Source organism: Tiliqua scincoides, chromosome 2, assembly GCF_035046505.1.
Source record: "Tiliqua scincoides isolate rTilSci1 chromosome 2, rTilSci1.hap2, whole genome shotgun sequence".
Classification (NCBI taxonomy): Eukaryota; Metazoa; Chordata; class Lepidosauria; order Squamata; family Scincidae; genus Tiliqua; species Tiliqua scincoides.
Window position 1 is genome coordinate 64,842,012 of NC_089822.1, and position 142,393 is coordinate 64,984,404.

At 42.2% G+C, this 142,393-nt stretch overlaps 6 protein-coding genes across 15 annotated transcripts in view; 5 read left to right on the top strand and 1 right to left on the bottom strand.

The window, feature by feature from the left end:
- Positions 1-9,120: 9,120 nt before the first annotated feature.
- RMI1 (RecQ mediated genome instability 1) lies at positions 9,121-13,143 on the bottom strand. Its single transcript, XM_066612517.1, has 2 exons — positions 13,061-13,143; positions 9,121-11,273 (listed from the first exon to the last, which is right to left on the bottom strand). The coding sequence occupies exon 2, from the start codon at positions 11,236-11,238 to the stop codon at positions 9,517-9,519; it is 1,722 nt and encodes a 573-aa protein (XP_066468614.1). The 5' UTR covers positions 11,239-11,273; positions 13,061-13,143; the 3' UTR covers positions 9,121-9,516.
- A 106-nt stretch (positions 13,144-13,249) lies between these two features.
- HNRNPK (heterogeneous nuclear ribonucleoprotein K) lies at positions 13,250-34,276 on the top strand. 3 transcript variants are annotated; one of them, XM_066612519.1, is made up of 16 exons: positions 13,250-13,357; positions 16,297-16,360; positions 16,462-16,534; positions 17,405-17,502; positions 18,348-18,404; positions 19,750-19,793; positions 20,655-20,727; positions 21,403-21,516; positions 25,072-25,200; positions 25,510-25,811; positions 26,381-26,435; positions 28,579-28,629; positions 31,643-31,664; positions 31,744-31,826; positions 32,212-32,381; positions 33,105-34,276. In XM_066612519.1, exons 3-16 carry the CDS (start codon positions 16,486-16,488, stop codon positions 33,136-33,138), a joined length of 1,281 nt encoding a protein of 426 aa, XP_066468616.1. In that variant the 5' UTR covers positions 13,250-13,357; positions 16,297-16,360; positions 16,462-16,485; the 3' UTR covers positions 33,139-34,276. The 3 variants fall into 3 exon arrangements, with proteins under 3 accessions (XP_066468616.1, XP_066468615.1, XP_066468617.1); XM_066612518.1 differs by lacking the exon at positions 13,250-13,357 and adding an exon at positions 13,590-13,676; XM_066612520.1 differs by lacking the exon at positions 13,250-13,357 and adding an exon at positions 13,590-13,676 and having other exon boundaries at positions 33,165-34,276.
- A 1,314-nt stretch (positions 34,277-35,590) lies between these two features.
- On the top strand, positions 35,591-47,876 carry QNG1 (Q-nucleotide N-glycosylase 1). 2 transcript variants are annotated; one of them, XM_066616671.1, is made up of 5 exons: positions 35,591-35,705; positions 38,949-39,301; positions 41,038-41,297; positions 43,595-43,790; positions 47,541-47,876. In XM_066616671.1, the coding sequence occupies exons 2-5, from the start codon at positions 38,965-38,967 to the stop codon at positions 47,771-47,773; spliced, it is 1,026 nt and encodes a 341-aa protein (XP_066472768.1). In that variant the 5' UTR covers positions 35,591-35,705; positions 38,949-38,964; the 3' UTR covers positions 47,774-47,876. The 2 variants fall into 2 exon arrangements, with proteins under 2 accessions (XP_066472768.1, XP_066472769.1); XM_066616672.1 differs by lacking the exon at positions 35,591-35,705 and adding an exon at positions 40,666-40,813 and having other exon boundaries at positions 39,222-39,301.
- Positions 47,877-54,976: 7,100 nt separating this feature from the next.
- Positions 54,977-83,139, top strand: KIF27 (kinesin family member 27). 2 transcript variants are annotated; one of them, XM_066614673.1, is made up of 17 exons: positions 54,977-55,268; positions 58,522-58,722; positions 59,735-60,714; positions 61,561-61,704; positions 62,986-63,183; positions 65,106-65,281; positions 67,783-67,907; positions 69,825-69,980; positions 71,512-71,717; positions 73,277-73,510; positions 74,616-74,723; positions 75,430-75,606; positions 77,433-77,648; positions 77,848-78,054; positions 79,945-80,143; positions 81,112-81,270; positions 82,067-83,139. In XM_066614673.1, the coding sequence occupies exons 1-17, from the start codon at positions 54,977-54,979 to the stop codon at positions 82,513-82,515; spliced, it is 4,227 nt and encodes a 1,408-aa protein (XP_066470770.1). In that variant the 3' UTR covers positions 82,516-83,139. The 2 variants fall into 2 exon arrangements, with proteins under 2 accessions (XP_066470770.1, XP_066470771.1); XM_066614674.1 differs by having other exon boundaries at positions 73,277-73,474.
- A 6,926-nt stretch (positions 83,140-90,065) lies between these two features.
- GKAP1 (G kinase anchoring protein 1) lies at positions 90,066-119,927 on the top strand. Of its 6 annotated transcripts, none has more exons than XM_066617401.1 (13): positions 90,066-90,272; positions 91,488-91,580; positions 96,652-96,917; positions 97,794-97,937; positions 100,340-100,417; positions 101,528-101,621; positions 107,009-107,031; positions 108,362-108,514; positions 109,608-109,709; positions 110,680-110,743; positions 111,074-111,144; positions 114,298-114,375; positions 119,623-119,927. In XM_066617401.1, the coding sequence occupies exons 3-13, from the start codon at positions 96,699-96,701 to the stop codon at positions 119,668-119,670; spliced, it is 1,074 nt and encodes a 357-aa protein (XP_066473498.1). In that variant the 5' UTR covers positions 90,066-90,272; positions 91,488-91,580; positions 96,652-96,698; the 3' UTR covers positions 119,671-119,927. The 6 variants fall into 6 exon arrangements, with proteins under 6 accessions (XP_066473498.1, XP_066473499.1, XP_066473495.1 ...); XM_066617398.1 differs by having other exon boundaries at positions 90,068-90,277; positions 101,489-101,621; XM_066617396.1 differs by having other exon boundaries at positions 90,068-90,272; positions 101,489-101,621.
- Positions 119,928-123,521: 3,594 nt separating this feature from the next.
- Positions 123,522-142,393, top strand: part of UBQLN1 (ubiquilin 1) — a 31,175-nt gene continuing 12,303 nt past the window's right edge. Inside the window, exons 1-2 of the mRNA XM_066613758.1 lie at positions 123,522-123,960; positions 138,962-139,113. Of these exons, the coding sequence (XP_066469855.1) occupies positions 123,799-123,960; positions 138,962-139,113 (314 nt within the window). The 5' untranslated portion in view covers positions 123,522-123,798. The remainder of the gene's footprint in view (positions 123,961-138,961; positions 139,114-142,393) is intronic.

Below are 142,393 nucleotides of genomic sequence, written 5' to 3' on the forward strand. Positions count from 1 at the left end.
TAAAATATACAAATGTGAAACATGCATAGCTAACATACATGTGTTTTGACTGGGTCATTTGTACCCAAGTTTAAAATGTATCAAAATAACCTGATGTATTTTCTCTTACAAGGTAAAGAGACAGCAGTTTACTCAGAGCTAGTGTGTGTGATCTTCCTGACCTAAGAGAAACTAGGGCTCAATTTGTCCATAAGACTATTTCTTGGTTGGCCATGGAAAAGAGAAGCTAGAAGGAAACACATTATAGGCTGAAATCAGTTTGGACACTTTTCTAAAAATCAAAAGATTCAGCCAGGTTTGGTTGACCAATGGGCAAGATGGCTATTGTACTTCTACTTTTGTAAAACATAGACCTTTCCATTACCATCATGCTGTTAAAGCTACAGGAGCCCTGTGCTTCCTTGCCGCCAGTCACTATTGGTTGTGCATCTTGTCTGTGTGGTCTATTAACAGGAGATCAGGTGCTCTGAAAATGCTGTATAAGACAAAGTTCTCTAGAATGGCACACTCAATAGCTGAGAGAAACATGCATTCCCTCTCAGCTTTCAAATTCTCAAATGGTAACTATGATTCCTAGCTTTCCTTTTCTCCCTTGGCAGGTTCTCTGTCTTTGGCAGCTGCATGATTATTAGCAATTCAGCAGGTGATGCTTTCCCTGGCATGGAGATGCAGTGACGAGAAACTGAAATTCAGCTGTCACAAAGCTGTTAAAGTCACAGGAGCTTTAATTTTAAAAAAAGCAAAAATCTTGGAACCTCTAGTGGCAAAGGTGCTGCTACATTACAGAAGGCTGTATGTTTACATTAGAACAGTGGTTCCCAAACTTTTCAGCACTGGAACCCACTTTTTAAAATGACACGGTGTCAGGACCCACCTAGTTTTACAAGACTTTAAAAAGTTTCTCTTTACCAGTCACTCAAACTTCTGTTTTTATCCTTTTTGCTTGGGGGGGGGGGCACCTTGTAGAGCGTTTGAGCTCCAAGTTCATCAGATTTAGACCATTCTGGTGGCCTTGAGTTTCACTTGGCCTGCCCTTCAAAGTGGACCAAGGCACGTTTGCCTACTTGTAAGTAAATGCATATATGCTACTCCATTTCAGTTTCCATAGGGCTCAGTGCATTTTCCTTGCCAGCTATCAGCTTTTGGCTTCACAACCTACTAAAAATCAGGTTGCGACCCCACTGGTGGGTCCTGACCAACAGTTTGGGAACCACTGCATTACAGCAACCTCAGGCAAAGCAAAATAGAAGTCTTGTAACTCTAATAGTGGTGCATAAAACAAAACTGGAAAATAAGTTTATATAAGTTTGGAAAAAACCAAAAGTCTGCTGTCTTTGGAATTTCCTTTTGTGCAAAATGACTAATGTTACACGATCTCTTCTTCCTTTTCATTTGTTTGGTTATTTATGTAAGCCTGCCTCTTTGGCTGAGGTACAGGATGCTTTGTGAAGGTACTTGAAAGCATTCTATATATCCATTCTGCTCATTTCCTTCCATTTGGTCTGCAATCCTAGGCATCCTGGCTTGGAATCAAGGCACACCCACTGAAGATAGCTTCTTCCTGAGAGGAAACATAGACTGGATTGGGTTTCATTTTCCCCATGTTGTGGAGATAGCTGAGAGTTCTTTTTCCTTAGTAATAATTAGGGAGGCTTAAGGGGTTTTAATCTTTACTTAAGGAGGCTCATTATGAAAAGATTTTCAGAACTTCATTAAGTAAAAATGATGTTTATTTTTAAAATTGTTTAGAACTTATTTCTAGAATAAAATCCACAACCCAGAAAACTGAGATTGGCTCCATAAGAATTTCAACCTTTCAATACTTCAACAAATTTTGTTTTTCAATCATCCCATGCCCATTATATGGCAAACTGCGCCAGGTTGTGGTGGTGGCGGCGGCACCTGGCCTAGATGCCTTTAAACAGACTTCTAGACCCATTTTAAGGATTGGGCAGATTTATGGAGAAGAAATCCATCACATGTTACAAGCCGTGATGACTACAGGCAACTTCCAGGTTTTAGAGGTAGTTTGTCTCTGAATGCCAGATGCAAGGGAATAGCAACAAGATACAGGCATCATGTTGATGTGTGTGCTCCCTGAGGTATCTGATGGCCTCTGTGAGATATAGGAAATTGGACGAGATGGGCCCTTGGCCTGATGCAGCAGGGTTTATGTTCTTATGACCTTGAGACTTAGGAGTTTAAAAAATATTTCATAATGTGACATGGGAAGCAAGCATGTGCTTCCAAGAAAACAATCAAGAATCAAACCACACGCAAGCGTTTGGACACATTTAGATTGTGGCTGCTATCAACAGCATTAGCATACAGCAGCAGTTCTCAAGCTCGCAGGGAGTTTGCGGACCACAGTAAGTTCTTATGGGGGAGCGGGGATGGCAGCAGGGGTGGGGGAAGGGGGTTGCAATCACAAACCAGAGGTGGAGCGCGATCTCTCTGCTTTCACTTTCTAAGATCTGAGGGCTCCCCGCACCCCTGGGACACTGCCGCAGGGATTGGTAAGTGCATGCCAGTCCCTGTGCCCCCATTAGTGACACAATCCTGGGGATCATGTCGCTACCTACCCCTGCCCCTTAAGAGGAAAGAGTCCAGGGCCCACAGGCTGGGGTGTCACGATGCCCTAGTTTGAGAAGCCCTGGCATACAGTGTTAGCCAACAATGGATGATACAGAAAATGCCCTGAGATTGGTGAAAATATTAACTTACCTCAAGGCCAAATATAATGGGACTGAATGTTGGTGGTACATATGTACCGCTGGCTCTGGGTGCTGCAAATGTGCCATAAAGCACGTTTGTGGCACCCAGGAAGGTAGGCGCACCGGCACTGATCCAGCACCAGTGAGCCCTGGGCCTCAGCACCAAAAGGATGTGGGGAGTGGCGAGCTGTAAGTGTAACAGCCAGCTGCTGGTGTGGCTTTTTGGGGCAGGGGAAAGGCAGAGCTGAGGGAGGGAGGGGGAGGATCAGGACCAGAAGGGGAGCAGAGAAAGTGGCAGAGGGTGCTGCCTCCCTGTCTGGAAAACCCACCATGGGACTTCTTGACTCTATGCCCTCTCAATAGTGGACACAGACCCATTGATGCTAGCTGCATTCTACCCAGGGTAAGGAAGCAAACACTCCTTTCCCAAGGAGACTATGGCTACAATCCTATCCATACTTTCCTGAGATTAAGCCCCATGGACTATAATGGGACTTACTTCTGAGTAGACATGCATAGGATTGGGCTCTATGGCAGCTGCCTTGGCATTCACATGATATAGCTGCGGCCATTTCGGTACCACTGTTCCTCTGGATGCCAAGGCACTATAGGATTGGGCTGTAAGTTACTGGTATCATACAGACTTTGTTTTGATAAATTAGGAATAGGAAATCTGGTATACATTTTGGTTTTATTTTAAAATGGTTATTTTGATCCAGAGGTCCAATAGCAACTACTATGCAAATCATAAGTATGCTTTTCTGACATATATTGCAGAAATTCACATCCTTTCCCTTTGCAACACTATAATATAATTCTAGTTTGTGTATTATACTTATTTTGTTTACAAAACCTCTTCTCCAACACCCAGGAGGCAATGTTCTGTGTTGACCTTGGCATTTATACATGTTAGTAATGTATTCTGAGAACTCATTAGGAACCATGCTTGCCAAAGTCTCACTTTAAGTGGTAGAGTTGTTAAGCAACTTCACAATTTAATTAGAACCCTCAACTGCATTTCATTAGAAGGTTATTCAGTAATTACTCAGCAGGTCTTGGATGTTTACAAATGGAGAAGTGACAATACATAATACTCTTAAATTATAACTGCACAGCAGGAGATGCTTAAAAATGAGGAATAGATAAATATATTGTTTAAAAGGCAGCACGGGAAAATTCAGCATTTAATATAATCACTTTTCCTAGCTATAGTCCCTTATCTTAATAATGCTTATATATTCAGCAAATGAAGCTTTTGTATAATGATTCAAAGCCTGCTTCATTATGTACCTCTGCAACCAGATTGCTACTGCCTTGCAAGATCCTATGCCATAGCAGTGAAGCTTGAATCTGGGAATCTTGCAAGTTGGTTGGATGATATTTTCCATGTCTTCCAAGTTGCTTCTGCATCACTTCTTGGATTCTGTGATTAATGTATCGTCATAGGTCTAGTTACAGACCTCGTAGCCGAGCAATTGGCCATGCCACTGCAATAAGACTGAATCCAATTCTTAGTATCATGTTGACTTTTTAAAAGTACATTAACTGCCCAATCTTAAGCAGCATTACTGTTGCAACTTGTGTTCTGGGGGTGGAACACACTTTATGGCATTGTGAGTGCTGATCCAGAAGCACCATAGCCATGCAGTTCAGGACCACTGCCAGATACCAGAGGTCTCTGTGCACATCAGCAGGGAGAAGAATGTCTACCAACTTTAGGGGCAGCCCAACCTTATCGTCAGCAGAGCTGCAGAGTGCAGTGGCATCAAAATGGTGACCACTGTATTCTGTGGCCCTGTAGAGGCCAAAGGAGGTATCCTTGGGGGAAGGGGATGCTTGTCCCCTTCCCCCAAGTAATGGCGCAGGCCCCACTTGAGTATGCACCAGCTGTTTTACCAGTGCAGACTGGAGAACCTCCATGTTGGGCTTTGCAGCATGACATGGAGAACAGGATCTGGTACAGAAGGGGTCCACTGATCCCACCCCCGAGCCAGTCACTGTCCCTACCCCACTCTCCACACACCACAGAATGCCTCCCCCCAACCCCACCACCCAGAAGTGCAACTTACCTTCAAGTACTCCCACGGCATCTCCACTTGGTGCTGAGGTCCAGTGCTGGCAACCCTTCCTCCCTGGGTGCCACATACATGCCTCACGGCATGCACATCTGCAATACCCAGCACTGGCACTGGAACTCAGCACTGGCACTCAGGGAGGTTATAATTGGGCCTCAAGTTGGCAAGGGGGCATAAAGGAGAGGATGAGTAGGATTAAGACAGATCAGGGAAGGCCTAGGGGGTGTTGGAGGTGGCACCCATGTGGATGACTTGTACCAGATGCTTACTCCTCTGGAGTGACTCGATACACACCTTTTCCTTGGACTTGCATGGACTAAAGAGCTGGCACATGTCCAAGGAGACCCATTGGTGGTCAAGGGGTTTACAAAGGGGTAAGGGAAAATATTTTTCCTTTTCCCTTCCCAGCCTCCTGATCAGCCCCTTTCCCACCACAGCATACATCTTCGTTTGTTTTGGTGTGGCTGCATGCTATGGCAGGAAAAGGATTAGGTTGTAACAATCCAATCCAATGTCAACTTGGAAGTGAGGTCCATTAAGTTCAATACAATCTTCTCCCAGAGTAGTGTTGTAATCTAAAACATACTGTAGTTCCATAGATCTTTTTACTTAAGAATATTTCATAGATTTTCATCAACCTTGTTCATAACCAAATCCAATAGAAATTTATTTAGTCTGCCCAAATTTGGTTGACCTGACCTCCAAGGAAAATCTTAAAGGTTAATGCAGGTTTTCCAAGTATCCCACTCCAGTCTTCAGGGTTTTATAGTTTGAATCCAGTACTGTGAACTATGCTTAGAAACAGATCAAAAGCTAGTGTAGTTGTTTCAGAATTAGAATAATAATAATAACAGGTATTTATATACCGCTTTTCTTGGTCTTTATTCAAGACTTTATTCAAGGCGGTTTACATAGGCAGGCTTTATTAAATCCCTTATTAAATAGGGATTTTTACAATTTCAAAGAAGGTTCTTTCTTTCAAGAACGACTACATTCAAGGTGTTTCATTCCGATCTGGCTTCACATTCTGGCCTCCATCCTCCCACGCTCAGAGCAGATAGAATTGCTCGGCTTCAGCTTGTCAGCTGCTCCAAGGTCGCATGGTGCCAGTGGCCTCAAACTGGCGACCTTGTGGATGTTATCTTCAGGCAGACGGAGGCTCTACCCTCTAGACCAGACCTCCTGCCCAGAGAATCATATGCTCTGTATACCCACTCCAATGTACCATAATAAATGTTGGTGGTATTTTGCATTAACCACAATACATCTGAGTACTATATGGTGGAGACAAACAGGTTTAGGCCAACATTATCCTAGCTTCTTTGTGAGTTTCCAAGGCATCTGACAGTTGGAAAAAGAATGCTGGAGATGGACCTTGGCAGGGTCAGTTTTTGCATGGTGACCTGGAAGTATTGCATTCAGTGGCAGAGGGAACAACCTTGACAGTCCCCATCATCTGCCCTCTGCAACCTGCTGCTGCTGGAGCCATGTGCAGTAACAAGCAGGACTCCAGTTTTTCCTCCTTCATGTAGGGAAGACAGACCTAGGGAGGAAGAGGCCAAAGCTACTTGATCAGCTTCTTTACTGGGGTGCTTAAAAGGTACACACATTTTCTGTGTTGGAATATTTCTCATGTCTGCCCTATACCAAGGTCTTTGGCATGTCATCATCAACATATGAATGAATCACCATTGGAAAAAGCTTAAGTTGGTTGCTCAGGCACCTAGAAATTGGATACTAGCATCTAAAAATCTGATTGTTTTTACCTGGCCCTGTGGTAACTAAACATGTTGAAAATAAATTCTTTTTCTTGACTGAGGGCCAAATCCTATCCAATTTTCCAGCCCTGGTGTAGCTGTGCCTATGGGGTGTGTGCTGCATCCTGGGGGGGGGGGTATTATGGAGGCCTCCTCAAGGTAAGGGGCTCTTTGTTCCTTTGCCTTGGGGCTACATTGCAGCTGCACTGGCACTAGAAAATTGGATAGGATTCGGCCCTTGTTCAGCTTAATTCCACAGTATAATTCAGCATAGCCTTTTATACTTTAACAATATCCATGCCTTGTATATAAAACACGCATTCTCTTTGTCCCTTGTTTCCTGGTCTCTTACTAGCATGCAGTCTCTTTCCACCAACTATCTGTTGTGCACATTTCGTTTCTATTTTTGAAACAGAAGATGAAGGTTATAATTAGATATAGATATTTGTCCACACTTTGTCCATTTTTACATTCCGAGCACTCTGTAACTGTACATGTTAAAGCACTTCTTGAACTAATAAGTCAATCAAGCACATCATTAGCTTGCCATTACAATTATAGCTTACATGTTGTTAGCGATATTTTATTTTAATTGCTGCAAAATAAGCTTGTTTCCCCTGTGGAGGTCTTCTGCATACATTTCCATTTAGCCTCTTAAAATCTATTATATAAATATAAAAGTAACCTGTTCAGAAATCATAAATATTAACGTGTAATATTAAGAATGCCACATTAACACAGCAATTTCATTTACTGTTTATCCGTTTTCATCAAAAGAGAAGGACCAAGGATGCATCATTCTAACACATTCTAACCAAGCACATCATACTAACCCTGAATTTGACATTTTTGCCAAAGTCTTCACATATTGCACAAGGAAAAACCATGCATCCATCCAGGCTACCTGCCTGGTAATGTTTGTTGGACTAGATTGATGCACCATTCTTCAAATTGGTATGAAAGCTTTGGCAGCATGATTCATATGATTTGAGTGGAAACAGACTGAATCCAGATCCCAATCACATCAGGTGGTTGGTGCTGTCAGAATCCATCTACTGGGTGGATGCACCCACAGAGATCCTTGAGATTTCAGCTCATGCACAACCCATTTCAAAACATCAGAATCTGTAAATTGGAGCCTTTGGCTCTGACTGCTAAATTTTCATAGCAAGTTGTATATTTTACTAAATAGTATTTTAAAATCTCAAATCATCCTAATTTCATAAAGTGTTTTATCTAAATGCAAAACAGCAATTCACAAACACATCTAGGGATAGAGGGTTTTTGTTAAAAAAAGAAAAAAGAAATATCCACACTTGGGACTCCACGGACTTCTGAGTAAGTATGCTCAGGATTGTTCTGTACATTAAAGGTAATACGTACAGAACAATTCTGAGCATACTTACTCAGAAGTTCCAATGAATTCAATGGAATTGAATTCTTACATAAGTGCAGGTAAGATTGCATTACAGTACAAGACTACACAGCTTTATTTGAAAGTAAACCTTATTCAGTTCTATCAGACTTATTCCTAGGTGGGTTTGCATAGAATTTCAGCTTTAAGATAACAAATACATTCTCTTCCTCCACAGCAAAAACTTGTGTACCACTCTATTGCATACTTTAATTTCTGAATCTAGATACCCATTTCCCTGAACTGTTACCATAGACCAGGTGTCTCCAAACTCCGGCCCAGGATCCAGATGCGGCCCGCGGCAAGCCTCTATCCGGCCCACGGCCAGCTTCTTACCCCCTGAAAGCCTCTGGCCCACTTGGCCGAATGTGACAGGAACTATGCTCTGGTTGTGTCTGGAGGGTGTTATAAGGGCCAGAGAGATTGAATGAAAGAGCCCATTCATTCATTTAAGTTCTATCTATAATTTATATATATATAAATTTTATATTTAAATTTTTTTTCCAGCCCTCTGGTCAAAAAGTTTGGAGAACCCTGCCATAGACGATACAGTAACAGAAAATGTAAAAAAGTGTCACTAGTCTCTATAAGTAATCTAAAACAATTCTGATGTTTGTTCTCTGTAGAGTGATGAGTTACTTGCCCTGCCTTTATTGATGACACAATTGAGTGAGTTCCACCTCTCAGGGGTGGCCAACTTTTTCATCTGACAAGCCTCACCTGCTGAAATTCCCTTTTCTACACAATTCTATAGAAACACAATCTAGAAATGGGTACAGCTACTGTCTGTGATTGCTACTCTCTAGGGCTCAGCCATATACATTATTAGTAGGCAACCTTCAGTCTCGAAAGACTATGGTATCGCACTCTGAATGGTGGTTCTGGAACAGCGTCTAGTGTGGCTGAAAAGGCCAATTCGGGAGTGATATACATTATTGGGAGTGATATACATTATTGGGGTGGAGCTAACTGCTATGATCTTGGGTACCTCTCATGTGGTCCTTGTGCATAGAGCAAACTGCTGAAGAGCTACTGTCAGTTAAAAATAACATAATACACTTTCTTAAATAAGCTAGTTAGGACAATCAGTATTAATAGAAATTAATGAACAATCACCATCTCTTTGTGAAGAATTCAGTTTTGCTTGCCGTTTTTATTTCTTACCTTAAGAAACTAGTCTGCTAAATTTATGAACAGTTTGATTTATTTCAGGCTTTTCAAACAAGTAGATTACAAATGCCATGATGCATAAATACCTTTAATGTAACAGGAAAATATATCACAAAAAGAACGTTGACTTGCTCATTTGAACTGTTTATGCATTACCTTACTTGCAATAATTTCAAAGGATGAAAGGACTGGGTTCCTTAGTGTTGAATTTCTTCTTGTTTCTGCAACCTTAAGCTCCAAACATTTTGAAATATTAAAAACATTTTCCTAAGAGAAGTTAAAGAAAACATGTTCAACTATTAAAACATTTCTCCATATTCTCCCACTAATGTGGCAACAGTTAAAAACTATCTGATCTTTTAAGTGTACACAAATTTTAATACAACTTAAGTGCTACATATATTTAACCTTTTTTTTAAATTATTCACATCATTTACATGAATGTCTTGCAAAACCATTACTACTGCTCTTGTCTGAGAGGGGTTAAATTCAATGGTCATCAAACAACAGAGATCTATCAGTTCTCTTTGGCAATTCTGTAAACCTTCATTAAGCTTTGGATGTAGGGCACAATCTTTCTTCATTTGCTTCATTTCAGGTACTGAAAATCCAATCAAACTTGTTAAAATTTCATCAGCAAAATCAACTTCTAAATAACCAGTTCCATCAGATATTTTTGCTGTTATCTTCCAGAAGCCACCACTGCTTGTGAGATTTCCTGTAAGAGTTACTATAAATGCTTTAACTTTCACCGTGCTAGTAACTGTGGGTTTGTTATTTAATAAAACAGATATATATGTAAAAGGAGGGGTATCTAAACCAACTTTGTGGCAGTTATCCCTTACTTTGCAGGTCTGTAAATAATCAGAGCTCAGGTCAAATCCTGCATTAATTCTATTATTAAAGGTATTGGAAGACATTTCATTGCTATCTATTTTACTACCTCTCCCTTCGAAAAATTTATTTCCCAAACTGCCATCTAAGTTGTGGATATGTTGCACGTTATGTTTGATAGGGATACCTCCTGTGCTATCTTGAAATGTCCCACACATCTCTCTATCAACAAATTTATCTTCTCCATGAAGCTGGTTATTAATGGAAGAACTTCTGTTCTCAACTTGCATCTGTCCTTCGTGGATCCCCTCCTCGAGAAATAAATCGTCATCCCATGGTAATTCATCAAAATCATCCATGCATTCCAAAGCCGGAATACACGTTTCTTTATTTTCTTCATTTAAGACGGCAGGGTCTTGTTGCAAGCAACTTCCATTGTTGTAAGGAAGAGAATGTGTGGTAGAATTTAAACTTGTACTTCTGCTGCAATATCCACTTTCAGGACAAGCTTCATTTATCATTAGTTCATCATTTTCTCCCAAACTTGCCAGAAGCTCTTCATCAGAAGGTCCCGTTTCTTGAATTGGTCTTGTAATCTCACTTTCGCCAATATTTGACCTGACAGGGGTAGGATTCTCTCCAATTAACCTGGCAAGAACTCTTTCCTCAGCATATTCCTCTACAAGGCTGTCCACTTCACCCCCCAACAGTCTCACATTTTCTGGTTTCAGCAAAAGAACTCCTAAACGATACACAACTTTCCCCTGTATCATAATTTTTGTGCCCGGAAGGAGACTGCTGTGAAGGGCAGGAATAGGAAGGTATTCCATACCTTGAATGTGATGTATGCCATCGGTTAGTTGCATCACCAGCATTCGAGTAGGTCTGGCTTCCCAGGACTTCAGGGATCCCTGTGTATTAGCAGTTATTTCCTCATTTACAGTATTTTTCCCTCTTATCTTTTGTAACTGAGAATATGCAGGCTGACTTACATCAACAAGTGAATCAATCTGTATGGAATAAAAGTCATTCAGTTCTCCTTTTGGAGTATTTGAAATGTTGTCAGGAAGGATTGGATATTCAAGATCTCTGAGATCTGTAAGAAGCCACTGCTCATAAACTTGCTTGTTAATATGAGCTTGAGCCAAATTGCTACTGCCATTTTCTTGCTGAATCCAGTCAATACAAGCTTCTAACCACTGTGCTGGAACTTTCACATGCCATGCTGAGGAAAGCCAAGTTTTAACTCTTTCTGCAAGATTTGATGTAGTCATTTTCTTTTGAGGCAACAGAAAGATTCATGAATGCCCTGAAACAAAAATTATATTAAACTAAGCATTAAGTAAGTTGTTGCCTGAGCAAACTCATGCAGCAAAGTAGTTGCTCTATAGAGTGAAAAAAATTAGATTAAATTCAAGCTGTAAGCCAGTCATGTTATTTGTCTGAGGAAAAGTTGCAAACTACTGGCATATACAATGCACCCTAATTCTCAAATGAGGAAAGCACAATAAGTATAGCAACTTAAAACCTTCTCTTTTTCTTAAGCCTTAACATGAGGACAGCAGAGACTAGCAACTGCCTTACAGCATCAATCCTATGGCTTTTACTCAGAAAGAAGTATCCCTGAGTTCAGTGGGATCTACTCCCAATTTAAGTGTGTATACCTTACTGTCATATATTTCTCCAGCTAGGGAAATGTAGTATAGCAGTACATTGCTTGGGCACTCTCTTCTGGCCACTAAGCTGACCACTGCCATAATACAACAGATGAGGAATGAATGAAAAGCAAGTGGGCAAACAGAGCAGGATACATGATACTGCTCTCTAAACACCTACAATCCAAATGTAAGTATGTTTACACTGAAAATCCCACTGAGTTCAAGGACTTACAGTGCAACTGTATGCATGTCTACTCAAAAAAAAGCCCCACTGAGTTAAGTGGAACTTCCAAGTAAGTGTGTACAAGATTGCAGCCTAAACATTGTAGTTAGCATGTTTAGGATCACAGTCTAATCTGACAAAGCATGACAATTCTCAAGGTGTATAATCTGAAATAGATTCAAGAACTTCAGTGACACCAGCCCAAGGTAAATACTCTGTGAATACTGTGGTGGTGGAATGGTAGGTCAGGGCAGGAGGTGTTCCAGGGGGTGGAAGCCAATTGGGAGGGGAGCTCTGCCAGATCCACAGCCCCATGTCTGGTCTCCTGGCCCGACACAGGGCTGCTTTACTCTGCAGCGGAAGGGGCGAATGTCCCCTTTACCTAAGGAGATGTCAGGAGCCACACCAGCTACCCAGTGTCCACAGGATGTAGTGGCAGCCATTTTGGCGCTGCTATATTCCTGGGTGCCAAGCAGCTCAAGGTTGGGCTGTAACACTGCAAACCCTCACTGGCGCCAACTCACTTATAAAGGGCGGGAGAGGATTGTGCTAATATGCTTGTCTAAAGCTGGAGGGCGGGGGGAGAGAGACTTCAGAAGTGACATGCATAGGACTGCAGTCTTCCCGAACTCAGTGAGACTGATTTCTAAGTCTTGATGACTATAGCACTCAGGACACAATCCTACCCTACTTTCCAGCACCGCTGCAGCTACAATGCATCCCTGAGGTAAGGGAACAAATGTTTCCTGACACTGAGGAAGCCTCTGTGACTGCTTCCTCACCACAGGAGGCAGTGCACACCCCACTGGCATGGCTGAATTGGCACAGAAAAACTGGATAGGATTTGGCCCTGTTTTCTGAACGGGGTGTGTGTGCAACGCAGTAAGGATTTAGAGCCCAATCCTACTCATGTTTACTCATGTCTATGCCTGTGTACACAGAAGTAAATCCCATCAATAGTAAATGGGGCTTACTCCCAGAAAAGTGTGGCTACAGTCCTACCCCACACTTACCTGGGGAGTAAGCCCCATTGACTATTGATGGGACTTACCCCCTAGTAGACATGCCTACGATGGGGCTCTCAGTGTCATGCCAGTCGTGCGGCCCCAGTCTACGCGCGTATTTATTGTGGGAGCCAGAGAACGAAAGGAATGGCACCTCTTATCCCACTCCCTTGGCGGGGGGCGCCCCAGTACGTCCCCATTGCCCACGTACGTGACAGAGGCTCCTCCAGCGAGACGCTCCGAGCCTCTCCCTGCTGCCTCCCTGTTCGGTTTGCGCGCCAAAGCCAGCCAGCCAGCCAGCCAGCCAGGACCCCCGCCCCCCACAGCCCGGGCTCGCGAGAACTTAGCCGCACGAGCCAGAACGCGAGGACGAGGCGGAGTCTGTGGCGGCGCCATTTTGTTTTTCGTTTCCTCAGAGGGGCTGTGCGCGGCCTCCTCGGGTGGGTCAGCCCGCTCCCCTTGGAAGCGCCTCAAAGACTCAGTCTCTTCCTAGTGTCGAAGACCGCGTGTGAGTGTCACGTGATGCCCGAGCGGGGGGAGGGGTGAGAGGCACGGGGCCGAGAGGGCGCCACGCCTGCTCTTCTCTCCCCGGCCTTGCGCCGTTGGCGCGACGGCCGTTGCCACGGTGGGCGGGACTCGAGAGAGAGGGAGAGAGCGCGCGCCCCCGTGGAGGAGAGTGACGTTTCCGCGGGCCAATAGGAGCGCGGCGGCGCTGCCGGCGAGCCAATAGGGAGGCCGCCGCGGCGCGTGCGCCCCTGCTACCGCCCGCTCTTTCTCTCTCACACTCACAGAGTGAGGCGGCTTCGGTGGAGTTAGTGCGCTGCGTGGTAAGGGGCTGAGAGGGCCGCGCCTGCCTCGGTGCCCGCAGCGCGCGTTCTTCCCTCGCGTCTGTGGGAAGCGGCCGAGGTGTGGGGAGGGGGCTGCGCCCACCGCCAGGCCTGGTGCGCTCGAGGGGCTGGGGGGAGGGGCGCCTCAGTGCCGCGGGAAGGACGGCCGTTTCTCCCTGTCTTGCCCTCCGGCCTTGCCCACCTTTCCCCACCGCTTTCCCCCACCGCGCTCTTGGGGAGGCGCCGCACCGCGCGCGGAAGCTCCACTGCAGCGCTCGTGGCTGTGCTGCTGGAATCATGGCGGCGGAGGGGGAGCGGAGCGGGCGAGGCGTCTCCTGAGGGCCCCGCCGACCGCCCTGCGTCGTCCAGGCGAGCCCTTCGTCCGAGGGCGGCGGGACGGGTAGAGACGAGGCGCTTCTTGTCCCTCAGGGCGGCGGGACGGGCTCTCGCCGCCGCGTGGCGGGGCTGCTCCTTCCGCGCTCGGCTCCTCCCAGCAGGCCGCGGTCGCCATTACAGCCAAGGCTGCCGCAGCCGCCATTTTTGATACCGCGTCTCTCCGGCAGAAGCGAGCCCGCATTATGCAACCCTCCGTCGCGCCGCTCAACCGCCTTTTCGTGGGGGAGGGGCGGCGGGCCGGACTGCATTGGCGGTTGCCGCCGTTGGAATCGGGCCTGCCTCAGAGCCCAATCTTGCCTGTCTGCTCAGAAGGGAGTCCCATTATGGTCACTGGGGCTTGCTCCCTGCAGTGTGGCTAGGATGGCAGCCTTGCAGCCCAAGCCTGTGTGTGTCTGCTCAGAAGTAAGGCCCGTTAGTCACTGGGGCTTACTCCCAGGAATGTGTGGACAGGAATGCAGTTTCAGCTCAATCTTCTGCATGTCTACGCAGAAGTAAGTCGTATTCTAGTCACTGGGGCTAATTCCCAGGAAAGTATGTACAGGATTGTAGCGTCACAGCCCAATCTTATGCCTGTCTTCTCAGAAGTAAGGTCCATTCTAGTTAATGGGGCTTACTCCCTGGAAAGCGCCAATAGTATTGAAGCCTCATAGCCCAATCCTGTGGCTTGTCTACTCAGAAGTGGGTCCTATTATAGTCAATGGAACTTACTCCCAGGAAAGTGTGGATATGCTTTGTAGCCTCATATGGTCCAGGTCCTTGTGCTTGTGGCTGCAGTCCTGTCCCCACTTACCTGGGAGTAAGCCCCTTTGACTACAATGGGATTTGCTTCTGGGTGAATATGGATAGGATTGGGCTCATAGGCCATCCTGCCTATTGCAAGCAGAGAGCTGGAAATCTTTTTGTGTCTCTGCATGTTGAAGGGCACTAAAACTACAGGGGAGACATTAGCCTTTTGTGACACATGTCGCACTCAATTACAACGAGTACTATGCGATTGCATCCGTTTGTGATCAAACACTTCTCTGGTGCAGACTCCAAGGTAAAGCTGCTGCTGTTCTTCATTGCTAACAACACTTGTGAAGCAGTGTTCTGTATCCAAGATCACAAAACTTATTTGCACAATCTTGATTGTAAATCTCAAAATCCATTTGAGCATAGCAAGTTCTTTTTGGCCACCCCCAAATATGATAGAGGTTGCATCAAACACTAAAGGTAGTAGAAAAGGCCAATTTGTAGGGGTTGCTTTAGAAATAGCTTTACTGTTTTGCTGAAACAGCTTTGCTGTTTATTCAGCTTTGCTGAAATAAACACAGTTTTTCTACCTCCACCATTGTTGCTGCTTTTGTCACTGAATGCCAGATATTCTTGGGTCGTTTTTCTTTCTGCATTTGTATAACCATCACAATTTTATTCAGTTTGTCCTGATGCAACAACTAAATTTTGAGCTGAATTCACTCTAGCTTTGTTTGAAAAGGCAAAAGTGGTGCTGTTTTTTTCAGCCTACAAAACTGTTTATTTGATAAGGGAATTTAAAATAAGTTTCTTTTTAAAGTTGGAATCCAGAATGCTTTGGGTGAGAAAATTTGAGTGGATCTTGCTAATGGTAACATATAAATAACATTCTTAGGGCCCAATCCTATCCAACTTTCCAGCACTGGTGCAGCCCCAAGGTAAGGGTGCAAATGTTCCCATACCTTGAAGAGGTCCCTGTGACTGTCTCCACACCACAGGATGCAGTGCATGCCCCATTGGCACAGCTGCAGCGGCACTGGAAAATTGGATAGGATTGGGCCCTTAGTTGTTTTAGTTCATGAATTGGATGTGGGAATTCTTCACATTTAGAAGCCTGCTTAGAAGTCCTACACATGTTTACCTGGGAGTAACCCCACTGAGCATACTCAGTAAAAAGAATGAAGTAGCTGCAAGTCATGATTCTTTTTTTCCTATTAAAATAAACATTGAGCTCTGAAGCAACTCACGATTCAACTGTGAAGAAAGATATAACCTGCTCTGAAGTGGTATTTAAGGCATACTGTGGAGAGGAGATTGTACTGCTGGATAGTAATAAACACAGTGATGAACACTTGGTTGTGATTTTATTTTTATTGTATTTAATTCTGAAACTAATTTGTCAGTGAATAAGACCAGGTTTAGGAATTTATTGTATAACCATTTGTCATTACAATGATGAATAAGACCAAAACTGCTCTGTCACTTTTCATAGGCTATCTGATCTTTGATCCCGCCCAGAACACTTAAGTTTTGCTTGACAAGGCTATATAATATTGGTAAGTGCTAGAATCCAAACCTCCCACCCCTTCATTTCTTCAGCAAGATGCAGACATTGCTGTTTTCTGTTAAGTGCTTCAGTATATTTATTGTTTGACAGATCATATCTGCAAGTCTAAAAATAATGGAGACTGAACAGCAAGAAGAAACCTTTACTAACACAGAAACTAATGGTGAGTGTTTTTAAGTCATTTAAAATTATTGCTTTTCTGAGCAACAGTAGTAACTGCACAGAATTAATTCCAGCAGAATGTAGTTTATTAATACCACTAAGTTGTGGCCATTGGTTGAGAAAAAATGTCAGTTACAAGAGGTCTTGTTGTAGCTCTGCTCCTGCTAAGAATTACTGTATGTACCACCTAAAAAGTGTAGTGTGTTTAATGTAGTCTAAAATGAATGCTGTGCAATTGTGGTTTATTCACCTTCTTATCTTGGCATGTGATTTTTCCCTCCGAAATTTTAATTTCAAAATTCAGAAAACATTAGAATCATTCAGGGATGTTCATTTTCCAAAAGTTGTATATGGGCTGAATGTCTTCAGTGAGACTGTTCAAAATTATTAACAGTATGTAACAGATTTTCATAGACTTTCAATTGTGTCCTTCATAATTGCAGAGAGAGAGAGCTTCATAATTGCAAACAAAATTTGAGACTACACCAAAATATTTTTGTGTATTGCAGTATTTGTATAAATCAGTGTTGTTGCCATGACTATTAATGCAAAAACTGGCTTTGACTAGTAAAGTATCTCTGAAGTTGTTGATCTTTAATAATCTTATATTGAAAAAACAATTTTTTATAGTACAGTTTTCAAGAAGTTAAGTTGTAGCAACATTTTGAATTTGTTAAAAGTTGAAACATGCTGAAAATGAATAATTATTAAATCTTTTTAGTGCTTTTTGTTGGTGGTCTGTATTTGAACTGTAATAAAGTCTTGATTTTAAAGTTTGAATTTGAAATTCCTACATTCAAACTTAAGTTCTATGTACTTATTCTACTCAAGAGAGAAATTTGTTTGCATTGCTTGTTCTCTGAAATACTAGGCAAACGCCCAGCTGAAGATATTGAAGAGGAACAGGCCTTCAAAAGGTCTAGGAACACTGATGAGATGGTTGAACTACGCATTCTGCTTCAGAGCAAAGTATGTTTCTAGTTATTCCAGAAATTTTATATTTAAAGCAAAGTATCTGGTTGTCCACATACATAGAAGTTCTTAGAAAAGGGAACATGCGATAACTACAGTTCAAGTATATCAGGAAGTATATGACATTCTGACACAAATTTCCATCTTAGCGAAATAGTAAAATGTGTTTCGGCCACATAAGCCTCCAGAGTGGACTTTGAAGATGACCTAGAACAGGGTTTCTTAACCTTTTAACAATTACAGACCCCCCCCCCCCAGTGGATTGTTCAATATTTCCCCATACCCCCTTTGCCAGACTGTCCAAATCATCATCACTAGTCCTATCGGGCACCAGTATGACTTCAAAAGATGTCAATATTTTGGTTTACTTTATATATGGGTAGCTAGGTACAGAACTCAATCCATATTGATAATGGTGATAGGTAATCATCCAATCTAACATCAGTTTTTTAATTGTTCAGAGATCGAATCTCATACCTCCATCATTTGGTTCCCATTCCCCCAACAGGTGTGGATACCCTGATTAAGAATCTCTGACCTAGAAGATTATTTTTAAAGAAGTGTGAATTGTTTGCTCTGCAGCTCTTGCTTCTGTTGAATTAAGATATGGCATTACTTTATAATTTCAGAAATCAAAGTCACATATTCTTGACTTGCAAAATTTGATGTGAAGCTTGTCAATGTAAATTGACTCATTTGTTCTAGTTTATTTGCTTGAACTGCCCAAAATATAGAAAATAGTGTTTATTAAGCAAGGGTAATGTAGACTGTCAATTCTCATTCTCCTCCCCTGAATTTTATTCTCTTATCTAATGGGAAAATCTAACTTATGACTTTTTTAGAATGCTGGAGCAGTGATTGGCAAAGGTGGCAAAAATATTAAAGCGCTTCGTACAGACGTGAGTATTTACAAGTTAAACACTGATTGTTTTGCAGAACACAATTTTTAAGGCTAATTATGTGTATTTCTAGCTATTGTGAATTTTTATGTAGACTTAAGTATCTAGTACAGGCCATTTGTGATTATTTTTAAGTTAGATGTCAGAATTTTCTATTCATATCACAATTAAAACACAGAATCAGTCATGTGGAAAGATTCCTGTCCCGTTTTACTAAGGTTTACACTAAACTGTATTAATGCCTTAAGTAGCAATGTTGAAGATAGCTTAAATCTTTCATTTGAGAGTTAATTGTAGAAATAATAGTTGTTTTTTGGAAACATTGCAGGTGACTGTTCTTTACCAAGGTATAGAATTAACTTTGTCTAAACAGTCAATTTTTTTTGGAGAGAAGTGTTTAAGACTGGCATAGCTTTATGGGAGCAGAACAATATAAACGTATTCTAATTTGAAAGGCGTTTTCAGTGAACATGACTTGATACATTTACATTTTTATAGTGGGTTGACTCTTGTGAATAGACACGCTCAGTATTAACTAAGCCTCGTAGTTCAACATTTTGCTTTGTAAAAAGCAATTTCTTGTGCTTAGGTTTTTCAGTATTTTAAGTTAGTAATATTGGTGTTAAATGAAATATTTGGCACTATATCATTTCACATTGTGTTTGATACTTTCATATATGGTAAAATAAAAATCAATACAGAATGTTATAACTGTGTAATTACTAGATCTGAGGTACAAGTAAGAACTGGGTAGTAATAACTTGTGTGTTAACTGATCTCTTTGAAGCTAGTGTACTTAAATTCACCTACCTAAATCTAGATTTCATACATATAATTCCTGGATTAGTGGCTTTCCCAGTTTTCCCAGGATTTCAGTAATCTGAATCAACAGGTTTTGTGTCTACCCTCACGAGCCAGCCTGCTACTACAACTTTTAATGTTAAAAGTAGTTTAGGCCAAGTAACTCATTTTTTTAAGGTCCATAACTGTTAAGCCACAGTCAATGTAGCTATCCGTTATTGTGTTAGTCTTCAGAACAACTTAAGTTTGTTTCATTGAGAGTAATGAGTATAGTTTGTATTAAATTTAAATTTATTGCTTTTCCCCCTCTTCCCTCTCCTTGTTTTTTTGGCCATATATCTCTCCGTTGCCCATGTACTGGATCGACTTGCCCCTGCGTTGCCCACCATGACGTTGGCCCATCCGCCCCTGAACGCCCATGTGAAAACCCTGGTTGGCTATGCCCAAAAATGTGCTCGTTGCCAAACGGGTGCCTTACTTGACAACTTCTGATTGAATGCCCATGCCCAATGCCAACATCCACGAACGCCAATGACCAATGCAGTACAATGCCAGTGTTTCAGTCCCAGACAGCAGTGGCCCCGAGCGGTATGTCCCAACAGTTTATGCCTCACTGCCTGATTAGAAAGAGAGAAATGTATATTATTACCTGCCTTTTATATAATTAAATAGTATCCCCGTAGACGGTGTATTGTTTTTTAAGTTTCTGTCTTATTTTCCCCATTAAGTCTTTTTTGTCACTGAACTTTTACGTGAGTTGCCCACCCAACAATCCACTAATTTTATTTCAATGGAAGGAGCACAGCTTCAATTGTTGTATATTTGCTGCATTGTAAATCAGATTGTTTCAAAATAGTCTCTTGCTCTGCTCTGTCTTTGTGGCCCACCTTGCTCCCTCAGCATTGCCTATTCATAATTTTTTCTGATGAAATGCTAACTTCTGGTTCACTCTCCTTCCCTTCTCATTTGTGTTGTCTTTGTCTTGCATTTGTATTCGTTTTTCTTGCGGAGCCCATTAGTAATCTAATTTCTAACTGGTCTCATAACCCTTTTCCAAATACAATGTTCACCACTTGCATACCCCCATGTCTCCTATGAGAAGGTGTGCCAGTTTAATAATGTACTTGCAAGGGTGTCCTAAATTAATGGTGGCGGGGAACATGAGTATTCACTTCTACTTTCAGTTCTTCGTCAGTTTCTTGTCCACTTAATCTGACTCCTTCCAAGAAGCCCGATCTGTCTCCAAGTCCTTATTTTAAACTTGTACCATTTATATTATTGGGCATAAACAAAGGTGCATGTACTGTAACATCAGTAAACAGGGTTACTTAAGTGGGGAATATTATCTGTACATTCTGAAGTTGACTTAGAATCCATATAAAGACGTATACACAACTTACTTTTCTTTTTCCCCGTTTGTGACACCTGATGCTTAATGATACTTGACAGCATACTGAGTATAAGTGCAGATATTGAAACAATTGGAGAAATTTTGAAGAAAATTATTCCTACTTTGGAAGAGGTAAGTGTTCACCATGTTTAGGAACATCCATCTGAATGCCTAATTTCTGATGAGTTCATTTTCTGCAAGTACTCCACCCATTAAAATCATAGAAGCATGTCCCAGTTTGAGTTGTGGAGTATATGCAAGAGTTGAGGGTTCCATGTACCAAATGTAATTAAGTTTATGTGCAGTAAACTGGATAGAGTAGTACTGTTATAAAGGTTGTCATGTGGGCTCATGAGGCCTTGATGGAAGTAGATAGACCCTACTGATAAATGAGATCCTGTTTGGCTTAAAGGAAACAGATTTTAAAAGGACAATGAATACTTTGGGAGCAAAGAGCTAGTTAAGAGCTTACAATCATTCCTGCAATAGGATTTTTTACTTTTAGCAACATATCTCTGTACCATATTACAACTGTGTTTGAGATTCCTATCTGTTTCAAAAGTGATTTGGGCGCTAGCGTAGGGGCTGAAAAAGAATTGTCTAAAATCTCTTATTCTCATCTAGTTCTATGGATCTTGGTATATCTAAACTATTTATTCTGGAGAGCAGTTTAGTAGAAATATTGGAAATCTAAATGTAATGTTTAACTTCTGTTTACTTGTATTATTACTGCATTTGAAACATGTAATAGTTCAAGTAAACACTGTTTACTCTTGCTGTTTATTTTTCTCATAAATCTGTCTGCAGTACCAACATTACAAAGGAAGTGACTTTGACTGTGAATTAAGGCTGTTGATTCACCAGAGTTTGGCAGGAGGAATTATTGGTGTCAAGGGCGCTAAAATCAAAGAACTCCGAGAGGTATCATGTTTTTCAAGATAAGCATGACTGTTTTGAAAATATTTTTTGTATGATATATTGTTTACTACATTACATTGCTAGGCGTTAAGTTGTAAGGATATTAATGTCTCAGTATTTGTAAAATTTATTCTGCCAATGTTAACCATTTTTAAATTATTTTGAGAACCAAAGTATTAGATATTTAAGTTGGAAATGAGCTATTTCCTTTCAGTGGATTAGAAAGAGGAGAGACACAAGCTAATGAGAATTAAAGAGAGCATTTTATTAGGCCACCATGAGAAGATAGGAAACTTACACCAAGTCAGAAAACTGGTCTATTTAATTCAGTATTGTCCACACTGAGTGGCAGCAGCTTTTAAGGGTTTCTGTCAGTATTGCACAGTGCTATACCTGGCGATGCCAGGATTGCATATGGGACCTTCTGCACGCAAAGTATGGACTCTACCTTTGAGTCTTTCTGTGAAGCATAATGATTTGATAGTTTGTGGCTTACTAGCAGAGGCAGCTAATTGCTAAAAATAAACCATATTTAACAGAATTTGCAATCCAATAATTAAATTGAAGCAATGATTGTTGGTACCACTGTGATGTCAGTAGTTGCAGTATAACCAGAAGTCTATTTAGGTGAACATTTTCCAAAGCCTGAGCCTGTTAACTTGGCCAGTCAAGATAGAGTGCAAAATTCTCAAGATTTGCAACTGCATTGAATAAAGTGCTTTCTAAAACTTTCGCCCATACTCTTTTGTTAAAAACTTGGTTGAACTCTGCAGTAAGAAGCTGAAAGTTAGCATTCTCACACTAGTTTCTGGAAATTGGTTCTCAGTTGTCAGAGCCCAGTTTTCTGCATGGTTTAACAAGTGCAACTGGACCTTTTGGTTCAAGCACAGATCGAGAAAAATTCATAGCAAATCTTGCTGAATGTGATTTAGGGCACAATCCTATGCATGTCTACTCAGAAGTAAGTCCTATTGTGTTCAGTGGGGGCTTACTCTTAGGTAAGTGTGGATGGGATTGCGGCTTCAGTCTATATGAAGGTCTAAAACGTGGCAGTGATTGTAATGAAATCTGTCAAAAGTGTGTGCAGTTTCATCCAGTAAAGTTTTTACCAATGGTAATAAAGCAGTGGTTCTCACACTTTTAGCACCGGGACCCACTTTTTTAGAATGAGAATCTGTCAGTACCAACCAAAAGTGATGTCATGAAGTGACATCATAAAGCAGGGAAATTTTTCGCAGTCCTACCTACACTTACCCAGGAGTGAGTCCTGCTGACTATCATTGTTTAAAGCATATACATAGTAGCCTGTTAAAAGTACAGATCTGTAATAGTTCCCCAAATGCAGTCACATACCACGGCAGCATCTAATATATTAAAAATAAAATATTGAAATGAATGGGGACCCACCTGAAATTGGCTCGCGACCCACCTAGTGGGTCCCGACCCACAGTTTGAGGAACACTGTAATAGAGTATTTACAGCCTGATCACTGGAAGGTTTAGAGCCCTCTAAGGCCCACTGTGACAGTGAAATATTTTATTGGTTCCTCTTTGGAGGAGGGTCAAGGTCATTCTTAAAGGTGTTCTGCCTGGATTCCAGTTAGTTTGAGTGTTATTTGCCAGTATCCTTTTTTAGCCAAGGCAGCTGAGCAATTGGTTGCCAAAAACTCCAGGTATTTCTTGATGATGTGGATTATCTACACCCATTTTAATCCATTTTAAAACTAGGTTTTGAGCTGAGACTGCGTTGGTTATTTTTGGCATCTTGTATGAAGGGAAAGAGATAAGCCTTGGAAGCTGCCTGATAATGGACCATCTAGTTCTGTACTCTTGGCACTAACTAGTAGTGGCTTAGTTGAGTTGCAGACAGGAATTTATTTTTGTCTCAGGAACTTCGGCATCCTAAGTGGGCGCTCTTTTTGCTGAGCTGCAGTCTCTCCTTCAGTCCTGACTTTTCTAAAACCATCTAGTAGCTTTTGATACCACAGTACCTTTCTGGTTGCATAAAAGTAGCTGACACTATATTGTGTTGACTTGAGTGTGGTCCTAGAAAGAAATAGAGGTAAAACATGTTACAGTGTTCATGTTCCCACTGTTCATTGTTGGGTCACAGTCTGTACCCAACAATACAGAAGTGTGGTCTCTTGGCTTTTGCTAATATACCGGTTGCCCTACTTTCTGGAAAAGAGGGTTCTTGTCATAATTGTGTATTCCCTGGTAATGGCGTGTTTAGGCTAGTAGAATGCACTGTATGAGTTGCTCTCTTGTATAGAAACTTCAGTTAGTCCAGGTGGCAGTCTGACTGTTTAGAGGTGTTAACAGATACGCACAATTCCAATTTTGTATGACTTTCTTTTATTACCAGTTGTTTCTGCTTGCTGTTATCTTAAAGTTCTGTTTCACTTGGGCCCAGGATGTAACAGTTCCAATGCTATCTGAGGCAAAAAATTTTAAACTGCAAAGAGCTTTTTCAAATCTTCTTATGCTTATGGAATTCCCTTCCATCTAAGATTCCCAAAGTTAGAGATCTTGATCTGTTCATTAAGAACTTCTTAGATAGTGTTTTTAATCTTCAAAGTTGCTACAATGCCAGTGGTGTATTTTAATTATTATGGTGATGTGAAGAGAGTGTTTTAAGTTGCGTATCTTAGTTTCAGTGAAATTCTGAGCTAAAACATATTACAAATGTTTGTAATAAATCCTGAAAAGTCTTAGATAGTTAAATCTTTGGGAATAACCATCAGATCATATTACTTACTCAAGCTGGATGATGAGTTTGGATGTGCGTGTAGCAAAGCCTAATATTCAGATACAGATTGAAGAATTTGCATTTATGTATTTTGTGTGATAAATTTCATTGAGAGACCAAACTGTCCAACTTTCCAGTGCAAATGCAGCTGCAGTGCAGCCCTGAGGTAAGAAAATTAACCTTATCTTGAGGAGGCCTCAAAGACCGACCCCACCACCACAGGATGCAACACATGCCCAGTTTGCACAGCTGCATCAGCGCTGGAAAGTTGGATAGTATTGGACCCTGAATCTCAAAAATGGTCACACTTTTGAACACTGCTTTACATTTTGCTTTTGATAGTGAAAACCCTAGCCATTCATGTTATCTTTATCAGAAAAACAACTGGGAGAGCAGAAGTTGAAGCAAACTGATAATGTGAAACAGCTCATGAAATCTCCCTTTAAGTGTGATTCTGCTTCTAAACTTAATGTATAAATCTCTTGAATTTGGGGAAGTAGATAATTTGATTCACATAATCATGATAAGCTGGAACAATGAAACATTCCTACACTGCTTAATAGAAATATGATAAAAATAGGTGAACTGATGTAATTGCATCATGCTTGTATATACAAGCCACCAGACTACAATTTAGAACAAATTGCTCCTTAAGCCTCTCCCCTGTGAACTGCCAGTATCTTTTCCTGCCCAATTTTTCTCTACTTATGCAACTTATAAATTTAACATAATTGTAGTTAAGTAATCTTAAACCTTCTTCCTGTTTAAAAGTGGTTTTAAAAATGTTTCTGTTTGTCACTTTCTTGACAGAACACTCAGACCACCATTAAGCTTTTCCAAGAATGTTGTCCTCATTCTTCTGACAGAGTGGTGCTGATTGGTGGAAAACCTGATCGAGTTGTGGAATGTATCAAAATAATACTGGATCTTATATCTGAGGTAACTTAAGCCATTTCTACCCAATGTTGCATATATGCAACAGGGTCTAAATGTGTACACCTGTAGGCTTAATCTGGAAAACATTTGCCTTCTATAACACACTTGGAGATCATGTGAAGAACTGCATGCAAAAGAACCAGCAGCAGTTTCTACGGGACTAGTTAAAATGATAGAGAATTGTTGCCTGAATATACTTTAAGCATGAAGTGCATTCTGTGTGTGGAACTAACAAAATTTTAATTGCTTTATATTTTGAAGTAGAGTGACTGGACATATTTAAAATGCTAAACTTTCTTTTTTATATATTAGTCACCAATCAAAGGACGTGCCCAGCCTTACGATCCAAATTTTTACGATGAAACATACGACTATGGTGGATTCACCATGATGTTTGATGACAGAAGGGGACGTCCTGTAGGCTTTCCTATGCGTGGCAGAGGGGGCTTTGATCGGATGCCTCCAGGTCGTGGTCGTCCCATGCCTCCACGAAGAGATTATGATGATATGAGTCCTCGCAGAGGGCCACCTCCCCCTCCTCCAGGTCGTGGTGGTAGAGGTGGCAGCAGAGCACGTAATCTTCCTCTTCCTCCTCCACCTCCTCCCAGAGGCGGGTATGTAAACTTGGTTCTTTCATAATGCTTTCATAGACCAATATTAAGTTTCAGTATTTTGTGGAGTAAGGAGAGTGACACTGCAAGTCTTCAATAAATTGAATTTTGCATATTGTTATTAACAGTATTTATATACCACTTTTCCACTTAAAAGTGGCTCCCTGTCCCAAAAGGGCTCACAATCTAAAAAGATGCAAAAGGACACCAGCAGACAACCACTAGAAAAGACACTGCTGGGGTGAGGTGGGCTTGTTTCTCTCTTACCCAGTTAGCAGGGACTAAGCATAATGTTTGTTTAAGAATGAGAAGGGTTTGGAAATGTGTACTTTAAAAGATACTTACCCCATAATAAAAATATATTTCTTTTATAAAAGAAATATAAATATATTTTTATAAAATAAAAATATCATTCTTTTCCCCATTACCAAATTGATTTCCTTGGATATCTGCAAATTGTTAATTGCAGAGTTTGAACATCTGTGTTAAAATCTGGATGCAGCACCAAATTAATGGATAATCTAAGTGAACAATTCAAGCTAGAAATAAATTATATATCTTCTATTCTTAAGGGACTTGATGTCTTACGATCGGAGAGGCAGACCTGGTGATCGCTACGATGGAATGGTATGGATTTTAAAGTTAGTTTTTTGCTTTACTAAGAAGTAACTAGCGTATTTTCAATAAAGGATGCCCCTTCAGATGTCTTGAAAGCTTAGATTGCAAATGCTTATTGCTTTTAATTCACCTTAAAAGGAAGATTCAGTAATATCAAACTAAAAATGGGAAGTATTAATAAGTTTTGTTCTTCATTTGTGGCTTTCTCTGGGTATGTCTTTCATGGCACATAACCTCAACAGCATAGAAAGGGGGTTCAGTTGGGGAAGAATGGCTCCCTTCCCCATACCTTCCTCAGTCATTATATTCTGGATGCAACTCATTGATGATACAGCAGTAAGCCTCTTCAGTATGGAACTTTTTTTTTAGTGAATTTAATTTTTCAGTGAGTCTCAGTATAAAATGTGTTCATTGCAGAAGAAAAACTTGGTTTATTTGGAAGTCCTGCCATCTCTATGGTGTAATGAAGGAAAGTTCAAGTAACTAGTTGGAATCAGCTTTGTTGGAATACTCTGAAGGTGTTTGAACAACAAAACCAGAGTATTAGCTCTCCGTGGGCATACACTTCCATGGCCAGTTAACTCATCTTTGGGATTGGCATATGAGTTTGTTTTAGAAATGAGAGTATAAGCTAGTAGAACTCTGGGTTAGTGGGAGCTATAATTTGTACTGACCTTTCTGATGCATAGTGTAGAGTTACACAAATCTAATATGGTTGCTGATTTGGATGAGTGTTTCTTTAGTATACTGTAGTAATCAATGACCAACAAACAACTAGATCAAGTGAAAGTTCCATTGCCTTGCACATAATTGCTTGCAGCATGAAGGAGAATGCACAGTGAGTGAAAATAGTCATTTTTCTGTAAGGACTTATTTCACATTGCTCTTTAGGCCACTTGTAGAACTCTTAAAAATTGCATTTAAGCATGCTGAAGACACTAGTTCAGTGGGTCCCAAACTGTGAGCCTTGGCTCCTTGGGATGCCACAGAAACCAGCCAGGAGAGCTGCAGAATCCTTGTGAAAAACTCATTGCCAGGATTGTAGCCCTAATGGGAAGCTGTGGTCAATGGCTCACTAGGTCAAGGAAGCTGCCAGCAGTGGTATTTGGGGGGGGGGCCTCGGGTTCAAATGATTCTGGGTGGCATGACTGAAGGCACTGTCGCCACCTCAGCATTGCCTGATGGCTGCCCACACCCCTGTCTTCCCCACAGAGGTGTTCTGAGGACCAGAGAGGTCATGTGTGGCCTTCCTGGATCTCTGAATGCCTCTCAGGAGGCAGAAGGGCAGAGCCCCTGAAGGTGTGCCTTTATCTCCCATAGTGCTCAGGAACGCCACTGGCCACCAGTTGAAAAAGTTTGGGAACCACTGCTCTAATGTCCTCATTTTGTATGTGTTGCTTGAAGCAGGGCTTGCATTTTATCGAAATTTTCCGAGAAAAATACCAACACTTGCTGTCTTACTAGGAAACAATACAAGTTAGTAATGAATTACTGAATTTATTTATCAAACTGAAAAAATACAGTAACTTCTTGAAGTATTGTTTTTAGTAATACTGATTAACTCGGCAAACAGTTCCAAGTTCTAGAAATTTCAAGAACTTTGACTTGGATTGTGTTAGTTCAAACACCAAACAGTTCTGCCCACTATCCAAACAGTTTCCTCTTTCTTACTAATAGAAGTACATTTCCAGCATCTATGTGTTGAGTAAAGTGAATCTGCTCCAGTGTTTTTAACTTTTGATGTGAGCAAATATGGAAGATGACTTGTTTCAAATCGTGGGCGTTCTCAGAAAATTAATATACTTTAGTAAAGAGTTTGAGGTTACTGCTTTGACAGTTTGTATTTAAGAGCTATTTGGGATTAAAACTTAACATACATAGTACATTGAGTATGAAAAATGCACATGAATGTAAATTGCAAGGTTTCGAAATATTAGAAGCTTAATTTTCTGGTTGGTATGTATCTTAAAATGAAAACCGATTTGTGCCGTCTCCATATGAAAGGCAGTGAGTCAGATCTGTAATTGTCATCTTCCACATGGTTATAATCCTGGTGTGCAGGCATGCATATCCTAGAGTGTATAATGCGTGTACTTGGAGAATTGACGTAAAAACAATTTCTCTTGTTCTTTTTATGCTATGTCCTGGCAAGATGATGCAGTGTCATGTCAATGCTTGTGATGACATAGAAACACCAGAAATGGTGAGTTCATTTTCTCATTCTTTTGCTCTGCTTTAACTTACTGCTAAACTTGAAGAGAGTATACATGTATTTTTGCCATTGAAATATATTGTTGTTGGAGGGATAAGGTCAATAATCAGTTTAGTTAATACGTTGCACTTGACGAAAAGTTGACTTCTGGGCATTCTTGGTTTCAAGCAGGTATTGTTTGCCTTAGAACCACATTTTCTGCGTTTCTGTTGTATTAATAATAATAACAGTGTGTGTGTGTGTGTGTATATATATATATATATATATATATATATATATATATATATATATATATATATATATATATATACTGCTTTTCAACAAAAGTTCACAAAGCAGTTTAGAGAAAAATCAAATAACTAATAACTGTCCCAAAAGGGCTCACAATCTAAAAGATGCAGAACACCAGCAGACAGCCACTAGAAAAGACACTGCTGGGGTGAAGAGGGTCAGTTACTCTCCCCCTGCTAAAAGAGGAGCACCCACTTGAAAAAGTGCCTCTTACCCAGTTAGCAAGGGTTAATATTTATAGTTAATATTTAGATTTCACGTAAAATATTTTGTTGGGGGACTAGGAGTCCTTAAACTAATGATATTGCAGGATTATCCATCAACTTCTTGATTTTGTGATTGAAGCATTCTGTCCAGTGCACTCCAGAAAACGTTTTTTAAAAATCAGTGCCAATGTACTTGTATGGCTAAACTGTATAGGAATAATGGATCTAGTATTAAACTTATGTACTATATAAGAAAAGAAAAAAATCAAAACAGTTAAATTGTGAGGCAGAACTGCCTAAAAAGAAATGCGTATGAAACGCTGGCAAACAACTACTAAAAAGATGCTGTGCAGGGGTGATTAGGGACAGATGTTTTACCCTTTGCTACAAAGAGAAGCATCACTTAAAAATGCATCTTTGCTTCAGGTATATTCTCCTGCTCTCACTTAGCAATGATTGAATTTGTTGTGTTTGGCTTGAGAGCAAATAGTTTTGTACACCTCCCAAAGCTCCTGCTTTGGGTTTGGGGGTCTCTAACAGCACTGAACTCTGTTGATACAAGGTGTTTTTTCAGACTTCTGCCAGTTTTCCCCCCTCCCACTTTAGATCCCCATACCAGATCCCCTAATCCTCAGTGTTTGCTTTGATGTTTTGGTATGCTTGTCAGACTCCTTAAATAATTTTGTAAGTCAGTGTTTTATGAATAATTTTATTCATTAAATCTTGCAAGTGTGAAAGAATGCAGTCCATTTCACATTGTTTAAATAGAGCTGGATGGCACCAGAAATTTGACTAGAACTGAGCATATTGTTAATTCTGTATGCAATAATTACTACCCACATACTACTTTTTGTGTGTGCTCTGAAAGGTTGTGAGAATATGAGGGGAGTTCACTGATAACACCAGCCAGCTAATATGGGTAATATAAACTTTAATTGCTGGGTAGTATTGAGGTAACTCATCTTTTCCAGCAAAATTGCAACATATGATTTAGCGTAACATTCTATTTCTAATGCGTTAATGGTGCTTAGATGACTGGTTCTACTTTAACTTTTTTTTTAAATGGGTTAAATCTATTGCTAAGAAAGCCCCAACATGAAATTAGGTTTTGCATATTTGTGTTCATTACTTAGAAATTCCTTTGAAAGTAGATTGAGGTGATAAGCCTTATTGTTACAGGTTGTATATCTCTTATCTGAAATGCTTGGGACCAGAAGTTATTTGGATTTCAGGTTTTTGTGAATTGTAGAATATTATATACAGAAAAAATAATCTAAACTTTTGCAAAATTGTGTCTGCCTCCCCCAAAAGTAACCAGCTGGATAGAAAAGGTGGAACATAAAAACCAGCCCACCTCCATTCCTAATTTCAGCCTCTTGTCTTCTGTTGCTGTTGCCTGCAGCAAGGGACACAGTGCTTGACTTGGCAGCAATGCACGTGTGTTGTTTCTTTAGAATGGTGAGATCGCCCCCACCTTCTTGGCTAGGAGAAACAAGGCAGCGTGATCAGCTGCCAGTTACCCAGTGCTGGGAATTTTGCACACATGCCATACAAAACTTAACCACTGGTTGCACCTGCCCCTTTCAAGGCAGTTGTGGAGGAACGTGGGGGGGGGGGGGCTGTTGTCACTTCATGTGTGTACCTGCTAGCCAGGTGTGCAACAGCGTTTCTGCTTTGCTCTTGTGCCTCAGTGAGCACTTCATGCTCTGCAGAAAAACCTTCTACCATCAAATGAAAAGTGCAAGCCCTTTTCTGCCCTGCTCACTTGGCTGTTGCAAGCACCCACCTACCACTTAGTTTCCCCCATTTTGAGCCATGTCAGTACTAAAAAAAATTTCAGATTTTGGTTATCTGGATAAGGCAGTGTTACTCAAACTGGCTTGGGACCCACTGGGTTGCGAGCCAATTTCAAGTGGGTCCTCATTCATTTCAATACTGTTACTATATTAGACTTGATGCTACCATGGGATGTGACTGTATTTGGGGAAACATTACAGATCTGTACTTTTAACAGGCTACTATGCTTTTGGTAGTAAATGGGACTTATTCCTGGGTAGGATTGCAGCCTAGGATTGTTAAACATTTTCTTGCTTGATGATGTCACTTCTGGTCATGACATCACTTCTGGTGGATTCTCATCACTTCCTGACCGATTCTCATTGTAAAAAGTGTTAGAAGTTTGAGAACCGCTGGGATAAGGGATACTCAACCTGTACTTTGTAGTGCCTTTTTCATGTATCTAAGCACTCCATGTGCAAGGAGTTCCATAGCATTGGGACCTCTGTTGAAAGGGCTAGTTCTGCCATATTTCGGTTTGTCAGGTAGATGGAATTTGAGGAAAGGTTTTCTCTTGAACTCCCCTGAAAAAAAGAGTGTACATAATCTTAAGTTTTTGTGGTGAAATTTGTAGGAGCACTTTTGGCTATCTGGAACACTTTTGTTAGTTTTCACTTAAGCTTATCTGTGGAATCTAAGACCTTTTTTTATTCCCCCCCCCCCTTTCTTAGTTCGAGGGTGGATCTGGATATGGTAAGTTTTCATGCATATATTTTGTACATAGTTTACTATTTAGTCATGAAAAGGACTAGATGCATATGTTTTAAATTAGACTATTCTTATGCAGGGGGTCGTGGTTCTTACGGTGATCTTGGTGGACCCATCATTACAACACAAGTAACAATACCCAAAGATGTAAGTATATTAACTTTTCTGTAGCTGAAACATTTTCCAAGTAAAACGATCAAGTATGGCAATTTCTGTCTTGGTTGTCTGTAATATGTTACACATTGTGTTCAATCAATATGTTCAGCTTATATTTTGTCTTAAATTGAAGGGAATATAGATGGAAAATGTGTTCATTTTTTTAACCTCACTCTGATTACTGAACAAAGTAAGCCATTTCTGCCCAATGTTGCAGATATGCAACAGGGACAAAATGTTTACACCTGTGGGTGGGGCAGAAATAAGTTAAACAAGCATGGTGAAGCTACAGTGATTTGTGGCTGATGTTATAATTTAGTGTTTAGAATATTTAATTTTGTTGCTCCTCCTAAGGACTAATGCTCTTTCTTTCTAGCTCGCTGGTTCTATTATTGGAAAAGGAGGTCAGAGGATCAAACAGATTCGCCATGAGTCAGGAGCTTCAATCAAAATCGATGAACCCTTGGAGGGCTCAGAAGATCGGATAATAACTATTACAGGCACACAGGACCAGATTCAAAATGCACAGTATTTACTGCAAAACAGGCAAGTTGGCATTCAGTTGCTTCTTTTAACTACATGTAGACTTCTTACTAAACTCTCTTTCTATGGTGTTCCTTTTAAAGAGAATATGAAGTAACACTATGGTAGTTAATACTAACTTCTGCACTTGATAGTTTGCCTTCCTCTTCTGTGTTCTATCCTTACCAAATGAAGACACCCTCAAAACTAACCTTGCTGGAAGTGACCTTAACCAAGCAGTCCTCATTTCTCTGGTGAAAACTGCTGCAAAAAATCTACTTGTAATCTTATTACATAGAGCCTGTAGAAAGTATAGAAGATTTCAATGGATGTTGGCCTAGTTCTGTGTGGAAGACTAGTGATTTTGTTGTTTTTAGATAACTAAATCGACAACAAATCGCAGTCTACCATATGGCACAGGCCATGCCTCTACAGGACAAGTTGAAAACTATTGGTGCTGTTAATGCAGCATTTCACACCTCACTAGCATTGCTTCCTTTTTCTGCCATGTTTAACAGCTTTAGATTTTACTTGCTTTGTTTTCTTTAACATGAGCTGTCTAGTAAGCATCTTGCAATGTATAACTTGTATTTTTGATTGTAGTTAGCTACTAATATAAATGTAAAATTTTAACCAATATGCATTTAGTCTAATTTATATTAATCTTTTCAATGTATTTGTAAATATTGATTCAAGTTGTTTGTTCAACCATTCTAATATGTGCCTTTTTTTTCTTTTTCCTTGTAGTGTGAAGCAGTATGCAGATGTTGAAGGATTCTAATGCAAGATATTTTTTCTTTTTTATAGTGTGAAGCAGTATTCTGGAAAGTTTTTCTAAGACTAGTGAAGAACTGAAGGAGTCCTGCATCTTTTTTTTTTCTTAAATCTGCTTCTGTTTAAAAAGCCAACATTCCTCTGCTTCATAGTGTTCTGCATTTGAGGTGTAGTGAAATTTTTGCTGTCACCAGATGTAATGTTTTAGTTATTTACATATAGGTGGGCGGGAGAGGGTGGCTTGCGAAACTAACATTGGTATTTTGAAACAGCAGCAGAGAAAGTGGATTTTATTTTTGTTCCATGTTGGTTGTAAACTGTAATGTTTTTCTGTCCCTTGTGAACCACCTGCTTTATGACTTTTTTTGTTTTGAGGGGGGGAAGAATACTGGTAGTCCACTTATCCCTGGCATCCATTCGAGCAGTGTGCAGAATGTAATGCTCTTTTGTAAGATGTTTTATGATTTTAAAAATAAATTTAGTGAACCATTCTTGCAGTCATTTCTTTATGTATACTCAATAGTTAAAATAAATTCTTTACATCATTGATTGAGCTTGGCTTTTTTCTATACCAGAGAAGCAGAAGACCCAATTTCAGTGTTTTGGCAAATTTAGGAGTATTGATAGTGCATTGACTTCCAAACATTGGTTTCTGTGGAGAAATTTGAAAAATACTAAATGGTTTGATCTTTGTTACTCCAAATGTATGCCCCTTAACTATTGTATTGCAATATGTTGGTTTGACTGAATAAAATCTTGCAAAACTTTGGTTTTTCACTGAATGGCAAGTGTAATGGTAGAGAAATCTGAAGTTTAGTAATTTCTAGCCTCAGCAATTTTGCCCATATACAGCTGTAACCTGTTAAATGTTTCCATTGTATAAAGACTTGAATGAAACAGTTGTATCTCCTTGTTTGTTGATTTGCATAGGAAATGCTTGTGCAAAAACCAAAAGAATCTTGATGTTTTCATGTAAAATTGCAGCATTTGTATTGATAGGTTTCAAGTTTTATTTCTCTTCTTGAATAAACATTGTAATAACACCCAGCTGGATATAAGATCCAGTTTCAATATTTACTCATGTTTGAATTCTCACCAGTTCTAAATTTTCTTATGTTCACAATAAATGATGAAATAGATGGGAATCTATTACCCCTTCTTTCTAATTATCACTGATGTGTAGGATGCCGCATCAAATTCCTCAATTTTAAACTTTGCTTGCCTTATAGACTGAACAGCTCCTTGTGTACCCTTGCAAAACCTTGATGTGTATAAGCAAACTGTTTCAATGAGTGAGCTTGGCCTATACTTGAGAATAAAACCTATAAAATTGAACATGTAACAGGGAGCTGTTGTAATGGATTTGTATGTGCTATAGTTGGTTTAAATTCTTCAAAATTGCATGAATCTAAAGTGCACATTTTTTGTGGGTGGTTGGGCTATCTTAATTTGTGCCTTCAATTCTCGGAATAAACAAAAACATACACCCTTTAACCATGAGTCCAGTTTGGAGAAATGGGAGGAGGTGGGGGCACTTTATGGTAGTGGCTGTGATCAGGCATAAAACTCAAGACCCCTCTCATGCTGGCCTTTTTTTTGGCAAGGGGATATTATGGGAAAGTCAGCAGTCAGGGGATATTATGGGAAAGTCTTTTAACAAAGGCCTAAAATGCTTTTCTATTCTGTCACCACTTTAGTTTGAATTGCATTAGGCAACAGTCTGAGGTGAAGTCATTCATAAAATCAGTATGTTATGAAATGTTCGCCTGTGAAGTGAGGTCACAATCACTTGGCTAGCTTCTAGTGGCTGGTAAGGAAAATGGTTTACCAGCCAGTCTTGACTTTTTATGGACTACAGGCATTTTAGGAGCTCTTCTCAAGTTCCAGGCGCGCCCCCCTCATCAAACGACACCACCAGATTGTAAAGGCTCCACAGTTTTTGGTCTGTAGACCCCTTCAAATGTGCCAGGGCTCCCCAGGGGACCATATGGCTCCCTTTCAGAATGTGCCTTGTTCACTTTCAAGCCTGCTCCCAAAGTTCAGGAAGTTCCTGTGGTTCGTTTCTCCAGCTTTTCCATGAACAGAGCACATTTCCTTTAAGAGAACGGAAGGACGTCCAAGGACAATTTTAAGGAAAGCAAAACACCTCGTTTACTTGTTAGTCTCAACCAAACGGGCACTGAGCACTGCAAATTGGCCGCTCTTTTTTGCAACGACAAGGAAACGACAAGCTGTTGCTTACTGTTAAGCACTGCAAAACAGACATCTTTGAGCACGGGGTATTTTGCAACCGGATTTCTTTTTGACACTAACCCAAACGAGATAACTTCACTGACACAAAGACGAACGGAAGCCTCTTCTGATGCACGCCTTTTCTCTGCTGCTGTAAAGCAGGAGAAAGGGGGACTTTCGCACTTCCGAGTTGGGCAAGCGCTTATGCAAATCTGGCTGGTTCTGATTGGAGAGGGAAGGCGGGATGGCTGGGCGAAGGTGGGAAGAGAACGGCCTGGCGTTCATGGTTTTCCTATCGCGGGATTCCAACCCAGAGACTGCATAGAGCTGGTCACTGCAGAGGTAAGAGGGGCTTGCAGAGGCCAAGCAGGATCTTTGCTCACGAAGCCCATATGTGCCATGATTGAGTGCCACCCATCTCGCTGCGTGCACGTATTTCCCTTAGGCCTAAGGAAGCCCAGAGCTGGGATGCAGGCCTGGGCTGGCCACCTGGATAGAGAAATGGAAGCAGCAGCACTGAACTCAGTCTCTCTCCTCCCTTTGCAGTAGGCAAGGGCCAAATATGGATCTGGTGGGAGACTGGGGTGGGGCAGGGCTTCCAAGAGGAATGTTATCAAGGGGTACAAAGTTTCTTTGGGGCCCCTTTGCAAAGGGTTGAAACAGCAGGAAGGGTAGTGACAGGCAAGCAGAATGGGGCAGGGAAGGGTGAAACAGGTTGGGGGGAGGGTGGAGACAGCTGGAAAAGTCTTTGGAGCCCAGATCTACCCACCCACATGGCATCAGCAGCTAGATACATTAATACGGAAAACCAAACACACTCCTAAGTCTCTCTAAAATCTTTTAAATCATGCAGAAAATTAGCATCAACATATTTAGGTTCACACTAGTATGGAAAGTGTCCTGTGTGGGCCAAAACGTCCTTCTGCAGCAGCTGTAGTCTTACAGCTGTGTCCCTGAGCTCCTATACACTCCTTCATGGTAAGTGGATCCACAAGCCCAAGAGTTACTGTAGCAGGCCAGTTTCCTCCCAGATTTAACACTGCCTTATGAGGTGTCATGTTTGCATTCCTCAGCCCAGCATATATGGCTTGCTAGTAGCTGCAGCCACGCGCTTGTGGTAGCGTCCCCAGCATCCCAGCAGGCAACAAGTCTGAGTAGACAGGAAAAATTCTGGGCCCCCTCCTTTGGCTCTTCTTGGGCCCTCTTTTTGACTCTGAGCCCAGGTACAAATTACCCCCTTTATCCCCCTGGACTCAGGCATAATAAGAAGTTGCTAGACTGCATGGCCAGTGAAGTATTGCATTGCCTTTAGGCACACCCTGAATGAATAGCTGGAACTGGGGTCAATGTCATGGCTGTATTGCCAGGTAGAGAAAGCTGACAAACAAAAGTGCCTGCAGCCCTTCATCGCTGTGGCTTCTGTTTGCATTCAATCAAAGGGTGTTTGATCAGCTTCAAGATCTGATTGAGATGCAACAGGGATAGTGAGCCTTGGCTTCTGCTCTTTACTAAGACCATCATTGATTAATGATATCTATGACAAAAGGTAGAGCTCTCCAGGGTTTCAGGCGGGGTCTCCAGGGTTTCAGACAGGGTTTCAGCCATACCTAGAGATGCCAGGGATTGAACCAGGTTATACAGAGCATGTGCTGATTCATAAGAGCATAAGAACAGCCCCAATGGATCAGGCCATAGACCCATCTAGTCCAGCTTCCTGTATCTCACAGCAGCCCACCAAATGCCCCAGGTTCACCGAGCTGTATCCAACCCCTAAAACCCACCGAGCTGTATCCAACCCCTAAAACCCTAGTCCTAGAAATATGGATAACCTGGTGGTAGCAAAAACGATCCTTTCTGCCAGTTGTATGATCTTCATGGTCAAGTGCTGTAATTCTTTTCCATCGTATGGATGGCACCTCCATCTCAAAGCAGTGGCTCTGAAAGTCAGACTGATAATTACAAGGGTGTTTGGAGTTCCTTTCTAATGTTATCCTGAAGAAGCTGTTAAATGAACTAGAAAATAAAAGAATTTTGTATCGGAGGCTCTCAGTTAGCTCTTGTCATAGTGAACCTTCCTCAAGTCAAAAAGCAAGAGACTCAAATCTTCCTAAACATCAGTAAGACAAACAGCCATGGGTTAAAATGTGATTCTGTTTTAAAAACAAAACATATATGCCATACTGAATGGTTAATGTAAGTAAAAGGGCATAAATTGTAGAAACGCATAAAAACAGTTTAATAGTCACACTGGTAGCTGTTTCTTCTTCCTTAGATAGATATTTTCATGTTTTTACACACACACACACACACACACACACACACACACACACACACACACACACACACACACACACACACACACACACACACACAGAGAGAGAGAGAGTGTATACATACACATATATAAAATAAATGAAACGTTCACAATATAGGTGCTAGAGCCAAGAGTGAAAAAACTGCCCATTTGTAGAATCCACTATATGAAGAACTGGTGAATGATCACCAAATGGGTTGTAACTGCTGAACCTTTATAATTCAGCAGTTACACACCATTTGGGCTGTGATTCTTTCCAACAAAGAAAAGAGGAGAGGACACCAAATTCAGAACCAAAGGGGATGGCGATCTCAAAAGTGCACAGAGTACCATTTAGTTATTGCCCAGCATGTCTTGTCTTCTGCAAGATATTTTGAGACTTCATAAAAGACATGATAGTTTTGCTTTCTTTTTGAAAGAACTGTATTGGAGCTACCCCAAGGAAGTGTTTTAATACCCAGGATGCATTGGGCAATAATTTGTGCCTGAAAAGTCTCTTAAACCTTTCATTCTTGTCATTTTATGCACACTTGTTTGTACTTGTACTCCCTAGATTAGAATTTATGTCTGAATATATAGCATATTTAGCATATACGTTATGTCTGAATTCATAGCAATGGGCTATAATGGGTGACCAAATTGCAGCTCACAACCCATATGCAGCTCTTTGACAGGTAATGTGCGGTTCTTGGAAATATGTTGACTGAGCATCCCAATTAAATAAGAAATTTGCAAACTTTATAATTATTTACTACCTATTTTTATAATTTTTAATAATTATAATTATCAACTGGAGAGTCCATGGGCTTAAAACGTAAGTTCATGGTGAGTAAATATATTTAAGAATTTAAATGCTTCTTAAATATTGCATCTCTCAAACATCTAAAGTTTATTATATGTAGCTCCTATGCTAAGCAAGTTTGGGAACAATCCTAACCAGGTCTGCTCCAAATTAAGTCCTATTTTGTCCAATGGGGCTTACTTTCAGTGTGGTTAGGATTGCAGCCTTTGGCCATCCCTGAACCATAAGATTTGGAGTAACTGACAGAGACTGTTACAAATATCAATGTAAGACTGAGGCAACAATCTTGTACAATATTTTCCTGGGAATAAGTCTCATTGAGCACAGTGGGGCGGGCTTCTGAGCAGACATGCATTTGCCTGTGCTGTGATTATCTTATATTGCGTCATTTTTATTGTATATTGGTTGGCATCATCTTTACAACACACCCTCTTGTACGAGAGTAACAGCAGAAATTTTCTTTATTCAGATACCTAAGGAAGAAAATGGAAGCATTCCTGAACCCTAAAGAATCTGCCAAGTTTATAGCAGAAAATAGCAAGGATGTGTGCATTGAAGAAGATGGTGTTCAGAAGATTTCAGAGATGTTATTTGACAAAGTTTTGGAGAAGGAGTTCACTGTGGCTGGCTGGAAATCTTCTCATGAGCTGAACCCTCAAGCAGTGAGTGAAGATGCAGTGAACTGGGTGTTTCTTGTTGATGCACTCAATTTTTCCTTTTGGTCTGAACATGATAACCATAAATGTCTGGTGAAGTATAAAGGCAAAGCCTACAGCGGTTACTGGTCTCTTTGTGCTGCTGTCAACAGGGCACTTGATGAAGGTTAGTTCTTAATTTTCCTCATTAATTAAGAACCTGAATGCCAATAGCCTCAATTTAGGGATGAAATCCAAAGCTTGATTCTGATTTTATTGCAATTTTTTGCTAACTTTGCATCATTTAGTCAGTAGAATCACTTGTGTATCTGCTGCTTTACAAGTAATGAGATGTCACCTCACTGTCCCAGTGGGCTCACAATGTAAAACTGGCACAAGGATACAGTAGAGGTAGGGGAGGGAAGTGGAAACAATGATACACTAGGGAAGAATATGTGGTTGTTGCATGTTCTGTGGCTTTGTTGCAGTATCACAGATACCATACTGTTTGTATAGTTGGGGAAGAACCATAGCTCAGCAGTAGAGCACATGCTTTGTATGCAGAAGCTTCCAGATTCTCTCCCAAGGATCTCCAGATAGGGCTGGATAGCCTCTCCCAGTTGGTGTTGGTAATACTGAGCTAGATGGACCAATGATCTGACTTGGTATAAGGCAGCTTCTTATGGTTCTAGGAATTTGGGCCAAATGGGCCCAGAATCCTAATAGGAAGTGGCTTAATGGAGTTGCCATCCCCCACCAATCAACCACATGAGTTTTGAACAAATGGTTGCAAACTTACACATTTGTCCAATATCCATAGGTTTTTAGTCTTCAGATGAGGTGAGATGGCATCCTAGGCTCTCTTTTTTTCCTCAAGCTTTTAAAGTCTTGCTCCAGTGGGCAAGTGCTGTTGGGATATGTGCAGACACAGGAAGCCTACCAAGTATAATTGGAAACCTGGGAGGAGAAACTAGCATAGCTTTTTCCATGGATAAACCCCTGGATTGGAGTGAATATGATTGTCCATTATGGATGTGACTTCCCACAGATGTACTGCATGTTGATGCAGATCCCAACTCTGCTTTGTATTCTGTTTATGGCAGCCTCAGGAAAGGCACTTGTCTCCATCTTTTCTAGCACTGTGTTTCTGACAATGGCCAGCCAAATGCCTCTGGGAAGCTGGCAAGCAAGGCATAAGAGCAACAGCGTCCCCTTTATTTGTCTTTAGCAAATGGTACTCAGGTACTCACAACCTCAGAATGTGGAGGTCCGATTTAGCCATAATTCATGGCTGATAGGAAGGATTTCATGAGCAGAGTTGGGAGGAGTAGGTAGGAGGAACTAAGGTATGTGAAATTGAGGGAAGGGGTGGTGGGAGTGGCTTGGATGGTATACAACACGCTCATATTGTTGAGACACAAGCTTTCCTGTGAACAAGAGGTACTTAAACGCAAGGAATATTTGTGTTGGTAGGACTGAGATCTCATTTGGTAATTAAAAAATAACAGGTTGGAAACTTGTGCAAGTGGATGCTCATCCTTCTTCCTATAGGTGCTGTTTGTAATTTCCGATCCAATATTGGGAACTGCACATTTTACTTGGGTGCTGGATTCTTAGATCCTGGAGAAGGGGACTCTATGAGTGGTACTCTGTTGCACACACATTTGCTCCCAGCAGGGAGTATGGAGTCTGCTTTTATGTACGTATCACCCTTATTGGTGTCTGATGGGAGGGGAAGTTCTGAAACAATGTCTGCTTGCTTTTATTCAGGGATAAGGAATAAACAGTTCAGTTGTGCTAAAAAGTTTGAGAACCACTGCCTTAACAATTGGTGGAGATGACTTGGGTTACCCTCTAACTGAGATATAAATAGAGTTCTGTCTATATTGTTATGTGTTTGTTTTTTTGTTTTACTTTCTGAAGGCATACCCATCACTAGTGCTTCTTATTATGCCACCATGACACTGGAGCAGGTGAGGAACGTGTTTCGTTCAGATACTGATGTCCCCATGCCCTTGATTGAGGAGAGGCATTGTGTGCTGAATGAGACTGGGACAGTCCTCCTTGAGAAATTTGGAGGGTCTTTCCTCACATGTGTGAAGAAAAGTGAAAAAAGTGCCCAGAAATTGCTGCAGTTAATTGTGGAAAATTTCCCATCGTTTAGAGATGAGGCTACATTTCAGGTAAGTGACTCATGCTTGGTACTGTTCAATGTTTTGAGACTGGAGGTCATAAAAAAACAACAACTCCTGATTTAAAGCATGTGTATTAAATTCTCCTTTCTGATTAAATAAAAGAAAGTAGTTTTCAAGTTTCCAGGATGAAAATATTGCTGCATCATCCTTTACAACGAAAATATTGAGTGCTTTCAAAATTCAAGGTGCACTGAATAGTAAGACAGAGCAAACGGTGAAATAAAAACTTGGCCTTGCATCTTTTTTTACAACTGGATTGTAACCGTAAGACAGAGTCCTTCTACTTACTGAGTTCTGAAAGCAGACCACATTTTCACCACTGTTATAACAAAATGGATGCTAGCTTCTGATCACATTGTCAGCATAGTTACCCTAGCAATAGACTGAGAGTTTGCAAGGCTGAACATTGCCATATCAGGAGGGAGAGTGAGAGGGAGTTAAAGTGGAAAAATGAATTAATTTCACCACTTTAATAAAAATGCCTGTACAAAGTATCATCCAATATCATTATCAAGAACATTATGCCCTATATAATGTAGATGCAAGCCCTGTTGTTTCCCATGCGATATCCACATGTTTCAAAATGCAGCTTTTGTATTTTCCGCTCATGGTACAAGGTGCTGCATAAGATTTTGTTCAGCTTGCCTCAGGCATGATTTTCCTTTCCAGAATGCAAGTGGTAGAAGTTGACAATTATGCATGGTACTGTATAACTGAGGGCTGCATTAGAAATACTGTTTTGTGAATCAGTGTATCAGAGCTAATCCACACACTCTGGTCATGCAATTAACATAAATTGCATGTTATTTTAAGGAACTTTTTGGACACTACACAATGGAGATGTTTACATTTTGTTTAGTAATATAGTGAATCACTTGACATCATGGTTTGGTTACTCACTGATGGAAACATTGGGTTGTATTCAAACTAGCAGAAACAGAAAGAAATTCCTAGAACGTTTGCACCTTCTCCTCCTACTGCAGTTCTCAGCACCCCAAGGAAACACACCCTTGAGGGTCAGAGGGCCCTTGGAAATAGGATGGCATATGGCACAGAGAGCAGCAGAGACAGTGGTGGGGAGCCCCTCTGGACATCAGGCTAAGATACTTTTACAAGCTGGAGTTCCACTTATGGAAGTCTCCCTCCTCCTGCAGCCCCACATATCACATGCCACCCAGTTCCTGAAGTTCCCAACCTTTACCAGAAGCTTTGGGAAAAGTGAAATATGTGTGGAACCTCGGGCTTTTGCTAGTAGACAAAAGAAAAATATACGTGTAAATTTAATTAATTTAACATTTTTTGTATGCTGATTATATTTTATTACTTATTTCTAAATGCAAGTATAAATTGGACATGTATCCAAATGCTTATCTGCCCACATTGTATTACCCTCAATGGGATGCAATTTGAATGCACACCTTCATCCATATCCTGACGCGACTAAAAGTGTGTACATACCACTTTTACACTTGACTGGAGCTGGATTAGGATGTGCACATTGTGGAACTGCACATTCTGACTATGGATTTTGGCACAGCACTTGAGCACCGTGGTTTTGAGGGCTGTGAGATAACCAGTCTGGAAAGGCATGGGTTACATCTACAGTGCTGTCTCTCTCTTCATGCCATGAGAGCTGACCTCATGGAAGGACCCCTATTATGAGCAGAACTCTTCTTCTGTGAACAGAAGCACATTCCATTCATCTGCTGTGTGTTTAGAGCTAAAGAGGAAACTGTCACTCTGATGTTCGAAATGTGCTTTTCTGAAAAACAGCAGAAACTTGTTTCAAAAGAAAACTAGTTCAGTATGCAGTAATGTTTCTAGTTTTTGAAAAAAATTCATTGCTTGTAGCGGAGTTATAAACAACACTGAAATATTAAATATATGCACAAAGCTTTGCCACAATTAAAACAATACTCTCAACCAACTCACAGCCCAATCCTATGCATGTCTACTCAGAAGTAAGTCCCATTAGAGTCAAGGGGGCTTACTCCCAAGAAAGTATGGATAGGATTGGGCTGACAATTGCTTATGATTTTGTAAAATCAATAGGCTTACTCAGTGTGTAAAGTGTGCATAAAGGTATTCAAAGTGTATATTCAAGCTGCCTGGTGTACAGTGGGGAGAATAGCACCCACAGCCAGAGCTTTGTGAATTGGTTCTGCTTGGATTTTTGCAACTGTAATTTTCCCTGTTAGAGAGGTATACCCATATCTCCATATGTCAGCTTGTTGAAATAACACTAACAATTTGCTCATGGTTTTTATTTTTCTTTTGCTGGACAGGGTAGAAAAGTGGCCTTTTACAAACGGGCACAGATCCTTGTAGCTGATACCTGGAGTGTGTTGGAGGGGAAAGGAGATGGCTGCTTCAGTGACATTTCCAGTGTGACTATATTTGCTGATTATAGGATACCGCAGGTCCTTGTTCATTTAGGAGCAATGAAATATTCTGATGGCCTAATGAAACAACTAAAGGAAGGTATGTAACTTTATTTAGTATTATCCAGAAGTTTGATATTACTGTAGAGTTCTTGTAAATATTTTGTGCATTAAAAAAAAATTCTAATCTTTTCAGCTGTGGTGATAAAAATATCATAGGCCAAGGCCTATTGTAGGCAAGCATTCCATCATGTGGATTTAAAGCCTAGAATGAATCTGCAACTTATCTTTTTCTACCCTGTACCAATGGGTCCATTCTAATGGATGGGAAATTGAGAGCATTTATTATAACCAGCAAACCATGTGCATGAAGGATTTGCACTGTATGAGGTCATATACATCTTTACAGGTCTGTTGCTGGCAGTTCAACTCTGAGCATTTGCAGTTTGTCCTCTTGAAGCCTTGTTCACTGTGTCAACAATAAAATAGTAGGAAGGAAGGAAGTACTTTAGTCATAGATCCAGTTAACAGTGAATTCCTATAAGTATTGAAAACTTGCCTTTATGGGCTTGTAAAATTTTACAGTCCCTGCTGTAATACTGTGGGACTGTTTGCTTGCTGTATGAAGCTTATTAACTGTGGATAGTTACACATGCTCGTACAAAGCATTGCCAGCAGGTGTTTGCTGTCTATGTATGGATCTTAAGGTAACATTGTACAGGCGTGCCCCATGTCCTTGGGGGTTCTGTTCTAGAACCCCCCACAGATACCTGAATCTGCAGATACGAGGGGACACCCTCTGGATTTTTTGTAAAACTAGAAGTGACATTTTTTGCCTCTGAGGCTCCATCTGGGCCCTGCAGAGGCTGTGGACAGACATCTGCTGCCTCTGCTGGGCTCAGAGGACCCTCCAGAGGCAAGAGGAGCAGAGCTGCCCTTACCTCTGGAGGGGGCACATGCCAGGGGGGGCCCGGTGACCCAGTTCATGGATACGTGAATCTGCAGATACGGAATCTGTGGATATTGGGCCCCTGTATATTAATGGATGTCCAATATATCTCTGATTTCTGCCCAGTTTTCAAGACTCCTTTTCATTAGCTTTTCAGACTCCCATACATTCCTGTTCTTGTTTTGCTTTCAAAATCTGCATCCAGCTGCTCTTAGAGTAATATGAGTGGTCTTGTTTCACCTCTTTTCATTACTTAGATACAATGGAGTAAGCAATGTAGGGAGAAACGGCCATGATCAAAAGTGTGATCTAAATAAACTGGGTTCTCACTCCCTTGCAGTGAGCCCAGCCCTTTATATCTGCATGTTTCTCCATCATACTCCATTCACCTACAGCAGCATTTCTTAGTGTTTGTCTTCCCCTGTTCTACTTTGCATGGTCCACCTGTTGAAAACACAACTGGAAGTAACTAGTGATGATGTCATCACCAGTTACTTTTGGATTGGGAGACCAGATACAACACAGCAAACACTGGTAAGAGGCTCAGGGTAGATGGGAGGACTTTTTTGAGCACACAAAAAGATCATGCTGGAGCTCTGCCTGTTGAGCCGAGCAGCAAGACCTAGTACAGGGTGAATGGGGCAAAAACCCAGAGCGCTGAGCCAGCACACCTCTAGGACTGCAGGGGAAGCCTCCCTGAGGCTCCCGATGAGGTCAGAAATTGCACTTCCAGTTTTCTGAAAGTGCAATTTAAGACCCTGGGAAGCCCCACAAGGCTTCCCCAATCAATTCTAAGGTCGCGCAAGGCTCTATCGTGCTACAAAGGAAGGAGGGTGGCGGCTTTGTGTGCAGGGGGGCAGCATCTTTCTCGTGGGGAGTTGGCTTTGCAAACATTTGCCCCAGGAGTGGGAAGGGGGAAGTCTGCCACTGGAGCCGAGCCTCCTACTGCTACCTGTTGCATTACATTGCTGGTCTAATTGCCAGGAGGCAGGAGTCTGGGGGTCCCCTGCATACCACTGGACACCACCTCAGGTACCACAAATGGTACAGGTACCATTGGTTCAGCAACACTGACCTACAGGACAGGTTAGATATCCTCACTTTTCCACAGAGAGCATGACTGTTGGGAAATAACTGTTATTTCCGTGAAGCGCTATGAAACATACACTCTTAAGCATTTGTGCAGACCTCCAGTTATTATAATGGCCTCCAATTCACACAAAGACCCCCTCTTCTTTATAACACATGGCTTCATTTTAGTGTTCACTGTGAACTTGATGTCTCTTTTATTCCTTTTTTCAAGAGCTGAGATTCAGAGCGCTGTATGCATCCCATGCATGTACTGGGGTTCCCTGAATTTCCTTTTTCTTTTGCAGCTTTTCATGATGCCTGTTACTCCTATGGGTTGCTCGGTTTTCTAGTCTGGAGGAGACACATGCATAAAGGGCTTCAAGAAAGGCTCAGCAGTCTCATCCACATTAATTTGGATTCTGTCCAAAGAATGTTTTTCTTTGTTTAGAAGTCTTTAGGCCCCCCTTTCCAGTTTTAGAAGAAGTTGTGTTCTCCTGTTTTCTTTCATTTATCAGCTTATAATAAGTAAGAAAGAGCTGGTCTGAAACAGGAAATCTGAGTTTTATCCATATTCTTGGGGTTCTGGGCCCAGAAAACCTTATAGTTTTTACTCCCTTTCTCAGTGATGTTAAGTACTTAATAGGAATTATAGAAAATATATTTAGAAAAGCATATACATGACCAAATCTTGAAAAAATCAAAATATCTTGTTGACCATGTTGCAGTTAAGATAAACATACACTCTTAAGTGGAGATGGTGTGTGGGGCCCTTGGGCCTGTTGTTAACCGCTACCAGTCCCCCATGTACAGGTGCATCCTATTTATCCACGGATTTTTTATCTGCTGATAAAAGTCACACACACCTTTGCCTCCTTTGCCCTGCACTGGTGTCTCGCTCTCCATCCATTTCTAGGCAGCCCAAAACACTGCATAAAGGCTCTACCTTGCCCAGGCTGGGAAATAGCCCTGGAAGAGGTTCCCCTTGCAAAGGAACAGTAACACTCCTGGAGCCCCTGAGCCAGCAAAGAGGCTGAAGAGGGGAAGGGGGGGGGGAATCTCTGTAGCCAGAACATGTGCAGCAAGGTGGAGTTCCAACAGGGGCAGGTGTGGTAGCAACAGAGCAGATTGCTTTAAAAAACCCAGGGAGTGTTTGCCAAATTCCCCCCCCCCAATTGAGATGGTGCAGGCAATCACCGACACAAGCAACCTCCCCCCCCCCCATAGTGCAGGGAATCACGGACACAAGCAAGCCTTCCCACCAAGCAAAGCATGAGATTTAGCCTACAATCCTCGCCACGCTTTCCTGGGAGTAAGCCCCATTGACTGGAATGGGGCTTACTTCTGAGTAGAAACGCACAGGGCTGGGCTCTTAAAAGATCAGCATCCCAACTGTGAAAGAAGCTGGGCAGCTGGCAACGGGGAGGGCTGAGTACGGAGGGGAGGGGATTGATAACAGCTGCCTTAGTTTCCTTCCATCCAGAAGTGTCAGGCTGTAGTGTATTTGCGTAACTCTATGGAATTTAGCACAACACGTTTTTTGTTAATCGTTCTGTTAGTCACGGAACAGAACTAATGCAGATAAATAGACTGTATTGCTGTATCCTGTATTGCTACTTCTCCTTGTCAGTGTAGTAGTGTAAAAGCTTTTGCAAATGTTCCCACTGAGAGTGTGAATGATTTTTATTAAAGTCTAATAGGCTATATGAATAGGTAAACTAGAAAAATCACAGTGTACAGCAAACAAAAAGTGTTGCATCCTGTCAATCCTTTCTCTTCATTTCTGCCTTTCTAATTCATTTTAATCTCATTGATGTATTCTATATCCTGCAGGGCACATGTTCCAGTCTGGAGACCAACAGGAGATGGAAATTCGCGGTTGCTCTATTTGGTGTTGTGAGCTCATTTGCAATCGCTTGCTAGACCTTTATAAAAAGAAAGGCAAGAACATGAGTGAAAAGATCAATGCAGTTCTCCTTGATTATTATTTATGGGACTATGCTCGGGATCATCGAGAAGACATGAAAGGAATTCCATTCCACCGTGTACGTTGCATATACTACTAGTTTCATTTATTTGAATTATACTGAAGTGCATATCAAATATCCATACTAATCTTTTTGTACACAAATTTGAAATTTGCATACAATAAATTGGAAGGACAACTCATTTTTATTTCCAGTTCTTTTAAGATCTATTCTAGGTCCACCTTATGACAGGAAAGGCATTTTCCTGAAATTATAATTTTGCATACTGATCCTTGGCTGCTGTGATTATTTTGGTTCAAGCAGTACTTGTTCTGCAATTAGTACACTAAGAGCACAATTTCTCCCCCCCCCACTCCCTAATGCAGAGGTTCCAAAAAGGCTACTGCTGCATTGTCCAGGGAAGCAGCCACATTGATCTCTTCCAGGTAAGAGAACATTTGTTCCCTTACCCAGAAGGGAGGGGCCGCTTGCCCACTGCGCTGAGGCTCCCCACCAGACTAGGTGCTCCGCCCCCTCTAGCTACGCCACCGTGTTGCCCCCCAAAGCTTGTAGCTACACGCTGCACCCCTTAGCCATGCCACTGAATACGGATATTTCCATGCAGACTGTTTCATTGCATTCTGCATTTAATTACCTACGATGTATAACAGGGGTGTCAAATATAAGGCCTGTGAGCAGGATGTGTCCCCCAGAAGTAACTTCTCCAGCCCCTGTTATAAATGGGCTCTCCCAGCATGCTAATTGGACTCTCTCATATCTTGAAATTATGAACAAGATCTGCACATTTTCTCTTCTGTCATTTGGAGCTAATGAGTTTCTATATGAGAACAAAGTGCTTTTTTCTGGCCATCATCTGCTTAATGATGTCACTTAATGATATGGCCCCTCAGCAGGTGCCATGAAGGCTATTGACCCACTATATGAAATGAGTTTGACACCCTTGCTTAAGCCATTTGGTAGGATAATTCACAAATATAAATACAAGTGGGGCCAGCCCACCCATGGGCCATGAGAGCAGCTGAGATGGTTGCCTCAGGCAGCAGCTTGGTGGGGGGGGGGGCGGGGGCCCACCTCCTTTTCCTGAGTAAAGGAGAAGGAAAACAGGAAGTCCACAACCTTTCTCAGCCCATTAACCCTCCCTCCTCTGCCCACTCCATCCATTGCAAGAGGAAGAGGAGTGTGATGGACAGGAGAGTCTTCTGAGCAAAACCAATAACACTGTCCTGACACGCTAGTCTGGACTGGGCAGGGCTGAGGGGGCAGCTCAGTCCTGGGCAGACTCAGATGCAGGTCCCACCAGAGTCCATGGGGTCCCTCCCAGGACTGCAGCCTCAGTCTTCCTGCACACAGTGGGCTTCCTTGTGAGTAGGGCAAGTGGCACTGTCATGGAACTCCAGTCTGGACTGGGCAGGGCTGGTGCCTCCAGGGGCAGCCCAGTGCTGGGCAGTCTCAGAGCCAGAGCCAGACCCAGGCAGTCCCACCGGAGCCCAGCTACGGGGCTTCCTCCTGCCTCGCCTCGTCCTCCCTCCTCCGCCGCCCCCTCTGGTCTCCGGGACCGCAGGTCAGGCGTGGGCGCCCCCTGCTGGCGGCGAGCGGAGCGGCCGGTCAGTGCTCGGACTCCTCCCCCCCCCCGGCCCGCGGCACAAGAGTGCACGCGGGATCGTCCCCTCCGGCCAGTCTGCGAGTGGCGTTACCGGGTTCGCCCTGTTGCTCGCGGGCGGGCGGGTTCGCTCCACAGCAAGTCCAGCACAGGCGCCCGCGGGGCTCGTGCCGAGTGTGTTGAGTCCCGGCCCCGCGCGGCCTCCCGCGCGCCCTCCTCGGGGGTACAGGCTGGCAGGTTCTCGCCGCCCCTGCGGCAGGCGGGCAACGGCCCCCGGGCAGGACCGCCTGCCAGCGTCGCTTTTGCCCTGGGGGGAGGGAAGTGGGCAGCCAAGGCAGGACCGTCTGCCAGGGCTGCTTTTGCCCGGGGGGGAGGGAAGGGGGCAGCCAAGGCAGGACCGTCTGCCAGGGTCACTTTTGTTCTCCCCCCCTGGGGGGGAAGGGGGTAACCAGGTTGGGACTGTGTGCCCGGGTCACTAAACAGGACTTGAGACCCTTGCAAGAACGATGCACTGTAACAAATAAACCCTTTGGTGAGCAACCAGTGTCACAGCCAGACCTGGTCTACATTTGCAGAAAAAAACAGTAGGTTTGAATGGATTGAACATTTCAGACCTACAGGCGGGGACTTCCAATTCTGAACGCTTCTCCATGTAAACTCTTTGCAGATAGAAAACTTGTATGAGAGGGAGAAAGATTCTATCTCAGCCCTTTGCTTACTGTGCTGGATTTCTATTTGTGATGGGTTGTTTTGATGTGACTCCCCTGCTTCCAGTCTGAAATAACAGAGTCCATTCTACTAGCTTATGCACTCTACCACCTCCTTTGGGAGGAGGAGGTTTAAACCATGATCTAGGTTTAAATCCCGTTTGAATCTAATGCTGAATGCTGCACAGCTGAGGTTGTTGGGTTTTTTTAAGATCTGATTCATGCATCCAGTTATGACTTGCACGCAATGAGTGGGCCAGCAATACTAGGGGTGGCTTTGTGACACATAACACAGACATTTTATATCAGTCATCTCAGGCATGTTGCTTGTTGGTGTGGTTGGTTCAATTGCCAGCCCTTAGAGTTACCAGTCTGCCAGGAGTCCCCAGGAATTGGCATCAATCTCCAGGCAGGACCAGCTCATCCACAAAGCCAACTGAAGTGGTTGCCTCAAGCCACAGATTGGCAGGGGGCACCCACCACCTGCCAGCTCGCCTCCACTACACCTTCTCCCAGTCCCTGAACTGGAAATGGGGAAAGGGGACAGGGTGGAAAAGGAAGTGTGGAGGAGAGTGAAGGGCTCCAACACTCCAGCCCACCACTCTCCTATGCAATTCCTCTTCTAGTCCATCCCCCTCTTTTACATTCTCCTCACCTGCCTCCCCACAACCCTGCCAGGGAGTAAGTGGAGCAACCCAGGGAACAGGGACGTGCGGTGGGGGGGGGGGGAGGCAGGTGAGGCAGAGCCTCCCTACCGGAGTGTTTTGAAGAGCACCGCCACCATGTGAGGCACCCAAGCACCCACAACCCACACACAGAGCTGGGAGGGAGGGAAAGCAGAGTGTGTGGGTTGTGGGTGCTTGGGTGCCTCACATGGTGGCGGCACTCTTCAAAACACTCCGGTGGGGAGGCACTGCCTCACCTGCCTCCCCCCCCCCACCATGCATGGGTTGTAGGGTGCTTGGGTGCCTCACACGGTGGTGATGCTTTTCGAAGGACTCTGGTGGGGAGGGTCTGCCTCTCGTGCCTCACACCCACCACCCATCCCTGCCAGAGAGTGTGTGGAGCACATCACCAGGTAAGGGTTCTGTGGGGGGAGGGGGTTGGATTTGACATGCTGCCCCAGGCACTAGGGCTGAAATTCATCCATGCTTGCCTGGGATGAAGCCCCATTGACTAGTGAGACCTCTGAGTGTAGGACTGGGCTCTAGGAGAGCTTGGGCAGCCCTGCCTGCACGTGAGCACTGAAGCCACTCTGAGCTCCCCAGGGACAGCTCAGTGGGCTTTGCTCTCAGGCAGCCATTTCAGAGCGGCGCCGATGCGCCAGGCGCCTGCAGGGGGCGCTGTGCGGTGGGAGCCCGCAGGAGAAGGTGGAGGCGCCGCGCTCTTGGAGAAAGCGTCCCCGCCCTCCCTCGTTGACAGCGGCGGTTGCCTGGGCAACGGCTTGTAAACAAAAAGGGAGCCCAAGCGAGAGTGGGCTGGGTAGGCCGCGGTCAGTGGTTGAGGTCTGCTGCTGCCGCTGCCACAACCCCCCCCCCCGGGCAGGTCGGTGACCGGCCTCCTGTCCCTCGCCCCGAGTGGTTGGGTCTCCCAGATCTCAGCGCTGGAGGGGAGGGGGCCAGTCGGGGGGGGGGAACGGGGGGATGGGCAGATGTCGATGTAAAAGGCACGCAGTGGCGTAGCCAGAGAGGGGGCAGAGCACTCAGTCTTGCAGGGAGCCTCACCTCAGTGTGCAGGGGGCCCCTCCCCCTTCGGAGCTATTCCTGGGAGTAAGCCCCATTGACTAGAATGGGACTTACTTCTGAGCAAACAGGCATAGGATGGGGCTGTGAGGCTGCAATCCTGTCCACTTTCCTGGGAGTAAGCCCCATTGATTAGAATGGGACTTACTTCTGAGTAGACATGCATAGGCTTGGGCTCTGAGTAAACACAGTGGACAAGGTGGGACTGGCTTTGGAACAGACAAGTTGAGGCTGGGGCTGCAAGGATAGGTGAGCTGTCCAGGTGGTACAAAGAAAGTGTGACAACTTTAAAAAAAAAATCTTTAATGTGATGCTCTTGCCATCAACAACTGACCGTGTTTTGACCTTGTTACCTTGTTTTTCCCCCTTTCTCCCTCCAGGTAGGTCTCCTGTGTATATTGGATGCAACTCAGGTAGGCGTTCAACAGATACAGTTTGGCAGACTTGAGAACGATTGAGTAGAAAACACATTATTAATAACACATATACAGTGACAAAGAAAAGTGCTATACAATTCCTGGATGTTATTATTATGGCACAAATTCAATAGGTCACACCTCTAATTCCAGTCTGAGGCCATGGATTTGGGATGGGTGCAAATAACTTTGTTACAAGGGGCAATAGCTTTATGGCTGGTTGCTCCCTTAAAAAAAGTGTGTAGATGTGCCTGTGCTTTATTACAGGGGGAAAGTAGCATGCAGCAACTGGAGTATTTTATAGAAACACAAACAATAACAAAGCTACAAGTTACTAATAAAGCAATAGCTGTTGCTTACATTAAAAGAAAATATAGAGGTGCATGAGTGTTTCAGGACCGGCTGCGTATGCTGTAGCACACAGGGTAAAAATATATTTAACAGAAAAGAGATGCCTTGGGACAGAGTTTTGTCACTTTCCACTAGTGACTGCAAATCCTATCTTAAAGGTGTCCTTAAATCTTGTCCAATTACATCCTGTAAGTAACAATGCCATGGTAATTGTTGTTGGAGTGATATATATATAAACACAGAAATATGGTGCAGTTGGTATATAGTAGAGGAAAAACACAGTTTTGGGTGTTTTTTTCCAAGAAAAAGACACTTCTGCCCTTGCAAATACTGTGCCAAATTCAGTAACCATAGAACTATTGAGTAATGTGAAACTATTCTGCTGTGCTATTATGTGTAGATAGCAGCAATTCTTCAATTGTGGACTTCCCTAGAGCGTGGAACACATTCAGGAAGCGTTAGAATCATGAAGGAGTGGTACCACTCTCCTACACCAGCAAAAACCTGGGTGGATGTTATGCCCCCTAATATACATTATGAATGTGAATGTAATCTGCTACCTGTTTCATTGCAATTTGGAAAGACCTACTTTGTTCTCACAATGTTTCCCTGGGATTAGTAACCCAATTTGTAGATTTTTCACACACACTATGTGCATGTATGCCCATGAGTGTGAACAATGTGTTTGTATGTTTACCTGTGGAACAGCAGAATGATGCACGGTTGGAAGACCCCAGATAGTTGAGCAAGTTTGGAAGAGATTCTGAGTACAAATGTTTGAGAAACACTAAAATTAGAAAATCTCAAATCACTTTGCTGGAAGGTGGTTGCTGCCTATGAACATCATTTTTTAAAAGTCTTACTCATGTTAATTTTTTAAATATTCCTGAAACAGCTAGTCATGATTGGTTAGTGCACTTTAATATTTGCTTGTTCATACAGTAGATGGTGAAATTCTTATAATTTTTAGTGTCTCCCCATCTTTCCATGCATGTTTGTTATATTTAGGCCCAAATCCTAACCAACTTTCCAGCATTGGCATAGCTGTGCCAGTGGGACATGTGGTGCATCCTGCAGTTGGGTGGCACTCACGGAGGCCTCTTCAAAGTGAGGGAAGGTCTTATCTCCAAGATAAGAAAGATCCAAGATCCTTATCTCCAAGCTGCATTGCCCTTATGTCAGTGCTGGGAAGTGGGTTAGGATTGCACCCTTAGAGTGTTCACCTGTCCATAGTAGCAGGTGAGAGGACAGAAGTTTGGTACTTTATTTGGTACAGTTAAAAAGTATATTTGTATGATAACTCTACACTGTTTAATTCTGGTGTAGACCAGGTGTAGTTTTGTTGATTTTGCAGGATGTGCAGGAGATATTTTGGGATATAAACTGAGAGAGTGTGTACCTCATGCTGTTTTTCACTATTTTTATGTCCAGACCTCCTTTCTACCATACAGGTGGAGCCTATTTATCTGCATTAGTTCCGTTCCGTGACTCGGAGTGATTAACAAAAAACGTGTTGTGCTAAATTCCATAGAGTTACGCAAATACACTACAGCCTGACACTTCTGGATGGAAGGAAACTAAGGCAGCTGTTATCAATCCCCTCTGCTCTGTACTCAGCCCTCCTTGTTGCCAGCTGCCCTGCTTCTTTCACAGTTGGGATGCTGATCTTTTAAGAGTCCAGCCCTATGTGTTTCTACTCAGAAGTTAGCCCCATTCCAGTCAATGGGGCTTACTCCCTGGAAAGTGTGGAGAGGATTGTAGGCTAAATCTCATGCTTTGCTTGGTGGGAAGGCTTGCTTGTGTCCGTGATTTCCTGCACTATGGGGGCGGGGTTGCTTGTGTTGGTGAATACCTGCACCATCTCAATGGGGGGGGGGGGGAATTTGGCAAACACTCCCTGGGTTTTTTAAAGCAATCTGCTCTGTTGCTACCACACGTGTGCGTGTGCGTGTGCGTGTGCGTGTGTGAGCAAGCGAGCAAGCGCGAGCGAGCGAGCTCCACCTTGCTGCGCATGTTCTGGCTACAGAGATTTTTGGCCCCCCTTCCCCTCTTCAGCCTCTTTGCTGGCTCAGGGACTCCAGGAGTGTTTCTGTTCCTTTGCAAGGGGGACCTCTTCCAGGGCTATTTCCCTGCCTGGGCAAGGCAGAGCCTTTTTGCAGTGTTTTGGGCTGCCTAGAAATGGATGGAGAGCGAGACACCAGTGCAGGGCAAAGGTGTGTGTGACTTTCAGTTCCCCCACCCCATTCTTGTTGAGACAAATACGCAGATAAAAAAATACGTGGATAAATAGGCTGCACCTGTATTATGTCGCTTAATTAAAAAACTTTGTTTCTAAGATGTTGCTTTTTGTTTCCTATAGAATGCATTTTTTCTCTTAAGCACTGAAAATATTATGAAGGCAGAATTGCAAGGACATTTCTCCAAAGTGAAGTTTTAAATATTAAGTAGGAACTGAATCCCATGCAATGGAAGAAGTAAAAGTAGCTGTAAGAATAAGACCTCTACTTTCCAAAGAAGTCCTTCACAACCATCAAGTATGTGTAAGATTAATCCCAAATACTCAGCAGATTATCATGGGAAAGGACCGTGTTTTCACTTTTGATTTTGTTTTTGACAAACATTCAACGCAAGATGAAGTGTATACAACCTGTATTAAGCCACTGGTGTCATCTCTGATAGAAGGATACAATGCAACTGTTTTTGCCTATGGACAGACGGGCTCTGGAAAGACTTACACTATTGGAGGAGGTCATGTTGGTATGTTTTAGAATGTTTATATTCTGCTTTTATTTAGGCATAGTTTATGTTGCAAAATTATATAATCTTCTGTCAGATCACAGATAAGGATAATTTCTGCTTGAACCGACTATGGACAAGGTACTTGCAATTTCTGCCCTCAAAACAATATGGAGTTCTTTCCTCACTTGTGCCATTCCATTTGGAAGTAGTTTCAATAACATTATGCAGGACTAACTGCCCAATCCTAAGGGGCAGCCCAATCCTGAGCTGCCTGGGGGGACCCCGCTCGGCGGCACCACGAGGGCTGCTGTGGAATCCAGTGCCTTCCTTTTGCAACTGTGGTCTGTGCCACGGAGGCGCAGCGCGGGCCACAGGATTGGGCTCTAAGACCATTGTGATTGCCTAACTGCATTTCTGCAGTCATTGCCATAATATAGATGTATTCATTTTTAATTATGGAAAAAATTCTTCTTAAAGTTTCCATGATTTAAGGTATGTCTTGTATTATTCTAATTCAGTGATTTTCAGTCTTTTTCATCTCATGGCACACTGATGAGGCATTAAAATTGTCAAGGCACACAATCAGTTTTTTGATAATTGACAAGGCACACCAACTGACAGCAGGGGCTCACATCCCCCAGTAGCCCTATTAACAAATAATCCTCCCCCAAACTTCCATGGGACACCTGCAGACCATCCACAGCACACCAGTGTGCCATGGCACAGTGGTAGAAAATGGCTGTTCTAATCCTAGGATGACAAAATATGGGTTGCAGGAGCTATCTCAGATTTTTTTTCTCAGAGTAGCTGGGGGAAATTCATCCATGAAAAACTGTTTCCCCTCAATAAAGCATTCATTTTGGCACAGTAACGGCGCTTAAAATAAAGAAATTCTCTCAAGCACTTCTTTCATCTGACTAGACATGTGGTGCATACAGTGTATTTTGGGTTTGATGTGCTACCTTTATATATTTTTCATATTGGGATTATTGCAGAGGCTGTATGGTAATAGGAAGCCATGCTGCAGGATGCACATGATGCTTGATACGCTTCCTATACTTAGCACTGGCGTGAAATCAAAAGTCCTTGCCAGTTTACTAGTGCCACGGTGTTCCTTTCTACCTCTTGCTGTGTTGGCAATGCCAGGTGTTAAAAATTCAACAGGTTGTAAGGAGTGTTGAAGGAAATAGAAAAAGGGGTATGAATTTAGTGCACAATATCTAGCTGCATGTGTGAGATGTGTCATGGCACCAATTTGATCTTAAATGCATCTTGGTTACAAGTTGAATCCAAGATCAGAATCTTGTCCTCTTTAATATCAAACCTTTTGCAAAGAGTTTCTGTTTCTCTCTTATATAAACTGTTGAGCCTTTTCTGTTTTCTCATTTCTTTCTGGAATTCAGGACCTTTCAGAGCTTGGCCCTATTGCATCATATCACTTTCAGTGTACTTAGGGCAAAATGCTCTGATCAGATTCCTGTCCTGTTCAGATATTGATATCAGATATCTCCATGGTATCAGAAAGGGGTTAGTTTGAGACTATCAGGCTTGGATTGCTTGTAGTGTCTAGGTTGGAGAATGTTAACACCTTGTTCTCTGGCTTTCTGAATGATTAGTGTTAGTCAACTTAGATTCAACTTAGAGCATTCAAAAAAAATTTGTTAATTACCTTGTCTTTCTACATGAAACCAAATTATGTTAACTTCTATAATTCTTATTTCCAATATTTTTCAAGAGAATCAAGGTTTTTGCACCTTAAATGTGGCTAATGGCCCTATCCTATCCAACTTTCAAGCACCAGTGCAGTCTCAAGGTGAGGGAACAAATGTTCCCTTACTTTAAGAAATCCTCCATGCGTGCTCCCCCCCCCCCCCCACTGTCATGGTTGCATCAGTGCTGGTAGATTGGATAGGACTGGGCTATGAATTGGATAGAAGGTGGAACAGAACTGGGCGGGGGGAGGGCAGGCCTGAGGGAGAATCAGGCTCAGGAGAAGGGCAGGGACAGCGGAAGACTCTGCTGCCATACCCTCCGCCCTTCCCATATCCGAAAGCCCAACGCGGGTCTCCTCAGCTCTAAGGAGACCCATTGGAGCTGCAGCACATTTACCTGGGGTAAGGGAACAAACATTCCAGTGTTCGCCCCGGCCCCATATGATGCAGTGGCAGTCATTTCGGCACCACTGCTGCTCTGGGTCCTGGGGCAGCTTAGGATCGGGCTGTTAACAACTAACGATCTAGAACAGGGGTGCTCACACTTTTTTGGCTCGAGAGCTACTTTGAAACCCCGCAAGGCCCGGAGATCTACCAGAGTTTTTTTTACAATGTTCGTGCCATCATAGCATATAACATTTATGTGTACAATGTATGTTGGTGTACCTTGAGCCCCACTGAGTATAACAGGACTTACTCCTGAGTAGACATGCCTAGGATTAGGCTGTGAGGCTGCAATCCTAGCCACACTTACCTGGGAGTAAGCCCCATTGAGTACAATGGGCCTTACTCCCGGCGTTTCCTCCCAGAGGTGCCTGAAGGGGGGGTCGGCACTCTGCGATCTACTCATTTTGCCTCGCGATCTACTAGTAGATCGCGATCCACCTATTGAGCACCCCTGATCTAGAATCTCAGTGTTGTTTGTGAGCTGGAATCTCAGTGTTTGTGAGCTGCAAGTTTGCCTGATGCTTAGAAGTCTAAGCTTGGTCATACATGATTTTTATTAAGAATATTCTAATTCTCCTATTTCTGGATTGCAGTCTGATTTCCTGATTACATTTGGCTGCTGGAATGTAATGGGGTTTCTTTTAGGAATCCTAACATTAAAAGAAACAGTTAGTACTTTTTGACCAGTACTGAAAAACTCATGTCTGTGTTAGCTGAAAGAAAAGGGCAGACCATCAGTGGGCATGGAACACATCCTCCTATATTCCTTTTCTTCATATCTGGTGAATGGAGAAAACAGTGAAGTATACTTGGAACATTGAACTCTCTGTATTGTTGTGAGGAAATATTTAAAAGGTCAAGGTGTCTTGACTACCAAATCACTATGTGTCTCTGATGTTTTGGTATGAATTATTTTACTAAGTTGTCACTAATTTATTTGTCTCTCAAACCATGTGATTTAATTTTGTGATCCTGATTGAACGTTACAGGTTTGTAATGTGTTGAGCAAAATAACCTGAGATATCGTCTACCATGTTAGTGTGTACATGCCTGGCATTTCAACCTGAAGGTATTTTAGTTGTGTGCTGGAACCATCTTGTTTACATTTTTAGCATTGGTTGCTGAGGAGGAGAGAGGCATCATTCCACGAGCCATCCAGGAAATATTTCAGATTATTACTGAAAACCATAATGTTGACTTCACTGTGAAAGTTTCTTATATAGAAGTCTATAAAGAAGAACTTAGAGACCTGCTGGAACTGGAGACCTCTATGAGAGATCTACATATCAGAGAAGATGAAAAGGGCAATACAGGTAGAGATACAAATCTGAACTTAAATTGTTTTGTGTTTGTGCTCTTTTGCGTGCTACAAGGTAATTTTGTAAGCATGTATTTTCAAGAAATGGTAGTTTCCGTTCTAATTCAGATAGATGTACTACAAACATTTTGATCTTTCTGTTTTTGTCAATTGGTAGTATTTTTAATTTTTTTGAGTTAAACAGATGTTTGAGTTGTCACATTCATTGTGAAAACTTTCCACAACTATGTACTGCTTAACCATTCTCATTCCCCATTCTAGTTGAGATATTGAAATGTCCATAATGATCCTTTTAATTTTAGTTATGGCAGTTTTTCTCTACTTAAAAACTTCATACTTGAGTTTATGCCACACTTATGCTACACAGAATTGTCAGCTTTTTGTTTTTCACTGACTCCAATATCAATTTTTATGTATGATTAAATGTTTTAAAATATGCAGGTTGGGCATCCCTTATCTGAAGTGCTTGGAACCAGAAGTGTTTTGGATTTTGGACTTTTCCATATTTTGGAATATTTGCATATACATAATGAGAGATCTTGGGGATGGGGCCCAAGTCTAAACAAAAAAACTCCTTTATGTTTCTTATACCCCTTATACACATAGATTGAAGGTAATTTTATGTAATATTTTAAATGATTTTGTGAATGAAACAAGGTTTGTGCATGAAACAGATTGTGATTTTTATTTCTTTAGGCAAAAAAAATAAAGTCATACTGGTGTTCAAAAAAGTTCCATTTTTCGGAATATTCTGTATTTCTGAATTCCAGATAAAGGCTACCCATCCTGCATAGTGTATCACCCCACGCAAATTCCGTCTCTTCAGAAATTTGCAATCAGATTTTGTTTTTATAATTTCATATCTTTTAATGCTTTATTTTATATTTTCTTGTTTGAAAAATCGTTTATCCATATATGTGTACAACTGTGCATATTTGCATAGCCTGGTAATAGGACCTGACTGTTTTCGTGTTTGTTTACCATTCTTTTTGGCTTGATACTTAAAGTAATTGTTGGTGCCAAAGACTGCCAAGTTGAAAGTGCGGATGAAGTGATGAGCCTCTTGGAAACTGGGAATGCTGCTCGGCATACAAGCACAACGCAGATGAATGAGCACTCTAGCCGATCTCATGCAGTTTTTACAATCAGTATTTATCAACAGCAACAGCCTGTGCAGACTCCAATGGCTGTACATTCTGCACAAGAGTCATCTCATAGTTCAAACCAGCTTATTGCTTCCAAATTCCACTTTGTGGATCTTGCTGGCTCAGAAAGAGTAACAAAAACTGGAAACACCGGCGAAAGATTCAAAGAATCCATTCAGATCAACAGTGGCTTATTAGCTTTAGGAAATGTGATAAGTGCTCTTGGAGACCCAAAAAGAAAAAATGCACACATTCCATACAGGGATGCTAAAATTACACGTATTCTTAAGGATTCCTTAGGAGGTAATGCCAAGACTGTCATGATCACTTGTATTAGCCCATCTTCTTCTGATTTTGATGAATCACTAAATTCCATCAAGTATGCCAACAGAGCCAAAAATATTAGAAACAAACCTGTTGTCAACTACAACCCAGACTGGGATCGTATTGATGAAATGGAACTTGCAATCAAGTTGCTCCGGGAAGCTTTACAAAACCAGCAGATTAGTGGGCAGACACCTGGCAATCAAGGGTCACAGGATTTATCTCAGGACAGAAACAGAATCCGTTCGCTTGAAGAGCAGCTTTCCCAGCTTCAGGTAGAAAGTTTTAACTATCGAAATTGCATAGAGGAAGCCTATGCTTTCCTTGTTGATTTAAAAAATATTGCCAGCTTAACAGAAAATCAAAAGAAAAGATTGCAAGATTGGATCTGTGTAGCTCAGGAACTAAAGAGAGATGCTTCAACCATACCCAAATTAAACAGTGGAAATGGAAGTGACCAGGAAGGACCATCTCATATAACAATTCTTCAGCTGAAGAGGGAGCTCAAGAAATACCAGGTATATTACCATAATTTTGATGCGATGGAGTGTATAAAAAGAACCAAACAGCCCAATCCTATGCAGGATTGGGTTGCTGGGTGGGAAGTGTTATAACAGTGAAAGTAACTCCCCTTGATGTAAAATGTTAGCTGATAACAGCAGCTCTACTGCCAGACCCTGCCAGACCTGGTACATGGGTGAGGAGGGGGAGAACTAGAGGCATAACAGGGTAGGGAGGGAGAAGTAATGGGGGGCTGGGAGGCGGTGGGGAGGGGTAGATCCAACTGCATTTGCCTGCAATGCCAAATCCTATCCCCTCAGTTGCAAAGGTTCCTGCTCATTTTCTCTCCATGGACATACACCACCAAAGATGATAGTATATGTCCAAGGAGACCCATAGGTGACCCCAAGGCTTATTGAGAGTTAAATATAAATGTTTTTTACTTGTGTCCCATTTCCCCTTGGGTTGCCACTCCCCACTGCTGGATGCAGCGCGCACAAGTTAACTGCTTCCTGTTAACCTTGATCTAGTCTTTTCAAGTGTTCAAGCTGCCAGGAGGCAGCCTGTATATTGCTGTTAGCTTGTGTGCTTATAGCTACCTGTAAAGCAAGATTATTTTCAGTCTGGTGAGCATTTAAATAACATTAATGGGCTCACGGAAGGCACCCTTGTCTCCACGGGTAATGGAAACAGCTGATACCGGCTCTGCGGATATGGAGGCCTGCCTGTGCGGAGGAATAAGACATATCTAATTGATGAATAATTAGTGCAAATTCAGTCAGTTTCTAGTGAGACTAGCAGATAATTTGTGATGAAGCCTCCATTCCACATTTGGACCTTTCTTCTCTTCCTTTATTACCTAGCAAGCTCTTGCTACAGATGCCGAAGTGTTTAGTGAAAAGGAGCTTGAGATGAGAGTATTAGAAGATCAAATACAGAAACTGATAAAGCAGAATCAAGAATATGTGGAAACGCTTAGAGAAACTCGGGAAACAAATAGATTACAGGTGACTCCCCCCACGTTCAGTTTCCTTGGTAAATCTGTATAAAATAAAGTTGATCAATCCTGTCTGCTAGCTAAAATGGAGAAAATCTGAACAATTAGTTAAACTTTGTCAGAATTGCATTGTGTTCCTCATATCATTTCTCATGCTAATCCATCCTCATGTCTTTGTGATGGTTTGTGTTATCATGCAAAACTTGTTTTGGTTTCTACACTCAGTTTAGTTAGGCAAGTTTTAAGTGTTAAATTATCAGCTATTATGTCATTAATACTTTGTCTTTATTGAACAAATATAAGAATGAATATATATTATTACATTCTTAGCATGAGTTAAGTAACAGAAAAGTGGTTTCTGTTCTGCATGGATTCATTTTTTGTCTTGGTGTAGCCAAGCCCACAGAGCTCTTTTTACTGACAGGCGAACAACTGTGAAATGTTGTATGGTGTAGTTTGTCACAAATTCTGTAGAATTTGATACTTTGGGTTGAGCGTAGTAAGTATATATATTCCATTCATTTGATCTGAATGGACATAAGAAAAAACTATAGTGTACGTATAGGCATCCCCTGTATCTGTGGGGGATATGTTCCCTGCACCCTCCGCAGATACGGAAACCACAGATAAAATGATTAAAGAGTGATTAAAAAGTGATTCAGAAATCTCCCCCATAGCGCCCCCCCCCCATTGTGCAAATGACTTGCCTGCTTTTCAGTCCAGCCTTCCTGTCACTGTTCTTGGGCTCACTGGCTCTTTGCTGACTCCATAGTGGAAGCAGGAAGCACTTGGCACTCACAGGAAGCGAGGCAGAGTGCTGAAAAAATGTGATGCTTAGCATTGCATTCTTTTGATTTGCATGGAATCAAAAGCCAATAAATCATCTGCGCAAGGGGGGGGTGCATTAGGAATTTTCAAACCATGGATAATTGTAACAGCGGATACTGAATCCACAAATATGTGAGACACCAGTATATACCTGTAGTATGATGCTTCCAAAATTCAGAGAAGCATAAAAAGTTTATGAAGTCTTCTCCAGTGTTCCAGCCTTGATGCAGCCATGCCAGTGGGGCTTGTGCTGCATCCTGTGCTGGGGAGGCAGTCATGGAGGAATGTTTTTTCCCTTACTTCGGTGTTGCTCTGTGACTGCATTGATGCTGAAATATTGGATGGGATTGGGCCTTCAGCTGCAAAAAGTTCAGAGTTAAAGCTTCAGTATTTGACAGTGAAAGCAGGAGTTACTTGTTATAGTAATTTTGGTAGAAGTAATTTTTCCCTCTCTTATTTCAAGAATGAGAAAATGGTGGAACAACAGCTTTTAATAGATCAGTTGAGTGGCAACTTAAAGAAAATGGCCAAAGCCTCTTCCTCCAGAGGTGCTTGTGGAGATGGACCAGCTACTACATGTACTACTAGGCCTTACAGCGTTCCACTAACTAAAAATGTGATACAATCCATTAATGCTCCAGAAGGGTTGGATTCTCGAAAGGTAGATATTGACATTTAGCCTCATTTTCTGATTATCGTCCATAAAAAAGTGGCAATTATATGCTGAAGGGAACAGGTGGTTGACCTCTCTGTATACCACTACTCCAGTCCTATTTTTAAGGTTTGTGGAGAAGTGGAAACCTGCAGTGTTGCCTTGTTGGAGGAGCACATTCTCAAAAGGCTAATTCCTTCCACTGAATTGAAAGGCAGGACAAAGACAATGAACTTCCTGTCTCATCTAGTGGTGGGTGAGTTTATCTCTTAGTTCTTATTCTGACTTCATCAGGAGACTCAAGTTTCTTTGGGGTGCTCCATTCCGAGAAGACAAACTTTTTAGATAGCTACTCTTTATTCTTTTTCCACTCCCCCTTTCCTAGTCTAGTAGTTAGTTGAGAAATAAACCATACTCATACTTAATGAGAGGAGCTGCAGCATACTTGTAGCATAACCAAATGAGCACGATGGCAGTATAGGTGGGAAGCCAGTGTTCTGAAGCAACACTTGACCAACAGGATATTTCCATAGCCTTGTTACAGTTTATTGTACAGGAAGGTTCTCCACAGACACTGTGTCAAAAATTCAAAAGGGCTACTTGCCAGAACTGTGTTCCATACAGCAGATATCTCCCCTTGTCCACAATCTAGGATCCAAGAAAAAAAAAACAGCTATGCACACACTAGCCATCATTAGTAGTATCCTGGAAATTCAAGTGGTTGAGAGTGTCCTCTTGGTAGTTTCTCAGGTATTTATTGACCATCATATCTGAGAAGAATGATTGGAGAATTCTATTTAAGCCATAAGTAACTAAACAGATACCTCCAAGCACTAAGAAATTTCTCATGGGGTCATATACTAGAGAGATGGTTATTAGCAATGATTTTCTGGCTTCTGTAGATTTACCTTAGAGCTTTCCATGTCCCCATTCTTCTGGCACATTATAGGTACATTCAGAGCTTAAAGTTTCAGCACTGAGCTTTCTTCTTCAGTATTTTGCCAATACTTGGGGTATTCATCAAACTCATAATGTTGGTAGCAGTCTACCTCTGTACAAGCATCTGTGTCTACCCATGCATGGGTCAGTCTTAGTCTTGCTGGACCAGAAATTCAGTTATTTGTGGGCGGGATTGAAAGAATCGTGGTTTTCATGTCAACTAGGGAAAGACCTTGTTCTACCCAGTTTAGTGTCTGCCTCTCCTAGAGTGCCTTTAATACCCACCGGGATAGCTGTTTGTTCTTGAGAGACCATCGAGAATGGGGGAGAGTGATTGTGAGAGGATGTCATGAAATCTTAACTAGATCATTGATCAAGATAGCTAGTTTTATAAAATAAAATGAGCATTTACTAAATTCCAATCTATTATGACAGCCTAAACCTTACCTATAAGCTAAATGCAAAGCCTATGCTGAATCATAGGTATGAAAAATAGCTGTCAAACTGGTCATTTTACATGCAATTTCACAATTCCAGCATCAGAACATGTGAAGCAACTTAGATTGTCTTAACCCATTTTTGCCCAGCCCACAGATGTACACATTTGGTCCTTTTGCATATCTGCACCATTGGGCAGAAATGGCTTAACTACATCACCAAATACCATCTCAAACAAGTAAGTCTTAGACTGCTTCTGCAAGATTCTGTGAAGCAGGCATTAAAAAAAATTGCTTGTATAGTAAAAATGTGATATCCTGCACTTGATGATCTGGAAAGCTCTATTATTTGGCTCAGTGGGTATACCAAGCTTGACTTCTGGTTTACAGCAGATAATGACAGGAAAACTGACAGCTGCAGAAATAGAGATGTTCTAATATCCAGCAGATAATGATATTTAGAAAACTTCTGGTCCCAGAGATGCCAGATACTGCCGCTTTCACTTTGTATGCTAAAGTGGTACAGGTAACCTCTTTCTTTTAATGTTGTTAAAGGTACACACAAGCCCGCCTGCATACTCTTTAAACAAAGTAATGGCTGGATTTCGAACCCGCAGCCAGATAATGTTGGATCACATAGAGGAGGAAGATGAAGTTCTTCACTGCTGCTTTTCTGATCATAGTGATGAAGATGAAAAACATGTCAAGAACAGAAAGGGGCCCTCATTTAGGTACATTTTTAAAATATGAAATATGTATTTACTTGGGCTCAAACTGTGGCCATCTACAAATCTTTCTAGCAGCAACATATGAAGGTTTTATCTTGGGCATTCAATAAAAACTTGCATGCAATGATGATCAAAACTTTTTTTATTTTTGGGATGTCTAACTCGTCTTTCCCTAAAACAGAAACAAACAATTGAATGGCTCACACAAATTAAACAAATGACTCTAAAAGCAAAATCACAAAACCCTGAATACTTGCCCATTGTACATTGTACATCTGACAGCCACGATGATATCTGGTATATTCCACTGCCTTTGTCCCTGACACACAGCCAACATAATGTCATATGATACAAGACACATTAAAGAGCCAGCCCTATCATGTATTCAAGCATAATCTTCAGCCACACATGAGCAGCATGAGATCCAGTGATCTCTATAACTGCTTCCCCATGTAAAGGTTTCCCTGGTAACCTTTACATGGGGAAGCAGTTATAGAGATCACTGGATCTCATGCTGCTCAGGAGTGGCTGAAGATTATGCTTGAATACATGGTAGGGCTGGCTCTTTAATGTGTCTTGCATCATATGACATTATGTTGGCTGTATGTCAGGGACATTGTATTGTATTGTATTGGCAACCTTCAGTCTCGAAAGACTATGGTATCGCGCTCTGAAAGGTGGTTCTGGCACAGCATCTAGTGTGGCTGAAAAGGCCAATCCGGGAGTGACAATCCCTTCCACACCGGGAGCAAGTGCAGTCTGTCCCTGGTCTGTCTCCCTGGCTATGGGCCTTCCTTCTTTGCCTCTTAGCCTCAGACTGTTGGCAAAGTGTCTCTTCAAACTGGGAAAGGCCATGCTGCACAGCCTGCCTCCAAGCGGGCCGCTCAGAGGCCAGGTTTTCCCACTTGTTGAGGTCCATCCCTAAGGCCTTCAGATCCCTCTTGCAGATGTCCTTGTATCGCAGCTGTGGTCTACCTGTAGGGCGCTTTCCTTGCACGAGTTCTCCATAGAGGAGATCCTTTGGGATCCGGCCATCATCCATTCTCACGACATGACCAAGCCAACGCAGGCGTCTCTGTTTCAGCAGTGAATACATGCTAGGGATTCCAGCACGTTCCAGGATTGTGTTGTTTGGAACTTTGTCCTGCCAGGTGATGCCGAGGATGCGTCGGAGGCAGCGCATGTGGAAAGCGCTCAGTTTCCTCTCCTGTTGTGAGCGAAGAGTCCATGACTCGCTGCAGTACAGAAGTGTACTCAGGACGCAAGCTCTGTAGACCTGGATCTTGGTATGTTCCGTCAGCTTCTTGTTGGACCAGACTCTCTTTGTGAGTCTGGAAAATGTGGTAGCTGCTTTACCGATGCACTTGTTTAGCTCGGTATCGAGAGAAAGCGTGTTGGAGATCGTTGAGCCAAGGTACACAAAGTCATGGACAACCTCCAGTTCATGCTCAGAGATTGTAATGCAGGGAGGTGAGTCCACATCCTGAACCATGACCTGTGTTTTCTTCAGGCTGATTGTCAGTCCAAAATCTTGGCAGGCCTTGCTAAAACGATCCATGAGCTGCTGGAGATCTTTGGCAGAGTGGGTAGTGACAGCTGCATCGTCGGCAAAGAGGAAGTCACGCAGACATTTCAGCTGGACTTTGGATTTTGCTCTCAGTCTGGAGAGGTTGAAGAGCTTTCCGTCTGATCTGGTCCGGAGATAGATGCCTTCTGTTGCAGTTCCAAAGGCCTGCTTCAGCAGGACAGCGAAGAAAATCCCAAACAAGGTTGGTGCAAGAACACAGCCCTGCTTCACTCCGCTTCGGATGTCAAAAGGGTCTGATGTGGAGCCATCAAAGACAACAGTGCCCTTCATGTCCTTGTGGAAAGATCTGATGATGCTGAGGAGCCTGGGTGGACATCCAATCTTGGGGAGAATCTTGAAGAGGCCGTCTCTGCTGACCAGGTCGAAAGCCTTTGTGAGATCTATGAAGGCTATAAAGAGTGGCTGTCGTTGTTCCCTGCATTTCTCCTGCAGTTGTCTAAGGGAGAATACCATATCAGTGGTGGACCTGTTGGCTCGGAATCCACACTGCGATTCTGGATAGATGCTCTCTGCAAGTACCTGGAGCCTCTTTAGTACAACTCGGGCAAACAGCTTTCCTACAACGCTAAGGAGAGAGATGCCGCGGTAGTTGTTGCAGTCACCCCTGTCACCTTTGTTCTTGTACAGCGTGATGATGTTTGCATCCCTCATGTCTTGAGGTACTCCACCTTCTCTCCAGCAGAGAGAGAAGAGATCATCGTCAGGGACAAAGGCAGTGGAATATACCAGATATCATCGTGGCCACAAAGGAATGCCTTTGTTTAGGAGAACTACTTGTGGTTTTGCTGTGTTCTTAATATCTGGTAGTCTTGTAAAGAATTTCGAGCAAATAGGCCTAATAAGATGGTTTTTGCTCTCAAATGATATTTCTAAAAATTAAAACTAATATATGATTTTGGATTTAACTTTTCTGTAGGCGTTCCTTAAATCGTACATGGACACGAAAACAGGCTCCACCTAGCTCTGTGCTTGAAGAAAAAGAGATGCCGCATAGTTTCAGTTTGCAAAATGAGGCCATTTCACAGATAGGAACTGTTGCAGGTATGAAAAGATTATTGATATTAAGGTAGTTGAAAACATGACTTGACCTTGTGTAATATTGTGATAATTTAACCATCACTGTGAACAGAAGCACAGCATTGGGTTTGTTTTGTGGAAAAATGGGCCAGGATCCATAGAACAATAAAATGATCCCCATGAGCCCAACAGGAACTTCAGAGTTCTTTCAGCAGTTGGCTGTTCACAGAAAGACAAAGTCAGATTTCCAGCAGGCTAGAGCAAGATACTTGAATGAGGTGAAGTAGCTGGAGCATGACCATCTACTCCAGGTGGTTTCTACTGGAGCTTTCTACAATTGTGCAGTATGGATATTTTCCCCTCAAAGACCTAGTCACCTTCCTTCATCCCTGAGATATATATTGTCCACCCCAAGGCCTGATTTTTTTCTTGGCCAGCCCAGTTCCTGTGACCTTGTACATAATCCTTTGAATGTCCAGACTTTGCACCTGAAGCCAGTTAAGATCTGTTAGGTATGCAGTTGTTAGTATGTGGTTTTTACCGGTGCCAGCATAGTTTCATCTTCACAGAATACTGTGGAAAATAGTATAGAGGTAGTCATCTTCATTGCCACTTAACAATAGCTCAGTGTTTTTCAACCGGTGGTACTTGTACCACTGGTGATACTTGAGGTGGTGTCCAGTGGTACTCACCAGACCCTCTAGATCCCCACTGCCAGGCAGTGAGACCAGCAGTGCAATGCAACATGCAGCAGTAGGAAGCTCAGTGGGCAATACTCTAGCATTTACTTTTCACTCACTCAAAAAAGCCCTCCCATCTGCCCCAAACCTTTTACCTGTGTTTGTCACATTCCACTGGCTCCCAATCTGGAAGTAACTGGTGATGACATCATCACCACTTACTTCTGGTAGTAGTTTCAATAGGTGGACCATGGAAAGGGGACAAATATTAAGAAATGTTGCAGTAGATTAATTGTATCCACCCTGGGTCCCTTTTTGGGAGAAGGGCGGGATAAAAATAAAGTTTTATTATTATTATTATTATATTGTATGTATTGACTGCCAATGCATGTCAATGGACATGCTGTCATCCATCTTCTGGCACAACAGATTGCTGCATGTTAATTAAATTCTGTTTTCTCTACACAGTGCTCATAAAAACACTGGCTATTGGTTCCTCTGTGTTGCAGATAAATAAGGAAGACCTTCTCTAATCTATAAGTGTGATCTGTCTCCAATAAATGTAGTGGGAATTCTGTTGCTGGATTGGATAGAAATTGTACTTGATGTCCAGAATCTTCTATCATTAGTTGCAATTAAGTTCTAATAGATTCAGGCACTTGCATATAGACTGTAGTTAATGTGAGTTGATTACGGAAAATGCATGAACACTGGCAATCCTGCACATTGGCAGGAGGATGTGCTCAAATCAACAGTGTCAACTGGAGATGATGCAAATTGATCAATTGGTATGAATAATTTCTGGCAGAGAATATTAACTGATGAGACACTTTGTATGCATTATCCAGGTATAATGCATATCCTCCATGGTTGGTTGGCAACCTTCAGTCTCGAAAGACTATGGTATAAGCCTACAGCACCCGGTATTCCCAGGTGGTCTCCCATTCAAGTACTAAACTGTACATACACTGGCTAGCCAGTAGGCAAACTTGCTGATATTGTCTCCCCACTGGATACTACTTATGGTAACAGGACTATGTGCAAAGGTCCCTGCTTGTTTTGCACATTCTCTATGCTTTTAATGGAAAATGTGCATAAATGGGGCTCATTATAAATAAGTTATATTTTATATATGTTATATACCATTGTATTTAATGAACATTGTAAACTGTCCTAGGTGTCCGGTTATCAGGGGGAAAGGGCAGGATGTAAGTCTTTAATTAAAGAAATATATTTTATAAGCATTACACTTTGTTTCAAGGTGCTGATATTGAATGTATCCAGAAGAGTCAGATACTAAATATGCAGAAGCTAAAGAATTCTGAGCTAAAACTTATTGCTGCTAAGCAAAAAATGAGTGAACTTACACTTAATATCAGAATGAAAGAAGAACTTATTAAAGAACTCGTAAAAACAGGTAACTGAATTTTTAAAAATTGTATTTTACTTATTTAAATGTAGGAGTAATCAAAGATGAAACATTTAATTTTAATTAGACCTTTTTTTAATAGTGTTAGCTCCTCCAGAAGGTGTGAGAGTGATAGGACCCATGAGGAGAGCCTCTTACCCTGGTCGCTGCTTGCTCCCTGCACTAAGCTAGTCCCATGAAAGCCTCAGAGCAGAGTGGGGAGTAAGGCTGCAATCCTATCCACACTTTCCTGGGAGTAAGCCCCACTGACTATAATGGAACTTACTTCTGAGTAGACAGTCATAGGATTGGGCTCTGAGTTTCCTCACTTTTTCCTCTCCCACACCCCTGGACCTCCCTTCCCTGGGTTCTGCATTTTCTCTGCATTTTCACAGGTCAGGTGCTCCCAGTCCTCTAGGGCAGTGGTTCTCACACATTTAGCACTGGGACCCACTTTTTTAGAATGAGAATCTGTCAAGACACACCGGAAGTGATGTCATGACTGGAAGTGACATGAACAAGTAGGAAAATTTTAGCAATCCTAGGCTGCAATCCTACCCACACTTACCCAGGAGTCAGTGCCATTTACTATCTTTGTTAAAAGAATATACATAGTAGCTTGTTAAAAGTATAGTTCTGTAACATTTCCCCAAATGGAGTCACATATCATGGCAGCATCAAGTTTAAAATAAAATATTGAAATGGCTGGGGACCCACCCAAAATTGGCTTGCGACCCACCTAGTGGGTCCTGACCCACAGTTTGAGAAACACAGCTCTAGGGGTTCCCCTCAGCATTGCCTGGCTTCACACTTTAAGCCCTGTGCAATTCTCAGCCTGTTCACTTCTCCCTGTACCACTTCCCTCTCCTTCTGCCTCATAAACCCTACTCTCCAAGACCACCTCCGAAGTTGGCTTATGTGGGGGCATTCCTTCCTCCTTTGGATGAGAGGTCAGGCAGGAGCTGGCCACAGTCCCCAGTCTACTCCCCAAAGCCCCTTGCCAGGGGATGTCCTCAGAGGCTCTGTCTTTGCCATACTGCTGCAGCTGTATCCAGTGCTTTTTTGTGTGTAAAAAAAAAAGGTGCAGGAACTCACAACTTGTTAATCTTTTTATTTATTTATTTATTTTATTTATAACCCATTTTTTATTGGAGAAATAAAATATTTTTTATGTGCTTCCCCCCTAAAGATGAACTTACTTCTGAGTAGACATGCATAGGATTGGGCTGTCAATCTCCACATCCCCTTCCCCCTAGCTACTTTTTCTACACAGGAACAGGCCAGGGAAATGTTGAATGCAGAAGAGGCACCAAATGAAATGTCAATGGGGAGTGAACTAAATTATATGTTGTGTTAATGCTTATTTAAAAAAAAAATTACAGAAAAATATTATAGGAAAAAATTACTTGGTATTAACCTTTTACGTTTCTAAAGATTAACTTTTTTAACCAAAAGAAAGGGAATCTGATTTTATTTGGAGCATGTTTCTACAAAGTCAAGTCACAAAAAATGTTTGTTCTTTAATTGTGGGGGTTTTAAGGGAATGATGCCCGATCAGTAAGCAAGCAGTACTCTCTGAAAATAACACATCTGGAACATGAAGCAGAGCAGGCCAAAATGGAGTTGGCGGAAGCACAAAAGCAGTTGCAGGAGGTGGAGAACAAGGAGCTCCGAGACATGGCTGAGAAAGTCAGGTTACAGAAAGAATTTAGGAAGAAGATGGATGCAGCAAAGCTAAAAGTTCAGGTACTTGCTATTGGGGAAACTATAATTGGTTCCTGTTGTAACCTGCTGGAATGAACTATCTACTTCTTTGTACCACCATTTGATGTTGGCACTATTCTGGACTCATAAATCAGATTACCCCACCCACTGGTGTGATATGGTATTCTTTAGACCTGAAAGGTGTTGTAGCATAGTGGCTGAGGTGCATCCTTTTCTGGGACTAAGCTCCATTGAACATAATGGGACTTGCTTCTGAGTAGACATGCATAGGATTGTGATGTAAGAGAATGAGGAATAAGTTTCTGGTTTGAATTTCATGTCTGTCATGACCTAACAGCCCAATCCTAACCAGTTTTCCAGCACCAATGCAAACTGTGCAAAGAGGTGTGCACTGGTTTTTTGGGGGGCTGGGGGGTCATCGAGGCCTCCTCAAGGTAAGGGACTGTTAATTCCCTTACCTTTGTGCTGCATCACCACTGCATCAGTTCTGGAGCATTGGTTAGGATTGGGCTGTATTAGCAGACCACCACCTGCAAAGTGGGGATATTAATACTGACCTACTGTACAGGTTTGTGGTAAGCATTTCAGCAATACAATGCAGTAGTGCAACTGGGTGGGTGGAAACCCAGGGCCAAGTGATGCACTGACAGCCCCTCCACAGACATTCCCTGCTCTATACATGCATGGCCCTGGGAATGGCTCCATTTGGAGCCGTACAAGAGCTAGGGAGGTTGAGAGGGCCCGTTTTTGCAGTGCCACGGGGCAAATGACCCTACACTACTGATATAATACATGTAAAGTGCTATATAAATGCTAAGTCATATTATCTTGTGTTTGTATTTTATTTGCCAAAGAAATGTACATATCTTTAAAATTCTAATTCAGAAATGGAAAAGGGTAATATATTTGGATGCATATGAGTAGTCTTGGTAAGGTTTTTGGAAATTTATAGTCCTGTTATACAGGATTCCCAATTCATATTCATCTTACTATCTAGGCTGCCCTTAATTATCTTTCAAAATATGGCATTTTCTCATCCACTAAGGTTTTACCTGCCTTTCATGTATTCTTAATGGTGCATATATACCTGCTTCTATAGCACAGAGTGGGTATTATGCAAAATTAGCATTAACACCTTTTATATCTATTTACAAACTTCTCTCCAAGCTGCTCAGATAATAAATTCTACATAAGTGCCAAACAACTGTAAATTTTCTTGTTGTTGTTGACTGTTTTGCAGTATAGTGCTAATACCTCAATTATACTCTGTCCAAAGACATGTTTGCTTTCTTTACATTGACATTCTGTCTGCCTCTTTCTTTGTAATGATGTTTATAGTAGGTCTGCTACTAAAAAAGCAGACTAAGTTTTGTGTGTGTGTGTGTGTGTGTGTGTGTGTGTGTGTGTGTGTGTTGTATACATGAGCTGCTTTGAGTAAACAACAAACTTCAGCAAAACAAACTATAATTGTAAATTATAATTCACAGCAACAAACTGTAAACTAATTCACAGCAACAAACAATAGTTCAACAGAGGTGGGCAATATCAGTGGTGGACTTAAGTATGCTATATTACTTCAGGCCTTACAGAGGAAACAGCAAGACACAAAGAAGTTAGCATCATTATCCACCCAAAATGAGAAACGTGTAACAGAACTGGGACAGAACGTCAGTCGCATGAAAAATCAGCAAGCCCAACTACAGAAAAGATTGCGAGATGAGACTGAAAAAAAGAAATACTTGGAGACGGAAATTCAGCAGGGTCAACAGCAAATCAAGGCAAGAGACTTGGTTTCTGTTTCTTCTGACAAAGATGTAATCACAATTTTTATCTTCTACTTGCTATCAGACATAATTTTTGAGATCTTTCTTTTCATACATCACACAAGATTAAAGTCAGGGTTATGGCTGTACAGGGTTATGGCTGAGAGTATTATTTGTGAACCAATAAATTTCTGGTTCAAATTTCATCATAGATAAATTTCATCACAGGTTAAGCCTATTTAAATCATTATCTCTTGGTTTCAGTGTGGAAACAATACAGGTCTGTCATTTATAGGGTGATGGTGAAGATTACTGAGTTAATATATGTGAAGTCTCTGAGATATAGATATCCAGCATAACTTGTTGTTGCATAAGAGTATTATAAAAGCACTCCTAGATCAGATCAAAAAGTTCATTTTATTGACCACAGTGGCCAACCACATGCTTCTGGAAAGCCCATAAGCAGGATATGAAGGCAAACAACCTTCTCCTGCTGTTGCTTCCTTGCAACCCAAATTTGAGTGTATTTCCTATGAACCTGGAGGTTCCATCATAACTAGTAGCTATTTGATAATCTGTCATTAATTTTCTTGGCTTCCCTTTAGCCTCTGGTGATAGTGGCCATCACTGTAGGTTGTGGAAGCAAATTTCATAAATTTAATTATGCACAATGTAATAAGTACTTTTGTTTGTTGTGTCCTGAATCTCTTGCTAATTAGTTTCCTGGGACAGCCTTGGGTTCTAGGTTTTTTGGGGGGGACGATGACTTATCTCTCTAGTCCTTTTTTTTTTTTTTTTACACCCTGCATAATTTTTATGAGCCTTTAATTCATGTCCCCTTGCCAGTCTTTTTTTAAATTAAAAAAGCCCTCCTCACTGAACATTGTACCTTCTCTTGTAGGAGAGGAGTTCTAGCCCTTTGATTGTTTTTGTAGTCCTTTTGGGAAAGGGTGTGTGTGTTTGGGGAAAAAATGTTATACAGTTTCTACCTAATTCTCCAGAATGTTTTATTCCAGTATTCTGCCAATAAGAAATATATTCTGTCACTTAAGTTTTTATCTTCAAAACTGAAATTCTTCATTTTGTGCATGTATAACCTCGCTGAGAACATGTACAAGTATAAAGAGCTTTAGGAAAGTGGTTCCTTTACTTACAGGAACTTCAGCAAAAGACAGAACAGCAAGAAAAGATTCTAAAACTCAAGGATGAAGAAATTGCTGCTTTTAAGAGGCAAAATTCATCTGAAACTCCAGGACAGATGCAGGTACCTAGTATTTCATAAATGTGCTAATGCTACTGGTTTTTGTTGTAGCAGAAGTGCCTTGTCTACTAGATGGATTCAGGACAGCAACTTTTAACTGAAAATGTAGCAATTTTATGAAACATGAAGAAAAAGCTTCACTCTGACAAAAATATAGGCATCAAACTTTATCAATAAAGCTAAGTTTTTAGTTGAATGTTATACTTTCCCTGGTTATTTGATAGGTTAACTATTAAGCTCTGACATGCATTTTTGTGCAGACCACACAAATACAGTTTCCATTGTTCATGTATTGAATTTGATGCAGAGGTTTAAAAAGACTTTATTTTTTGTCTTTATACAAAGCTTGTGGATAGTTTAAATTAGTTATTTCACATAGAGGAGAAACTGTCCAGGCCTTCATAAATGCTGGACTCTTACTCAAGTTTTCCAACCTATTGATTTAATTAAATCAGTTGTTAAGTACCTAAAAATTAGTTTGCTCAAACTTTAGTCAGTTGTCATCTGGCAATTGTTTGGTATTCGTTTCAGCTATCTTGTACTTCTCAAATTTGGCTTAAATCTTAGAACTCTGATATTAAACCACTCCTGTTTTTAGTAAGGGAAAAAGAACATTGTTGAAGACCATATATTGTTGTTGTTAAGAATATAGCTAAGGACATACTTTTGAATCAAAACTAACTTTATAGAACTCTCTTTTTTATTGCAGAAATTAGAAGAGAAAAAGAAATGGCTGGATGAAGAGCTAGAGAAGGTTTTACATCAGCGTCAAGAGTTGGCTAATCTGGAGGAAGACTTAAAGAGAAGAGAGGCTATTATTTCTAAGAAGGAAACACTAATACAAGAGAAGAGCCATTTGGAAATTAAAAAACTGAGATCCAGCCAGGTGCTGTGTTTTTATATTACGAAGAATATAGTAGTACTGCTGTCCAAGCACTGTGGTTAGACATTTGAGGAAAATTGGCACCCTGTTGATGTCTGTAAAGTCCTCAATCCTGTTTGTGACCCCACATACTTATTGTAATCATGGGTGAATTTGCAGTGCATGCCTAAAGCATTTGCTCTGATTGAATTTCCAGCAGACCCTTTGAAATTGACCATACTGGTTGGGCCCTGTTCTGCTAGAAGCCTGGGCACTCTCCCTTTTTGGCCCTGCCATTAGCTCACAGTTTGCTATAAAATATTGTGCTCCTTATGCACCATATGAACACATCCTTGCTGCCCTATTCCAGAAATGCTTGTTGTAAGCCAGCTTCACACCTAGGCCTGCAACCCTCATCAAAATGATTGAGATGTGGGCTTCATTGTGAGTAGGAAGCAACAATAATCTTAGTGTATTGTAAATCCTAAAGCCAGTTATCCAATTGATGCATTTCCAGTAGAAAGCCAGTTGCTTTCTACTGCTGTGTGCTTACTGTTCTTGGCCCCATTGACCTCCTTGCTCCACCCTTTATTTTTGTTTTAGTCTCATCCAAGTGATCCAGCAGTGAAAATACACCCTCATACTCCCCCAGGTTGTGCTCCTAACATTCCATGGAAGATTGGTGGCAAGGGGTTATCCACATTATTCTATGACAGAGTAGTCCTATGCACAGCAGTTTGAGCTATCTGAGCATGATTTTGGCCACCACCAACCCCTCAATAAGTAAGCGGCATAAATCATCCTGTGGTTGCTCTAGCCACAGGAGATAGATGCATATCTCATTCATAGTCTCCTTTCTTTGCTGAGTTCTCAGTTATCATAAAAGCTTCTCTTTTGGGAAAGGTAACACAGAGAAATGCGTTAGTAGAAGAATTCAGGTGGGTCATGCCTTCTTTCTTACCCTTAGCCAGCCAATGGAATATGTCCAATCAGCCCCTTATCAGAAGGAACAAGTGGCCCTGCTAAAGTACCCTGCATTCCATGCAATTTGGGGTGGGGGAGGTATTCAGCATTTGTAGCACTGACTGGCAGTGGCTCTCTTGTTTTCTGACAGGAATTTTTCCTTAAAGTACTTAAAGGTATATGAGATTGATATGGGGATGATACTGGTCCATTCATTATTTTCCCCCACCCCTCCTCAGCAAGTTGGCTCTACCTGTGCAGCTGAGGAATGGGAGAATGGCAGCCAATGGTCCATTATTGTGATTTTTGCTAGTGACTCCAACTTTGCTACCGAAACCTTAAACTAAGCCTGTCTTCAGTCCAGTTTTCCTGTCCCCCAACTCACCTCCTGAAGTTGGGAAAATATTGAGGATTGAACCAGGAACCTCTTGTGTACTAATCATGCCCTTATCCACTGAGCTACACCTCTCTCCAAAGAAAGGAGGAGGTGTGTTCATTTTGCACCATTCATACCACCTTCTCCCTGTTTGGAAAGAAGGGGGATGACCAAAGCATTGCTGTCCCAGCACATACAGCTGACCATATTGGAACAAGAACATACCTCAAGTTTGCAGGGGATTGCCAGGTTGAGATGAATAGTAGTGCCTTCACTTTATGGAGGAGGGAGTTAGGCTAGGAGGGAGTCGAATTTTCTGAAATTTGCTTGGTTAATTATTTGTAGTAATTGTTTGCTGTTTCATTCTTAATAGTCAAAATAAAATAAATAGTTCTATCCTTATAGTGATTGCTATTCTGTGAACCTTGTGAATGTCTACACTTTGGGGGGGTGTTTTCTATTTGGAGGGCTAATATTCACATGCATGACATTTTAATTTGTGACTTTTTAGGCTCTCAATAAAGACAGTTTGAAATTATCTAATCGTCTGACTATGCTGGATCAGGAATTATGTGACAAAAATATACAGCTTCAGAGCAGCACCAGTGATAAACAAGGAAAAATTTTGGATGAGGTTCAAGCTCTGCAGAAGGAAAGGGATCAACTGTTAAAAAGAAGGAACAGTGTGGATGAGAAACTTAAGAATGGGAGAGTCTTGTCACCTGAGGTAAGCAATTGTGTTAGTAGAAGAAGTGGGGGAGGTGCCAAGAAGGGGGAGGTGCATAATTTGTATTAAAGGTGTGCAGTGGAAATGGCAGAAGTCTATAATTCTTTGGCTTGGAACATGAATTTTGATAACATCACTTATCTTTCAGTGGCCTTTTGCTGAATCTTAACTGATCACATCGCCTTTGCTTTCTTTTCAGGAAGAACATGTTCTATTTCAGCTCGAAGAAGGAATTGAAGCCTTGGAGGCTGCCATTGCTTACAAGAATGAAAGTATACAAAATCACCAGAACTCCCTCAGGGCCTCCTCTCAAATTGTCACACAGAGTGAGAACAACATGATGGGGAAATTGGTTTCCTTATCTGCTCATGAACTGCGAGCAATTCTCTTAAAATACTTCAATAAGGTTTGTCAACAGAATAATACAGAGTGAAGCAAATCTATGCTTTCTTTTTTGATGGCACAAAATGTCTGCCTGATTATTTTCTTAGGTTAATTTCTGATGTAAAGAGTGAGTTGCAGAGTATGTACTTCTGCTCTGTTTTGTTCTTTCAGACTACTTTTGTCACAGTCAGGCTGCTATTGCTGGTCCAGAAATAATTAAACTGCAAGCCAGCCCAGCCCAGTGGTTTTTCTAGGGCTGTCTTGGTCACTGCTCCAGAATGAGTCTTGCCATACAGTGCTACTTTTGATTACAAAACTGTCTTTAGGTTGGAGGTCATTGTCTGTGTTTTGCATATTTGCATTTTGTTCTTCTTGGTCTGGCTTTTTAAAACTTCTGTCAGGCCTCTTCTCCCTGGCAGCTTGCATCACTGCCTCCTCTTGATCTTGGCCAATTCAGAGGTGCCCTAGACTTTGACTTTTGACAGTTAGATGAGAAAGAAATTTCATAATCAAGCTCCTGTGTACCACCATAGAGAGTACACATCATCATACTAGTAGTTATATAGGCACCCAAGAGCATCATTGGGCAGGAGGTCTGGTCTAGAGGGTAGAGCCTCCCTTAGCGCGAAGATAACATCAGAAGGTTGCCAGTTGGAGGACACCGGCAGCTCCCTGAACGGCTGAGAATGTTGAGACCTTGAAGCAGCTGACAAGCTGAGCTGAGTGATTCCACCTGCTCTTGGTGTGAGCAAGTGGAAGATCCATTCTGAAATGTTGTTGGTTCTTGAAAGAGAGAACCTCTATGTTTGTAAAAATCCCCTTGAGGGATTTAGAAATGCCTGCCTATGTAAACCACCTTGAATAAAGTCAGAGGAGTAATCTGATGACCAGATAATCGGTATATAAATACCTAGTTGTTGGGGTTGTGGTTGGGGTTGTGTCTATGTCACTCTGACTGGGAGACAAGCTCAAGGTTCTTGGACTGTGTACTCTTTCTGTATTCCATATTATCACCACAGGTACTTTCTGGGTCCAGCTCAATACAGGGAGAGAAAATACCTATTTCTGAGTCTTCAGCAATCATCCTCACCCAGCAACTTGGGGATCAAGGGAACCACCATCAGCAACAGTGTTAGTGCTGGCTGCAGAAAGTCATAAAGTCACATGCCATTGCGACCTTAACAATAACTTGTATTTCTGTTCACCCAGCACTAATCCCACTAGCTGTGGTATCAGCAGTAACTGCATTGCCATCAGTGATTCAGTCAGTACCAATTATTATTATGTCAATATTGCGTCTGGTTGCATGAACACCAGCCGCATCCCCTTGCTCTCTTATCTTTGAAATCTGCAGCAGGACCAGAGTCTGAAACATCCATCTCCATCCAGTTCTCCAAGACCATGGGGTAGAGACTGGAAGGGTGGATTCTTTTACAAAGGGTCTGAAACCAAGCAGTGAGAGTAGTGTCAAGATGGCAAGTACTCTGGGTCTGAAATGTCAACACCAAGTGGAATGTGTAGATGACCCTGTGTACACCTTTGTTTATGCAGACACCTACACACTGGTAGCCTTACTGATGCTTCTGGTCCTCTTGAAAACTGCACAGGAAATTAGGAAGAAACCATCGTCAATGCTGTCTGCATCTTGCAAATTGAAACAGATGTACCGGATGAGAGATTTTAATTCTTGTTTAATTACCCAGAGCCAAACTCCCTGATCTGTGGAACATGCCAGTACAAAAAAAGTCACTCGGACCCAACAGACTTGGATTAGACAATTGCCTCTACATTCATCTCAAGTGTGTGACGTTGGATAACATTTCAATGAGTCTTAAGCTAAGAAGGGGACAAGACCTTAGCTTTCCATGCTGATCTCTCAGTGAAAAAAACAAACTCTTTCTTTCTTTCTTAGGTTGTCAGCCTGCGTGAAACTGAACGTAAATTGCAACTCCAGAATGAAGAACTGGGAATGAGGGCAATAGAACAAGAAAATATAGTAAGAGAACTGGAATTAGCACTTGAACATCTCATGCTTCAGTGTGACAGGCGTCTGACCATCCAACAAAAAGAACATGAGCAAAAGATGCAATTAATACTACTTCACTGCAAAGGTATTTGGCATTTGGATTTGTTGTAATGAACCTTGAAATTATAAATAGTTACTGCTACGCAGCATGTCACTACATTGCAAATGTGAGGTTTGTATAAATATAGACCTATAAAAAAACCACTTCAGTTGTTCCAGAATCGCTCCCAGCCACTCATCCAATGATATACAGGGCCTCCTGCATTATCTGCGGGGGTTTCGTTCTAGGAGCCCCTGCAGATAAGAAAACCCATAGATAATAAAATCAGGGTCCCTGTAATCCTCCAGAGGGGAGAGGAGTGTTGGACAGTCTATGTGGGGCTGACTCGTGGATAATGAAATCTGTGGTCCCAGATACAAGGCCCACTGTATAACTTCAGGAGTTCCTCTCCAATACCACATGTGACTATTGGATCTGGCTAACCAGGCATTCGATTTGACTTTAAGATGTAAGATGGCAGTAATCAACAAAAGGATGAGGTTAAATGTACAGTATTTTGGTTATTCTGTTTGTTTTAGCGAGTCCCAAAAGTTGAATGTTTTGTTGTTGCTGTTTATGAAATGGTATATTTTCAGATTTGCTTAATATTTTTATTCCTGTTGTTTGAAAAAAAGCCATCCTAGATTTAACTTTTGGCTCCATCCAAGTTGAATACGTTTGTGCTGTTGTGTTTTATGAGTGTAGGACAGCCTCCTATCCTAAACATTAAATTACTGTCATTCATTTCTCTTATACTCACAGCTTCAGTGGACTTCTCTCTGCTTTGCTCTCCAGAAAAGCCTGTCTCTGTTTTCATCTCCAGGGATGATTCCATCTCTCTGGGCAGTTCTCCCAGAGCGTGATTCGTTAAATATACATTTAAGTACTACACTTTACCCTTAAAAATGTTGAGATGAATGGCAAGTGAGATAGATACATATCTGCATATTTGTTCATGTTGTAAAAAGAAAATGAAACCAGTTTGAATCTAACTTTAGATATATCTTTCTTAGAACAAGATAGTGAAAGTATTGCAGAAACCCTTAGAGCATATGAAACTAAAGTCCAGCAACTGGAAAGAGACTTATTTTTCTATAAGAAAACCAGCAGAGAAGTGAAGAAGAAATTAAAGGACCTGGTTGGAGAATCAATATACCATCCTCTGACACAAAGTAAATGGATATTTAGAATTGGAATTCATGCACAAGCGAACTTAAACTGCCATTCAGATTGGTAGTAAAATTTTCTTTCCGCATAATTGGGGAGACATTTTTGCATTTCATTCCTTTAAAAGCCATTTCTGCCCAACCTTGCATATACACAACAGGGACCAAATGTGTACACCTGTGGGCTGGGCAAAAATGGGTTAACTTTGGTAATGTGGTCACTACATTCTAAAATTTAACCACGCTTTTATGCATGTAAATTTCATTCCTGCAAATGAACTGGGGGCAATTTACAGTAATAGAAAATGGTTAAACTAAGTAAATGCCCAGTCCTATCCTTCCTTTCCCCCTCCTTCCGTTGGTGCAGCCATGCCAAAATGAGTGTGCTGTATCCGGGAGGGGGGGGTATGGATTGGGAGTAAGCATCACACTCTGCAATGGATCTCCTTGAACCTACACCAGTTCTTTAGCTGGTGCAAGTCCAAATTGAGAAATGGGGCAAGGAGGCTGCCCACAGAGTGAGTAGGATCCAGCAGGTTCCATCACTACTGGATCCACCCCCTCCCCCAGTCTCGCCGCCCAGTTCTCCCTGCCTCTCCCAACATCTTACTTGCCTCGGTGGGTGGCCAGCAATCTGATGATGTGCACAGTAAGGCTCTTGCAGCACTCTACTTTGCGTGCTTCCAGACAGTAGCAAAGCAGGTAGGATTGGGCTGTAAAATTCTTAACAATATTTAGTAGAAAAAGCATGATGATGATTACAGAATAAAACACTTAACTACTTCTTTTCAATTTCTTTTAGGTAACTGTTCTGGTGATGGAATACTGAATCAAGAGCAAGCAAGTGTCAGTTCAGAAGAACTCAAAAGGACATCCAAATTATCGGGAAAACTAAAAGAAACAGACCATTATGTAGGTGGTTTAGGAGTACATAAAAATTCACAAAAAATTGAGGAAGCAGCAGTATTGGCACCCAACACATTGTGTTTTTCCAGTAATCATGAGGAGCTGGCAGGGAAAGTACAGCAACCTGCAAAATTTCATCCACAAGTATTATGTCATTCTCAGGCAAGAGACAATGGTACACAACTACAAGGAGTAGTAACCCCAGTGAAACTTTCTCGCAAAGAATTACGCCATATCCCTGCTTCTGAACTTTCATCAAGGCGCACAAGTCTTGCAGCTGGTGTAAATTCTGTTCCTGCAGATTCCATTGAAATGTCTAGAAAATCTAATGACTATAATAGATAATCATCCCTGTAATATTTTGAAAGCAGATGCAGTTGTACATTTTTTCATTCCAGTTGATTTCAGGCAGCTGTTGTGTTCATATGAGTTCTTTCTAATTGCTGTACCTACCATTGCAGAGCATGTATTGTGCTCATATAAAAATCAGCAATATCTTATCAGCAGAGTGAATTATATCAAGGCATTTTTACCCTTAACAAATTTTAAAATGTTGTATGCCTTAATTTTTAGAATGAGGTTGGATTTTTATTCCATGTCATTTTAAATGCTTCACTCCTGTGGTGCAAAGAATCTTTTGGGATGGTTTACCGAATGCATTTTTGCCCACATAACCAATCCTGACCTTCCCTGACAATGAATTTAGGTGGACAAAGGTAATATATAACCTGAACAGTTAGTCAGAAGTACTTCCTGTGATTCTTCAGATGGAAGAATTGCCACTACAGTTACTGGAAGTGCTTATGACTGAGATCCCAATCCTGAGCTTGGTGCGCCAGCTCACCACCAGCATGCACTGTCGCAAACGTGCTGTAAGGCACGTTTGCAGGCCCTAGCACTGGGCAAGCGCCAGTAGTAGCCCAGCGCTGGCTGGTGCAGGACTACCACCAGGTGGGTGACTGACCGCCGTTGTTCAGCAGTTGCAAACTGCTGAGCAGCAGAGAGGTAAGTGGGGCCATGGGGGGAGGTGAGCGGAGGGTGGGCGGAGAGCGGGGAGGAGGTGTTCTGGGGAGGCGTACTCGGGAACGGAGCGGGAAGTGACACTCCACTGGATCCAAAGCCTCCGCATCAGACTCACCACCTGACATGGAGGCACTTGATTCACTGCCAACCTTTTGGTTGGCGGTAAATTGAGTAGCCCCATTGCAGAGCTACTATCTTTATCCGGGGAAGGGGACAAAAGTCCCCTTCTCCTGAGGAGCCGCCAGCGGCTACCCAAAGCATGCAGAATGCAGCGGCAGCCATTTTTGGCACCACCGCATCCCCGCACCCTGGGCAGTGAATTGGATTGGGCTGTGAACTGGCGATTGGTCAGTTTTTTTTACATTACAGTTGATCTTGTGGGCATGGACTGATCACTGGAACAAAAAATATTGTGTGAACTCTCATAATGAGAACATCAACAAAAACTAGTTTTCTGTTTGTGCACATTATACTGAAATTTATGACTCTTGGTGCTAACCAAGTTGTTTAAAAAGGTTGTTTTTTGTCTCCAAAAAACTGCTTTGCTACAATCTCCTTTTTTTGAGCAAGAAATTAATGTTATGTTGGCAAGGAAGTTTCTCTTGTCAATTATTTAAAACTAAATAATTAGCCTCTTAAGTTCTGAATATACGTAAATATTAAATCTGAGGTGCTTATTAAAAATGACTTTGGGACAGTAGCTACAAATGTTGATGGAGCTGGTTTTCTTCATTAAAAGCACATTTGGCAGATATATTCTGAAATAATTGTCAAATATGACTTGTATTACCACCAGCAGGTGCCTGTGCCTTGGAACTAATTCGTTGATGTAGGTGCACTGATGCTAGTCAGTTTATTTAGTTACTGCCATTTAAGGGCAATAAAGAACAGTATACTGCTACAACGAGAATGTCTGTATACTGTAAATGCCTATTATAGTTAAGAACAGTATCTTGTTAAACTAGGCTAGTGCAGAAGGAATGTTCAGAAGCAGGTAGTAGGATCACTGATTCTCTTCCTTCTTGCTCTCAGTATGTGAGACAACACCCATATGCAAACGTACCTTTCACTACACAGAAAAACTCTCCCCACAGGATAGTCACTATGTGGGGCCATTATTATTATTGACCTTTCTTTATTAGATAAACTCAGACACTCCCCTTCAGATACACTGAGTTGTTTTGCATCTAAAATCACACTACACACTGCAGTGATATATTTTATTTAGAAGTATTTGGATTTTAAAAACCCATGTCACTTGCAGAAAGGATAGTTCCTTTCTAGTTTACTTTGATATTTCACAAGGAGAATACAAGAGAGGCTGAGGTCACGATTTTAAGCATTTGTGTGTCAAGAACATGAGAGATGCACAGTTATATAGAGTGGCATTTGGGTGTGCAGTACTGATAGGCATTTTTTATAATTTTGCCATTTTGGGGCATCAAATCTGCACTTTAAAATATTGCTTAGAATTGGTTAGTCCTCTTACAGCCCAATTCTGTTGGGGCCGCCACCCCACTGTACAGCCACTGAATCTTGTGGAGCCAGGGAAGCAGCTGGAGGTCTCCTCAGGGTAATGGAACTTTGATTCCCTTATCCATGTCAAGCTGTAGTAGCCCCTATGGATCTACTCAGATCTGCACCAGCTCAATCACTGGCACAGAACTGAAGAGACCCATTTTAGGCTTTGAGGCCCAGGACGAGGGATAGCATTTGGTGGCAGCAAAGGCTGCTGTTCCTGCCCCCCTCCAGGGCCTAATTCGCCCTGAACTACCCTCCTCCATTCAAGAACATGCCTCCCTGCCTTCCCCCCCACCCAGGAATGCCTCTCCGTAGCTCAGTGGGAAACTTACAACTCCCAGGTCCAGGCGGGTCACCAACTGGCATTACCCTCCCCACCAGTGCCTTTGCCCTCCCGGCTGCTGCAACGTGCATTATGACATGTTTGCAGTGGTCGTTGCTGAAGCAGTGTGTGGGTGCCTGAAGCTGCCCAGCATTTGAATTGAGCTGTTCGTTGCATTTGGAAAAAAAATCTGGATTATAACCTCAGTTACAGTTTCTATCTGTTGATAGACAACATCGGCTTCCATTGGTGCAGTTCTTAAGTGGAAACCTTACTCATGAGGCTATCATGTTATAAGATTGCTTGCGAACACACTAAGGTATCATTCACCTTTCTTCAAGTTGATGGGTTCAAAATGCTTTTTCTAAGCAGCTGGTGTATTTTACAATATGTCAATACTGAACTGCATTTGTTTGTCTGTTGTGCTGTTGAATTGTGAAAGTTTTGCAAATAGATGTGAACTGGACTCTTTAATGTTGCTTTTTGTATTTTGGATATTAAATACTTCTCTAGCCTAAATGCATGCACCCTAAAACACATGACTGAAGTACAGTAAATGTGTTCCTTATTTTGCACTGTTTTCAAAGCAAATCTTGATGAAAATGAGAAATCTTATGTTACCATATATAAGAACCAACACCAAAAGGCAGTTACTTCGGCATGTCTACACTGCAAAAGTATGCATGTGGCCACTTCAGTGGATCATAGACAAGAGATAGACGTTGGGCAGCCCAATCCTATCCTTTCTGGCACGTGGATTATTTTTTTTCCCCTTCCCCCGAGGAAGGCCCCATTCCCTGCAATGGGGCTTCTCACATCTGCAGCGGCTATTTTGCTGGCGCAGACTTAAGAACCCCTGCGTCGGGCTTTTCAGTCTGACATGAAGGATAGGATCTGGTGGAAGAGGCCTCCAGTAGTGTCATCCCTCCTCCCAGGCCAGTTCCTCCCACCGCGCTGTTCTTCCCTGCCCCAGAATGCCTCCCCCTTGCCCTGAAAGCCTGCATTGCTGTCGGTGGTACTACTTCTGGGCATCCTCTACCCAGCACTCAGCCCAGTGTCAGTGCTCCTTCCTCCAAGGGTGGTGTAAACGTGCTTTATGACACATTTATGACATCCAGTGTGGGTAGTATGAAATTTTAGGATTGGGCCCTTAGCAAGGGGTCTCCAAGTTTTTCAGTACATGGGCCACATCATACATTTTACACAGTTCTACAGGCTGAAAAGAAATAAGTTTTGTGAATGAATGAAATTTAAATGAATGAATGTTTCCTTTGAATACTTTTTGTAATCAGCATGATATGATTCAGAGGAAAAGAAAAATGTGACAATTATAAAGAAAAAATGCCATGCTTAAACTGAGAAATGATATATAATGAGTAAAAATGGCAAGCATTAGCAAATGCTTTGGGGGGGGGGAACAAGTTGCAGCAAACCAGAGAAAATCTTGTGCTTGGTCAGATGTGACCTCCAGGCCTTAGTTTGGGCACCCCTGATCTACAGTGAGCCTGTTTGTTTTTATGCAATATGTTGAATTTGGCTTCTGGCTTGCCACTAACAGATCTTCAAAAACTGGTGGTTTGCAGTAGCATGTCAGCATGTGTGTGTGTTTGAAAAACTGAAGATTCCACAAGTTGTTCAATGGTTTCAAATGAATCTGAGCCAGGAATGGCACAACTAGGGGCACTGCCCAATGCTATGCCAGGTCTGCTGCCACTGCCTCTGCTATGAGGCACTTAAAAAAATTTTTTTAGCCCTTACTGTACTCTGTTGCACAATTTTCATAAACCAAGAAGTCTGGAACTTGCTGTTTTATTTAAAGGGACTGCATGAACAAAGGAGCTCCTTTGTTTGCATGGTCATTTTAAATAAAACCAGAGGTCTTGCACCTCCTGGTTTTCGAAAATTGTGTGATGGAGCATAGCAAGGAAACTGATGTAGCTCATGTCTGTGCAGCAGATCATGGCAGACAGGATGAAAAGCACCCTGAATCTGCTGCTGACATGAGCCGCAGCAACTTGCTTTGATGGCTCAGATCAGGGCCAGCTCAGCCATAGTCAACGAATCAGCTGGTGGATCAGTTCAACAGACTTCAAGAGTTTCCTTGATTAGATTTCCTGCAATACAAGCACCTCTTGTTTTACAAGGGGGAAACGTTTTTGAAAAGCAGTGCATATCCTAAACACACGTAAATGAAAATTTTTATTTAACCACATTTGACTGCATTCCCAAAACTGGAAAGCATAAATTACATTTTGGTATTAAACAAGTATGTTTTCTTTCAAAAATTTCAAATCAAAACATATGTAAAACTAGAGTTTCCTGTACAGTACTTATTTTCTGAAATATAGGTTTGTTAGACTGGCTGTTTTCAAGGACTGAAGGGCTGTTTTCAACCTCCACTAATAAATGTCAATTAACATGTACTACTTTTCTTCCCTAATACATTTCTTCCCAGACAATGTTTTCTTGGACATTGCATTAACATCCTGTGCAGCTCCTGGGGGGGACAAGTTTTCCCTTCAAATAGCAACATTCATCACTTTAAAAATACAGCCTCTGCTCTTCAGTCAAACAAGATTAATAAATAACTTTAAAAACAGTACCCTTTTTCTGTGTGCTTGTCTCTCTCTCTCTCTCTCTCTCTCTCTCTCTCTCTCCCCCCCCCCTTTGCCAACTGCATGGAAGCAACTTTAAGAGTCCTGATGACTGGTAAAATAGGAAGTGTTTTATTTGGGGAGGGGAGGAAAGTGGGAAGGTTTGGCAATCAAAAGGGGGGAGTGGAAGAGGGGGGGGGGTTGAAAAGAGAGATTTCATTTTGATGAGAAGTGATCCCAGGCTGGGAACTAGGAACCAACCAGACAAGGATCAGCGAGGGTTAAGGACTGCAAGCCGAGCATGCTGGGAAGAGGGTGGGGTGGCAGCAGCCACTCTCCCAGCTGAGCAACTCCTGTTTCTTCTGCTTTAAAAAAAAATGCAGACAGACAGAGGATGGGCAGAAGACAGGCTAGTAGAGAGGACATCCTTCGCCTCTCCTTTGAGTTCCTAATGCTGCCCTAAAGAGCCAGGCCTCACATTTTGAATAACACTGGCCTAATCCTTTCCAATTTTCCAGTGCAGATGCAGCCATGCCAGAGGTGCCTATGCTGCATCTAGTGGTGGTGGAGGAAATCACAGAGGCCTCCTCAAGGTAGCATTTGTTCCCTTACCTTCAGGCTGCATCAGAGCTGGAATGTTGGATAGGATTTGCCCCTAATGCTGATCATGCAGCAGTTTGTTTGTTAAAGTAAGGGGATGTGTGTGGGGGTGGAGGGGAATATATGTTAAGTTTGGAACTACATCCTTCACCTTATTGCATGAAGGGGCAAAGATATTTTAAGATATTAATAGATCCACACTGTACTGCCAAGTTTTAAGCCTTCTTGAGAGTTCATGTTACCAAAGATTCTGGCTTCTTGATGGGCAAAATGTTGCAGGGTTTTAGAAGGTCAGCTCTTCTGCTATTGAGCACCCACTCATTATGCTCAAATGAAAGCAAATTCTTGGATCTGGCTTTGTTAGCTCTTCCGACACCTTTTGACCTCCTAAGCAGAGATGACAACAAATATTTATTTAAAATATATCCCACATTTCCCCCTCCCATTTAGGAAGCACTTCAGGTAGGTAACAGTATAAAAACTAAAAACAAGAAATAGGCACCTGCTATCTCCACCTGTCTCTTTTCTCTGCTCCTCCATCATAGGATAGTAAACAAGAAGCCTTGCTTGGGCCTCTGCCAACTTAGGGCCCTATCCTATCCAATTTTCCAATGCTGGTGCTGCTGTGCCAGTGGGGTGCGCACTGTGCATCCTGTGGTGGGAAGGCAGTCACAGAGGCCTCCTCAAGGTAAGGGAACATTTGTTTCCTTATCTTGGCGCTGCATTACGGCTGCACCAGTGCTGAAAAGTTTGATAGGATTGGGCCTTAGGTTAGTCTATACAGAAAACTGCATGTTCAATTACACTTACTTTTTTAGTTACTGCCTTTCACTCAGGCACAGTTAGATTTCTTCCATATTAGCTATTCACTGCACAATGGGTATCATTCATTTACTCAGTTTTGACAAAGAATTAAAACAATGTTGTTCTGAACCCAAAGCTCCATTCTGATGGTTTTTGTGTTATGCTCCCATGTTGCTTTTCCCCTTCCAGACTTTTCTGTAATCATTTTTTCTTTGTTTGTTTTGGCCTTAAAAAACAACTACCCTGATATTCTGTCCGGTATGGACTGGCAAAGCAGAACTGAAGTTCTTGTGAGACAACTGGCCCCTTATTTAGTAGCTACTAATTAAAGGAACAATGGCAGGGAGATGCAGGACCATTACTGAAATGGGACTTGCTTCTGAGTGAATTATGTTGGGATGTTACCCAAAGAGACAAGCACTGCTAGATTTTTAATGAGAATATAATTCACAATAAAATAAAGTGATACCACTGCTTCGATTTTGCTTCCTGCTGACAGGAATCGTGGAGTGCGTGGGTTGTAGGTGGTTGGGTGCCTCACATACTCCTGGCACTTTTCAAAGGACTCTGGTGGGGAGGCTCAGCCTCACCTGCCTCACACCCACCAGGTGCGGGTTGCAGGTGCCTTGCACAGCACGGGTGCTTCGAAGGACTGCGGTGGGGAGGCCCTGCCTCACACCCACCGCACGTGGCTTGTGGGTGCTTGGGTGCCTCACACAGTGGCGGTGCTTCGAAGGACTGCGGTGGGGAGGCCCTGCCTCACACCACCGCACGTGGCTTGTGGGTGCTTGGGTGCCTCACACAGTGGCGGTGCTTCGAAGGACTGCGGTGGGGAGGCCCTGCCTGCCCCGCACCGCCACCCAAGCACGTCCCTGCCAACCGCCCCTCCCGAGCCTTGGCAAAGCGCTGCTCGCCGACCCAGACCACGCACGGGCCGTGGGGGCCAGGAGGGAGGCGCAGCCGTCCTGCTGGCGTCACAGGCCCGCTCTGTGGCGCGTGCGCCAGCACCCCCCTCCCGCGCAGCGCAGCGCAGCGGACAGCCAGACCCAGACGTAAACAAACTCCGCGCGCGAGCACGTGCACGCGCTCTGCTCTCCGGAGCCTCTCGCCCGCCTCCCCCGCTGCGTGCTGCCGTACGCTCGCAACGCCCCGCGCCGCTCTCCGGACGCCGGCAGCTCCCTCAGGCGCCTCCGAGGCCGCAACGCCTCTCCCCTCAGCGGGCTCGGGCTCCGAAAGGGGTGAGGTCCGTTTTTTCCGCGCGTCTTCCAGCTGCGGCGCTGGGAAGGGGGTGCCCGCCTTCTCCCGGAGGCCGCGGAGACAGGAGGGGGCCGGGGCTGGCGCAGCCCCCGCCGCGAAGGAGGGCGGGGGGCTCGGCCTGGTCGTGCGCCTGCAGGCTGGAAGTGACCTGTAGCCTGTGCGTCCCCCGCTGAGCCCACTCCCGTACCCGCCTACTCAGGAGTCAGTCCCACTATAGTCAGTAGGGCTTACTCCCAAGTAAGTGTGGGCAGGACTACAGCCTGTCTACTCAGAAGTAAGTCATATTATAGTCAGAGCTTACTCCCAAGCAAGCGTGGATAGGATTACAAGCCTGAGTTTGCACGTGGCAGCAGGTGCCAAATCCGAAACCTCCTCTCCTTTAAAATGCTGCTCTCCCAACTCTGGCTTTTATCTCCTCCTAGGCTCCTCTCCAGCAATGCAAAACATTTGCTTCTCTTGAAATAAATAAAATAGTGCGGTGGGACACACACACACACACACACACACACCATCTGTCCCATGAGCCTTGCAGCTGATGGGTGTGTGTGTGACTGCACATCATGTATAACTACTGCTCTTTGCTGTTATGTTTGCTTCATCAGCAATACAGTATTTTTAAAACACAGTGCTAACTTTCCAACCAGTATTAAGAACTCTTGCGTGGTCTCCTGTGTTTCAACAGTGAGAGAGTTTATCAAGGATTCCGCTCCCTGTTGTTGAGACTCCTGGCACTTCAAATGCCCTTTGCTTATATAGGAGATAAAATATTTGTTCTGGTGTTAGCAAATATGTTGGTGACTTGTGAATAGAAGATGAAAGAGACAAAATGGCACTTTATGATGGATCACTTTCTACTGGTAAAGTGCTCAGTCTTCTGAGCTTAGCAGAACTGTTCTTTAAGGGATAAAACAGATTCTGATTTTTCCAGTGCTTTTGGAATACTGAAATAAACTTAACTGTTTTTTTTTTATAAATCCATTTAAAATGGCTCTTGCCAATACTAGACTACAGAGGTATCCTAAATGAGCATTTGTACACTAGAAATGTGCTTCAGAAATTATTACTTGTGACTGAATGAACTTTTCCACACAGAAAATATAGAAAAGCTTCATTCTGGCTTTCTGTAACTTTTTGTTGATGCTTTGTTTATGTACTGGAGCTGGTTTTTCTGAATGCTAGCTTTAAATTTTGGACAGGTGTCATCTCTTCCAGGAAACCTTGCAAGAAGGCAGTTCAGGTGTTAACTACTAGACCACTGTCTTTACCAAAGCGTACTTGAGAGACAGCAGGTGGGTCATGGAGAATCCTGGCTACTGGCGGGGAGCTTGGGGGGTGGGGAGAGAGTGTGTGCGTGTGCGCACTGGGGCTGGCAAAAAGAGATACAGGTCCAACCTTGTTATACATTAATTTTTTATACATGAATTTAACTCAAAGCGAATGACCACTGCAAATGAGAAGGAATGTGCTGATCCCTGGGGGAGGGGAAAAACACATCCCTATAATCACAGTTTTAAAAACTGCTTTTCTTACAACCATGGAAAGACAGCCATGCAAATGATCATTCCATTCTTTAGCTGAGCCAGGCAAAGGCACAGGGTCCTTTCCATTTCTAATTGCTGACTGCCTTTCTACAACAATAAGAGAAGCTACACAACTGTAAAGCACAATTGTAAAGGGAAACACTTTTAATTTTTTTAAACTGCTGTTATTTGACACATTTTATGGTAACAGCAGGGAGTTCTAGAATCAAACCCCTGCAGATGTTGAGGCACAACCTTATTCCATTAGGCGCAATGGAGGGGCAGGAAACCTGGAAATGGATCTTTAAATCTATTCTTCCACTGTTTTTTTATCCACTGATTTTTTTTTTTAATCCAGTAGGGGTTCTGGAACAGATAATGAGAGACGACCTGTATAGTGGACTGACAGCCCAATCCTGTCCAATTTTCCAGTGTTGGTGCTGCTGTGTCAGAGGTGTATGCACTGCTTCTTGTGTTGGGGGTGCAGTCACAGAGTCCTCCTTAAGATTTGGGAACATTTGTTCCCTTACCCTAGGGCTGCATTGCAGTTGCACCAGTGCTGGAAAGTTGGATAGGACTGGGCTGTGACTTATCTGTAAGGGAGTGTTTTTTGTTTTCTATATGGAGGCTAGCTTCTTTTAACCTTGACGAGGTCTGTTGTTATAGTTTCCCAGGAGCAGAGATCAGAAATACAGGTATATAAAGAGTTAGGAGGGGTGTTTATTGCAATTGTACTTTACAACCTTATAAGCAAAAATAAGTCAAATTCTTACATGTTTGTTTTTTGTAGTCTTAGAAACATATTCTTGGTAAACTTTTATCATCCTTTTAAAAAGGAAATCCTGTTTGTGTAAATCTTTGATTTGGTTACTGGTTTTTTCTAACTAACGCATATCTATTTTCTTACTGTCCTATGGCTAAAGAGAAGTGAAGTTAAGTCTTCTGTACTGTAATTGCTTTAACCCAGGTAACTCCCAAGTGGTGTGTCTTTAGGTCATTGTTACAGGGGAAAGTTATCCTGGAGTAGTAATTCCAAAGAAGCCTGTGAGACTCTCATTTCAGTTGAATGAACTTAAATGTGTAGGACACATTTCACATATAGCACATATAATAAATGTGGTAATATATTATTTCTCTATTGATGACAGCAAGTCTGATCTTTATTTGGTGCAAGACCATCCTAGCAATCAGGCTGACTGGAACAGCTTTTTCAAGCAGGGAGTTGAGGGGAGAGTGGTGGCAAACTAAAAAAAGGTGCTTTGCACACTGCTCTCTGCAGCCCACTGTGCTGCCTTTGGTGGCTTGCTGAGAGCAAGCAGAAGGAGGTTCAGGACAATGGCAGCCAACCTGTTCCTCCAGTGCTGTTGTAGGAAAGGGGGGGGGGAGCTGCTATTGTCCTTCTGGCTTCTTTGGGAAAGAGGTAATGCGTGGTTCCCTGCAGCTCTCCCCCGTACCTGACTCTGGCACTTCCTCTTTTCTTCATGTGTCAAGATGAAGAGAGCATGCTCTCTTTGTCAGTTTATTTCAAACAAGATGGGATGGGGGAAGGAGGTAGCACTGGCGCTTCATGGAAGGGGAGCAGGCTTCATATTACTGCACCTCACCTTCCTCTCCTCTTTTTGGCAAGTCAGCTGCTTTCCTAAACCGAGGAAAGCTTGGATGGCTGAGGAAGAGATGGTGGCAATGGCAGCAAGAGTGTAGTAGTGATATGTGTGTGCAATAATGCGCTCAAGGTTTGGGGGGGTGCATAGTTGTAAGGACACTTTTCCTCTCGGGCCGTTCCTTATTTGAATAATAATACATGTATTTATATACCGCCTTTCTTAGTCATCAGATTTCTCCTCAGACTTTATTCAAGGCAGTTTACATGGGCAGGCTGTTCTAAATCCCCATAGGGATTTTTACAATCAAAGAAAGGTTCTATCTTTCAAGAACCACAACATTTCGGATGGATCTTTTTGATCTGGTATCACATTCTGGCCTCCGATTTCCTCCCATGCCAAACCATATCTGGTTTGGCAAATATGAATCGTTATGTATACAACCCGTTGCATAACACTGTTCATCAGTTTGTTTGTTAGTAGTTATTGTTTAATCATACATTTATTTTGTGTCTAAACATACAAATACGTAACACTTGTTTTCATATGTTTAATGTTCTGAGACTTTGGTGTGTATTTAATCTAACGGGCAGTTTGGATTGCACCCTAAAGTTCTTGCCTTGGAAAGAAATGATGGATGATGGAAATCTTTTTTTCCCCTTGTCTGTTTTACTGACATCTAGACTGTCTCAAATACAAATATGAAACAGATGAAAGATTTGAGCCTGTTATTTCCAACAGTTGGTTATGCATTCAATTAGGGTCTTGTATTTAATGGGAAAGTTTCACAAATATTTATCATTGAATTCTTGGAATTCTTATTAATAAGATCCTTGGGGATATGAGCCCCCCACCAACAGAAAGGTGTGCCTTGTCAATTGTCCAAAAACTGATGGTGTGCCTTGACAATTTTAGTACCTTGTTGGTGTGCCGTGAGACCAAAAAGGTTGAAAATCACTGCTCTAAGTGATGCAACAAAAACTCATATGAACACTGTACAGTATGTGAAACCTTTTTCCCTTCATGGTTGTACTGCAGTGAAATGACAAAGGGGTTCTCTTCATTTTTAAAATATCTATTGAATTATGTATTTTTCTCATTGATTGGTAAAACAAGACACGTCATCATATAAGTCGAGTCTCCAAACTTTTTGGCCAGAGGGCTGCATCAAATGTCTGGCACGGTTTTGAGGGCTGGAAAAAAAAATAAAAATAAAATTTATATAAATAAATTAGAGATGGAACTTAGATGTGTGAATAAATGATTGAATGGGCTCATTCATTCAACTTCTCTGGCCCTTAGAACACCCTCCAGATGCAACCAGAGCATAATTCCAGTCATGTTTGGCAAAGTGGGCCAGGGGCTTTCAGAGGACAAGAGGCTCACTGTGGGCCGGATAGAGGCTCACCGCAGGCCTCATCTGGCCCCCGGGTCGGGGTTTGGAGACCCCTGGTATAAGTAAATGACTTCCTTCTCTTAAAACATGTTTCCTTGATGGTTGCAATCCATCCCCAAAGAACTGAAATTAATCCTTAAAAATTTATGAAGCTTTCTTATTCCTTGCTAATCTCACTCTGAAGAGTGAAAATTTATTTATTTATTTATTTATTTATTTATTTATTAGATTTGTATTCAGCCTTTCTCCCTGAAGGGCACCCAAGGCGGCAAATTTTTGGTGCGCCAATGTTTGCAGAAGATCAGTGAACTTTTTCTTTTATAGTTCTCTTTAAGAACAAAATGACAGTGGCTTTGCCAATAATTATTCCTACTTGGTGACTTGTCCATCACCTTTGGATACTAGTGCACACCAGATTATGAAAAGAACTATGGTAATATCTCTGATAATGCTGATTCCTTTAGCATGGTTTCATTACAGTGCTGTTTGTCCTGGGTTGATTAATGGCTACTGCATCCAGTGTTTCCTGGCCAGACAGTGCCAGCTTCCTTCCATGTCATTGGTTAAGTTTCCTATAGAACCTTGTTTCATTCAGAGTTTCCAGAAATGTATCCCCACTTTATTGGAGATATTACTGCATAGTCCTGTCTTTATGACTTTGTTCTGAGAACACATGTGATTGTCTCAATGATGACAATCAGGTCATGCCAGGTTATGGTCTCTCTTGGCTACATTATTGACAATATTGAAAATAGATCACATCTGATCGCTATTGTCTCTATATTCATGGGTGAACAACTGCACAAAGTTGTATTAGTCTTGCCAATATATCAATTCAGTATGGACAAATTAAACTTATTCTTAGATTTCAGGCTCTTTGGGAGCAGGGAACCATTTACAGGTTGAGACTAATTCTTCCTGTGGGTTCCATTCCAAGCACTCACATGGATGACAAAAAATGCACTATAGCAAATCAATTTAAAAAACAAAGTTTCTTTGCTCTGGTGATTTAAAAACAGCCTTGCTGACCTTTGTGATGTTAAGATAGAGTCATTAGGACAACAATCCATCAATCAGTGGTCCTCCAATAGTTTACAAAGAGCTGAGAGCTTACACTCAGCCCCTCCCTTCACCAATGCAAAATGATCATCTTCCTTTCACTTGCTCAGGGAAGGGAGGGGTCAGCTGGAGAGAGAAGGATTGTCAGCCAGTTGCCCTCTTCTCTCTCTCTCTCTCTCTCTCTCTCTCTCTCTCTCTCTCTCTCTCTCTCTCATTAAGGAGGCTATTGTTAAAGGACTGTTCAGTTTTTTAAACTGATTTTAAAGGGGTGCATTTTCCCCTTCTCCAGGAATCAGCACATTCCTTCTCATTTGCAGGGGCCATTCGTGGTGAGTCAAATCCATGTATAAATAAAAAATACGTGTATAAACAGGCTGGACCTGTATTGATTTGTTTTACTGTGTAAACTGCTATGTGAACTACTCTTGTTGAAAAGTGGTGTATGAATATTGTTAATATTTAGTTGGCAACCTTCAGTTTCGAAAGACTATGGTGTTGTGCTCTGAAAGGTGGTTCTGGAACAGCGTCTAGTGTGGCTGAAAAGGCCAATTTGGGAGTGAATTCGGGAGTTAAATATGTTAATAATAATACATTTAAAATGTGATAGTTTTGTTCTTGAGCTATTTAGGTCAAATTTTGGTCAAATTATGTAAAACTTCTAGATCAGGTTGAAACAGATGTGTTTCAATGTGCTGTGTATTAATTTTACTCTTATAGCAAAATAGCTATCTTCCCCTCAGCCCCACATCACCCTCAGTTTTCTCTTGTGTTCTAATTTTTCCAGGAAACACCTTTAGAAGAGTAGTGCTTCTAGACAAATCCAATATTAAAATGGCCTCCACTGTAATTAGTTCAGTTCCTACTACTGCATCTCGATTTGCTCTCTTGCAAGTGGATAGTGGGAGTGAATCTGATTCTGAATCTGGAAAGGGAAGAAGTGGTCAGAGTGCTAGAAAATCTCAAGCTTCAGGCAATAGGTCAACCATGAATGAAAAGAAAAAAGAAAAGAGGAGAAAAAAGAAGGAACAGCAGCAGAGTGAAGCAAATGAGGTAGAGTGATGGCTCTTTTTTATAATAAATTTTGCCAAATATTCGTGCAAGGAAAACTCAAAAAGCGGTCAAGCATGCAGTAAGGAACTCAGTGTATGTTGCATTTTGTCAGGTTTCAAACATGTTTGGGATCAGAATAAGCTATGCTCTCAAAAATGTGTGAATTCCACTTCACTCTTAAACATGCTTTTCTGAGAGTAGGCAACTCTAGTTTTAGTGCTGGTTTTTGCCAGTGCAGGTGTCTAAGGGCGCAATCCTAACCCCTTATGGCAGTGCTTTCCAGCACTGTTATAAGGGCAATGCAGCTCTGAGGTAAGGGAACAAACATTCCCTTATTGAGGAGGCCTCTGTGAGTGACACCCAACTGCAGGATGCAGCACATGTCCCATTGGCACCACTGTGCCAGTGCTGGAAAGCACTGACATCAGGGGTTAGGATTGCACCCTTAGAGTCATGGTTTTGATAGCCTTCAGTGACTGTGTTTAGATCCTAAATTATTTTTCCTGTTTATGGTATGGCAATACAGGTGCATAATTGTTGTTGTATACTAATATTGTTCAATGTATAATGATAAATTAGCAGTATTTCTAAAGCATGATTTTTAAAAAATTGGAACCTCTCAATACTTTCCTCACTTATTTCTTAACTATGCAATATGATGTAATGCATCTTGCTATGATTTTCACATAAAATTATGTATTGGAGCCAGTTTAGGCAGTAAATAATACTGATTTAAATATTTACATATTTAATATGCCTTTAAATATTACATTATTTTCTTAGTAAAATTAATATATAATTGACCATTTTAAAGAGAAACTATGTTGGTGTTATATAAAATAATTCAATCATTTTTAATCGTGTTTTTCTGTGTAGCTCAGAAACCTTGCTTTTAAAAAAATTCCTCAGAAATCTTCTCATGGATCCTGCTTTTCTCAGCATGAGCAAATGTTGCATAGTTCAGTACCGAAGGACTCTCAGGAAGAGGATTGGCAAGAGTGGAGACAAAGAGATGAACAGGTAGTTAGAATAAAATTGATTTGGCAAATGTCAACTCTCAATCTTATGAAATGTGTGTTTGATTAATCACAGCTGCAGTTGCTCTAGTCTAGCGGTTGCCAAGCTTACGACCACTGTGTTAACAAAAAATCAATCTCCTTTCGGACTGGACTTTACCATTCCACCATGTTGCTGCATGACTTTCTCCTTGATTGGGGTATAGGGATGCGTTGGGCACTCACGTCTGTTGCCCTGTCCCCCAGTTGAGGTAATGCAGTGATGTGACAGAATGGTAAAGTCTGCTTACGGGTTGGACGGGATCTGGCCCCCAGGCCAGGGTTTGAAAAGCCCTAACCTAGTGTATATAAGTTACACACACACACACACACACACACGAGTTTCCCCTCCTGGGGAACCCCAAACTGGGGTTCAGTTTGTGTTGCCATTTATGTCAGTGGTAGCTTCTTTCCTCACACAAATAGCAGGTGGTGGATTTTTGTCAGGGCTGTGACACAAAGGCTAAAATGCTTCACTGTGATCCCAGTACTTTGAGATACCCATGCTGCTTTTTAATGCAAAAATAAAAATGATTACATCCAAGATAATGTAGGTATCCAGACCTGAACTGCATGAAAACTGTAGTTCTGTGTATCTTACATAGGGCTTTCTCCTTTAGAGTGAATATTTATTTATTTAAAAAATTTGTACTCCACTTTTCCCTTGCTGAGGCAATTGCCCACAGCAGCTTACAAGTTTTTTATAAAAACAATGTAAAACAGTTAAAGCATGTAAACAGTACAGAAGGGATGGGAACAGCAATTCAGTTCAACAAGCAATAAAACTAGAAATAACAGTGTCTACAGATAGACAAAAATGTGGCAAACAATACATCAGATGCAGGCACAGGAGACCAACCACAAAAACCATCACCCAGACACTTGACAAAATAAAAATGTGTTGAGCCCTTACTGTAAGGGCTGTAAGGGAAGGGATAGTTTTAGGTCCCCTGGGAGTTCCATATTTGTAGTGCCACTTGCCCTCCCTCTACCATTCCTCTAACTCAGTGTTTCCTATTCTTTGGCATTAATGATGCTTCTGCATGCTGCAAATGCAGCACACGGGCTCCTGGAAGTGACTGGCCATGACATCATGGCCAGTCACTTCTGGGTTTGGAGACTGTTTGGTACGCTGTAAAGGCTGATAAATGACTTGGAGTGGGCGGGCAAGCCTTTCGCAGCATGCAAAAACCATGCGTTAGTAGCTCAGCCAGGCGTGGAACCTCTTAGTGACCCCTGCAGCATTCTGTGCGGTCTCACTGCCAGCTGGTGGCCTGTGGATCGCCAGGGAGTGCCTTGTTATGTATAGTTTAGGAACCACTGCTCTAACTTGAGTCATAGGTGGCACTTGCAGGCAAGCTTCTTAAGATGAGCTAAGAGTGTGGGCAGAAATGTATGGGACAAGGTGGTCCATCAGATAACCTGCATAAGTTTATCTGAGGGATCGTATGCATAATAGTAATATGCATAACATCAGGATATAACTGACAGAACTGTCCTAAGCATGTTTACTGGGAAGGAAATCTCATTAAGTTGCATGACACTTGCTCCCTAGTCAATGTGTTTACAGCTACAATTTTAGAAATATACCCCTTTCTGCCCTCCCCCCCAAGGTACAAAATTAACAAATCTGATTTCTGTTCTTCTAATGTTCCTGTGGAGGATTAAGCATAGGCTTTTCAAGATGTTTTCCTTCCTTCCCTTCTGATGTTTTTTCCTTTCTAAGTCTTTTTGCTTTATGGTTAGGAATTCTATAAGGGTTATATAGTTCTGAACAGAAATGGGCAGGTTTGAATAATAATAATAATAATAACTTTATTTCTACCCCGCCTTTCTCCCCGAAGGGACTCATAGCTTTGAAAAAAGCTATGTAGCCCAAGTTGTCCATAGGAAAAAAAAACTTCTGCAAGTTACACAAGAGATGAGACATTTATGTGTAAATTGTTGTTTTACCAGTGAACAATAAAGTTTATTGTATTAACTGTTTAGTAATTTACTGATATTGTTTTCACTTTGCCAAGATAAATATTTCTTATAAAGACTCATTAGTACTTCAATAACTTAAGGAAGAGCTATCTCCAAAGTATAATTGTTGCTACTGAAGTCCATGATAAAGACTGCTGCTGAATAGATAACCATGGGATTGTATCCCAAGTAATTCCTCCATTCACATGGTGGGGAGAACGGTGATTTTTGCCAAGAATGCTTGGAAGAAGCACTTGGAATACAACTATATATACTAATATCTATATATTAGTATATATACTATATATACTAATATCTATCAGATAGAGAATTTGAGTGATTTGAGTCTCTGTCAGTGTTTTAACCTGTCATGTGGTCTGCTTTTCCATCTTATTTCCTTAGTTAACTTCTGAAATGTTTGAAGCAGATCTTGAAAAGGCTTTACTTCTAAGCAAGCTGGAATATGAAGAACACAAAAAGGTATTTCCTGTTTTTACTGTAATTTGACCATGGTAGATGTTTTGGAACCAGGATTATATATTATCGACAAGAAATAATTGAGAAGCTGCATGTCTTATTAATGTTAATCTAATGGTCTTGTGAAATGTGACTGTTTTTAGTGGATTCTTCCTCCACATCCTGCAGTTCCCCATGTCATATATCATGTTATTTCCGAGGTTTCTCTGAGTGTTAGGAGTGGGGAGGGGTAAGCAAGCTTATACAGTGCTGTTGCATTTGCACTAAAATGCTTTGTCTTCAGTATAGGTAACACCCTTTTTAGTTTACTAGAGTCACTAGGGAAGTAAGTGCAACTTCATTCAGTTTCAGATGCTAGTTGTTCAGTTTCATATCCTAGTTGGCTACACACAGAGCATATACTTTTGTTTTTGTTGCTTGATAAATGGTGGACTCTGTAAAGCAGGACTTGGGTTTTTCAAGTAAACATTCTGTATAGTAATGCTTTTGTAGAACTAATTCCTTCAGCCAGTAACTGTACAAAGGAATAATCTGTAGTCATCACTATGTTCTTGTAAGGCAGAGACCGTTCTTCAGTTTTGTGTTGGATGCAGTCAAAAAAGTTAGCTTTCAAATGTTACAGTAAAACTAGGAGTGAACGCATCAGATATGTGCTTTTTATGTTGTTCACTGTGCAGTATTGAATATGCTTATCCTTTCTAGAGGGTTCTTGAGTAGGGCTTCCCTGGACCTCAGAATGCAGAATAAGTTATAAAAACTTCTCTTCCTATTTCCCTTTGAAAACCAGAAATAGCATTTTTTGGCCATTCTGAAGCCCTCAGAGGCCGCCGATGGACACGCATAGCTTCTGTGGGCTTCAGAAAGTCCTCTGGAGGCAACCAGAGCACAGTTGCGGTCACCTTCAGAGGATTCAAGTTGAGCCAGATATGCAGATATAAAAATCCGCAGATAAACAGTCTCTACCATTCATCTGTATATCCTTTTGCCTTTTGGAATACTGTATATGTAATTAAATATTGCTATGTGGCTATTCTTTGAAATTAGATAGGAATGTGAACTTTTATTCCTGTACAGGAATATGAAAATACTGAAAATGCTTCTCCTCCATTGAAGGCTGTACACAAGAAAGAGAAAAGAAAAAATCATCAGGGAAAAGAAAAACCACTTACAGTGTCGTTAAAAGATTTTCAGTCGGATCCTAGCATAGGTATGTTTGTATCAATATATGGGTGTCGCCCAGCACTTCCATTCTGTCCCACAGTAAGATCATAGAGTTTCTGAATTGTTACTTGGTTTAGGTAATGGACTGGATGTAGGCAAACTAAAATCAGCTTTTAAACTGATCCCTGGGGGAAGGCCGACAGGAGCCGAGGGACATCTGGTTCGGGACTCCTCATCCCTATGGGATGAGGATGGGGAGGTTAGAGAACAACAAGACAAAGGCAGGGTAGGAGAAGAAATTGGGAAAGGTAGGGTGATGGGATGTGATAGACGGTTTGGCACAATGAGAGGATGCGGGGACAAAGGAGCGAATAAGCAGCCCATCCTGGGGCATTCCGTGTATAAATGCTTTTATGCGAATGCCCGAAGTCTACGAGCAAAGGTGGGAGAACTGGAATGTCTGGTGACAAGGGAAAATATTGACATAGTGGGCATAACGGAAACCTGGTGGAATGCGGAGAATCAGTGGGATACTGCAATCCCGGGCTATAAACTCTACAGGAGGGACAGGCAGGGACGTGTTGGAGGTGGGGTGGCCCTTTATGTTAAGGAAGGGATAGAATCCAGCAAAGTAGAGATTGAAGGTGGGTCCGACTCCACCGTAGAATCTCTGTGGGTTAAATTACCAGGCTTGTGCAGCAATGTAATACTGGGGGCGTGCTATCGTCCTCCAGACCAGAAATCTGATGGGGACCTTGAAATGAGGAAACAGATCAGGGAGGTGACAAGGAAGGACAGGGTTGTAATCATGGGGGACTTCAATTATCCTCATATTGACTGGGTCAATTTGTGTTCTGGTCACGATAAGGAAACCGGATTTCTTGACGTGCTAAATGACTGTGGCTTAGATCAGCTAGTCACGAAGCCCACCAGAGGACAGGTGACTCTGGATTTAATTTTGTGCGGTACGCAGGACCTGGTTAGAGATGTAAACGTTACTGAGCCATTGGGGAACAGTGATCATGCTGCGATCCGTTTTGACGTGCACGTTGGGGGAAGAATACCAGGCAAATCTCTAACAAAAACCCTTGACTTCCGACGGGCAGACTTCCCTCAAATGAGGAGGCTGGTTAGAAGGAGGTTGAAAGGGAGGGTAAAAAGAGTCCAGTCTCTCCAGAGTGCATGGAGGCTGCTTAAAACAACAGTAATAGAGGCCCAGCAGAGGTGTATACCTCAAAGAAAGAAGGGTTCCGCTAAATCCAGGAGAGTGCCCGCATGGCTAACCAGCCAAGTTAGAGAGGCTGTGAAGGGCAAGGAAGCTTCCTTCCGTAAATGGAAGTCTTGCCCTAATGAAGAGAATAAAAAGGAACATAAACTGTGGCAAAAGAAATGTAAGAAGGTGATAGGGGAGGCCAAGCAAGACTATGAGGAACGCATGGCCAGCAACATTAAGGGGAATAATAAAAGCTTCTTCAAATATGTTAGAAGCAGGAAACCCGCCAGAGAAGCGGTTGGCCCTCTGGATGGTGAGGGAGGGAAAGGGGAGATAAAAGGAGACTTAGAGATGGCAGAGAAATTAAATGAGTTCTTTGCATCTGTCTTCACGGCAGAAGACCTCGGGCAGATACCGCTGCCCGAACGGCCCCTCCTAACCGAGGAGTTAAGTCAGATAGAGGTTAAAAGAGAAGATGTTTCAGACCTCATTGATAAATTAAAGATCAATAAGTCACCGGGCCCTGATGGCATCCACCCAAGGGTTATTAAGGAATTGAAGAATGAAGTTGCAGATCTCTTGGCTAAGGTATGCAACTTGTCCCTCAAAACGGCCACGGTGCCAGAAGATTGGAGGATAGCAAATGTCACGCCTATTTTTAAAAAGGGAAAGAGGGGGGACCCGGGAAACTATAGGCCGGTCAGCCTAACATCCATACCGGGTAAGATGGTGGAATGCCTCATCAAAGATAGGATCTCAAAACACATAGACGAACAGGCCTTGCTGAGGGAGAGTCAGCATGGCTTCTGTAAGGGTAAGTCTTGCCTCACGAACCTTATAGAATTCTTTGAAAAGGTCAACAGGCATGTGGATGCGGGAGAACCCGTGGACATTATATATCTGGACTTTCAGAAGGCGTTTGACACGGTCCCTCACCAAAGGCTACTGAAAAAACTCCACAGTCAGGGAATTAGAGGACAGGTCCTCTCGTGGATTGAGAACTGGTTGGAGGCCAGGAAGCAGAGAGTGGGTGTCAATGGGCAATTTTCACAATGGAGAGAGGTGAAAAGCGGTGTCCCCCAAGGATCTGTCCTGGGACCGGTGCTTTTCAACCTCTTCATAAATGACCTGGAGACAGGGTTGAGCAGTGAAGTGGCTAAGTTTGCAGACGACACCAAACTTTTCCGAGTGGTAAAGACCAGAAGTGATTGTGAGGAGCTCCAGAAGGATCTCTCCAGACTGGCAGAATGGGCAGCAAAATGGCAGATGCGCTTCAATGTCAGTAAGTGTAAAGTCATGCACATTGGGGCAAAAAATCAAAACTTCACATATAGGCTGATGGGTTCTGAGCTGTCTGTGACAGATCAGGAGAGAGATCTTGGGGTGGTGGTGGACAGGTCGATGAAAGTGTCGACCCAATGTGCGGCGGCAGTGAAGAAGGCCAATTCTATGCTTGGGATCATTAGGAAGGGTATTGAGAACAAAACGGTTAGTATTATAATGCCGTTGTACAAATCGATGGTAAGGCCACACCTGGAGTATTGTGTCCAGTTCTGGTCGCCGCATCTCAAAAAAGACATAGTGGAAATGGAAAAGGTGCAAAAGAGAGCGACTAAGATGATTACGGGGCTGGGGCACCTTCCTTATGAGGAAAGGCTACGGCGTTTGGGCCTCTTCAGCCTAGAAAAGAGACGCTTGAGGGGGGACATGATTGAGACATACAAAATTATGCAGGGGATGGACAGAGTGGATAGGGAGATGCTCTTTACACTCTCACATAATACCAGAACCAGGGGACATCCACTAAAATTGAGTGTTGGGCGGGTTAGGACAGACAAAAGAAAATATTTCTTTACTCAGCGCGTGGTCGGTCTGTGGAACTCCTTGCCACAGGATGTGGTGCTGGCGTCTAGCCTAGACGCCTTTAAAAGGGGATTGGACGAGTTTCTGGAGGAAAAATCCATTATGGGGTACAAGCCATGATGTGTATGCGCAACCTCCTGATTTTAGGAATGGGTTAAGTCAGAATGCCAGATGTAGGGGAGAGCACCAGGATGAGGTCTCTTGTTATCTGGTGTGCTCCCTGGGGCATTTGGTGGGCCGCTGTGAGATACAGGAAGCTGGACTAGATGGGCCTATGGCCTGATCCAGTGGGGCTGTTCTTATGTTCTTATGTTCTTAAACAAGCTGAAATTAAATACAAACAATACAAAAGTGTTCTTGATCACAAGGCCTATTGATTTGATAACAATGTGTTAGATTATTATGAATGGAGAAGTGTTCCCCTTGAAGGACCAGACTTATAATTTGGGGTACTCCTGAATGCTGTTTTGTTCTTGGATATGCAGATAACCAGCAGTAGGCAAAGTGGTCTTTACATAGCTTTGGCTGGTGTGCTGGCTGTGCATGTTTCTGGAGAGATCAGACATGTGCCTTAATTATATCCAAACTGGATTACTTTAACATAGTCCAGGGCTTCTCAGACTAGGGCTTCATGACATCCCAGCTTGAGGGCCCTGGGCTCTTTCCCCTTAAGGGGTGGGGGCAGGGGGGAGACAGTGGCACAATCCCCAGGATCGCGTTGCTAAGGGGGGTGCAGGGACTGGCATTTACTTACCAGTCCCTGCAGCAGCCTTCCAGGGGTGTGGGGAGCCCTGCATACTTCAAAAAGTGAAAGTGGCGTGATCATGCGCCACTTCCGGTTTTGCAGCGGCTTTCACTTTCTACGCTTTGGAGAGCACTGTGGATGGTTGCGCAGGCCTCTCCACACCCCCGGGAGGCTTCAGCAGGGACTGGTAAGTAGATGCCAGATGCTGCAGCCCCCTTAGCAACGTGATCCTGCAGATTGTGTCGCTGCCTTCCACCACCTCCGCAAGGTCTCACTGCGGTGTTTGAGAACCGCTGACGTAGTCTGTATATTGGGTGGTTTACATTTGCCTGTCTTTCAAAGATTGTGGTTCTGGAGGATCCCTTTGCTCTTCTTACTCAGTGCAGGGAGCTACAGCAAACAGGAGAAGACACAGAACATTACAGTATACTAGTCTTTGGATCCTTGCCTATTGTTTAATATGGTCTGAGTTGTATCCTGTGTTTAGTAGTAGGATACATTGCAGATACTAAATGTAATTTAGTGCTAATTTAGACGTAGGTTAGTATACATCAAAGGGCGCAATCCTAACCAACTTTCCAGCACTGAGGTAAGGGAATAAGCATTGCCTTACCTTGAGGAGACCTCCATGACTGCCCCCCCAACTGCAGGATGCAACACAAGCCCCACTGGCACAGCTATACCAGCGATAGAAAGTTGTTTAGGATTGTGCCATAAAAACTCTGTTCCTCAATAGGGAAGCTGGATTGTTAGCTAACCTTGTTAGTACCTAAAATATCTGCTTTGTTACTAGCTTTAAAAATCTGGCAGATCAAGAAAATAAGGGTTGTATTCAAAGCAGTTTACTAATTGCCATTAGAAGTCACTTTAAGAAATTAGTCATTACTAACTGAAGTTGTATTCATTTCATTGAGCATTAAAAATCTGAATTTTACAACCCATGGAATTTAAAATAAGGATGGAGAATTCAGCTTCAGAAATGTAGCTTGTCACTAGAACGCTCTTGAATTCATATTTTATGAGCTGTTCTGATCATGTTAAGTAACAGTCACATCCTATGCATGCCTTTCATTAAGTCCCATTAAGTTCAAAGAGCCCTACTCCTAAGCAGGTATGTGTAGGATTGCAGCCTAAATGTAATACAGAAACTCTCCTACTTAAGAGCAAGTTAGATTCCAAGAGTCTGTTTGTAAATTGTTATAACTCTAACATCATTATTATAAATGTGAACATGTTGTGACATACGAACTGTCCACCTGTTCAGTACACTTAGAGTACAGTAATCTATATTGTGTGGTCTTAACTTGTAAAGCAGGCTGATGGGCTGGGGCTGCCTGGAATAAAATGGAGAAAGTTCTGAAATGCTGGGAAAACGTGCTATTGTCATCTATTGATGTATAACCAGGTTTGTTTATACAGTGGGCCCTCCTTATCTGCAGGTTTGGAACCCACACATTTGACCCAACACGGGTTTTGATCTCAATATCTGTAGGGAGATCTGGGAAAGGATCCCCCTTGGATACTGAGGTCCAACTATATCTTGAATGGTTTTAAATAGGTTTTCTGTATGTGGAACATCAGTAGATTAGTTCACATTTTTCATGTTTTTCAGATCACCTTCCGAAAAGACAGGAGGTAAGTACATAATAAAACAATAAGTTGGTGTAGTATGAGGGTGTTCTCTGGATTAAATACTTAGTCCTTAGTTTCCAGATATCTTTTTGTTTTTAATTTTAAAATGGTTATTTAAATTGCTGTTAAGCAGATTCAGGTTTTTGAGGTTCATATAGCAAGTGTTTCTGTATGCTCTGTTCTAAATAAGCATAATGAAATCTTGCTTGCTGTTTTGTTGATGCAACTTAGGTGGACAGATGTGGATCTGGAAACTGTAGTGGACCCAAGTTAGTAAACATTAAATTTTAGTGCTACTGAAATGATAGCAACAGTTTTATTTTATGGTATACTTCAGAACAATCCCTCTTGGGGAGGAGTACTATAGTTATAACCACATTTTCTCATACATTTTCATCGTGAAAATTATCTTCTTCAAGGAGTCAAAATATTCCCGTTAGCACTCCTTTATCATCATGCACCTATTCACAGTCTGATTATCTGATGGTTGTCTGTTTCTGTGAATTATTTTGTCCATTTTTTTGGGGGGGGGGGGGGCTGATTCTTGGATAAGTATGTGATCCCAACTAATCTGGGACAGTGTAGTGAACATGAGAACATTGTGGTGCTATATAGCCAGTCAGAGTTGCCTACACAGTGATGTCACTGAGCACATATGAAATTCTTATAATGCCTTGCATTGGAAGGCAGAAGAGGAATTGTGTTTGTAATGCTCCCTATCTTGCTGTGATAGTTCATTTTCTACTGTTGCAGCTTAGGTTTGGCATTGGGGAGTATCACTTTGTTGATTAATGGTACATTTGTATCAGCGGCAGGCATTGAAACCATTAACATTTCAGCATTATAAAATGCGCAACTTTCCGGTATGTATTAGCTTTAATCTAATGATGTGGAGTGGGGTTTTTGGATATATAGTCAGCATGAAAATGAGATGTCATATGTTGATTTGGTAAGGGTAGAGTGGACCTAATTATGAAGAGCTGGCAAGTATATACTCTTAGAATCTATCATCTATCATCTATCTTCCTTCCTTCCTTCCTTCCTTCCTTCCTTCCTTCCTTCCTTCCTTTAACATTTTTATACTGTCCTTCCTCCAAAGAGCTCAGGACGGTGTACACAGCTGCTCCCCTCCTTTTGTCCTCACAACAACCCTGTGAGGTAGGTGAGGCTGAGGGAAAGTGACTGGCCCAAGGTCACCCAGGAAGCTTCATGGCTGAGGGGGGATTTGAACCTGGATCTTCCAGGTCTAAGTCCATCTCCCAAGTAAACACAATTAATTCTCTTGAGTATGAGTATTTGTTTTTACTAGACACAAAGAACTGTGTTTTGACAGGAATTGAATTCTTCGCATACTTTCTTGCGTGATGGTGGATTCTTCAATAGACTGGAGGATGATGTGCACAAAATACTAAGTAGAGAGAAAAGAAGAGAGCAGAGCACAGACTACAATGGAATGGATAACAGTGCATCTTGTGACCATGCACAGGCATGTTAAATGGAGGTTCTTAACTGCACATTGTTTCCAGTTTTTGGAGAATAAAGATGTACTAGAAGAGGCAAAAACTAGTTCCAGAAAAAACACACATGAGGTATGGAAGGATCTTTAAATATCTTAATCTAGGAAGGAAAGGTAATGGTTTTCATTTCATAAAAGTAAAGTTATCCGAGAAGTGGCTTGCAGTGCTGTGGTATTTGTAGGGCTCTTTAAATTGTTTCTCTTTGAGGTAAAACTCTAGCTCAAAGATCCTCTTTAAGCTCTCTGAAAACTTTGGACATGTGCAGTAAGGTTTATTTGTCCCTTTGTTACTGTGCCAAAGCTGCTAGCACTTTCAGGCCTGATAGCACTGTGAGCAGCACAGTTGCGTGCTGTAGACTTGTATGATTTCAACATTACGTGATCCGCAAACAGCAGTTCAGCTAGTGCAAGCAATTCTGTCTGTCATTCTATTTATCAGATATGTGCCCTGGAGGGAGCTTGAGATCAGAGAAAGAAGCTGATTTCTTTCTCAGTTCCAGTCTGTGTTATCTTTTTAACCCATTTCGGCCCACAGGTCTACACATTTGGTCCCTGTTGCATATATACGACACTGGGCAGAAGTGGCTTAAAGAGATAGTACACATTTTCCAGATGTTGGGGATTTTCAAGGCATTTTGAGTATATGCAGTTTTGGCTTTACATGTGACTGGAACATAACCCTTAAACAAGATGCAGACTGACTGTAGTTCCCTATGATGTGCAAGTGGTCATTTTTGAAGCTGCTCTGACTTTCAGGGGCAGCTTACCACAAACCCTTGTGGATTGGCTTAAATGCCTGTGTCTGTGGCTAATTATTAATCAGCCTGATGAAGATTGTTTCTGGAGGGATCTCAACTAATAGTGATGGGCCTCAGTTTCCACTGAATGTGTTGCTTATAAAAAAAACATTCTGATGTACTACAGACTTGTAGAAGCCCAGTAGTTTCAGGTGTCCCTGTGTACATTTTTAGATTTGAAAATATTTTGATCTATTCAACAATGATTTACATTTCTTTAGTTCTGAGACATATTCTCAGTTTATATAAAATTGTTTTATCTGAAGGACTTTTTATTGAAAGATGGAAGAACTGAGAGACTAAAACTGGAACTTGAAAAGAAAGATGCAGAAATTCAGAAACTAAAAAGTGCAGTCACTCAGTGGGAGGTATGTACTTTGTTTTCCTGTTTAAAACAATTTAAAACAAATTTTAAACTAAAATTTAAAGCAACCCTTCACCTTTTGATAGCACAGCTTCCTCAGATTGTTCCACTTGTAATTACTACAGTAGACCTATATTGGTAAATCAGGTTGGCGGTCAGTGTTCTAGAAGTAAATAGTGTACAGACGTGCCCCTTATCCTGCGGGGGTGTTCTGTTTTGGAACCCCTTCCCCCCGTGGACAGCTGAATCCACCAATATGAGGGAACGCCCTCCCCATCCCAAGGCAAGGGAAGCTGGGTTACCCGGCCCTCGGATCTGCCTCCAGAGGTGACCAGAGCACAACTGTGGTTTCCTTCAGAGCAGTAAAGTTGCTTTGAACCAGAATAGTACATTTTGCTCATGGAGGGATCATATTTCAGATGAAGTCAAAGATTTTGGTATGACAAAATTGGCCCCCATCCCAAAGGAGATCTTCCCTGCAATGCCTAATAAGTTGCATTTCTACACTATGCGAAGTCTTCTACTAGTGCTTCCACAAGAATTTGTGGATCACCTCTAAGTCACTTTCTCCTTCTGCTTAACTGTTCTTTGAATCCAAGTGGCATTGTTTCACTTAGAAATCTTGCTGAGATGAATTGTGGCTAGGGGGTTGCATACTTCGTTGCATTGTGACCAGGGAGCAAGGAAATTGGTCTTTCAAGGTAACAACTGAATTTGGAAAAGGAAGCTATTTGTAAAATTTTCAAATGTATTTCTTCTTTTGTGCCATGTCCACCCCAACAGCTTTTATCTTTCAAATCCATTTATTATTTTCAGAATTAAGTTTTCAAATTCCTTTATGTGCCAGCATGCAGTGTTATATTTGCAGTACTATATTCTTCTCCTTTCCTGTAGCCCGTCTTAACAAAATTAGTTTTATTTAACCATCATTTGTATGAACTGATTAAGGTACAAGTTTGTGTTATACTTTGTAGGTGAAGTATAAGGAAGTAAAAGCACGAAATGCACAGCTGTTGAAAATGCTCCAAGAAGGTGAAAGTAAGTATGTGTTGTTTTTCAACATTAAAGCTAAAATCCTGTATATACTGACCTGGGGTAAGTTTAATTGAATCAAGTGTTACTTAATTCATGCAGAGGACTGGACTGCACGATTATTTTGGAAACCTGGTTTGAAGAATCTATTTACTTACAGTATTGGAAATATTAAGACCCAAAGATTTGTTCAACTTTTATTTTCTGGCAGGCCTAATTAATCTGTGGCAAACATGAATTGTGGCCTGCCAGGTGTTTGATAACCCATCCCTACCCCATTCATGAAGATGGTAAGAGTAGTGAGTAATCTTTTCTTTTCTTTTTTTAATGTTTTAGTGAAAGATAAAGCTGAAATACTGCTTCAGGTTGATGAATTTCAGAGTATTAAGAATGAACTGACCTTACAGGTAAAGATTTTTGTCATTTAAAAAGAGTCTGGATTTTTAAGCACTCTGAATAGACCCATTTGAGGAATGGCACCTTCTTAGTGCTTCCTTCATGCTTCAGCCCCTTGCCCCTTCCTGCAAAAGCCCCCAGTGCAAATACATATACAGGCATGCCCCTTTATCCGTGGGGGTTCCATTCTGGAAATCCCTGTGAATAGCTGAAACTGCAGATAAAGGCAAACACCCCGCAGTCTGGGGCCCCCCATCTGGAGGCAAGGACAGCAGAGCTCAGACTGAGCTTTAGGGCTCAAATCATGTGACTTCTGCATTAGAAATGCCACTTCTGGTTTTTCAGTGAATGCCAGTCCCCACAGTCTGGGCCCCTGCATCTGGAGGTGAGGGAAGCAGAGTTCCCCTCTCCTCCAGAGGGGCTTCTGTGCTCAGCAGAGGCCGTGGACATTCATCCACAGCCTCTGCTGGGCTCAGACTGAGCTTTAGAGTTCAAAACACACAACTTCCAGTTTCACTGAGAAACCAGAAGTGGTGCTTTTAATGCAGAAGTCATGTGATTTGAGCCTTAAAGCTCCGTCTGAGCCTAGCAGAGGCCATGGACAGATGTCCACCACTTCTGCTGAGCTCAGAAGCCCCTCCAAAGGCAAGGGGAGCGCAGCTCGCCTCCAGAGGGGGCATGTGCAGTGGAGGGCAGACCTGATCCACGGATAACTGAATCAGCAGATACAGGATCCACAGATAGGCCCCCCCGTACTAAACTTTTATTTTATACTATGACCCACCAGTTTGTGTAAAGGTTGCCATGGCCCTTTTAGGGGCGAGGCAGCAATGCAGTCCCCAGGATCGCGTTGCTAAGGGGGACAATGGGTGTGCTTTCTACTAACTTGTAAGTAGGTAGGGCTGCAGAAGGTGCGGGGAGCCCTCCGCAGGGCTCCCTGAGGCTTAGAATGTTCAAATGGAGTCTTTGCAAAGCAGTTCCTGTTTGCAGGAAGTTTTTTACTATCTCACCATTTGACGATTCCAAGCCTTGGTGAGCCCTGAGGAGGGTTGCGCAAGGCTTCCCACACCTTCTGCAGCTTCCAGCAGCCCTACATATTTACAAGTAAGTGCAAAACACACCCCTCGCCTCCCTTAGCAACATGATCATGGGGATCGCATTGATGCCCTAACCCCTCCCCCACAAAGACTTACTGAGGGAGTAAAGCTCCCTCAAAGTTTGAGAGCCACTGTTTTATAGGTTAACAGAGCAAATGTGTTTAAAAAACACATTGTTGTCCCTCGCATCTAGTTTGGTCCTAAATGTCTTGTATTTCTGAAATCATTTAGGATTACTCTTGTACATATTCTTTGTCAATAAAAGATAATGGAAAATCTCTATCTGAAATTATCGAAATTATATGGAAACAAAATTACCTGAAAACATGTCATAAAGCTAGATCCATGTAGTTTGAGTCGTCATTATGTTTAAAAAATAGAAAGAAAATCTTATGTTTGTGTATTTATTGTGACTGTTGTCAGTTGCCTTGTACGACTGGTTCAACAGAAAAGTGAAATATAAATATTTTAAATGAATAAAGAATTAATATACACTGAACCCTCTTTATCTGTGGGTTCGGCACTCATGGATTTGACTCAACGCAAGTGCTTATCCACTCTGGAGGGCCTTACGTAACCTGGATACCACCGGAAGTGCCTCTGAGAGTGTTCTGAGACATGGGAAAGCATCCTGGAGGTGTTTGTAAGGCAACTCTGATTTTTTGCCAAATTGGAGATGCCTTTCAGAAGACTCCAGCAGGGCTCCTGAAGTGTAGGGAGGCTGCATGTGGCCTCCCCAGGCCTCAGAAAGCCTTTCAGAGGTGTCTGGAAGGCACTTCAGTTTTTCAGGCCGAGGCTCTCTGAAGATTTGATTATGTCTCAGGGGTTCATGAACGGATCCTCCGCAAATACCGAGAGCCTATTGTAGCATTTAGCAGAGACACATGTTTAACAAATTGAGGTGAAAGGATCCAGTATTAATAGGATCCTCGTACCCCTGCTAATTGGGTAAGAGGCACTTTTTCAAGTGGGTGCTCCTTTTTTAGCAGGGGGAGAGTAACTGGCCCACCTCACCCCAGCACTGTCTGTTCTAGTGGCAGTCTGCTGGTATTCATTTGCATCTTTTTAGATTGTGAGCCCTTTTGGGACAGGGAGCCATTTAGTTATTTGATTTTTTCTCTGTAAACCGCTTTGTGAACTTTTAGTTGAAAAGCAGTATATAAATACTGTTAATAATAATAATAATAATAATAACTATTCCCCACTCCCAATATTTCTGGAACAGTTGGCACAAACAGGTTTGAGAACAGTATTTTCCCTGTACAGGGATTGAATTCTTTAGGAGAAAAACCAAACTAGAATCTAATTTTCCCTTTGTGTGATTACTGAATATAGTTTCTAATAACTGTTAAAATGTGTTAATCTGTATTATGCATGACAGCAGGATTTCATATTTTCATGAATAGTTCTCGCATCAGCCAGAGACGAAGCCAATATGCAAAATAGCACATGTAGATTATATTTTTCAAGAACTGGTGATGGAGAACTAAGCAATACCTCCAATAGTGAAAGGGGTATGTTCCCCAAAAGTTGAGTGCTATGCGAAACAGCACTATAAGATGCCACTGATAATGAGGCAGGAAACTGCTGCTGATTGGTCCTTTGCTACCTAAAATGCTCTGCTCTCATTGGCTGTAATCATTGTCAGTCACACCTATGATGAAGAGTGCTATAGCAAAAAAGTTCTAAAGTAAGTGGCGTTATGAGAGATTGCTTTAATAGGACAAAACTTCATTCCCTTGTTTTAAGAATGCAGCAGTATTCTTAATCTTACAACTCTAAGCACCTGGGTTTTTATCTGCTATTTCTGATTTGCTCTCTAGCAATATGTCCTGTCTAGGTGCATTTCCCTGATAAAGTTCTGAAAAAGTTACAGAATGAAATGTTGGACTTTTTAACAGCATGGATTATAATTCCTTGACACAACCATGGTCTTCTTACCCGAATAGATGTATTAAATTGTTGGAAAACTTCATTCTGTTTATAATGACACTTCTGTTAAAGTTTTATGACTTATTTCAGAGTAAGGCAACTTTTGAGCATCGTGCAGTTATTTTATTTCTTTAGGTATCCAGTCTTCATGCAGCATTGGAACAAGAAAGGTCTAAGGTGAAATTACTGCAGGCAGAGTTGACAAAATATCAGGTAACGTATAACTAAATAAAATGTCTTATTAAAAATTGTTGATTGTATAGATGTCTTGATATAATGGATATTGAGTTTACTTTGCTCTTATTAAGCAGCTTTAAAAAATTCATGGTCCCATTGGGGGGAAAAAGGAGTGCAGCTAGCTTGGGAAAGGCCATCCTCAACACTAGCAAGGCAGGTTTCAGGTGTCATCATCTGAATAGCAGGGGCTTCTACCTTTGTTTCCAGACAACTTCCTGCATTTGTCTCAGGTGGGCAGATTTTGCCAGGTTTTGTCTTTTCCTGGCAAGTCTTTCCTTTAAAATACATATAGACAAGAAGAGAATTTAAGAGATAATGAGAATACAAGGGAGGTAAGGTGCTTCAAGAGGACATCTGAGTGGATTCTTTGGTACTTTCACCCTATGTTCTAAGCAGCAGTACTTTAAAGGACAAGATTTTTGGCTGCTTCATCAATGCAAATAGTGTCAAGGACTGCCACTGCATAGGTGCCTTTCTGATTCCACTTCTAGGGGTGGGGGACATCTAAATTTGCCTCGGGGCCTCCTCACTGGTTTGGGCTCTCTGTCTCTGCCCTTTACCCACTTCAGCTGTTGTCTGTTGGTCCTTTTTATCGCTGCCTAGGAGTACAGTAGTACCACAGAGATGTCTTCCTCTTCCAGCAAGGACTGTGTGAAGAAGTCTATCCTGAGGAGAAAAGTTCAAGTAATTCTTTCCCAGTTCAGAGATGTCAAGTGTTTCTTCCCTCAGCATCTATGGCTCATAAGAGAAAGGAGGAATGAGTGATCTTTTCCTCCTCTCATGGTAGGAGAAATCGTATATCCATTTTGATCACTGGTTCTAGGAGCCCACCCCTGAATTTTAAAAAGGACTTTTCTCAATTCTAATTCCCCCAATTAGGCTGCTGGCCCCAGGTGCCACTCTAGATCTTGTTGTCTTTCTCCACTTTCTCAACACCTGGAAAGCCTTCATCTTTTCTTCCTGATAGGCAGCACCTTAGCCAAGGCCTACATGAACAGTGGCTGGATATTGATCCAGATCAGTTCTGAATGAAGTATTTCTGCTTTGCACCTGGAAAGAACCCCATCTCTGGTCTCTCAAAACAAAGCACTTGAAGGATTCCTTGAACATTCAAATGGACTGTGGGCAGCCCAATCCTGAGCTACCCAGAGTGCACAGCTGCTGCAGTGCCAAAATGACTGCTGCAGCATCCAATGCACCCTAGGCAGTTGCCACTGCCTCCTTGGGAGAAGGGGGCTTTTGTCCCCTTCTCCTGAGTAAGGGAAGTAGCCCCACAATGGGGCTACTCAATTTTGTGGCGGCTCTTTAGCTGATGCAGAATCGGAGAGTCCCATGTCCGGCCACATGGCCTGACACAGGGCTCAGGATCCGGTGGAACTGAACTCTGTCGGCCCCACCACGCTCCCTCCCCTGCCACGCCTCTCTCCACCTTCTCTCACCCCAGAACGCCTCCCCCCATGCCCCCACTCATTTCTCCGCTGCCTGGTGATCTGGGCAACCGCTGGGTGGCGGAACATGACCCTGGCACCGGAGTTGGCCCAGCGCAGGCCTGCACTGGGCTAACTTCGGTGCTGGGCCTGCGATAAGGGCTCGAAAACTTGCCTTATGTTTTCAACAGTGCACATTCAGTGAGCCGGTGCACACTGCTCAGGATTGGGCCCATAGTTGGCAAAGTTTGCAAGTTAAAAGGTACCAAGAGCCACGCATGGATGAACGAAGAGCCCAATTGAAGATGATTCTACTGAGCCCAAGGCTGATTCCTTCTTATGAACATAGCTGTACACCTACAGTAATGGATTATGCTCCTTATTTTTATTAATGAAAGCAGACATTCCTTTGGGTTCATCCAAGAACATGCACATGTTCATGCATGAGCAAGTGAGACAGATGTAGTGAGAGGTATAGTTAATTTTGGTAAAGTTAAATATGAGATGTCAGGGTTAATTGAGGGCCTGCCAGAGAGAGAAAAAGAGCTTCTGGCTTGTTTGGAGTCTTATCATCCAACTGGATTGATAGTCATCCTGCTATTTGATCTCTACATTTTTTTTCCTTGGGAGGAGGACTGGCAGGAACATGAGCCTATCAGCTGGTTCATTCCTGGCTCCATGGAAGAGGGAGAAAGCTCCCCTCTTTGGTCTGATGGTGTTCACACAACAAAGGGAGACTATGGGGAAGGCTGGTATCCAGGGATCCTGTATCTGCAGTTTCAGTTAACAGTGGATGTGGGGAGGGTGAGGGGAATTGGGGGGGGGGAAATGCTTCCCTGGCCATCATAATGCCTTTTACAGGCATAAAAATGTATCTTCCAGTTTGGCAAAAAAACCAGAAGTGACTTTTTCACTTCTAATTGACATTTGGAACCTCACAGAGGCTGCCGGTGGATGCATGCAGCCTCCCTGGGGCTCGGAAGATTCTCTGGAGGGCAAGGGGTGCACCCCATATCCACGGATTCAAGTATCCACGGGGGGTTCCCAACTTGAACCCCTGCAGATACAGGGACACATCTGTACCTGTTACATAGGCCTACAAAATTGAGGGTCAGAAAAGTTTTCCCCGAACTTTATGGTGGTTTGATATGAATTTGGGTTGCTGATTCCAAAAATGGCATCCATTTTGCCCTATCACGTCTAGTTTTGGAGACATAGTATAGCCTCATTAGTGAATGGTTCAAGCAGCTTCCTCATGAGGAAGCCATGGTGTAGGCTTAGACTTATACCATAAGTGAAAGACTTATACCATAAGTGAAAGACTTATACCATAGTCTTTCGAGACTGAAGGTTGCCAACCAGAGGCTGGAAATTATTTTTAATAGCTCTAAGATCATAATGGAGATCAAGTGACACTCTTGTATAGATTACTGTCAGCCAATAGAGTATGTACATAGTGAGCTTTGAGGTGGTGTAGAGAGGAAGGTAAGGTTACCAAACTTTGACAGGAAAATCACTGGGCCTAAAATTCCTTTGGAATCACTAGGTCTAAAATTCCTTTGGAAAGCCTTTCAACCTGTCTTGCAGTGATCTTACTTTGCAGGCATCTGTTGGCTTAGCCAACATTATCATCTGTCTGGGTTCAGATTTTGTGGGCACATATCCCATCCAGAGGTTCCTGAAAGCTGCCAAGCTAATCAACGCTTTTACAGTTCATAGAATATCTTCATGAAAATTCAATGTAGTCCTCAAGTATCTGACCAGGCTGTCCTTTTGACATTTTGGGGCTTCCTCAGTAATGACTCTGTTCATTAAAACTGCATTTCTGGTTGCAGTTCTCAGTATGCCAGGTTTCAGAGTTGGGAACTCTGTCTCATTAGTAAGAAGCTATGTGTCTTCCATCAAGACAAAATTATTTCTGTCTAGGCCCTTCTTTAATCTCTAACACCACTTTCCACAGGCTCAGGAGCTCATTTTTTCTGCCTGTGTCCCTCATCTCTCTTGGAGATGGAATGGCATAGCTTAGATTTCTGTGAAGCCTTAAAATTTTAGATAGATGGGACTTACTGACACTACTTCTTGTCTCCAAAGTGCCACAGGTAGGGTTTTCAAGACCTCCTAACTTACATTCTAATAATCTTCAAAGCTCAGAAGATTAAGAAGAATCTTCAAAGCTCCTGGCCTGTTCAGTTAGGGTTGCAGCTACTACTACACTTTTCTGAGGATGAGTTCTTGTAAAGGAAATCTGCCATTTGGCTACTTGGTTGCAAATTCACAATTTTTTTTTCATTTCTCAAGAAGCAGTCTCTGAATGAAGCATCGTCCATAGGGGTTAACAGCTGTAAAGAAGTCAGCAGCTTGAAGGATTGTCGGCTTTTATTTCCTGTCCTGGGATGTACTGCTTTTAGACATTTCCAAGCAAGCAGTACTTGTTTCCTTGAAGGGAGAACCAGAAATTCTGTTATCTGTGAATTTTGGTTCGTTTCAAAGGGAGGAGCACAGCTTGGCCTGCTTTTTTTCCACTTTGCTAACTCTTCATTACTTGCATTTAAAATATTTTATCAGCTAGATGAACTAGGTGTTGTAAGTGGGAAGGGGGGGAAGATTACAGTCGCTCATCTCTTCTGTGTCCATCCATCCAAAATCTTATAGCCTTCTTATAACTACATTTTTCTGCAAGCTTGCAGTAGTTTCTTGTTGAGGTATTACCTTTGTTTTCTGGTGTGCTGATATTTTCCTTGACATGTTCTAGCATGTTCTTCTTAAATTATAACATCTATCTGGGAAATTGAGGAGAGAAGCATTCCCCCCCCCCCTATTGAAAACCGATGCCTGTCTTCCCAACCTTGGAAGATCTTTTGCAGACTCTTCCACTTGAAGAACAGAATTTCCATTTCACAGCTTGGATTTAAATTGTTCAGTACATGCTTGTATGATCTTTGGGTTTGTGTACTAGAACTGTACAGGCTTAAGATAGCATCTTAATTAGTGCTTCTGCTGGGAGCTCCCTCCACTTGTGCAAGGAGCCCTTTAACAAGTGGAAGGCGTTATCAATGGTGGAAGTTGGGATGAATGATAAAACTTGTTTTTCCATTACTCCTTGCCTTTCTGCCTACTGATATTTCAACGTTCTGTTCTCTGATTTGTGATCTGTACCATTCCTCTATCACCATATCAGTTTGTTTTGTATTGTTTCCTACAATTGGTTGTCAAATCATTTAAAAAAAAAATAAAAATTACTAGTCTTGCAGTACAGTTCTAAACATATTTATGCAAAGATCCATCAAATTCTATGAAGCTTATTTCTAAGTATGTCTAGGATTTCACCTTTAATTTATTCCCATCCTTGTGCATATCACTATTCTTTTGAACTTGTGAACTTGTGCATATATTGTATATAACCTGGTTGTACTGTAGTTAAGGATCTGAGAATGATGTACATGTTCCCTAGTGTCAAATCCAAGGTTCCATATATTCACTTACCATCTTGCCAAAAGTCAGTACTCGTCCACTCTCACATCTGGCATGCCCTTGCATTCATAGAAAAAGTTCTGATCATGAGAGAAACATCCTGCCTTTCCTCTGGTGAGAACTTTGTGAAGGGAAAAGTGATTCTCTCCCCTTCCCTTCCTGCAAATGCCCTGCTGGAAGAGATAGAAACCACTCCTCTTTCCCATTGGATTTTTCTGATAGGCAAAAGCAGGTCATGTTGACACTTTCAGTTTCTCTTATAAGCAAGGGTTTGAAGAATGTTGTGCTGTGTATTTTTTTTTATATTTCTCCCTTTTTTTTACAGGGTGGAAGAAAAGGGAAAAGAAATTCAGAGTCTGACCAGTGCAGATGATCGCTTTTGAATTAAAAATAAAACGATGGAAGCTTCAGGGGTTTTGCAAAAATGTATATTTGTACTACTGCTTAACTATGCAGTTTTTTTGAGGTTGGGCAACATGAAGTTAATTGACTAACTTTCTGAATGCTCTTGCATTTTTAGTGTAAAGAAGAGAAGCTGGAAACTAATATTACAGTGATGCTCAAAACTTGTTTGTTCTAATTCTACATTTAGTTTTTCATTGGTCAATAAAACTTTTGTCATTTGTATAACTTTGTCATTTGTAAACTTGATGTTTCTAACTTTAATGTGTTTACTCTTAAGTCAGATGAAACTAGTAATTGCTAGACTGTACCATACCTCTGTGACTGCTTCATCTTCATTGTAGCCTTTCCATTCTCTACTTTTTCCTTAGTCAATGGTTAATGTTTAGTCTGGATAAGCCATTACAGTACAGTATAAGAAGGGAGCATAAGTGATAGACAAAGCAGTGCGAGATAAGGAGAACCTGCAATGAACACTGTATCTCTGCCCCCTCCAATCCTAATGCCCAATTGGTTCAGACAGGCCAAGTCCTTCTCCCCCCCCCCCCATGTTCTGTTGATTTGATCTGCTGGACTTTAAGAGCCATTGAGCATGTTCAGTTTCATCTGGCAGTTTTGGGGTGTGTCCCCCTTTTAAAAATATATCTACTTCTGCATACCAAAGGAGTCTAAGTAGAAACTGCTACCATAGTTTCTTGGTGACCCTGTTGCACAGATAAACTGATAATCACTTCAGTGAACTGAAAGTGCCTATGCTAAGACTTTGCAGAGCACAACTGACCCTTTCTGCTAATAAATACCCTTTTTGTGAGCACAATTGTCCTTTCACTCAAGGCAGAAGCTTGTTAAAAGTTTGCACAGTGCAACTCTAGGAGTGAATCCATGAATTCCACTGCAAACTGAGGAGAGCCTCAGCATGAGTTCTGCAACAGAAATTTCTGCAGAAGGTGAGATCTGAAGGGTTCAGCTTCTGTATACAGCCCCTTCCATGTTCACCTTTTGGTCCCAGGTATAAACAAAATTTCTTATACAGTGGGCCCTCTGTATCAGCAGGGAATTTGTTCCAGGACCCCTGTGAATACCGAAATCAGCAGATCCTGGAACCCAAGGGGGGGGGGCTGGCGCACTGCTGCAATTGGTCACCTGGCAACTGCCCAGCCCTCCAGAGGTCATGCCAATCTCCTGGATGCAACCAGAAGCCATTTCCAGTTCACACTGGCAATGTCTGGTCACGTCCAGTGGGAAGGCTGTGTGCCTCGGAAAACCTCTGGACATGACCAGAAGTTGCCAGCATGAACCAGAAATGGCTTCTGGTTGCATTCTGGAGGCCCTCTATGGCATGGGCTTGGCATCCATGGATTAAGGAGGGCCCACTGTAGTGCAAGTGTCTGGAAATGAGCACTATTCTCCCATCAATCATTGATACTGTATGCATCTTTGGGGTTTTATGTCTGCTGCATCAATCAGCTACAGCATAAATTTCATTTAAAATGAGTTATTTTCTTGCATTTATAAACCATTGTATTTTAAAATTAAAAACAGTACCCTGATCCTAGCCATGTTTATTTAAAAGTTATTTCTGTTCAAATTGCAACTAAAGGTTGTACAGGAAGACAAGTTGCCATTATGCAGGTCCTTCTGTCATTAGAAGCTTAGCTGGAAACCTTCACCTCTTACATTAGCTAAGTTAAAAGCCCAATTGCAACATAATGTGTACAGAGCTAACAAACAAATGGCAGCCACTTCCAGAGTGTTCCTGGCAACTATTTTCAACATGGACAAGAAGCCTAAAATGTGTTAACTAAAATTAAAGTGTCACCACTCACTATTTGCAAAGTCTGAAGGTTATGCTCCCTATCAGCCATTATGGAAGACAGCAATAAGCACAGTGAGATGTTGTGTAACAATTCTTTTGCCGTCCTCTTTGCGCAATGGACAAGTAGGTTGCCAGAAAGAGATGACAAATACCTCCATCATAGTAGCTTCTATAGCCCAGTAGTTAAGAAAGTTATATGTGGAACTTGTAGGTCCAGGCCTCAGTTTGTCCCCTTGGCCAGAGGTTTGAATTTTCTTGCCTGCTCCCTGCTTTCAGTATCCTAAATAAAGTGCTATAGCAGTGAAAATCAACAGCTAGGCAACCACTATTTTTCAAAAGCAGAGTAAGAACAAGCACTTAATTCATAATTTTATCCCACTTTTCCCCCACTACTGTGGGTCTTCAAGGTGGTTAACAAAGTATACATAACAGAAGGAAAAAAAATACATAAAACAAAGAGCAGCAGACATTATTAGCAATATATAAATATAAAAACAGAGCACAGCGTTATTAAAAACAAGAGCAATAAAAGTGGCAAAAACATCAGTTGCTCTGGTGCAGAGGCTTACTGAGTAAAAAAACCAGGGTGAGATGCATCTGTCCTACTCCTACTAGTATTGCGATAGCTGTTATTTCATGGGACTTGAAATAGTTATGGGCCTCATCTATGCAAAAGCCAGTTATAAGAGCAAAAAGCTATGTTGCACTGAAATCTAAGCCTCCTGCTCCAGAGACCAACTTCTTGACCAGACATCCCTACCCAGTCTTGTTGTCAGTTTGCTGGTGACATGTACTCCCCTTGGCTCCATGCTATTAGCTCCTAGCGTTACAATTAGTAGATCGTACTCTTCAAGTATGCAAACATCCTAATTCTAAAGAGGATTTCCTTACAACGCATTTCAACGGCATTTCCCAAAAGTATGTATTTGTCTAGATTTCAGCACACAATACCAATTGGGTATTACATCAATGTATAAGGAAAGATGCAAGTTTTGCCCTGAATGTTAGGAAATCATATAATAGTATACTATAAGTAAGCTATTTGTAATTGACTTTTTGGTTTGATCCTTGGGGGGTGGGGCAGTTTCTAAAGTTTTGGTTGCCCTAATAAGAATTTGTAATAATTCCAAGCAGCCCAACCCATATATTAAGATTTATTCATGAAATCACTGTGCACATAGGATTGCAGCCCCTTAAACTTTAAGGAAAATCAAAGCTACTGGTTCAGAAATAGGTACTATGCAAGTCAAAAAAGCTGTAAAAAAAACTTCACTTTCATAGTGCCTATTTCTGAACCAGTAGCTCTGAGTTGCCCCCAATTGATTGAAGTTCCAATCCTATCCAACTTCCCAGCGCTGATGTAGCCATGCCAATGGAGCATGTGCTGCATCCTGCAGTGATGCAGGATCCTTACAGAGGCCTCCTCAAGGCAGGGGAATGTTTGGTCCCAAACCTCAGGGCTGCACTGCAGATGCACTGGCGCTGGAAAGTTGGATAGGATTGGGACCTAAGAGCCCAAGCCTAGGCAGGTCTACTCAGAAGTAAGGCCCATTCTAGTCAATGAGGCTTACTCCCAGGAAAGGGTGGCAGCCTCACAGCCCAACCCTAGGCAGGTCTACTCAGAAGTAAGGCCCATTCTAGTCAATGGGGCTTACTCCCAGGAAAGTGTGGCCAGGGTGGCAGCCTCACAGCCCAACCCTATGCATGCCTACTCCGAAGTCAGCCCCATTACAGTCAATGGGGCGACTTCTCGGCGAGGGAAGCAGCACCTCAGCCTGCGCAGAGCAGAGCGCAGCCGGAAGATCTGCGTCACCGCTACCGGGGACCAGCCAAGGTGGTCTGCGCACGCGCGAGCGGAAGGAACTTGGCCGGACCCAGCGTTCCAACCCTCCTATTATGATGGCGCGTGCGCGTGGCGACTCAGCAGTGTTGCGCATGAGCCCTGCGCGGCGCGTTCGCTGTACTGCGCACGCGCGCCGCTCCTGGTTTCGCCCCTCTCTCTCTCTCTCTCTCTCTGAGCGTCCAGCGCCGGCCCGAAAAGACGGTTCCCCTTTTCTAGTAACTTCCCCACTCGGTGACGTCATCAGAGCGCGCCCTCGGCTGAGCCGGGCTGTTTGCGTTGAACTCCTCGGAGTGGGAGAAGGTGCCTGGCGTCGCGGCGCGGAGGGAGGAGGGAGCGCGCGCCGGCGTTACTCAGCATTCCCCTCCACGCGCCCAGCCAGCCGGCCGGGCGAGTGCGCGGACTCCCCTCCCCTCAGCGCCCGTCGCCTCCCTGCGCGCGCCATGTCTGAGAGTGGCGAGAGCCCCCCCGGGCCCCAGAGCCCCGGCGAGAGCCCCGCGCAGGCCGCCGCCGCCGCCCCCGAGCCGCGCATCATCAAGATCACGGTGAAGACCCCCAAGGAGAAGGAGGAGTTCGCCGTGCCGGAGAGCAGCAGCATCCGCCAGGTGAGGAGAGGAGAGGCCGGGCGGGGTGGATGGGGGAGGGGCGCGGAAGGCTCTGCGGGGTTCGCCGCCGCCCTCGTTCTCGCAGGTGGGTGCGCTGACACGGGCGCACTGGGAACTGAGAAGGCGCACACAGGTCCGGGGCTGAGACGCTTGGGGCGAAGGCGCTGCGAAGAGAGACTTTCAGCGCCGAGGGAGCACAAGTGAGTGAGAGTCTCATCCCAGGCAGGTCTACTCACAAGTAAGCCCTATTATAGCCAATGGGGCTTGCTCCCACGGAAGGCTGGATAGGATTGTAGCCTCACAGCCCAACCCTCGGCAGGTCTACTCAGAAGTAAGTCCCGTTATAGTCAATGGGGCTTACTCCCAGGAAACTGCAGATAGGATTGCAACTTGAGAGCCCAATCCTAGGCATTTCTACTCAGAAGTAAGTCCCATTATAGTCAATGGGGTTTACTCCTTGGCAACTGTGTCTTGGATTGTGGCCTAAGGTCTGCCCTGTAGGAGTGTAGCAAATAATAAATTTCAAAGGATATAAGAAGGGAAACAATGGCAAAGCTGTAGAACCATTTGAAATTCTATCAACAGCTATTTCTATTTTAAAAAGATGATAAAGTGCGAACTGTTTCCAGGATTGTGATAATATGATGAACGCTTCTTGCTGCCTGTACTATAAGTGGCCGTGGTGGCCCATTGATTTTTGGGTGTTTAGTTATATTAAGCCAGTGGTTCTCAAACTTGTAGCACCAGGTCCCACTTTTTAGAATGAGAATCTGTCAGAACCCATGGGAAATGAATTCATCAAGCAGGGAAATTTTTAATAATCCTAGGTTGCAATCCTACCCACACTTACCTAGCAGTACATCCCATTTACTATCATAGTTAAAAGCATATACAGAGTGACCTGTTAAAAGTATAGATCTGTAACATTTTCCCAAATGCTGTCACATATGGTAGCATCAAGTCTAATATATCAAAAATAAATTATTGAAATTAATGAACCTGAAATTGGCTCGAAACCCATATAGTGGGTCCTGACCCACAGTTTGAGAAACACTGTATTAAAGCCATTTCTGCCCAACATTGCATATATGCAACAGGGATCAAACATGTGGGCTGGGCAGAAATGGGTTAAAACAGGTGTCCAAAGTTCTTGGGAGGAGGGCCACATCATCTCTCTGACATAGTGTGGGGGGGGGGCAGGCGAAAAAAAGAATTAATTTACATTTAAAATTTAAATAAATTTACGTAAGTTTGCATAAATATATTAAAAGATGAACATATGAATGCATGAAGGTCTTGCAATAGCTCAAGGCCTATAAAAGGCCTTGCAGAAAGCAAGGCTGGCCTTTCCTTTGCTTCTGCTACTGCATCGCAGATGTGAAACAGCAAGCAGTGGAGGAAGCCCTCATCCCACAGCTCACACAAGAGGTCAAACAGTCACCCTTACACAGAGAGCAGTTGCATAGGGCCAGTGCAGGCTCCAACAAATTGCTGGAGGGCCAGAGGCTCATTGGAAACTGGGGGCTCCCTGAGGGCCGCATTGGGAGGCCTCGAGGGCTGCATGTGGCCCCAGGGCCGGGGTTTGGGCACCCCTGGGTTAAAACAACACAGTAAACAACTTCTAGCTATTTGACATCTAAGAAGAGTATAGGTCCCTTTGTTGCTTCTAGTGTTATTTACTGTGTGTATCTTTTCTTGATAAGAGATTCTTGGCAGTGTCATTTTATGCTCTAGCTTTGCTTGCAAAAGTTTTTTTCAGAGGGCTTGAAAGGTTTCAGCTTTCTGCCATTCTGTCAACACTAACACGTACAAAATAATAAATTAGAAATCAACTGGATTCGTGCTGTAATAGAACTTTATCAACTGTTAGCTGAATAATTGCTTTATTTTTGTAAAGTAAACTTAAAGATTACTGCTATACCTTTTTATTGTTAAAAAAGTTTATAAAAACAATAAAACAATAAAAAACAACAACAAAACATTGTGCACAGTACCAAGAAATGAATTTAAAGGCATCAGTCTAAAAATACACAAATGTAAAAGGACAGTCTTCCATTTGGAAGACATCCAGAATGTATAGTAGTACATTCAGAACTTTGTAGTAACTATTTAATCTGAAACTAGTTCTGCTTGAAGAATTAAGATCATAAATGCAGGGTGTTGTTACTATTACTTTTGTTTTCATAAACCTAAGTCTTACAAGCTGAAGTTGGTGATGTTGGAAGCCAGCTTGTTGTCTCCTCTATCCTGGCATGTACCCTAGTTTTTGCATTTCCTTGGGAATGGCTTGCCTCATTCCCCGTTTGTAAGTGTCTGCCTTCCAACCACAATGTGCAGCTGCTACTACAAACAGTTTTGGAATTTGCACTGATGATCAAGGTTTGACAGAGATAGAGAATAGTTAGATCAGGGGTACTTGTGAGAAGTCATGAGAGCTCAGTTGTGGGGCAGATCTGTTCTTCCAGTTTTTTAGTTTTTATGTGCCATTGAATACTTTCCTTGTCTTTTAGAGCAGGGTTGTGAAACATAAGGCCAGTGGGCTGGATGTGGCTCCTGGAAGCAATTTTTCTGACCCCCTTAATAATTGGGCTCTCTCATATCTTGAAATTATGAACATTTGTGCATTTTCTCTTCTGCCATTTGTAGCTAATGAGTTTCTACTCATTGAAAAGCACTAGTAAACAAGAAATGTTAAAATGGTACTTTAAATATTAAATGTTATAGTAAGGTGGTTTACCATAAACTGTATAAATCCATTTACATAGTTTGAGCTACCATTTGGTTAAGTGAAACTTTTTAAACAGTTCCAGTTGGAGTCATGTACAATTGTGTGATGATAGATTTTAAATATAGCTGCACATCTGAATGCACATTTTTGTGACTAGCTTATTTCAGCAAGGAGTTGTGGGTAATTTAAGCACAGTTCCTTTTAAAAAAAATCATCCTCTGCTATACTTTATCGTTTCTTACCCAATTTGTGGAGAAAGGTAAAGTCATCAGTCTCTTGATGACCAAACAGTTCACTGGAATATTTCAGTGCTGAACCTATGTTCATTACATGTTGCCTGACTTTGAATTGAAATATTCAGGTTGTCAGGGTAGCATATCTATTAGTTTCCACCCTGAAATTGCAGTCACAGGAGTGGAAGCATTTCTTCCAATCTGTGAGGGTTCATAGGCTACTAAATAGCCTGGTGGTTGTGCAGTCCAAGAACTATTTCAGAACTGGAAACTGAGTTGCAAAATATTAGGGCTGCCTGAATCAACACATACTGATATATGGTGCTGTGCCATCATGCAGTGTCCTCCCTGCTCTCGCTGCATGGTGCAATTGCACTGCATGCTCTTATGGGTGTGGCTTGTTATGTGACACAGTATAGTTAAGGCTACTCCTGCTGATGTAGCCATAGTCTCTTGCAATAGAAATCTGATTTGTGATCCAGATAGAATTGGATTGCAGGCTAGTGGAGGCAAGGCTGCAACTAAGGTTAGATTCAGTTTGCTCAAATTTACTCTCAGCTCTTGAAACAAAAGGTTTTCTATGTCTTTGTCATTGGAAGAGTTGTAATTGGAGACTGGGGACTCCCCACAGGCCGGATTGGGGGTCCCCGAAGGCGCAGATGACCCCTGGGCCAGGGTTTGGACACCTTCTGAGCTAGAACAAATATTCTGAATGTGGTCTGTTCACATTCTCAAATATTAGATGCCTAATCATATATTTCAGCTCAAAATCAATCTGAGTTTATTTTGTGATCTTGGTAATGAAATAAGATGGTAAATTTGTTGTCTTGGCTATATCTTTTTTTTCAGTGCTTTAGCACTGTGTAGTTTAAGCTTTAGGGGAGAGCCTCTGCCAGTCAGCATTGACAACTGATACTGAATTTGTGGTCTGATTCATTTTGAATATTCTACTACTTAAGAAAAGATACTGTTAATGCTTCACTTCAACTTTTCATTATGTCCCCAAAGTTACCAATCAGTTTCTCCATGCACAGTGATGCCTCGCAAGACGAATGCCTCACGCAATGAAAAACTCGCAAGACAAAGGCGTTCTGTGATTTTTTTGGTGACTCGCAAAACGAATTTTTCTATGGCCGTGCTTTGCAAGACGATTTTTTTTGCATTTTTTTGGTTTGTTTTAAATCGCACTTCGCAAGACGAAAATTTCGCAATACGAAATGACTCATGGAACGAATTAATTTCGTCTTGCGAGGTACCACTGTATACTATATTGGTCCTAGGTGGCTCATTAATGGTCTCAGAGGAAATGGAAAAAGGACATGAAAAGTTGGAAGTGAAGCATTAACAGTATCTTTTCTTAAGACGTAGAATATTCAAAATTTGCAAAGCTTTAGAAGTCGTAAGTACTGAAATTAACCTAACATTTAACTCTGTATGGCTTTTGAAACTTAAGGAAAGCTTAAACTACACAGTGTTAAGGTACTGAAAAAAGATATAGCCAAGACAACAAATTTGCCATTTGGACACTGCATGTATTAGACTTCAAGTAATATTTTCTTTTTCTTAATTATATTTCAGTAATAGGGTTCTAGGAGCCTGAATATTTATTCTCAATGCAGCGAGGCTATCAAAGAGGGCTGCTGAATAGAAAAGGAAAAGCTTTCTGTTTCTTTGTGATTTCTGTTCGCTTTTGACAAATGATTTATTTACTGCATTTTCCTCTGTGATTAAACAGTACACTCTTTCTGCTTTGCAAATACATACAACTTGATCCTAGATACTAGAGTCTTTTTAGCACAGGGTCTGGATTTCTGTAAAGCCCTGCCATTTTGCTAGCTTTAATAGTGTTGTATTAATGGGGCAGCAGCTGCATTGGCATAAAATGGTTAGAACTGAGACCATAACCAAGACTGTGTTCCTTAAAAAACAACACATTCTACATAAGAATGTTCTGTAAACATTCTTGTGGTTCTACAATATATTATGCATGTGTATGTACAGGTGCCCCCAGTATCCACAGGGGAATATTTTCCACGTCCCCCACGAATACTGTGGATAAAAGGGAACCCTATACTAACTGTGGTACCAAGTATTTATGTCTCTTAGCAGCCTGTTGTAGAACGCTAGAAGAGGAATGTGAGAAGCGGTCAGCTGGAATGCTAGAGGAGGGAGTCTAAGAGCCTGATCCTATACCCGGGTAGCACCAGCGGCCACGTGCTGCCTGGACAATTGCTGTCACAAAAGTGTTGTGTGGCACTTCTGTGCAGGTGATAAGGACACTGAGCTGGTGCTGAAGCCCCCACCAGCTGACACTGGGTCTTAGCACCATGTTGTGGGTGTGTGGCTTGTGGTAAGTTGCGCCACCAGCTAGCACTGAGGTTTTTAGGGGGGGAGAGCAGAGGGTGGGGTGGAGAGGGGACAGAACTGGGCCGAGGAGAGTGGGCCAGGGGGTGGATTGGGCCCAAGAGGAGGGCGGAGACAGTGGCAGACTCTGCCACCAAATCCTATACACCCTACAGTAGCCTCCTTGTACCAGTAAAATAACTGGTACAGCTCTGAGGAGACCCATTGGGGCCACAGCAGTGTTACTCGGGGTAAGGGAACAAACTTTCCCTTGCCCAGAGGCGACTCCGGTGGCTGCCTGGGCCCATAGGATTCAGCGTGGCCATTTTGGTGCTGCTTGTGGCAGCCCCAGGGCAGAGGATTGGGCTGTAAGAGAACACTAGCAGGAAGCTTCCTGCTAGCATTAAAGCTTTCTTCCTCCTCTAGTAGTCTGGCTGACTGCTTCTCATGTTCCTCTTCTAGTTTTCTATAACAGGCTACAAAGAGACATGATTGCATGGCACCACTGTAAAGGAAGACACCGGCATTCGGAGAACCATGGATAAAGGATATGTGGATATGGAGGGGACACTTGTATTATGTACTGTAATTCTGCTTTGGTGTAAGCCAGGGGTCTCCAAACATTTTGGCCAGAGGGCTGCATCAAATATCTGGCACATTGTTGGGGGGCGGAAAAAAACCAGAGCATTGTTCCAGCCTTGTTCGGGCTGCATTTGGCCCCCGGGCCAGGGTTTGGAGACCCCTGGTGTAAGCAAAGATGTTATGTGCATCTGCTTTGAAGTAAGAACTGAATTACTCTCCCAGTCATTGAAAAATTTGACTGAAAGTCAGTTCTGAGAATTTTATTCAGCATTGAGTTCTATTTTGTCCAGTGGGAAATGACTCTGTAGTGCAGTGGTTCTCAAACTTTTTAGCACTGGGACCCACTCTTTAGAATGCCAGTTGGGACCCACCAAGAATAATGTCATTAACCTGGAAGTGATATCATGGCCAGAAGTGACATCATCAGTTTAGGCTTCAAACCTAAATTGAAGATCATCCAGAGGTCCCATTGCACTGTGCACTTGTGCTATTATTTTGCATAGCTCAGAATTCAAACATTTCAGCTCAGAAATGTCGGAACCAACATGGATTTGAATAAGTCTTGCCAGACAAATCTCATCTTCTTTTTCAATTGGGTTACTAGCTTACAGGACAGTGGGAATGCTGTAGATGTGATCTGTCTTGACTTCAGTAAAGCATTTGGCATCCTAATCAGCAAGTAGGTAAAATATGGGCTAGATGATACAATTGTTAGATGGATTTGCAACTGGTTGGACAGCCGTACACAAAGGGTGTTTGTGAATGACTTCACATCAGCCTGGAAGACAGTTTCAAGTGGGGTGCTCCAGGGCTCTGTCTTGGGCCTGGTTCTCTTTAACATCTTCATCAATGACTTGGATGAAGGGATACACGGAGGCCTAATCAAATTTGTGGATGACACCACACTGGGAAGAGTAGCAAATACAATAGAACTCAGTAGAAGCCTTCAGGAAGACCTAGATAAAATGGAATACTGGGCTGAAATGAATATGAAGAAGTTCAACAGCAACAAATGCAAGGTTCTGCACTTAGGCAAAAATAACCAAAGATGCAGGTATTAAATGGTAGATACCTGGCTTAGCAGCACAGCATGTGAGAGGGATCTTAGAGTTGTAGTGGATCACAAGATGAACATGAGTCAGCAGTGTGATGCAGCTGCAAAGAAGGCGAATTCAGTTTTAGCCTATGATAGTAGAATCATAGCTTCCAAGTCGCGAGAAATTGTGGTTCCACTTTGCATTGGTTAGACCTCACCTGGAGAACTGTGTCCAATTCTGGGCACCTCACTTTAAGAAAGATGCAAGCAAACCAGAGCGTGTTCAGAGGGCAGCGATAAGGGTGATCAGAGGACTGGAGAACAAATGCGATGAAGAAAGGTTGAGGGAATTTAGTATGTTCAGCCTGGATAAGAGATGGTTGAGAGAGGATATGATTGCTCTCTTTAAATATCTGAAGAGTGTCATATGGAAGAAGGGGCAAATTTGTTCTCAACTGCCTCTGAAAGTAAAACTAGATCCAACGGGTACAGACTGAGAGATTCTGATTGGGTATCAGGAAAAATTTCTGATGATAAGGAAGTTTCATGAGTGGAACAGATTGCTGAGGGAAGTGGTGGACTCTTCCTCACTGGAGATCTTCAAGCAGAGGCTGTTGGAGATGCTCTAGGTCTAGGAGGACTTCCTGCTACCAGTAGGGAGTTGGACTAGATGACCTATTAGGTCTCTTCCAACTCTATGTTTCTATGAATTCAAAGCAGAATGCAAACTTGAATCCTTCTCCAGCCACACAGCCCTCATCCCTTTTCAGTGTCCCATCTTCCCACCTATTCAGGGGAAAGTACCATCCCTTCCTCCCACCAGGAGTCCACCTGCCCAGCAGCTTTGTACCCTGTATTTTTAGCTCTGTATTTTCAGCAGCGCTTGAGCTAGGTGCTACACTATCCACTTGACTCACAACTCATGTAGTAGGTCCCAACCCTCAGTTTTAGAAATGCTGCTGTAGTGAATTGAGGGTTTCAACCTTAGGGGACAAGCTTGTAGTTATACCCTTTTCTGGGAGTGTGGGCCATTGAACTCAGTGGGGCTAATTTTTGAGTAGGCATGCCTGCGATTGAACTGACAGTTACTCCTTTTTCCATTAGTGCTCCCTCTAGATCAGGGGTGTCCAAAGTTTTTGGCAGGAGGGCCACATCAGCTCTCTGACACTGTGTCGGGGGCCGGGGGGAAAAATAGAATTAATTTACATTTAAAATTTGAATAAATTTACATAAGTTTACATAAATGAATATATTGAAGATGAACTTATATGAATGAATGAAGGTCTTGCAATAGCTCAAGGCCTATAAAAGGCCTTGCACAAAGCAAGGCCAGCCTTTCCTTCACTGCCACTGCTGCATCACAGATGTGAAAGAGCAAGCAGTGGAGGGAGCTCTCATCCCACAGCTCACATGAGAGGTCAAACAGTCGCCCTCACACTGAGAGAAGTTGCATTGGACCAGTGTGGGCTTCAACAAATCTCCAGCGGGCCAGAGGCTCATTGGAGACTAGGGACTCCCTGAGGGCCGCATTGAGAGGCCTCGAGGGCCGCCTGCTCTAGATTCCAGGAATTTTTTTAAAAACAAAAAACACTGCAATTCCCTAATAGCTGGGTTACTTTTTAAGGAGTTTCAAATATATTTTGAGCAGACATAACATCTTTTGAGGATTGCCTGCAAAAAGAGTAAAAGCTAGTTGAATTGGAGTTACCTTTAACTTTTTATGCTTTCTAATAGTAGAAAACTTTCAGTAATCTGTTAAAATACCACATTTGAAATCCTATAAAATACCACATTACACTTCAGGTTTATAGAAACACAATAGCTTACACCAGGGGTGCCCAAACTCTGGCCTGTGGACCACTTGCGGCCCACTGCGGGTCCCCATCTAGCCCCCAGGGGGTCCCCCCATCTCCAATGGGCACTCGGTCCTCACCCCAGCCCGCGCTGGCCCGCCGCGCGAGCTCCACGCCTTGCTTTCCCTTGCTGCTGCTGAGTTTAGTGGCAGCAAAGGAAAGACGAGCCCAGCGGGCATGCAGGGCCTTTTATAGTGGGAAGGTAATGCGAGACTTGCAGGGCTTGCGTTACTTCCCTCTATAAAAGACCCTGCATGCTTACCGGCTGGTCTCTCCCTTCCTTGCCCATGGGCTGGGCTCCCCTCCCCTCCTGCAACTTGAGCCAGGAGAGTGAGAGCGATCCCATACGCGGAAGGGGAGAGGAGCCCAGCCAGCAGCACATGCCCGAAGCACATGCCTCCTAGGGATCCGAGGGAGGGCTGGTTGGCTGGCCGGCCATCTGGCTAGGAAGGCAGCAGCAGCAGCACATGCTGCCCTAGCTAGCGAGCTAGGGCGGTTAGGTCGGCAGGCAGGTAGGCATGCAGTTGGGCGGCCAGGCAGGCAACCAAGCGGGCAGCCAGGCAGGTGCACATACTGCCCAAGCAAAGTATGAATGAGATCATAAACTGGCATGAAGATCTCCCCCCTTATTAGTGTGAATGGAATCATAAACTGGCATGAAGATCTCCCCCCCCCCTATTAGTGTGAATGGAATAATAAATGTTACACCAATTCCTGGGTATATGTGGCGTGCTGATTCCAAAAATGGCATCCGTTTTACCCTATGACGTCTAGTTTTGGAGACATGGCATAGCCTTTTTAGTGAATGGTTCAAGCAGCTTCCTCATGAGGAAGCCTACACCATGGCTTCTTCATGAGGAAGCTGCTTGAACCATTCGCTAATGTGGCTATACTATATCTCCAAAACTAGATGTGATAGGGCAAAACGGAAGCCAGTTTTGGAATCAGCACCCCAAATTCATATCAAACTACCATAGTTTAAGAAAAACTTTTCTGACCCTCAATTTTGTAGGCCTGTGTAACCTATGTCTGCAATCCTATATACCAGTGGTTCTCAAACTTTGAGGGAGCATTACTCCCTCAGTAAGTTCTTGCGGGGGAGGGGCTAGGGCAGCGATGCGATCCCCAGGATTGTGTTGCTAAGGGTGATGGGGGTTGCTTTGCACTTTAACAGTGTAGGGCTGCAGGAGGTGCGGGGAGCCCTGCGCAACCCTCCGCAGCACTCCCCGGCACTTGGAACCTGCAATCAAAGTGGGCGCAGAGCACTTCCGTTTTGCAGGAGGTGCTTTGCACCTGCTTTGATTGCAGGTTCCAAGCGTTGGGAAGGGTTGCGCAGGGCTCCCCGCACCTCCTGCAGTCTGCTGCAGCCCTACATTGTAAAAAGAAAGTGCAAAGCACCCCCCTCGCCCTCCTTAGTGACATGATCCTGGGGATCGCATTGCTGCCTCCCTCTCCTTTCCCCCCGCCCCTTAAAGGAACAGGGGAAGTGTTACATGACCTGGTGGGTTGCGGCCCACCAGTTTGAGAACCATTGCTATATACACTTTCCTGGGAGCAGACACGCTTAGTAGTATGCTGTAAGAATTTATTTCAGGAGAGCTGCAAGATGAAAAATTCTCACGCGCATCTGGGAAGGGTCAGAGTTTCAAGCAATCCTTGTGCAGATTCTAGAAGTCTTTATCTGTATAAGGAAATGGCGTCCTAAAACACCCTGAATTTATTGCATCACAAGTACATTTTTTCTAAGGTACTCATGAGATGCTTTATGAAAAGAAAGTTTTCTAAGATGATGTATCTAAGAGAAAATATAAAAATTGTATTGGCACCCTCTTAAAATCTGATAACAGTAATCAAACCTCGGAATGAAACCTCATACAGGTCAGACCTTGGTATCCGGTTGTGGGTAGGTTCTGTTCTGGACCCCACCCCACCGTGGATACCAGAATCCACGGATACCTGGAACCCAGTTTAAATGTCTTTAAATAGAAACAAAGTTCATGAAAATTGAATTTCCTACCTTCATGTGGCAAAACACTGCTGTTTTCAAGCCTTTCAAGGTTAAAAATAGCTCTAAAGATGCACATCTGGGTCTCCCAGCATCAATATATACTGCATTCAGCCACTAGAGGTGCTGATTATTCTTAATGGAATATTCCAGTGGTACTCAAACTTTTCTGGCCAGTGGCTCCCTTGATCCCCGTTGCTGTTGGCCATGACTCCCCATCATGTTCCTGAGGGCTGGAAGTGGCATCATTAAACAGGAAGTGGCCAGAAATATTAACTATATTAACTATAATATTATATTTATTATAATATTAAATATATATTAACCGTATTAATATTAATTACATTAATCATATCATTAATTAAATGCAGATCTTAAAAATATATTATTAATACACAGCAATCTACATGCTTTATAAATGATCAGCTGCTGATCACTGTTGGAGACAGGATGCTGGAGTGGGTAGATTTTGTCTGGTCCAGGAGGACTCATTTTTTTAAACTTTGTAAGCATACCAATAGAATTGTTTTATCAAATGAACTTTGTGAACAACCAGTCTGACCAACATTACACACACACACCCCTGTGGACCCCAATCCAACCAGTCATTTCTCCCATTCTTCTTGGATAGGATTGAACCCTTTATTAATTTAATGACATTAAATTTTTCCAGCAGCTGGTGGGGAAAACAAAAATAGACCATGAAAATATATCAGAGCTGATAAGGGTTTGGTTAGGAAGCTGATTTGTCTCCTATACTAGGAGATGCACAGCTCAAGCCTATGCATGTCTACTCAGAAGTAAATCCCATTAGAGTCAATGGGGCTTACTCCCAGGAAAGTGTGAATAGGATTGGGCTGGCAATCACTTCATCAATGGCTGATAAGTTTTCCCTTCAAATAGCAAGATTCATCACTTTAAAAATACAGCTTCTGCTCTTCAGTCAAACAACAAGATTAATAAATAACTTTAAAAATAGTACCCTTTTTCTGCTCCTGGCCAAGTAAAGTGTGTGTGTCTCTCTCCCCCCCCCCCTTTGCCAACTGCATGGAAGCAACTTTAAAGAGTCCTGATGACTGGTAAAATAGGAAGTGTTTTATTTGGGGAGGGGGAGGAAAGTGCGAAGGTTTGGAGATTGAAAGGGGAGAGTGGAAGAGGGAGGGGGTTGAAAAGAGAGATTTTACTTTGATGAGAAGTGATCCCAGGCTGGGAACTAGGAACCAACTAGACAAGGATCAGACGAGGGTTAAGGACTGCAACAACATGCAGCAAACACAGAAGGTGGCAGCCTCTGAGTGGAGGGAGAAGAGGGCGGGGTGGCAGCAGCCACTCTTGCAGCTGAGCAACTCCTGTTTCTTCTGCTTTAAAAAAAGCGCAGTGACAGGCAGAAGACGGGCTCGTATTCTGCCCAGGGGTGTGACTGTATCGCTGTGAGAGGACATCCCGCACCTCCCCTTTGAGTTCCTGGCACCTCCCTAATGAGCCGCTCCTCTCAGTTTGAATAACACTGGAATATTGCATTGTGTTGCATTAAAATCAGTGCTGCTAGTGACCAAATGCAGTATATACTGATCCTGGGAGACCCAGATGTGCATCTTTAGAGCTATTTTTACCCTGAGTCTTGGAAACAGCAGCGTTTTGCCGCCTAAAGGTAGGAAACTCGATTTTCATGAGCTTTCTTTCTATTTAAAGACATTTAAACATAGAGCCTGGCATTTGCAGTGAGTCAAATTTGTAGATGTCAGGGTTGGACTGTGTGGTTCTAGAAACTGTAACATGCAAACATTGAAATACATTAATAACAATATAAATACAATTGTGAGCCTTTTGATTCTTATTGCATGGGAACAATATTTTAAAACTTACTTTCTGTAACGTATTTGTGTAAACATATACAGCTAGATGTAGTAACAGATTATTTGACTACAGAAAAAGAATCAGGACTGACATGTTTGCCTAGGGACTCCTGGAGCCATAAGATTAAATATACAAATAATTTTTCATCATTTTCTGTGTCTCTGTTTCTGAAGTTCTCAGTCTCATGCCAAAAGGATTATAGCCAAAACAGCTCCACCCACAAAGAAGATGGAAGCATATGGGTACTTACTGAATTTCAGATATTTGCAGAAGTTAGGACTTCCAAAAACCCTATGAAGCAAAAATGCCCCACTTGATTTCATAGTGAGTCAAAATAGTTAAAGGAAGTAAGTCAGGCTTCCAAGAGAGGCATCACTATGCATTAGAACAGTGCTACTGAAATTGCTTTGTGAGCTGGTGTTGGTTTGCTGTGTAGTTCTTCTGGCTTCTCTCCCCCCCCCCCCCGGCTTGCCACAGAATTTGCAAACGTCCTCAGCCTCATGTGAGGTTGAGACAGCAGAAAAGGCTGGAAGTAGCCCCAAGTTGTAGCATTTGTTTTCTCCCTAATGATACCCTAAATCAGTGGTTCCCAACCTGGGGTACGTGTATCCCCAAGGGTACTTGCTAGGATGTTTAGGAGTACTTGAAAAAAAATTGAATAATGTTAGAAAAAGGCAGATCTATATTAGAACACCTTGTGGGGCTGGAAGGCAGCTAAGCTGCCTTGTGAAAGTCCCACTAACTGCTAGTTTTTGGTCATCAATTTGTGTATTATCAGACATGGATTAGTAGTTGAAAACATAAATTTTTTAAGAACAAACTACATTAATTACAAACATTTTGCTAATATCAGGGGTACAATTTATGAAAATTGGCTGCCAAAGGGTATGCAAATGAAAAAAAGGTTGAGAACCACTGCCCTAAAACTAATTATTGTGTGTAGTTTATATTGCTTGTGGGTATTGGTTGCGTATTTTGGTTAGCAAATAGCTTTCAAGATGAACATAGGAACATACAGCCCCACTGGATCAGGCCATAGGCCCATCTAGTCCAGCTTCCTGTATCTCACAGCGGCCCACCAAATCCTCCAGGGAGCACACCAGATAACAAGAGACCTGCATCCTGGTGCCCTCCCTTGCATCTGGCATAGCAGATTTCTAAAATCAGGAGGTTGCACATACACATCATGCCGCCTTGGGTGCTTTTTGAGGAAAAATGCGGAATACAAATCTAATAAATAAATAAATAAATCATGGCTTGTAACCGTAATGGATTTTTCCTCCAAATATTTGTCCAATCCCCTTTTAAAGGCATCTAGGCCAGATGCCGTCACCACATCCTGTGGCAAGGAGTTCCACAGACCAGCCACACACGAGATTGAAAAACTGGAAATCCTCCTAGTTGCAAACATAGTCTTTGGCATTCATTGAATAATTCTTAATGGAGATTTTAGAAATTATTTTGCCTTCCTGTAAAGGTGGTTGAAATTGGGCCAAGTGTCTTGGTAGCTGGTACAAATGTAAGGAAAAGTCTTCTGAAATGTTGAAGCATCTTTATTTGTCTTTTAAAACTTTTAATGTTGTTTACCTCTCACTTTTACAAAGTATATGTGTAGAAAAGTGGAATAGGACACTGAACTCTTAAAATAATCACCTGGGGGGATTTTTGCTATATCTGACTCCTCTTGGGTGAATTTGATTTTGAAGGGAAATGGTGCGTGTTCAGTTACATTTCAGTATAAGAGTACTTGGCGTAATCTAGCCAGCCTTGCAAACTTGAGGCCTTGTTGGTTTCAATGGAAGAAAGCATGTAGTAAAATAAGTTTAGCTAGCTAGATTATATCTTTTGTGTGCATTTGCTTAAAATAGTGTATGGCTTTAATCTGCAGTTCTTCATAATGTTTTAATTTTATTAAATTAAAAAATCTATTTATTGTTATGCCTTAAGTGTACTCAAGGCAGGATATCAATTTTTAAGTAAGATATTATTATATAACAGGAGTGACCAAACCACGGCTTGGGAGCCACAAGCGACTGTTTCACATATAATGTGCAGCTTTCAGAAATATGTTGTCTGAGCTTCTTTTTGCATCACACTTAATGTAAAAGGTAAATAAGAAATTTTCAAGCTTTATAATTATTTAGTAGGGTCCACTCCACCGAATTAAAACACAAGTTTAATGTTCATGGTGAGTAATTATATTTAAGAATTTAAATGTTTCTTAAATGTTGCTGCTTTCAAACATCTGGCATTTATTGTATGTGGCGCTTACGTTAAGAAAGTTTGGCCACCCCTGATATATAAGAAATGTGTTGAACTAGTTGTTTTTGTAAAACAAATCAATGAGCATCTTTTTTTTTTTAGTTTAAGGAAGAGATATCCAAGCGTTTTAAAGCCCACATTGACCAACTTGTGTTGATATTTGCTGGAAAAATTTTAAAAGATCAAGATACATTGACTCAACATGGAATTCATGATGGACTTACTGTACACCTTGTCATCAAAACACAAAACAGGTAAACTGTCTGGTGAGATCTCCTGGTTGTATACTGTTTCTGTCTGTGACAGGTTTTGGTAAAACAAATTTCTTCAAAATAGTATTTCCTGTTTATACTGGTAGTACAGAATAGGACAGGTAAAAACTTTGATTACAGCAAACAGCACAAAATATGTACCAATCTATACGTGCTTGTGATGCCATCTTTTATTACCATTATTAGTGTGCATAAAACCAGGTATTCTTGGCCACTGTAGTACAGAATAGGACAGGACAAAATTTTGATTACAGCAAACGGAACAAAATATATGCCAGTCTGTGTTTTCCATGCTTTTGATGCCCTCAGAATTATTAGTGTGCATAAATTCTCCAAGTATTCTTTACCATGTGTAATATTAGCTATACCTGGAGGAGGTGTGCCTTTGTAACAACTTAATTCTCATCAAAATCCACTGGATATCTTTTTTTTTTCTTCTCTCTACCAAGTTCTTTTTCTCTGTCCCTTAATAGCCAGGACTTGCATCAGCAGGTACTAGATAATGATCTAGAGTATGATAACTTCATTCCTCATTTTTTACTACTACTTACTACTGTGGGGGGGAAAGCGTTAGAAGGGATGAAAGTTTCAAGAATGCCCCTTGCAAGTCAGGTATTGCTTACTGCTTACTACTAATATATGTTCTTTCACGAAGAAAGATGCAGTCCTTGTAATGTATTGCATATTTGAGTATAAGTATTAATGCTTCTCCAGGCAACAGTTAACATTTGGTTGAACCTGAGAGATTGCTGGCAGAATTTTCATTCTATTAAGTGAAGGTTTTTCCCCATGTGTCTATTTTATTGGTTCTTGATGACACAGAATATTCGCACAAATCAGCTTTGTCTTTGGAGAATATGTATACAGGAGTCCTCGTATCCACAGATATTATATCCATGGGTTCACTTAGCCGCGGATAGAGTGTGTGGGGCTCCTGGGCGTGTGCCCTCTAAGCTTACCTCCAGAGGTTTATCTGAATCCAGCAGAGTCCTCACACATCTGTTTGCGTCCTCTTCTGGGCTCAGACTGGGTCTTAGAGTGAAAAACACATGACTTCCATTTTTAAAAAGAACCAGAAGTGAAGTTTTAAATGCGTTATAATGCATTAGGAGGCCCAAGGAAACTCTCTGTGCACAGCCTCTGCTGAGCTCAGCTGACCTTCTGGAAACAAGGTGAGCAGTGCTCCCCTTGGCTCTGGTGGGTGTGGGGGCAGCATTCACCCGTATCTGCTGTTTCACTTAACTGTGGGGGATTCTGGAACAGTTTACATCTGTACTTTCTTGAAGTGTAGAATGTTTCATGCTTATTAGGTTGGCGCTTGCATCTATAGCAAATTTTGTAGAATTGCAGCATATTAAAATCAATGAGGCATATAATTTAATGTTCAGAACTTGGGGTCAGGCTAATAATAGGTGAGGTGTCCTCTCTCCACAATGATTTATTTGATTAGTAGGGAGTGTATTTGTGTGTGAGTTTTTTTAAAAAATATTGTGTATTGAAAACTAACTGTAAGAATTAGCTTCTGTATTCTCTTAAAGTTAGGGCAGGTGTAAGGAATACTGCCCATCTCATGTTGGACATAATTATTGGAAAAACATCATTAATGCTTCCTCTTCAGAAGCAGTTCTGATCTTCGTGGTGTTTTCATTTCTAATACAACCAAATGGGAATCGAGCACTTGGTATATATTTCATCTTGTGTTCCTTGCCTTTAAAAGAAAAAGAGTTCTTCTCTGCCTATTCTGTTTTAGAAAGCAGAGCTTGAGAATCCTTCTGGAATATTTTTTGAGCAAGCTGATAAGACAGCAAACTTACGATGTTGCATGTTCCAATAATTCTAGCAAAATTAATAAAACTAGATACTTTTGAGACTTAGGGTATGATATTTAGTCAGATACCACTGCTAATCTATACCACAGGTAAAGCGGTGATAGGAATAGTAGTATCTTCAATAGGTCTCCATGGAAAAAGAATTTACCTGTTTGGAAAAATGCCACACATGAAAATCTTATTAGAGCTAGAAAAGGGAGAATTGTCAGCTTAGCAGCTAGAGCAGGGGTGTCAAACTTGTTTCATACAGAGGGCTGAAGTTAGCATTCAGGGTGCCTGCTGAGGGCCGGACTTGACGTCATTAAGCAGAAAGTGGCATCATTAAACAGCTGATGGCCATAAATCAGCACTTTGTTATCATATAGAAGCTTATTAAATGTAAATGGCAGAAGAGAAAATATGCAAATCTTGATCGTATTTCAAGATATGGCAAAACTCAATTTTCATGTGGGCTGCTGTTTCATCAGTAACACCTCAGCACTGCTCAGCAGCTGAGAGCCTAAGGGCCAGATAAAAAGCTTCCAGGGGCTGCATCTGACCTTATGTTTGACACCCTTGAGCTAGAGCATAGCATGTTAAACTAACTCAAATTCACCTGCATATGGGTGAAAGTAGACTAATATTGGAGTAACTTGAATTTCATGGGACACTGTAAATTTCTCCACTAGCTGTTAACTAGATCCTGAGATGCAAAGTTTACATTAAATATCCTTTTCTGTAGCCACATTAGGTTGTATTGAAAGTAAAAAGGTGGGCATAACAAAGGGAGAGCTATTCAGTGTCATTTTGAATTGCATAATAATGATTTTTCAGTTTGTGCAATATCACAGATTATTGTGTGAGCATGTAACTTTTATCTTCTAGCTTGTTTATCTCTGAAAAACATAATTGACAGTGCTGCTCTCACCTACCTAGCGAACTGCCTGATCAGTGGCTGCAGAATTAGATTCTTAGTGTTTTTGTTTTCATCTTCCTTTTTGTGACCAGCATAACTTGCTGTGTGGGATAGTGCTTACCACAACAATAGAGAATACTGAGGAGAGTAACTCTGGTCTAAAACCCCAGTTACCTGTCTGTATGTATTGCACACAGTGTGGTGTTTTGGCATTTTGACAATTACCAACTAAGAGTTGGTAAACACTGAGTGTATCAGAAAAAATACACACATTTTAATAAGTTCTAATTCATGCATCATTGTAGAAACCCTACAACATTTGAACATCTAAGGGAAGAGATGTTTGGAACCATCCCACTGCACACATTGGTGGATGTCTGCAGATCCCTTAGTCAATGGTGTCAGCAGTATATAGATGGCAATGAGGAACGTTTCAAGCACTTGGTGCATTTCATTAAGTGGGTTGGGCAATACTTCTGTGTATACCATATGTATACCATGTGTGTATTTCAGTATGTGTGAATTGCAGTGTAATAAA

Bases quoted from the DNA above. Each gene is read 5' to 3' on its own strand.
- KIF27 (XM_066614673.1), top strand. From the start codon at position 54,977: ATGGAAGAAGTAAAAGTAGCTGTAAGAATAAGACCTCTACTTTCCAAA. The intron at 60,715-61,560 runs GTATATTACCAT...TTTATTACCTAG, and splicing joins GGGAGCTCAAGAAATACCAG to CAAGCTCTTGCTACAGATGC. The intron at 71,718-73,276 runs GTACTTGCTATT...ATATTACTTCAG, and splicing joins CAGCAAAGCTAAAAGTTCAG to GCCTTACAGAGGAAACAGCA.
- RMI1 (XM_066612517.1), bottom strand. From the start codon at position 11,238: ATGACTACATCAAATCTTGCAGAAAGAGTTAAAACTTGGCTTTCCTCA.
- HNRNPK (XM_066612519.1), top strand. From the start codon at position 16,486: ATGGAGACTGAACAGCAAGAAGAAACCTTTACTAACACAGAAACTAAT. The intron at 16,535-17,404 runs GTGAGTGTTTTT...CTGAAATACTAG, and splicing joins TACTAACACAGAAACTAATG to GCAAACGCCCAGCTGAAGAT. The intron at 28,630-31,642 runs GTGAGTTCATTT...CCCCTTTCTTAG, and splicing joins ACATAGAAACACCAGAAATG to TTCGAGGGTGGATCTGGATA.
- GKAP1 (XM_066617398.1), top strand. From the start codon at position 96,699: ATGGCCTCCACTGTAATTAGTTCAGTTCCTACTACTGCATCTCGATTT. The intron at 96,918-97,793 runs GTAGAGTGATGG...TTTTCTGTGTAG, and splicing joins AGCAGAGTGAAGCAAATGAG to CTCAGAAACCTTGCTTTTAA. The intron at 101,622-107,008 runs GTATGTTTGTAT...CATGTTTTTCAG, and splicing joins TCAGTCGGATCCTAGCATAG to ATCACCTTCCGAAAAGACAG.
- QNG1 (XM_066616671.1), top strand. From the start codon at position 38,965: ATGGAAGCATTCCTGAACCCTAAAGAATCTGCCAAGTTTATAGCAGAA. The intron at 39,302-41,037 runs GTTAGTTCTTAA...TACTTTCTGAAG, and splicing joins CAACAGGGCACTTGATGAAG to GCATACCCATCACTAGTGCT. The intron at 41,298-43,594 runs GTAAGTGACTCA...TTTGCTGGACAG, and splicing joins GAGATGAGGCTACATTTCAG to GGTAGAAAAGTGGCCTTTTA.